At 43.8% G+C, this 144,179-nt stretch overlaps 1 protein-coding gene across 3 annotated transcripts; it reads left to right on the top strand.

The window, feature by feature from the left end:
* Positions 1-42,222: 42,222 nt before the first annotated feature.
* CD44 (CD44 molecule (IN blood group)) lies at positions 42,223-128,377 on the top strand. 3 transcript variants are annotated; one of them, XM_079930552.1, is made up of 18 exons: positions 42,223-42,505; positions 77,363-77,528; positions 81,177-81,310; positions 87,681-87,749; positions 90,213-90,446; positions 97,314-97,442; positions 98,690-98,815; positions 101,038-101,151; positions 101,846-101,962; positions 104,720-104,848; positions 106,326-106,457; positions 109,424-109,525; positions 111,290-111,379; positions 112,253-112,450; positions 115,459-115,524; positions 119,859-119,930; positions 122,022-122,100; positions 128,036-128,377. In XM_079930552.1, exons 1-18 carry the CDS (start codon positions 42,439-42,441, stop codon positions 128,238-128,240), a joined length of 2,229 nt encoding a protein of 742 aa, XP_079786678.1. In that variant the 5' UTR covers positions 42,223-42,438; the 3' UTR covers positions 128,241-128,377. The 3 variants fall into 3 exon arrangements, with proteins under 3 accessions (XP_079786678.1, XP_079786676.1, XP_079786677.1); XM_079930550.1 differs by lacking the exons at positions 97,314-97,442; positions 98,690-98,815; positions 101,038-101,151; ... (1 more) ...; positions 104,720-104,848; positions 106,326-106,457; XM_079930551.1 differs by lacking the exons at positions 97,314-97,442; positions 98,690-98,815; positions 101,038-101,151; ... (4 more) ...; positions 111,290-111,379; positions 112,253-112,450.
* Positions 128,378-144,179: the final 15,802 nt, after the last annotated feature.

Below are 144,179 nucleotides of genomic sequence, written 5' to 3'. Positions count from 1 at the left end.
CGAACCAAGCGGTGGCCAGGTGCTCTGTAAATAAGGGATTGCTAGTTTCTTTCCTCTCTCTGACAAGAACAGGTCTCTCTGCTTATCGCTCTGTTCAAAACCCTCCAGTGGCTTTCTGTCATAATTAGAAAAACTCCAGACCCAGTGGCATCCTATTTTGGTGACATCACCTCATACTCTTTCCACCCTTGTTTAACACACTCCCCTACCTCCGGCCAAGCTTGCCCTTTCCCAGGGCTTGGCAAATTCTGGTCCAAGGGTCAAATCTGTCCACACCTATCTATTCACATGTTGCCTATGACTGCCTTCGTGTTACACCAGCAGAGTTGAGGACTATGTCTGTGGAGCAGCAACAGAGACCATATGGTCCATAAGGCTGAAGCTATTTACCGTCTGCAGGAAGAGTTTGCCAAGCCCTGCTCTTCCCATAGCCTCTTTTATCCGCAGCACCTATCAGTATCTGAGTTGACGAATCAATCTGCTTCCTTGCTTTTTGTTTTTCTCCCCCCACTAGAATGTAAGTGGCATCCAAGTCCAAGGACTCATCTGTCTTGATATGAGTGGTTTCATTCTTTCTTAGCACAGTGCCTGACACAGAGGCAATAAATAACGGAAGCCCAGATGGAGTTGGCTCTATTTCCTCTTGCTGTATTGCAGCAACAATGCGCACGGAGGGTATTATGTTTTGAGATCAGTGGCTGTGCTTCTTAGTCACTCTGATGACAATGGTGATTATTCAGATTGTGGTGCTGGCTGGCTACCTCTGGAGACCCTAAAGGGTATTCACAGAGAAAAGAAGAAATTAAAAGTTTCGAATATCCAACTGAGAATGCAGATAGAAAATCAGCAAGCCTCTGTGGTCTGGAAGGCACAGTGCCTTGTCTAAGCAAGCGGCTCAGACCCCCATAGCACTTACACTTTCTCCTTACAGCCATACCTATGGCTCCCTGGAAGTTTCTCATGGCTAGTTGAAGAAGAAAAGACTAGACTAGGTGTATGGCTGGATCTACACAGTATCCTGGCACCAACAAGAAGTGGATGCCACTACTTACGGACCTACTCAGGGGTGGCCCTAAAAGATAGTGGTGATGGAAAATCCTCTGAGTGGGTAGAACTTTTGGCAGTGCAAGGACTTTGGCTCTTGCAGGATTAGAAGACTGGCGACAAGGAGGTCTGGGGAGATGGATGTAGATGGATCGCTAGGAGTGGGTACAAAGTGTAAAGACATCTATATGTCCTGTGAATATACTCACCAAGGGCATTAACTGCAGACGAGGTTCCAAACAATCAAATGGACAAGATGATCTGTCTGAGGGATGTCAGTCCTTTTTCCAGATGACCCTGTGCTCCCTCCATATGCAAAGTGGTCATGGCAGCAGGGGTGGGTACCATACGTGGGCCCAACAACACACAGGTCCCCTTACCAAGGCTGCTCAAGCTGTCACCACTGCCAAGTCCATTCTGTCGAAAGGAAGCCAATATAAGCCTCTAATGTGGCACCATTACCCAAGGAACCGACAGCCACCTAGTAGCAGAATAATTACATTGGACCCCGTTTATTATGGAGAAGGCAAGGTTTTGTCCTAGTGGGAAGAGATACCCATTTCATTTATAGAATTTGCTTTCCTTACCCACAATGCTTTTGCCAGCTCTATTGTTTAGGGATGTATAAAGAGCTTTATCTATTACCATGGTGTTCCACACAATATTGGCTCCAAACAGGGAACTCATTTTTTAAGAACAACAAAAGTATAGCATAGGGCTCGTGACTACAGGATTCATTGCTGTTTCCATATACTCTCTCATCCAGAAAGAGCTGACTGGATATATTAGCTATCTACTGCAAATTACCCCAAAACTTCACATTTTAAAACAACAAACTTTATCTCCCAGTTTCTTGATGGGTCACGAATATAGGCATGGTTTAGCTGGGTACCTCTGACTTAGGGTTGCTCACAAAGCTTCTAGCAAGATATGGGCCAGGGATGTGGTCTTCTCAAGCCTTGAGTAGGGGAGGAATCACTCACTCACACACACAGCTGTTGGCAGGCTTCAGGTCCTGGCTATCTATTGGCTGGAGATATCAGTTTCTTGCCATGTGGACGTCCTCAAAGAGCAGCTTACAGCTTAGCAGCTGGATTCCATCAGGGCAAACAAACAGAGAGCAAGAGAAAACCAGCAAGACAGAGGCCAGAGTCTTTGCAATCTAATCTTAGACGTGACATCCCATCACTTTTGCTATATTCTATTCATTGGAAACAAGTGACTAGGTGCAGCTCACGTTCAAGGGGAGGGGAATACACAAGGATATGAGTACCTAGAAGCAGTGATCTTTGGGAACCATTTTAGAGGCTTCCTATTACACTGCAAATAGCAGTAAGACAGCCTGCTGAAGCCTTGTTTATCGTCCTGTAGGCTAGGGTGCTGTCCTACAGTCTGTAAAAATGACTAACAGCTAACATGTGGTACCACCTCTCCCACCAGAGAATTCACAGGTCTGGAAAACCAGGGATGGAGGTAGAAGTATCCCCTCTCACTATTACAAGAAACAACCTACTTAGAAAATTTTTTCCTCCCTTCCCTGTGTCCTTGAGTTTAATGTGTTTGGAGGTCCTAGGGCCCAAATGTAGAATGCTTTCCCCAGAGACCACAGCCTTGGTTCTAATAAATTATAAGCAGAACCTCCTGCTGATCATTAGGGGTGCCTCGTATACATGAACCAACAGAGAAGATAGTCACTATTATTTCTAAGGGAAAAGTGGGGTGCTGATACAGAATGGGGGCAGGAAGGATGTTAATTGTTCCTTTGCCTCTGTTTTCCTCACTACCTTATCAGAATAGCTCTGGTGGTGACTAACGTTTTAGATTTCAGGCAACAGTGTGATGGAATTCTTCACCCTGAAATGATGCAATATTTGAAGGACTTGGAAACTGCTGAGAGACAGAAGGGGTGGGCTGAAGTGAATAGTTTCTATTTTCCTGTCCCAATCCACTCTGCCCTTCTTCATCTTTCCCTCTCTGTTCCCTGTGAGACTGACTTCTAGAGACCCTATCACTGGCTTTTCTTGCCTCTGGCTTCCGAGATGCCCTGGCAGGACATCACAGGGTTGAAGGAGATAGGTAGGGTTACTTATTCCTCCAGTTCCTGCCAGGTCAGTTCTCAGATTGGCAGTGACTCTGCTTCTCTGGCAAAGATTGGTTTTCTGTGTTTAATTTTGAGTGCCCTTGAAAGCAGCACCTGAGAAGAGAACTTGAGTGTTGGAACTTTACTTGGGAATTGATCTCAGGAGGCAGAAGGAACAATAGAGTGTTTATTAATAATCTGGTTACTGCCCTTGGCAACTGGGGCTCAGTCACTTTGGGGATTCCCTGAGGAACTGTTAGCCTGTGTCCCAGAAGGATTTCCATGGAGACTGAGAAGTTTGGCCATTTATCCATTGACTCCTAGTCACTATTGATTGAAATTGCTCCTGCAAATACCAACTCCATGACTGTCTGTGTTGTACCTATGTTGGCTAAGTGGCCTTCGGCAGCCTTGGAGAAAGCCCCAAGCAGCAAAGCAGAGACATTTCTTAAACAGTCTCTCTTTCTCTGTCTGACTTACTTCACTCTGTATGACAGTCTCTAGGTCCATCCACGTCTGGATGGATTCCATCAGGGCAAACAAATGACCCCAGTTCATTCCTTTTTATGGCTGAGTAATATTCCATTGTATATAGGTACCACATCTTCTTTATCCATTTGTCTGTCAATGGGCATTTAGGTTGCTTCCATGACCTGACTACTGTAAATAGTGCTGCAATAAACATTGGGGTGCATGTGTCTTTTTTAATTATAGTTTTCCCTGGGTATATGCCCAGTAGTGGGATTGCTGGGTCTATGGTAATTCTATTTTTAGTTTTTTGAGGAACCTCCATACTGTTCTCCATAGTGGCTGTATCAATTTACATTCCCACCAGCAGTGCAAGAGGGTTCCCTTTTCTCCACACCCTCTCCAGCATTTGTTGTTTGTAGATTTTCTGATGATGCCCATTCTAACCGGTGTGAGGTGATACCTCATTGTAGTTTTGATTTGCATTTCTCTAATAATTAGTGATGTTGAGCAGCTTTTCATGTGCTTCTTGGCCATTTGTATGTCTTCTTTGGAGAAATGTCTATTTAGGTCTTCTTCCCATTCTTGGATTGGGTTGTTTGTTTTTTTAATATTGAGCTTCATGAGCTGTTTTTGTATTTGGAGATTAATCCTTTGTCCATTGATTTTTTTGCAAGTATTTTCTCCCATTCTGAGGGTTGTCTTTTCATCTTCTTTATAGTTTCCTTTGCTGTGCAAAAGCTTTTAAGTTTCATTACGTCCCATTTGTTTATTTTTGTTTTTATTTCCATTACTCTAGGAGGTGGGTCAAAATGATCTTGCTGTGATTTACGTCAAAGAGTGTTCTTCCTATGTTTTCCTCTAAGAGTTTTATAGTGTCCAGTCTTACATTAGGTCTTTAATCCATTTTGAGTTTATTTTTGTGTATAGGGAGTATTCTAATTTCATTCTTTTACATGCAGCTGTCCAGTTTTCCCAGTACCACTTATTGAAGAGGCTGTCTTTTCTCCATTGTATATCCTTGCCTCCTTTGTCATAGATTAGTTGACCATAGGCGCATGGGTTTATCTCTGGGTTTTCTATACTGTTCCATTGATTTATATTTCTGTTTTTGTGCCAGTACCATATTGTCTTGATTACTATAGCTTTGTAGTATAGTCTGAAGTCAAGGAGTCTGATTCCTCCAGCTCCCTTTTTGCCCCTCAAGATTGCTTTGGCTGTTAGGGGTCTTTTGTGTTTCCATACAAATTTTAAGATTCTTTGTCCTACTTCTCTAAAAAAATGCCATTGGTAATTTGATAGGGATTGCATTGAATCTGTAGATTGCTTTGTGTAGTATAGTCATTTTCACAATATTCATTCTTCCAATCCAAGAACATGGTATATCTCTCCATCTGTTTGTGTCATCTTTGATTTCTTTCATCACCATCCTATAATTTTCTGAGTACAGGTCTTTTACCTCCTTAGGCAGTTTTATTCCTAGGTTTTTTGTTGCATTGGTGAATGGGTTTGTTTCCTTAATTTCGTTTTCTGATCTTTCGTTGTAAGTGTATAGGAATGCAAGAGATTTCTGTGCATTAATTTTGTATCATGCAACTTTACCAAATTCATTGATTAGCTCTAGTAGTTTCCTGGTGACATCTTGAGGATTGTCTATATATAGTATCATGTTATCTGCAAATAGTGACAGTTTTACTTCCTCTTTTCCAGTTTGTATTTGTTTTATTTCTTTTTCTTCTCTGATTGCTGTAGCTAGGACTTCCAAAACTATGTTGAATAATTGTGGCAAGAGTGGACATCCTTGTCTTGTTTCTGATCTTAGAGGAAATGCTTTCAGTTTCTCACCATTGAGAATGATGTTTGCTGTGGGTTTTTCATATATGGCCTTTATTATGTTGAGGTAGTTTTCCTCTATGTCCACTTTCTGGAGAGTTTTTTTTTTTATCATAAATGGGTGTTGAATTTTGTCAAAATGTTTTTCTGCATGTAAGGAGATGATCATATGGTTTTTATTCTTCAATTTATTAATATGGTTTATCACATTGATTGATTTGCATATATTGAAGAATGCTTGCATCCCTAAGATAAATCCCACTTGATCATGGTGTATGATCCTTTTAATGTGTTGTTGGAGTCTGTTTCCTAGTATTTTGTTGAGGATTTTTGCATCTATATTCATCAGTGATATTGATCTGTAATTTCCTTTTTTGTAGTATCTTTGTCTGGTTTGGTATCAGGGTGATGTTGGCATCGTAGAATGAGTTTGGGAGTGTTCCTTCCTCTGCAATTTTTTGGAAGAGTTTGAGAAGGATGGGTGTTAGCTCTTCTCTAAATGTTTGATAGAATTCATCTGTGAAGCCATCTGGTCCTGGACTTCTGTTTGTTGGAAGATTTTTAATCACAGTTTCAATTTCATTGCTTGTGATTGGTCTGTTCATATTTTCTATTTCTTCCCGGTTCAGTCTTTCTAAGAATTTGTCCATTTCTTCCACGTTGTCCATTTTATTGGCATAGAGTTGCTTGTAGTAGTCTCTTATGATGCTTTGTATTTCTGTGGTGCCCATTGTAACTTCTCCTTTTTCATTTCTGATTTTATTGATTTGAGTCTTCTCCCTCTTTTTCTTGATAAGTGTGGCTAAAGGTTTACCATTTTATTTATCTTCTCAAAGAACCAGCTTTTAGTTTTCTTGATCATTGTTATTGTTTTCTTTGTTGCTATTTCATTTATTTCTGCTCTGATCTTTATGATTTATTTCCTTCTAAAATTTCGGGTTTTGTTTGTTCTTCTTTCTCCAGTTCCTTTAGGTGTAAGTTTAGATTGTTTATTTGAGATTTTTCTTGTTTCTTGGGGTAGGATTGTATTGCTATAAAATTCCCTCTTAGAACTGCTTTTGCTGCATCCCATAGGTTTTGGATCGTTGTGTTTTCATTGTCATTTTTCTCTAGGTATTGTTTGATTTCCTCTTTGATTTCTTCAGTGATCTCTTGGTATTTAGTAACGTATTGTTTAGCCTCTATGTGTTTGTGTTTTTTCCCTATAATTTATTTCTAATCTCATAACGTTGTTGTCAGAAAAGATGCTTGATATGATTTCAAGTTTCTTAAATCTACCAAGGCTTGATTTGTGACCCAAGATGTGATCCACCCTGGAGAATGTTCAGTGTGCACTTGAGAAGAAAGTGTAATCTGTTTTCAGATGGAATGTCAATTAAATCTATCTGGTCTATTGTGTCATTTAAACCTTGTGTTTCCCTACTAATATTCTGTCTGGATGATCTATCCATTGGTGTAAGTGAGGTGTTAAAGTCCCCCACTATTATTGTGTTACTATCAATTTCCTCTTTTATAGCTGTTGGCATTTGCCTTATGTATTGAGGTGCTCCTGTATTGGGTGTATATATATTTATAATTGTTATATCTTCTGCTTGGATTGATCCCTTGATCATTATGTAGTGTCCTTCCTTGTCTCTTGTAACATTCTTTATTTTAAAGTCTATTTTATTTGATATGAGAATTGCTACTCCAGCTTTCCTTTGATTTACATTTTCATAGAATATCTTTTTTGCATTTTTCCATTGCATTTGCATGGAATATCTTTTTCTATCCCCTTACTTTCAGTGTGTATGTGTCCCTAGGTCTGAAGTGGGTCTCAGCATATATATATATATATATGACAGCATATATATAGGTCTTATTTTTGTATCCATTCAGTGAGCCTGTGTCTTTTTGTTGGAGCATTTAATCCATTCACATTTAAGATAATTATCGATATGTATGTTCCTATTACCATTTTCTTAATTGTTTTGGGTTTGTTTTTGTAGGTCCTTTTCTTCTGTTGTGTTTCCCACTTAGAGAAGTTCCTTTAGCATTTGTTGTAGAGCTGGTTTGATGGTGCTGAATTCTCTTAGCTTTTGTTTGTCTGTAAAGCTTTTGATTTCTCCATTGAATCTGAATGTGATCCTTGCTGGGTGAAGTAATCTTCATTGTACGTTCTTCCCTTTCATCACTTTAACTATATTGTGTCACTCCCTTCTGGCTTGTAGAGTTTCTGCTGAGAAATCAGCTGTTAACCTCATGGGAGTCCCCTTGTATGTTATTTGTCATTTTTCCCTTGTTGCTTTTAATAATTTTTCTTTGTCTTTGATTTTTGTCAATTTGATTACAATGTGTCTCAGTGTGTTTCTCCTTGGGTTTATCCTCCCTGGGACTCTCTGCATTTCCTGGACCTGGATGGATATTTCCTTTCCCATGTTAGGGAATTTTTCGACAATAATCTCTTCAAATATTTTTTTCGGGTCCTTCCTCTCTCTCTTCTTATTCTGAGACCCCTATAATGCAAATGTTGGTGTATTTAATGTTGTCTCAGAGGTCTCTCACACTGTCTTCAATTCTTTTCATTCTTTTTTCTTTATTCTGTTCCGTGGCAGTTAACTCCACCATTCTGTCTTCAAGGTCACTTCTCCGTTCTTCTGCCACAGTTATACTGCTATTGATTCCTTCTAGTGTATTTTTCATTTCAGGTATTTTATTGTTCATCTCTGTTTGTTCCTTAATTCTTCTATGTGTTTTTTCGTTAACTCTTCTAGGTCTTTGTTAAACATTTCTTGCATCTTCTTTTTTTTTTTTTTTTTTTTGTGGTACGCAGGCCTCTCACTGTTGTGGCCTCTCCTGTTGTGGAGCACAGGCTCCGGACACGCAGGCTCAGTGGTCATGGCTCACGGGCCCAGCCACTCCACTGCATGTGAGATCCTCCCAGACCGGGGCATGAACCTGTGTCCCCTGCATCAGCAGGCAGACTCTCAACCACTGCGCCCTCTTGCATCTTCTTGATCTTTGCCTCCATTCTTTTTCTGAGGTCCTGGATCATCTTTACTATCATTATTCTGAATTCTTTTTCTGAAAGCTTGCCTTTGTCCACTTCATTTAGTTGTTTTTCTGGGGTTTTATCTTGTTTCTTCATCTGGTACATAGTCCTCTGTCTTTTCATTTTGTTTGTCTTTCTGTGAATGTGAATTTTGCTCCACAGGCTGTAGGACTGTAGTTCTTATTACTTCTGCTGTCTGCCTTCTGGTGGATGAGGGTATCTCAGAGGCTTGTGCAAGCTTCCTGATGGGAGGGACTGGTGGTGTGTAGAGCTGGGTGTTGCTCTGGTGGGTAGAGCTCAGTAAAACTTTAATCCACTTGTCTGCTGATGGGTGGGGTTGAATTCCCTCCTTGTTGGTTTTTTGGCCTGAGGTGACCTAGCACTGGAGGCTACAGGCTCTTTGGTGGGGCTAATGTCAGACTCTGGGAGGGCTCATGCCAAGGAGTACTTCCCAGAACTTCTGCTGCCAGCATCCTTGTCCCCGTGGTGAAACAGAACCACCCCCTGCCTCTGCCAGATACCCACCAACACTACCAGGTAGGTCTGGTTCAGTCTCCTATCGGGTCACTGCTCCTTCCCCCTGGGTCCTTATGTGCACATTACTTTGTGTGTGACCTCCAAGAGTGGAGTCTCTGTTTCCCCCAGTCCTGTCAAAGTCCTGCAATCAAATCCAGCTAGTCTGATTGTCTGGGAATTCCTCCTCCCGTTGCCGGACCCCCAGGTTGGGAAGCCTGATGTGGGGCTCAGAACCTTCACTCCAGTGGGTGGACTTCTGTGGTATAATAGTTCTCTATTTTGTTAGTCACCCACCCAGTGGTTATGGGATTTGATTTTATTGTGATTGTGTCTCTCCTACCATCTCATTGCAGTTTCTCCTTTGTCTTTGGATGTGGGATATCTTTTTTGGTGAGTTCCAGTGTCTTCCTGTCAATGATTGTTCAGCAGTTAGTTGTGATTCCGGTGCTCTCACAAGAGGGAATGAGCACATGTCCTTCTACTCACCATCTTGAACCAATCTCTCTCTCTTTTTTTTTTATGACTAATAGTCCATTTGTATATATGTACCACATCTTCTTTATCCATTCCTCTGTTGATGGACATTTAAGGTGCTTCCATGTCCTGACTATTGTGAACAGTGTTACAGTGAACTTTGGGGTGCATGTATCTTTTCCAATTATGGTTTTCTCCAGATATATACACAGGAGTGTGATTGCTGTGTCATATGGTATCTCTATTTTCAGTTCTTTGCCCTTGATGTGGGACTTTGATGTGGGCAAAATACATGGAACTGTCCACCATGTTGTGCTAAAGTCAGGTGGACTGAGGGTCTATGATGGAATATGTCACAGTGTCTTCTCACTCTCTCATGGCTACAGGACCCTTTGCCCCTTCAGACCCATCATCACAACAGCTTCTGCCCTTACTAACCCTAGGGTCCTTCATCATCCCTTGTTTGTTTCTACTTATGAGCACTATGCTTTGGTAAATAACCCCTCCTTGAACCCTCTCCAATCATCCTTTGGAGTGGCCATCTGTTTTGTGCCAAAATTCTAACAGATAGAATGAGTGAGTCTCCAGAAGTGAACATAAAATGAGCTAAAATCCAGACAGCTAGACTAAACAAGGCCTAGTATTTCTACAGCCACCCACCATGCACATATCTGCTCCTTATTGAAATGTTCAGAGCCACAGAATCAACTTTCTGGCTCCTCAAGATCCAGAGACTTTGAGAAAGCACTTTTCATGCCAAGGAAACACATGATTTCTTTTATTTTCTTTAATTTTTATTGGAGTATAATTGCTTTACAATGGTATGTTAGTTTCTGCTTTATAACAAAGTGAATCAGCTATACATATACATATATCCCCATATCCCCTCCCTCTTGCGTCTCCCTCCCACCCTCCCTATCCCACCTTTCTAGGTGGTCACAAAGCACCGAGCTGATCTCCCTGTGTTATGTGGCTGCTTCCCACTAGCTCTCTATTTTACATTTGGTAGTGTATATATGTCCATGCCACTCTCTCACTTCGTCACATCTTACCCTTCACCCTCTCCATATCCTCAAGTCCATTCTCTACGTCTGTGTCTTTATTCCTGTCCTGCTCCCAGGTTTTTCAAAACAATTTTTTTTTAGATTCCATATTCATGTGTTAGCATGCAGTATTTGTTTTTCTCTTTCTGACTTACTTCACTTTGTATGACAGACTCTAGGTCCATCCACCTCACTACAAATAACTCAATTTCATTTCTTTTTATGGATGAGTAATATTCCACTGATATATGTGCCACATCTTCTTTATCTATTCATCTGTGGATGGATACTTAGGTTGCTTCCATGTCCTGGCTATTGTAAATAAAGCTGCAATGAACATTGTGGTACATGACTCTTTTTGAATTATGGTTTTCTCAGGGTATATGCCCAGTAGTGGGATTGCTGAGTCATATGGTAGTTCTATTTTTAGTTTTTTAAGGAAACTCCGTACTGTTCCCCATAGTGGCTGTATCAGTTTACATTCCCACCAACAGTGCAAGAGGGTTCCCTTTTCTCCACACCCTCTCCAACATTTATCGTTTGTAGATTTTTTGATGATGGCCATTCTGACTGGTGTGAGGTGATACCTCATTGTAGTTTTTATTTGCATTTCTCTAATGATTAGTGATGTTGAGCATCCTTCCATGTGTTTGTTGGCAATCTGTATATCTTTGGAGAAATGTCTATTTAGGTCTTCTGCTCATTTTTGGATTGGTTTGTTTGTTTTTTTGATATTGAGCTGCATGAGATGCTTGTACATTTTGGAGATTAATTCTTTGTCAGTTGCTTCATTTGCAAATATTTTCTCCCATTCTGAAGGTTGTCTTTTTGTCTTGTTTATGTTTTCCTTTGCTGTACAAAAGCTTTTAAATTTCATTAGATCCCATTTGTTTATTTTTATTTCCATTTCTCTAGGAGATGGGTCAAAAAGGATCTTGCTGTGATTTATGTCATAGAGTGTCTGCCTATGTTTTCCTCTAAGAGTTTTATAGTATCTGGCCTTATATTTAGGCCTTTAATCCATTTTGAGTTTATTTTTGTGTATGGTGTTAGGGAGTGTTCTAATTTCATTCTTTTACATGTAGCTGTCCAGTTTTCCCAACACCATGTATTGAAGAGGCTCTTTTCTCCATTGTATATTCTTGCCTCCTTTATCAAAAATAAGGTGACCATATGTGCGTGGGTTTATCTCTGGGCTTTCTATACTGTTCCATTGATCTATATTTCTGTTTTTGTGCCAGTACCATACTGTCTTGATTACTATAGCTTTGTAGTATAGTCTGAAGTCAGGGAGCCTGATTCCTCCAGCTCCGTTTTTCTTTCTCAAGATTGCTTTGGCTATTTGAGGTCTTTTGTATTTCCATACAAATCGTGAAATATTTTGTTCTAGTTCTGTGAAAAATGCCAGTGGTAGTTTGATAGGGATTGCACTGAATCTGCAGATTGCTTTGGATAGTATAGTCATTTTCACAATGTTGATTCTTCCAATCTGAGAACATGGTATATCTCTCCATGTTTGTATCGTCTTTAATTTCTCTCATCATTGTCTTCTAGTTTTCTGCATACAGGCTTTTTGTCTCCTTAGATAGGTTTATTCCTAGGTATTTTATTCTTTTTGTTGCAATGGTAAATGGGAGTCTTTCCTTAATTTCTCTTTCAGATTTTTCATCATTACTGTATAGGAATGCAAGAGATTTCTGTGCATTAATTTTGTATCCTGCTACTTTACCAAATTCATTGATTAGCTCTAGTAGTTTTCTGGTAGCATCTTTAGCATTCTCTATGTATAGTATCATGTCATCTGCAAACAGTGACAGGCTTTATTTCTTCTTTTCCAGTTTGGATTCCTCTTATTTCTTTTTCTTCTCTGATTGCTGTGGCTAAAACTTCCAAAACTATGTTGAATAATAGTGGTGAGAGTGGACGACCTTGTCTTGTTCCTGATCTTAGAGGAAATGGTTTCAGTTTTTTACCATTGGGAACAATGTTGGCTGTGGGTCTGTCATATATGGCCTTTATTATGTTGAGGAAAGTTTACTTTTTGCCACTTTCTAGAGGGTTTTTTATCATAAATGGGTGTTGAATTTTGTCAAAAGCTTTTTCTGCATCTATTGAGATGATCATATGGTTTTTATCCTTCAATTTGTTAATATGTTTTATTACATTGGTTGATTTGCATATATTGAAGAATCCTTGCATTCCTGGGATAAACCCCACTTGATCATGTTTTATGATCCTTTTCATGTGTTGTTGGATCTGTTTGCTAGTATTTACACATGCTTTCTTTTAGAGGTAGCATGCAAATTTATTATTAAAAATTTTTTTCTGTATGACTTTGAAATATCTCAGGAACAGAAGTTTTTTTTTAAGGAAATGAAAATCATATAATGTTTAATTCCCTGAAACTAGTGACATTGACATCTATCATTCTGTGTGACTGCCCAGGATATAAACCTCTTTGCTATGTATGGAGAATTTCCCACCTTATGACTCTTAGTAGAAAGGAGAGACTACTTCCCAGACTCCTCTGCAACAAGGAAATTTGCATGTGACTCAGGCTCCACCACTCAGACACTCCCATACGTGGCATCCACCAGAGAGAGAGCTAGTGAGGCAAAGAGGCAGGAATCCTTGTAGCAAAGATGGTGGCAGCAGGAGCAGCTTCATCTGTTTCCTCAAAGCAGCAGTGTTTCAATGAGAGCAGCAACGTTCCATGCTCAGAATTGGAGGTAGAAACAGCACAAGTGGTGCCGAGCATTGGCAGTAGAGGTGTCTGGTTGTGACCAGTCTGGGCATGATTTTGGATGTTGTCCAAAGCTGTGTAGATTCTAATCCTGGTTCATTGTCCCTTGCAGCTTTTTGATTTCAGATGTTGTCCATGGATGTGTTGGTTCTAACCTTGGTTCATTGCCCCTTGCAGTTTTTCGATTTGTGATGTTGTCCATGGATGTGTAGGTTCTAATCCTAGTTCATTGGCCCTTGCAGTTTTTTGAGCTAATCAATACCTTTTAATAAATTCTCCCTCTTCCCTCCCTTTTTTTGCTTTAATAGCCAGAATCCATTTCTGTATTTTGTAAATAAGTATCTTCAAATATGAAGGAGGGTTTCATTAATAGCCTTTTATAGATACATAGTATTTTATAAAAATAATTATTGGAATTTGTAGTAGAATTAATGAGTAAAATAAACAGTGTTAGAAATTCTAAGTGCAAAGTTGTCTGGTCCACTAAATTTAAACAGCTTTACTGCCTGCCGGGTGATCATTTATATCATATGTGTCTGTATGTATAATGTGTACATGTATATGTATGTGTGTGTATATATATCACAAGTACAAAATTATGCATTAGTGAGGTCCTCCTGTAGAAAGAAGACTGTAGGCTATGAACGGTGCTCTATTTAGAGCACACACTGATTGGGAGTGTGTCCTCCTTTTTGGGAGAATAAAGAACTTCAAGTGTTAAAGGACTCACAAAGATGATAATGGTTGGGTCCTCAGACTTCCTTACTTCATTCCATCATTTATTTTGTGCCTCTTTGAGATATCATATCCAATTCTCCCACTTTCCCTGTAAATCCAATGTGTGTGTGTATGTGTGTGTGTGTGTGTGTGTGTTTGTGTGTGTGTATTATTTTAGGTCATTCCTCCTACGGAGACCTTCCTGCCTCCATCTCATTGAGCTTTACTACTCAGTCACAGATGGCTGGAAGTCCCTCTCTCTTTTGGAAATCTCCCTTCACTAAAGGATAAAATAAGGAGAGGTCAACGTAGTGCCATGACCATACATGATACTAAATAAATATTTGCTTCCACATGCCAGCTCAAACCCAAGTATTAAATTCTTCCTCACCCAAACATTCTCCCCTCTTCCTGTTCCTACAGAGTGTCTTGGTTGGATTGCACAACTAAGCAAACTCAATCTGAATCTATTGAAAAACAAAGTAAGAGTCATCAAGTATAAAGGCCTATGTGCCTTCATTTCAACTCAGTTATATACTCAGTTGTTGAGTGGCTAGTGTTTTCTAGGGATGACACCAGTGATTGCTGTTGTTATTAAGGGGGGATTTAAAAGTCTGGACCAGTGGTTCTCAGAGTGTGGTCCCTGAACCAGCAGTATCAGCTTCATTTGGGAATGTATTACAAATGAAAATTCCCAGGCTGTACCCCAGACCCTACTGAATCAGAAATTCTGGCGGTGGGGCCCAGAAATATGTATTTGAACAAGTCTCTCACGTGTTCTGGTGCACACTCAATTTTGAGAACACTTGCTCTAGAACAATGGCTCTTAATTCTGTCTGCCCTTAGTATCACCTGGGATGCTCTTTCAAAATAGCAAAGGCCGGGTCCCACCACTGACCAATTGAATCACAACCTCTGGGGGTAAGGCCTAAGCACTGGGAGATTTCAGAAGCTCCTCAGTTACTTCTGTTGAGCTGCCAAGGTTGGGGACCAATGATCTAAAGACTCACATTCAGTATAGCCATGGAGCTCTAATACAAAGCAAAGTGGGACAGCATTTTAGAATAAAGATACTAAAACAGGCTATAGATAAGTAAGGAGTAATCTGAAATAATGCTAGTTGCTGTAACAGATACACTTCCAAAGCGTTGGTACCATAACATTTATTTCTTTTACTCCTGCAACAGCCTAGTGCGAGATCTGCAACTCTCTGCTTCATGCAGCTGCTCCAGAGACCCAGGCTCCTTCCATCTTGTGGCTCCATCCTCCTCTAAGTCCTTGGAGTCCTCCCCATTCAGCAGGTGGATAAGGAAGGAGAGTAAGGACCTCAGGATGTATGGCCCTCACCAAACTTCATGGGAGGGTGTGAACCCAGAAAGAAGAACCTGAGAGAGCTTTAGCAGGCAGCCCTGCTGCATCATCTGTGATTTTCCTCAAGGGACTGTCATCAAACATCTTGAACAAATGAACTTCAAGTTTGTAGGAAACACATGAACTCTGCATTCCCATCAGTTATATATGGACTTCCCATGCTTTTCCAAAAGAAGGCAAATAAAGAAGTTATATAGGGACTTCCCTGGTGGCACAGTGATTAAGACTCTACGCTCCCAATGCAAGGGGCCAGGGTTTGATCCCTGGTCACAGAACTAGATCCCACATGCATACCGCAACTAAGAGTTTTCATGCCACAACTAAGGAGCCTGAAAGTAAGGAGCTGACGAGCCACAACTAAGGAGCCCTGGAGCCGCAACTAAGGAGCCCACCTGCTGCAACTAAGACCTGGTGCAACCAAATAAATAAATAAATATTAAAAAACAAAAAAAGAAGAAGTTATATAGTTGGATCTCCAAGTTGGATAACTTGAATCCGGAAAAAGTGTGAATATTTTGAGGACACAGTGAAAACAGCAGGTTTTGAGGATAAAGTCACAATAAAGGAAAGAGGAGGAGGAGACTGTTAGAACCTTCCAGATGTCTTGAAGAAAGTAGTTTTACAAGTCTAAAAATAACTGAGATATTTGGATAGGACGACAATCTGACAACTATGTCTGTGAATGTTTCCCTATACACATTTATGTTTATTCAGTCAAGCTCTCCATGTATCGTGGGATGTGCCGTTTCTCAGCTATGATAATCACTTGGCATCAGAATCTGCCGGAGGGTTTGCGTGAGTTGCCTTCTGGGTCATGTAGTGGCAAGTTGAGGGCAGCCATGATGGGCTGTGGGTGGTTAGGAAAAGGCAGTGGTTCTATGGGAGGCTGGTAGAGTTATTTACAAAGCTTTAGGTATTTTAGGCAAACCATTCTAAAACTGACTTTTTCAAAGATGCGTCAACAGAGGTTTCAAAACTGGCCAGAAATGATGGTTCCTGGCTCTAATGCAAGTTAGCTACATCTCCTGGAATTACAATCTAAAGTGTTCCTTCATTCATTGATTCAAGAAAAGTACAGAGAGAAGCTAATGTTTGCCAGAAACTGTCATGCCCTGGGGATGCTCCAGTGATCAACACAGAATGTGCACCCTGCTTTCCCTGAGCTTGCGTCTGGTAGGGATGGTATATGAGCAATTGGCTCTTATAGTGCAGTATGATAAGACCTTTGTGGAGTCTTAGAGGATGTCCAAGGTGGCACTGACCTAGTCTTTGGAGGAAAGGGTGTATTGGTCTGCAAATAGCAGACTCCATCCCCTCACCTTGACCTCTCCCCAGGGAGGGGGAAAGAACAGTGGCTTTAACAACTAAGAAGTTTATATTTCCAGAAGCAGGCAGTCCAGGCTTATATGGCAGCTTAAAGATGCCATCAGAGCCTTTGCTCAGTCATTCTTGGCGTATGGATTGTGTCCTCGTGGCTGCAAAATGGCTTTTAGAGTTCTAGGCGCAATTCTGCATTCCAGGTAGTAAGAAGAGGAAGATCAGATGGCAAAATGCCAGATGAATCTGTTGGAGGTTTTCCAGAGTCTCAATCCAGCACCTTCTTATCTTTTTGGCCACAGCTGTGTCCCATGGCTACGCTAGATGCAAGGGTGGTGAGAAATGTAGCTTTTGCCTCAAAACTTCGCCAAGTCAGGCTGAAGTGGACTTGCGTTCATCAGGAAGAAGGCAAAGTGGCTACAGGGAAGGCGATTCCAACCACTTGTCCCAGGGGCCAGGTTACGTAGAGGAAGCAGGCGCTGTATTCCTGGCCACTGTGTTGTAGCCTCCATGGGTTTTGCTTTTGTTTTTCCAGCTCTCACTGCTCTAGCAGTTGCAGGTGATCACAAGGCAGGAGCAGGTACGGGGACCTGCTGAAGCCTGAAATCGCTTCCTCCGATTCCCCCCATTTCGGGCAGACCCACCTGCAAGCAGGCTGGGTGTGCTCCATGTTGGTTGCAACAGGGAACCAGACAGATTCCCCTTCCCCAAGGCTCCGCATTCAGTGAAGACGTCAAAAACACAACCATTCCCATTTTAAGCATTTCACTGTTTTTACACATTATATTAATTCCTCCCAGCAAACTTGAAGGGAAAGCAAGTATGTGGTCTCATTATAAGGATAAGGAAACAGAAGGCCAGAGAGGGTGGAGACTTGCCCAGGGCCACACTGCAGGTTAGGGGCAAACACTGGACCAAGATGCTGGGCTTGCGCTTCTCTCCTGTCCAGAGCCAGCTCCCGCCCTGGTGTGGATGCCTATGAGCTGCCCACGTTCAGCAGGGTTGAGCTGAAAGCCTGGCTCAGGTAAGCAGGAGGATTGGAGAAGGAGGACGGACGAGCTGGGGGCCGCAGGCATCGGAGCCGTCAGCCATGGTATCTGCCAGCTTTGCTGATCGGTCCCCACTGCGCTGGTCCCCTCCAGTTCCTGCAGGGGAGACGGTGGCGGCTTTCCTTGTGGTCATAAGCTTCGGGAAGGTGCTCCCATCCTTGGCCTTCTAGGATGGCACCTCCCTGGACAAGTTCCCCCTCTTTTCCCAGTCAAACGCCGCTGGTTCTTTTCCCTTCGCAGAAGACCTGGGAAAGTTGGTCTTATTCTCTTCAGTCCCTTCTTGCTCTCAGTTCCTGTGGAGTCTCCTTGGCTGTAAGCAGGCTTCAGGGCGGAGCCGCTCTGAGCCAGCCTTGGGATGGAACGGCCCTGGCCTTCCCCCAGCACTCTCACTTTCTCTCCGTTCCCTCCCAGCCGTGGCTCTGGCTGTCTCCCCAACCCTGTCCAGTCCTGGCAGCCACGATCTCGATGTTAGTTGCTAAGAGGAACTTTCACACTTTCCCCATGGACCATGCCTGGGCCCTAAGCTCAGGACCAAGCTGGGTCTCCACGGAGTCTCACGAAGACAGCTGTGTGGACGGGATGCGCGGAGCTGTCCCTCTCATCACCTTCCCACAGTCTGCAATGCTCTCCCAGCTCCTGCGAGGCCTATGCATGACTCAGGATTCAGTTCAAGTTTATCTCCTTTGGCAGGTCTTCCCTGCCCCCTGCCCCCTCCACCGTCACAGGCTCACCAGTGTTGGAGGATTCCCTCCCCAGGGCCCACGGGTCTCAAAGCATCGACCCCCGCTGCAGTGTACTATCTGTGTATATGTCTTCTTCCTCCCTCCCCCTGAGTGTTAGATCCTTGCATTCTCTAGATCTAACCAGTGCCTGGCACTTAGTAGGCCCTCAACACATACCGGATGAATCAAGGATGCATTATGGTGCAGGATATTATGAAAGCATGTGGGAAAAGCTTCTGTCACCTTCTTGAGGTACCTTAATCTGAAGTAGTTGCAGAGAGGGAAAGAAATAATCATAGTGCATGTTTGTTGAGCACTTAGTATATGCCAGGCATGATCACAGGCTCTTTGCAGGTCCCTGAATCTTTACAACAACCTCCATTTTGCTCATTAGAAAACAGGCACAGAGAGGTTAGGTAACTTACTCAAGGTTCCACAGCCAGGAAGTGATGGAGGAATTTCAACTGTGGAGCTCAGGCTGTTAACCCTTTACCACATGTGCTGCATCTTTAGTGCCAGCTCCCCACCCTCCCAGCCAAGCAAGAGCCCTCATGTGTATTAATTAGACTAAAAGACAAGACACAGACTTCCCAGCCCTTGCCACTCATCCCTGTGCCGATGTGGGAGTGAGAGGCAGAAGGGAGGGCTGAGGGCCGGCTGCGGGGGAAGCTGGGGAGACCTCTACAGCACAGGTGCGTCCTCGGCAGCCTGGGACACAGCACTCATGGCTGAGGAGCTGGGGCCCTTCCTCCACAAGATGGGGCAGGGAGAAGTGCCTGGGTGGAGACCCACATCAGGGCGGGAAAGGTGCCGGAGTGTCCCCATCACCCGAGGAGAAAGGTGACTCCTGTTTATCAGTCAAGGGTGAGCTGGGAACAGCTCTCAATAACACAGCACTCTGGCTTTGGGAGCAGAGCTGGTTGCTTTCTCCTGGCAGAGCTAGGAAATAGAACCACCCAGGCAGGGCTCGCTGTTACCCACGAATGTCTCCTTCCGTTCAGGTGTTGCCACAGTCTCTGAAATGCCACCACTGGCGAGAGATTTGGAAACATTATCCCTTTCTGTTCTTGCAAGATAAAAAGAGTTCATGTCATTTTAGAACTTGTCATGAAAAGCATTCAGATTCCCTATCTCAGTTGAATCTCCCAGGTTGGCTATAAAGCCTGAGGGCTCGCAGTAGCTATTGAGGCACTCAAGTGATGCGCCTGTTTGACTCTACACAGACTGCCTGAATCCCACTTCTGACCGGCTACAGAACCTGGGCAGCTCACCTGCCCTCCCACTGCCTCAGCTCTCTTTGCCCATAAATGGGGTGATGATAGTACCTACTCATAGAACTGTCAGGACTAAATAAGTGACCGATGTGACATGTGGCATCATGCAGTATCATCTGGCACGCAGCAAGGGGTAATGTAAGCATCAGCTGTTATCATTATTCTGTTTTATAGGTGAGGAAAAGTGAGGCTCAGAGAGGTGAAGTGACTTTCCCCAGGTCACACAGCCAGTTGGTGGCAGAATGAAGATCCAATCTCTGTAACTTGATCTTCCAACTTCTCCTGGGATGTTTGGTAACCAGCCCAGGAGATGGGCTAGAGGAGAGCAGAGCCATGGTGCTCTCAGACTTGATTGTTTGGGCTGCCTCTGCATTTGTCACTACCATGTGAAGATGTGTAAGACCCACCCTTTATGGGACAAGAGAAGCTGTCCTCATGGAGGTGCCCCTTCGATGTACGATGGCATTTCCTGTGGTATTTGGGCCCTTTGGGGAAGCATAAATTAGCTAATATCTAAGAAGCAGGGGGCCCCAGCCAGGGCACTGGGCAGGCACGGTAGTCCTGACGGTATGTGGCATAGGGGCAGTGTTCTGTCTAAACAAAACTGTCCCTGAGCTCCGTGGCCCTGGGGACAAGACCCACCATTCCCTGGGCTGTACTCCTCGAGAAGGAGGTTGGGAAGTCTAGCTGGCAGGCAGCTCTCACGGGCTAACCCAGAAAGGTGGCTTGGTCTCGAGGACATTGGCACCGTAGCAGGCAAGTGGCAAAAAAATGTCAGTGAGATATATGTGTTTGAAAGACAACACTAGGCCATGAGCTTTCCCGGAGGGCGTGGCTCAGACTTGGGAGCTCCCAGAGGGCCACCTACGTGTCTGAAAGACAGCACTAGGCCGTGAGCTTTCCCAGACGGCGTGGCTGAGACTGGAGACCTCCCAGAGGGCCACCTGGCCTTTTTCTGGCTCTTGCCCATTCTCCACACGTCGGGCCGTGGGCACGTGCTCTGCAGGGCCAGCTGTGAGGCTGGGGTCTGCTGTCTGGTCCTCCCTCCCTCGTGCGTACGGGGGACCTGGGGGGGCCCTAAGCCGGAGCTGCTGCCCCAGACCGCAGCAAAGCCGCGCCGTGACTACTGCCCTCAGGCCCGAGCTGGCTTAGGCTTCACCAGAAAGGAAAACGCCCCCTCCTTGTGCAATGGGTGCAGCCTCTTCTGGAATCTTCCACAAGCCAAGCCTGACTGAGCGTGGGTGACCGGGGACCCGGGCACTTGTCTATTCATTTTGTATCCTTTTAATATTGTTGTTACAGAAGTAAACACCCCCAAAGTAGAAAAGTTAGAAAATATGGATGACAAGAGACATGAAAACCATCCATAACGCTGTCTTCCGGAAGTAAGTCCGGTTTACTTTTCCTTCCAGTCTTTTTTCTGTGTCCACAAGCGTGTGCACGACGTGCTCCTTATTCAAATGAGAACATAGGATGAACTGCGCCTGGGGAATCCGATTCTTCTTCATTTCACACAGTAGGGGTGAGCACGTATCTCTGTCAGAGCACATTTTTCTTTGCCAACCTGTTTCCTCACTATTTGTTTTCCCTAAGCCCTCTTTCAAAGGTGTTCAGCACTTGGTTTGGGTCACAGGTCCCAACTGGATCCCAGGATCCGGCCCTTTTGAGCTAAGTGTGCCAGGGCAGGCCCTGTAGTTTTGAGTAATGGAAAAGCCCCAGGCTGGCTGTTTGCAGCAAGTGTTCGTGCCCAGCCCTGCCCTGACTCATGGGCCATCTTAGACGAGTCACTTCACCCCTCTGGGTCTCAGTTTCTTCGCCTATGAAACGGGATGGCTGGTTTAAGGGCTCTGCCCGCTCTGAAGTGCCATGACTAAGCATCTGGAGACTCACAGGATTCCAGAAGACTCTGGGAGCGATGCTGCTGAGCGGGAGTTGCTTCTTCCTGGTGAGTAAGCCAGAGTCTGGGTCTAGGCGAGCCGAGCTGGGGGTCTCCGTCTGGAAGATCTGAAAGCCCCTCTGGGGTAGTCAGTGCCCTGTGCTATAGTTCCCAGGGCTGGGTCCTCCCCATTGGCCCCACCCATGTGGACAGGGAGATGGCAGCTGCTCCGGTGCCAGCGCTGACCTCACAGCTCCACCACTTCTTGGTCATGGTATTAGTAGGCAGAACCAGCAGCCAGCAGCTGCTAGTTACATCTTGAAATACAAGCCACGTGACCCGGCAGGAAGCCAGTGCCAGCCAGTGCTGGGGCCACACTGCAGAGCTAGTGGGATCCGGGAAGGACCTAGGGAAGACACCTTGGGTGGGCAGGCCTTCTCCACCTCCCTTTTCCCACCACTGCCCTCCCCCCTTCCCTCCCTCCTTTGCTCCTGGAGCAGCAGCTGGCTTTTGTCATTTGGGTTTGAAGAGATCCTGCCGCGAAACTTTGGAGGCCAAGGCAACTGCTGTGTGGAGGCTTCAAAGGGGCAGGAACATTATAAAATATAAGCTGCAGAATCCTTCTCCCGGAGGCATGGACCGTTTCCCTGGCACATTCCCTTGTAGAAATAATAACAATGACAACAATCATAGCAACATTGCTACCATGTAATGAGCGTTTGCTAGGGCTAGGAGCCAAATGTTCACTTGCTTCCTCTTATAATGGGTAGTCGTCGTTAGATTGCTCCCCAGAGTGAGGTGCCGCTATTATTATCCCCATTTTACAGGTGATGACATGGAAGCTCAGAGGTTAAGCAATTTGCCCAAGCCTCTCCAGCAAATGCAGTTGGACTCAGGACTGTCTGACCCTGCTCTTCCGCCTCCTTGAATTTCATGCCTCCATTGGTCAGAATCCTTCCACCGTAGTTTCAGCTTTTTCTCTGTAGGCAGAGATTTCCAGAGACTTCACAGTTCTATTGGTTCTGGACATCTATGTGCCAGGTCCTGTACTCACCAAGGGTGTACCCCAGATATGTGAGGCTTGGTCCCCAACCTAGAAGTTTAAACCATCATTGATGAGACAAAGTGTATAGATCCTGCAGTCCTAGGATGCATTTGTCTTTTTCATCACATCGTGGAAAGAACATGTGTTTTAGGGCTATGCCTACTGCAGTTTGAATCCCACCTCTGCCACTTACTAGCTGGGTTGCTCTGGGCAAGTCTTTTACCCTTTCTGTACCTCAGCTTCCTCATCTATGAAACCGATTTTATAGGCTGACTCGTAAGCATTAAAGAGACTATATGTAGAGTACTGTCATATAGTATGTGCTTAATAAATATTAGCTATTGTTATAATGACTGAAAGAATAGGGTCCTGAGTCAGATAGCCTGGGCTGGATCCTACCTTCTCCACGTACCAGTTATATGACCTTGAATTGTGTACTTTTGCCACTATATTCCTCAGTTTCTTCCTCTACGAAATGGGGGTGATAATAGGATTGTTGTAAGGAGTACATGAAAGCATACGTATGTATCAGAGCAACAGGAGGCATCTTAGCAAATATTAAGTAAGTACCTTAGGAAATACTGACACATATCAACTGCTCAATATATGCTAATTTTTATTATTAATTATTTTTACTTTATTACTAGCATCATTTTATTTTTATCATTATTATTAGTCATCCATCTGATTTACAGATTCAAAATCCCCTCGCTGATTCTCCTAGATGACCGTATTTCTATCCATGGCACTACACATTAAAATCGTCCAAATTGACAACTTCAGAATCACTGAAAAGTTTTCTTTCCCCGTCTACTGTCATCTTGTCAATTCTTTCCGGATTGTTTCTTCCATCAAAGATCTCCTTTCCATTCCCACTGACTTCATACCTCGTCAGTCATGTCTACCTGATGTGAATGCAGCATTTCTTCTGGGAGCCATTATTGATGCGGGGAGAAGAAGACATGGTGGCAGCGGGCACGTGGCCCTTCCCCATCCACTCCCCTCTGCTTGATTATTTCCGATCTACACATGCAAATAATTATGCCCTGAACTTAGTTCTATCTGCTCCCCTGCTGGAAGAACAATCAATGGTTCCCCATGTCTTTTACTTTATATACAGATTCCTGAGGTTGAGATTCAATATTTTCCACAGGCTGGCCCAAACCTGCCAGGAGTCACTATTGTTGACTCTCTACCTGGCATGTAGATTATTTTATAATTACTTTATACCCTTCATAGTAGTTCACCTGTCATTGATTGGTTCAGGATTGGGCGGCCCTAAGCCACTTCACATCAGTGAGATGTGAGGAGAGATTTGCTCAGGGCTTCTGGGAGAGAGAAACTTCTTTTTCCTCTCTCCCTTTCAACGTGAACAACCTGTTCCCTGGATGCAGCTGGCAGCCATCTTGTAGCCATGAGAACGGCCATGAAGAGGGCAGTGTCAACACAGAGCAGAGGAGAACCAAGAGAAGAACAGAGAAACAGCATGGAGCCCTGGTCAAACTGCTTCTGGAGTTCCCCTGGCTCCGGACTGCCTGCCTCTTGGCAAGAGAATACGGGTGGCAATGATGTTTGCCACTTTCAAGCCTGGCCCCTAAAATGACCCCTGCAGCTTCTGCTGTCTGGCTGAATGCAGAGGCCCAAGTGGAAGACTCTGTGAGGGCTTTAAGGCATGGCCAAGCCACCAGAGGCAAGAAACCTGGATATCTGAGTCACTGTTTGAAGGAGAACTGCCCGGGAATGCTGCCCCACCAAGAACATCTGCATTGAACCTCGTATAAGAACACAATAAAGTCCTATTGTGTTAAGACACTAAAGTGTTGAGATTGTTTGTTGGTTAGTGAACTCTGCCTAATATGGGTTATAAAGACAGGGTTTAGCAAAATCTTGGGGCATAGGTAGCTGACAGTTCTATCCAGATGATCAGCAAAGGACAGGTTAAAAAAACCTTTACCTGATGACCAGGAGAAGGATAGCAAGTAGAGGCCTTTGCAGTGGAATGGGTCACCCAACTGAGAAGGGATGGTTAGCTCAGTTTCCTAATGTTGGCTGCGAATGGCATGTGCTGGGCAGAGGCTGGGCGGTCTCTGGACACTGACTCTACTCCTGTTCTTGGGGTCCCACTTGGGCCTATTATATAATGGCCCTTCTTTTAGGTCCCATAGACCTCCTCCCTCTTCTGCCTTTCATTTTGACAGATGTTACCAAACCATCATCCACAAAAACTAAGCCCATTTGAAGTCCCATCAACTCTTTATGGGTTGGGGGTGAGTGCCTATTTCATTCTGTACTATCCAGCACTGCATATTCTGAAACTTTAATTTTGAAAAACTTTTACTGTGGCAAAAAACGCATAACATGAATTTTATCATCTTAACCCTTTATAAATGGACAGCTCAATGGCATTAAGTGTCTTTGCATTGTTATATAGCCAATCTCCAGGACTTTTCCATCTTGCCAAACTTAAACTCTTTACCCACTAAACAACAAGTGCCCATTCCCCCCTCCCCTCTCCCCGCCGGCAACCGCCATTCTACTTTCTACCTCTATGGGTTTGACGACTCTAGGTGCCTCACGTAAGTGGAAGCATACAGTATTTGTCTTTCCATGATTGGTTTATTTCACTCAGCTTAATGGTTTCAGAGTTCATTCACGTCACAGCACGTGACAGCTTCCCTTCTTTTTAAGGTGGAAAAATGTTTCATTGTATGCATCTACCACATTTTGCTTATCCATTCATCCATTGGACACTTGCGTTGCTTCCACCTTTTAGCTATTGTGAATGGCGCTGCTATGAACATGGGTATGCAAATATTTCTTCAAGATCTTGCTTTCAAGTCTTTTACTTATACAACCAGGAGTGGAATGGCTAGGTCATATGGTAATTCTATTTTGAGTTTTTTGAGAAATCACCATACCGTTTTCCATCGTGGCTGCATCATTTTACCTTCCCACCAACAGTGTGTGAGGGTTGCAAAGTCCCCACACCCTTGCCAGCACTTGTTGTAGTAGCCATCCTAGTGGGTTTAAGGTGACGTCTCACTGTGATTTTGATTTGCATTTCCCTAGTGGTTAGTGACATGGAGCATCTTTTCATGTGTTTTCTGTTTAATCTGCTTTAGCTTTTTATTTCCATTTTTTCATTCTATTTGGAGGTCAAAGAGGAACTTTCTTCCCAACGGTGAGATGTCTCCACTTCTCAGTCTTATAAGGACTACCCCAACTTGGCAAACAACTGCTCAAGTCTGCGATGAGTTGCATCTCAGTGGTGGTGGAAAAGCTCACATTCACGATCACCACGCTCACCAGAAGCAAAGTTTACACAGCACTTTGTAGTTTACACGATATCTCACTTGATCATCACAGCAGCCTTGCAAGGTGCAGAGGACAGATGAGGAAATTGAGGTTCAGAGATGAGAACAGAGAAATAGAAGGAAACTAGTTCTTTAAAATCATAACCACTGAAACAAATGTCTAGTGATGCACAACACACATGTCTGGCCGCCTACCCAACATCCGTTCTCTCCTTTTCCTTTTGTCAGAGCCCGATTTTGTTGGGGTATCCACCTTATTGGGTCATAACTCTATGAGTAGGTCTAAAACAGTAATGGTGGTTCTAGCCTCTTGCTTAGAGATTGGTTTCACAGTGGCCAATACAGTGTGAGGGGGATTTTAGAAAAGATTTCTCATCTAAAATAGTAAAGCAGGGACAGCTTGGTCTCTTCTCTTTTTCTCGATGCGGTGGTTCCTGGACGGGATGCCTGGAATTTCAGCATCGATCTTAGGAACACAGGTGGGACCAATTTTAGGATGAAGCCTGAATTCTGGGATGACAGAGCAGAAGGAAACTTGTTTCTATATCACTGAGTCATTGTTAATACCACATTAGCATTTTCCTTTGTTGTAATGTGAAATAATAAGCTTCCCAAATGTAAATTGGGCCAGTTTCAACTGGGATTGTTTTGTTTTGCTTATTTGTTTCTTTTAGGTTTTCTGTTTTTTTGTTTTTGTTTGTTTGTTGTTTTTGCTTCTGACCTAATCTTATTCTATGGTGGACAGAATTACACATCGACAGGAAAGCAAAGTGAAACATGAATCAAGAGCCATGAATGTCAGAGCTGCATCTCCATGTCAGGGGCGCCCACACTAGGCCAGGGGCTAAGGGGAAGGTCAGGGGAGAAGGCAGGAGAGAGTGGGTCTAACCATGTGGTCATAACCACAGATTGTATGTGAGACATACAGCACAAGGTGCAAATGGTGAGATGGAACCTGTTCTCATTATGTCCAGCAGGTCAGCTGGACATGATGAGACACAAATATTGGGTCCAGAAAGAAACCTGTCATTCCCTGGCCCAATAGTTTCTTTCTTTTTTTTTTTAATTGAAGTGTAGTTGATTTACAATGTTTCAGGTGTACAACAAAGTGATTCATATATATATATATATACACACACATATATGTCCTTTTTCACATTCTTTTCCATTATAAGCTATTACAAAATATTGAAAATAGTTCCCTGTGCTATACAGTAGGTCCTTGTTGTTTATCTGTTTTATGTGTCATAGTTTGTATCTGTTAATCCCAAATTCCTAACTTATCCCTCCCCCTGCTTCCCCTTTGGTAACCATAAGTTTGTTTTCTATGTCTGTGAGTCTATTTCTGTTTTGTAAATAAGTTCCTTTGTATCGCTTTTTTGTAGATTCTACATATAAGTGATATCATATGATACTTGTCTTTCTCTGTCGGACTTACTTCACTTACTGTGATAATCTCTAGGTCCATCCATGTTGCTGCAAATGGCTCAATATTTTCATGTGGAGGAATTTCAGCTAAAAATACTCCTGGCCTCTCTGATCATCCTTTACCCCCTCTTTTCTGGCCAGTGAGTTTGGAGAAAAACCAAACATTCTCCACTCAGCCCCTCCCTCTTCCCCTCTTTCAGACCCTGCAGCGAGGGACCATTCTGGGCTTCCATCCACTCTGTGGCAAGTGGAGGAAGCCTGAAGGTTTTTGGAGGGTATGCTGCAAGTTCGCTTCAGAGGGCAGTGTTAGAAAGCTCTCTCTGACCACATATTTAAAACAGATTCTTTTCTTCAGCTTTTCCTAGTAATAAAGCTGCTATCTTGATCTCCATCTATCTGTCTCCTGAATATATTTCTTCTTTAGTTCTGAACTCAGGAAGGAATATGAAAGACATTATTCATTAGACCCCTAAATCTTAACCCAAACCACAAAATCAAAATTGTTAAGTATTTCATTTAATACAAAACCTCACATTACATCTACTAGTCTACTGCTCCTATGTTATATTTCCTGCAGGATATGGAGGGACAGGAATGTTTTAATATGCCTGTTGTGATCTGGAGTATGTTTTCCAAAGTTAAGAGGGCCAAGGTCTCACAAAGGTCTTTAAAGAGCCTACGAACAATAAAGGATGGAGAGGGTGTGGAGAAAAGGGAACCCTGTTGCACTGTTGGTGGGAATGTAAATTGATACAGCCACTATGGAGAACAGTATGGAGGGTCCTTAAAAGACTAAAAATAGAACTACCATACGACCCAGCAATCCCACTACCGGACATATACCCTGAGAAGACCGTAATTCAAAAAGAGTCATGTACCACGATGTTCATTGCAGCTCTATTTACAATAGCCAAGACTTGGAAGCAACCTAAGTGTCCATCGACAGATGAATGGTTAAAGAAGATGTGGCACATATATACTATGTGATATTACTTGGCCCTAAAAATAAACGAAACTGAGTTATTTGTAGTGAGGTGGATGGACCTAGAGACTGCCATACAGAGTGAAGTAAGTCAGAAAGAGAAAAACAAATACCATATGCTAACACATATATATGGAATCTAACAAAAAATAATGGTTATGAAGAACCTAGGGGCAGGACAGGAATAAAGACAGACATAGAGAATGGACTTGAGGACACAGGGAGGGGGAAGGGTAAGCTGGGACGAAGTGAGAGAGTGGCATGGACATATATACACTACCAAACGTAAGGTAGATAGCTAGTGGGAAGCAGCCGCATAGCACCGGGAGATCAGCTTGGTGCTTTGTGACCACCTAGAGGGGTGGGATAGGGAGGGTGGGAGGGAGACGCAAGAGGGAGGGGATATGGGGATATATGTATATGTATAGCTGATTCACTTTGTTATACAGCAGAAACTAACACACCATTGTAAAGCAATTATACTCCAATAAAGATGTTAAGAAAAAAATCAAGTAAGGACAGAGATTTGACTAAAGTCTCAGACTCAGGAGAGACAGGAGGTGTGTGTAAGGAACAGGTGGCAGGGCTGAGAGGTGTGTATGAAATAAGAAGTTCTAAAATAATTTGACCTGTTGGATGATTGCAAACCAGGCTGTGTTTGCCTCTAAGAAAATATTCTGGGTTTCAACCACATGATGTTGAGTCAGCTGAGTCTAAAGGTACAGAAAAAATAGTGTTAGTAGTAGCAGCAGTTACGGCAGCAGCAGTACTAGTACCAGCTAAGATATATGGAATGTATGTTATTTTATTTTATTCCATTATTTTATTCAGTCCTCACCACAGCCCTATGGATTAAGCATTATATTAGCTTTGTTTTACATTTGAGGAAATTGGGGCTTAGAGAGATGAAGTAGTTTGTCCAAGGTCACACAGCTAGCAAGTACCAATTCCCATTCCTGATAAATTTTCTGAGGAAAAATTTGATGGAAGCAAAAAGCAGCATGTATAAGAATTTCCATTAGAATGTTTGATATAATTGTGACCAGACAAAGCAACTTACATGGACATCAGCAAGGAAATAGTTTAATAAATTATGCTACATCCAATCAATGGAATGCTAGATATAATTTTAAAAGAGTAATTCTGGAACTCTCATTGAAAAATGAGCACTAGAGAATTCAGTGCTAAGGGAACAAAGAAGAAGAGAAAATGGTGTGTACACCGTGATGGCAAACAGTGTAGGAAAAAGAAAGTCTGAGCACGTGTGATCAAAAACTAAAAGGAGGCTTCCCTGGTGGCGCAGTGTTTGGGAGTCCGCCTGCTGATGCAGGGGACACGGGTTCGTGCCCCGGTCTGGGAAGATCCCACATGCCGCGGAGCGGCTGGGCCCGTGAGCCATGGCCGCTGAGCCTGCGCGTCAGGAGTCTGTGCTCTGCAACAGGAGAGGCCACAACAGTGAGAGGCCCGCGTACTGCAAAAACAAACAAACAAAAACTAAAAAGAAATATCAAAAATAACTTTTAATAACAAAAAGATTGGGATTTAGAATCTTTTTACCAAAATTATTTTCAGGGTTGCAGAGGCACTACCTTGTCAATAAAAGCAGAACAGATCTGAATGGAGCGCTGTAGGCAGAACTACATGCTTGTACCATCAGCTAGTTTGTTGGCGGGGGAAGCGTCCCTGGGAATGTTGGGGAGAGCTTGATACTTCTGAGCTCCATCCGACTTGCATGTATTAGCCTGATCCTAGGTGTCCTTTTAACTTGAGGCAGACGCTGAAATCCTGAGCACAGGTTTCTATAAGCATCCCACAGGGAAGGGAAACTTTGATTCTGACTCCAATCAGCTAGAATTCTGAAACTCCATGTAGCAGGGAGGTTTTGCAGACTGCCCAAAGTACTGGTGACATCACTGAGTCGTGGGTGGAGAAAGGCATGGGAGAGAAGGTGAAGACCATAAACTTTTCTAGAGGAAATGAGACGCAAATGAGTAAAGGGCAGGAAAGAGAGAAACAAATGCTGAGGTGTTGGGTGGTAAGTGACTTTCTCAAATGGTTAAGACAGGAAAAGGCAGGCCAGTAACCCAGTTTCCTCAGTCCACAGAGGCCCTCATTGCAGTAGAAAGAACAAGGGCTTTGGCATCAGACAAGGTTCCGTCAGTGGCTCCACTGCTGTGTGACTATGGGCAGGCCACACTTAACCTCCCTGATCCTCAGGTTCTCTATCACTAAGTGGCAGTAGCCATTCCTACAGCACGGAAGTCACTGAGACATCCTGAAATCACCCTTCTCCCAGTGACTGCTCTATACAAAACTGGGACTTTGTCTTCCATCTCTCTCCCCGTGGAGATGGGGACTGTATAGTATATTCTGTGCCCTCCGTGTTTATCCCATGAGCTAACTTCCGGTCATTCTGTCTTTCTCCCCAGCAAAGGACCAGAGAAGCCTGTCCTGGCTTCCCGAGGGAAGAGAGAAGCGTAAAACAGGCTGTGCCCTAGAGCCATCCTCTGCTCTGAAGGTTAGTTTCCAGATTGCGTGCGATGAGAACGGAAACACATGAAAGACCTAAACCAGGCCGCCAGGGGCCAACACTCTGTGGGTGGGGAAAGAGAAAGGGACAAAACCCGGCTGACAAGGTGGCAGATGGGCAGACCAAGGTGGTGGGAGCGAGACTGAAGTTTCAAGAAAAGGCATAAATGTGGTTGGTGGGAGGGGAAGCCAGCCGAGAGGTAGGAATGAAGGGAAACTGGGGAGATGATGAACAATGAGGATGTGAGGAGGAAAGGGGGAAAGTGAAAGGGAGACAAGTCAGGGGGAAAACAGAAGTTAAAAGAAGATAGAAAGAGGGGGGAGTGAGAAAGATGAGACGTATCTGAGAAATCGATAGAATGCCCATCATTCCCGTGCATCCCACAGACGTCACCCACCTCTGCCTAGCACAGGGGCACCATGAATACAACGTAGAGGGGAGCAAGCTCCGGTCATGGGACATGGGGCAATTTCTCCATGAGATGAGGCAATGCATATGCCACTGTTGGTTGATTTGTCGGTGGAGATACATGACCCCCTGTTCTGGGGGTTCCCCTCCTCCACAAGACTAGGCCGGAATAAAGAAAGTTTTCCACTCTTGAATAAGAGCAGGCCATGTCTTGCCAGTGCCAACTATCACTGGCATGGCCCCATCTGGCCTGGGAAAGGGGCAGTGGTTGCTACTGAGAAGCCAGATTTGGTACAATTGGAACAAAAGCCAACGAGGTCTTAGGTACAGCCTCTTTCTGGGTTTTCCCTCTGGTTTTTCCTGAGAATTTTCCTCGTCCACATCCACCTGAGCCAAACTTGCTGGGGAAGAATGATCTTCTCAATTCATTGACCCAGCAACAAGAGTGACTGATAAGGCTTTACAAGTTTAGATGACAGATGCTGGGGCATCAGCTGGCTGGCAGAAGAGAGGCTGACTGGACCTTCTCTCAGGATGTCACCTGGTGGTCCTGCCTCCTGCTTCTCAGGTTTGACAGTCTCCTGCGCATCCCTTTCCAGAGGCCGCCTGTCCGGACCACTTACAGCACTTGTAAGATCGGACCAGATCACCCTCAGCCCCATTTCTCACAGACTGGGATGAAGATGGGCAGGATTTCCCTTCCAGTTCTACTGCAGGCAGAACAGCTCCAACCAGCGTGTGGTAGAGACTGCCCTCGGGACCAGGGCGTTTCTCTAGAGATGAGGGGAAGCCACTCAGCACGTGTGTGTGCATCTTTTGTGCACACACCTGAAGACACCAGGTATGCTTACTGCATCTTAATATGTTTTTAAAATATGATCGTTTTATGATTCAAAAGTTATATATATATATTTATAATGTGCATACAAACGTCTAGTCGAGACAATTTTAAATCACCCATAATGTAATAATAATATTGTGGTTATGTTATTTTAAAGAGCTTTTATCTTTTAGAGACACATTCTGAAATATTTACATAAAAAGCCATGATGTCTGGGATTTGTTTCAAGATAATCCAGTGGTGAGGAAGGAAGTAGGAGGTGCAGACAGATAAAATAGACCATGACTTGATAATTGTTGACGCTGGGTGATGTGTACATGGGAATTCATTATACTTTTCTCACTATCTGTTTATTTATATTTATGATTGAAATTTTCTATAATTAAAAGTTTTTTTTAAAGATTTCCACCTTCCTTTTGTGCATAAAAATTCCATTAGATCTTCATTGCCTTGTTCGGAAAAAAATCACCAATAATCTCACCCCATATGCTTCCAGCCCTCTTTCAATACAAAGATATACAAAGAGAGAGACTGTACTCTATTGGGATTTGTAACAATGTGTTGAAAATAAGACCTTATTTATTTGGTCAATATTAACATTTGCACACTCTATTTCTTTTTTTATTGAAGTATAGTTGATTTACAATGTTATGTTAGTTTCTGGTGTACAGCAAAGTAATTCAGTTATACATATATAGATTCTTTTTCATATTCTTTTCCATTATGGTTTATTACAGGGTATTGAATATAGTTCCCTGTGCTATACAATAGGACCTAGTTGTTTACCTATTTTATATATAGTAGTTTGTATCTGCTAATCCCAAACTCTTAATTTACCCCTCCCTCACCCCCTTTCTCCTTTGGTAACCATAAATTTGTCTTCTATGTCTGTGAGTCTCTTTCTGTTTTGTAAACAAGTTCATTTGTGTAACATTTTAGATTCCACATATAAGTCATATCATATGGTGTTTGTGTTTCCCTTTCTAACTTACTTCACTTAGTATGATAATCACTAGGTCCATTCATGTTGCTGCAGATGGCATTATTTCATTCTTTCTTATGGCTAAGTAGTATTCCATTGTATATATGTGCCACATCTTCTTTATCCGTTCATCTGTTGATGGACATTTAGGATGCTTCCATATTTTGGCTATTGCAAATAGTACTGCTATGAACATTGGGGTGCATGTGCCTGTTTGAATTATGGTTTTCTCCGGATATACGCCCAGGATGGGATTGCTGGATCACACGGCACCTCTATTTTTACTTTTTAAGGAACCTCCATACTGTTCTCCATAGTGGCTGCACCAATTTACATTCTCACCAACAGTGTAGGAAGGTTCCCCTTTCTCCACACCCTCTCCAGAACTGGTCATTTGTAGACTTTTTAATGATGGCCAGTCTGACTGGCATGAGGTGATATTTCATTGTAGTTTTGATTTGCATTTCTCTAATAATTAGCCATGTCGAGCATCTTTCCATGTGCCTCTTGGCCATCTGTATGTCTTCTTTGGTGAAATATCTATTTAGGTCTTTTGCCCATTTTTGGATTAGGTTTTTTGTTTTGTTTTGTTTTGTTATTGAGTTGTATGAGCTGTTTGTGTATTTTGGAAATTAACCCTTTGTCAATCACATCATTTGCAAATATTTTCTCCCAGTCTGTAGGTTGTCTAGACAACCTTGCTTACTCTAGTTCAAGGATTTCAAAATTATGTTTTGTACTAACTTGGTGAGAAGTTTCTTAAAAATTTAAGCCATTGACATTTTGGTGATGCTGTTACTGCAGTGTAACCCAGACTGTCCTAATAAACGTAATATTCCATCCTCATGAGAGATGGCAAATATTGATCATTAGCATAGCCATTGCCCCATCCTGGAGATGTGATAAATACTACCAACCCATCACTGAACCCTTACCCATTGATCGGTAAGACCTCAGGATCTTTCTCATCACAGTGACCTAAGCCATCACTACTGGTTAATTAAAGCTGGAAAATGAAGGAAAACGTACCAAAATCATCCTACTGCAATCAGCATAAAATCCAAATTTCCTACCATAGCCTGCCAGGTCACACAAGAGCTAGACCTTACCCTCCTTTACAATCTCATTTCCTCACCACTTATTTCTCACTCACTCCACTCCAGCCACATTGGCCTTTCTGTTCCTCAAACACACCGAGAATATTCTCATCTCAAACCTCTACACGTGCTGTGCCCACTTTTTTCTGAAAGATTTTCTCTCATATTTTTGCAAGTTTGGCTCAGATGTCATCTCTTCAGGCAGACCTTCCTGTTCACCTCATTGAACTCACCCTGCATCCTCGACTCACCTCCTCAATGATAAGAAAACACTAGTCTGTCTTTTTTCGCTGTTGCATTCCCATTACTGAGTGGTTCCTGGTCCATGGAGGTGCTTACTAAATATTTCTGGAAATAATAAAGGCAACTAACCTGCCAACCCCAATATAGGGCATAATCTTTTTGAGGAGAGAGAGCAGGTCCGGCTCATTTGGGGCTTTTCCTCTGTGCTGAGTCCATGTAATGTCTCCAGTACGGTACCCTTAAATTTCTGATTGATTGGTGTTAGAAGGCTTTTATTTCCCTTTGTATCATAGTAGATTCATATCTGTGCCTTTTTTCCTTCCACCTCACATACACTCACTCAAGATGTCTCCTCTTTTCTCTCTTCTCCCCCCCCCCCTCACCACATCCTCTCCCAGTGAAGTTCAGTTCAAGTATCTTTCTCACACACACACAAGGCCTTCCAAAACAGCAGTCTACTGTGGTGGAGAAGCAGCATCCAGCCCTAAAATGGGTTTGGGCCTGGCCTCACATCCATGCACAGTACCTGTTCCCTTTTCTGTAGGAACTGACGCTAAGCCCCATCCAGACTGGGCTGGAGCCTCGAGCCTGTGTATTGGAGCTCAGAAGTTTTACCCTTTGGGTGTTTTGAAGAGAGGCAGCTGTTACCATTTGCCAGCTGAAAGGTTTGCCTTTGAAATAGACTGTGAGGCATGTTCAGGCAGAAAGGGGCTTTTTGGAGAAGGCCTGGGAAGACAGGACTCAGAAGACCTGCCACTCAGTTGGATTGCCATGCAACTGTAGGCAAATCATCAGAGATGTCTAGTGTCTATAACAGTGAGAAGAAATAATTGTTTTCTCTCGGGACAGTTGGATGATGAGCGGAGGGGTTGTAGGTGAGGCCAGGTAGTGAAAAGAGCATGGAACTTAGAATCAGAAACCCTGAGATTTAGAGTCATAAGTCCTGAATTGAAGACCCAGTAGGAGGCACATCCCAGCCATTTAAGCCCCTGTTTACTCTTTTGTAAAACAGACACATGCCCTCCCATATTCAAGTTTTTTGGTTGCAACAGAAACCAGCTAAAGCCAACACAAGCAGAAGAAAGGGGGTTTATGAAAGGACATCAGGGTGCATCACACAAATCATGCACAAGAACACAGTCAGGCGTCAAGAATGAACTAGAACGAGGAACCGAAAGTGTCAGAACTGAAGTTTTTCTGCCTTTCTCTCAGCTTTTGCCTTATTCTTCTTTCTTTTGTTTCTTCATCCACATGGAGGTACATGGCTACCCCACAGCTTCCAACTATGTGTTTTACAGGTTCAGCCATACTCCAATCCCAAGTTTCTAGAAGAAAGACACTGATTGGCCCAACTTGCATCAGGTGTCTGGCACCTGGTCCAGTCAGTCATGGGCATGGGAGGTAGGGATCACATAGTAAAATTATGGCTGCCATGGGAACCTGTGAGGATCTAGATGCAATATTGACAGAAAGAATTATAACTTGTGAGTTGGGCCAGCAAACCAAAAAGTGGCTTGTGTGGACTATGGTCACTGAATAAACCTTCAGGTGCTATAAATAGAGAATGGTGTTTATTTCTAGGAAGGACATACAGCTATCTCACAATGATATTCTAAGGAATGAAGGCATAGTCCTATGCAAATCTAGAATTTTCTAGTAAGTAATCAAGACCTGAGTTTTAAAGTTGACTCATTCTTAAGCAATGAGGTCCTACTGTATAGCTCAGGGAGCTATATGCAATATCCTGGGATAAACCATAATGGAAAGAATATGAAAAAGAATATATGTATATGAATAACCGAGTCACTTTGCTGTACAGGAGTAATTAACACAACATTGTAAATCAACTGTACTTCAATATAATTAAAAACAAAAAAGTTGCCTCATTCTAAGAGACTAATTTTTCAGTGAGCTATGAGAATCAACACTCTCCACCTTTTACCTTAGGTACCTCTTCTCTACCTCCACAGGTCTAACAAAAGCTTCTGAAGGAGATCTTCCTTCTCAAAAGAAACTGACTGAGATAAAATCGAGTGAAAACTAATTAATTAAGACTCAAATGACTTAGTATTTTTGTTAGATCAAGATCAGAACGGGATCAAAATTTTCTATCTCTATATCTCTTAATGGCAAGAAAGATTTCCTTTAAGTAAAATGAAGATGCGACCTTGGACGAGTCATCTGACATTCCTGAGCCTCGGTTTCCTTATCTGTAAAATAGGAATGAACTTTTCATAAGGTTGTGGTGACAATTAAATGGCATTAGGTTTGGCGTGTACTAAGCACTGGTGGTTAGCTGCGGTGTCTATGATAATGGGGTTGGGGGGGTGGTGGTGGTGGTGGTGGTGGTGGTGGTGGTGATGGTAGTAATAATGATGGTGGTGGTGGTGGTGAAGTGATGCTGGTGATGGTAGTAATAATGGTGGTGGTGGTGGTGGTGATGGTGATGGTGATGGTAGTAATAATGATGGTGGTGGTGGTGGTGAAGTGATGGTGTGATGGTAGTAATAATGGTGGTGGTGGTGGTGGTGAAGTGATGGTGGTGATGGTAGTAATAATGGTGGTGGTGGTGGTGGTGGTGATGGTGATGATAGTAATAATGATGGTGGTGGTGGTGGTGGTGGTGATGGTGGTGATGGTAGTAATAATGGTGGTGGTGGTGGTGAAGTGATGGTGGTGATTGTAGTGATAATGGTGGTGGTGGTGGTGGTGGTGACAATGGTGGTGGTGGTGGTGAAGTGACGGTGGTGGGGTTGGTAGTGACAATGGTGGTGATGGTGGTGATGATTACTTATGATAGAATCAAGAATATTTAAATTTTGCTCAGCATCTAATAGTCACATAGTGAATTGATGAAGAGGCAAACAATTTTCAGACAACCCCAAGGATATCAGCCACCATTATATATTGATCATGGATATGACCAACACAAATCATGCTTCAGTGTTCATTAACGCAGATCCCTTAAAGACTTCCAAGAGGTGCTTAACCAACAATTTGTATGACGTGGAGAGAAGATGAATAAATAAGAATTTTAGTTACTACATGTGCTTAAAAGAAATACAATTAAATTTCTTTTAAATAATTGTGCAAATGATACACTCTCACTTGTCTTCCTCCTAATTAGGTTACTACATACGGTCACACACCATTAATTCAAATCTCAACTTCAAAAATTCACATTTTTAAATTAGTTACTCTCCAGTTGTGGGATTTGGTCCTAAAGGCACACCATTTTAACTTCCAAAGGTCTGTGTAAAGCCCCTTTGGCAACTGACATGGACATACCTAGACTCCAGAGGTACCCTGTCCCTTTGGCATTTCCAGAATGCACCAACTACTTCAGTTGCCTTACTTTGAAAGCCTTAGTAATCCTAAAGGCTCAGCTTGGTAGTCACACTTGGTTAACTCGGGACCAATTAGTCATGCAACGTCATTTATTTATCGTGAAGATTGCTTCCCAAATGACCCGTTTACTTGGACTTCACTAATAATTATTTCACGAGAGCTTTTTCAGCACTGCTCACGTGCATGTGTGGAATCCACACTGTGAGGGTGACCTAAGAATGGACTTATTTTTGGGAGAAACATGAACGGAATGGCACTTTTTCTTTACTTTGCCAGCTTGCTCCTTCTCTGGGAGAGAAGAATTGGATGTTATCCCTTTAAAAGAGCCCGGTGAGCTGCTGTGTTTATAATCCTCAGATCCCATGATTTGGTCTCCCATCTCCCAGCTTTGCTCCACACACGCCTGCTGACATTGATTTAGATCTGACTTTTCTTTGCTCAAGAAGAACAAGACTTATTACTAGTCAGAAGACAGCAGATCCCAATATTTTAGGAGGAAAAATAAACAAAGTCTAGTCTGCCAGCAGGAACCATGCTCCGGCTCCCCTGGATCTTCTGAAAGTGGTCCCCCAGTTATGACACTGCTGCTTGCGTTTGTCTCGAAGGTGTTAAGATGTCTAAATGCTTCTACCTATTCGCTCCTGTGATTCCCAAAGTCACCCTATAAAGTGTGTTGGGAGGAAAAAGAATAACAGTCATTCATGCACTTATGTCGTGTTTATTTACTGAGAGCAGTGCAAACACTAGAGACGGGGCATTGCCAGGCACCCAGAACTGAGGATATACTAGGGCCCAAGGCAGACATGGCCCTGTCCTTAGGTAGCTTAGAGGCTGGTGGGTCATGGTCTCCCACCATGAGTCAGAGACCCCCGTAGAGAGTCTCGATGCCTGCTTTCACTTACTACTCATAACAGACTGTGAGAACGTTCTTATTAATCTCATTCTGTGGATGGGATAACCCAAACTCCCAGAGGTTAAGTGACCTGAGTAAAGTCACGGGCTGCTAAGTGGGAGAGTCAAGGTTCAGACTGGGGCTTCCTCATCCAAGGCTGCTGATTGAGTCCTGGATTCTTCCCAAACAGTGTAATCTCATGTCAACCCAGATCAATTCAAGCTCTCTTTTTCACTTTCCCACATCTCATAGTTAGGCTTAAAAAAGTGTCTGTTGCAATAGATATTGAGCATCTAAAATTAGTGATTTTGAGGATCTAACCTTTATAGAGGCTCAGAGAAGAGCACGGGAAAGTCTTTTTTTTTGGATTGGTCATTGCGACATTGTTTGTAATTGCATTCTAAATGTCCAAACGGAAGTAACTGAAGGATGGTATTATCCGTACAGTGGAATACTATGAAACTATAAAATAACAATAATAAGGATGATCCTGAGACCAGTGGTGTGGGCAGAGTGGGAGAGGGGCGTCTGGAGTGGAAAGGAGACGGGGGTTAGCTCTGAGAGGTGATCCAGGAATTCCCAAAGGCTGACACTGACTCAGTAAGTCACCAGGTCAGTTTGAAATGAGTCATTTGTGGCATGGGGGCAAACAACCTCTGTCCCTCACTAAACTATCGGGAAGAAGGCAGGCAAAAGATTTCCCCTGGAAGAAGAATCCTAATTACAATACTGAGAATTTGCATGCCCCTCTACAGTTTGCAAAACACTTTCACACCCGTCTCTTCGTTTGCTGAATGTTTACTGCACAAGTGCAGAAAGGACCAGGGTTCAAGATGACCCAGTCTAGTGGTTTTTATACACAACTTTTGATTGAAGTAAAATCCTTCGTCAAAATGAAATCTCACACAGTAGCCTAGTGTATAACATTGATGCGAGTGGGACTTCTGTGGCTGGGATGGGGGAGGAACAACCCATGCCTAAGCCTTTGCTTTGACCTCTGTGTTTCTGAAGGGTCTCCAGAGAACTGCCTAGTTCCATGAAACAGAAAGACAAACATTGTTTCTAGTATTTCTAGTGAATATAAATACCCATCCCACATTTTCCCCCCTCCTCCAAAAAAAGAAAGCTGAAAGCCCTGGAAGTGACATGAGATGGCCAAGGCCATTCCTTGTCCAGTGTTCTTTCCATGGAACCCACTAGGGCTTGTTTCTTGGTGGTTAGAGCCTGAGGATCTGCTTGGAAGCCAGTGTGCCCCCAGTTGCTGCAGGAAAGCGTCCTCTTCATCACAGAGAGCAGCAGGGTCAACTCTGCTGCTACTGGTATCATTATCAACGTGCCTGGTCGTCAGCTGGGGCTCAGAGCATTGTCTTTGTTTCACACAGGCCACCCCACGAGAGAGTCGTGGGATGCCAGCCACTGAGCATGTGGGGAGTAGTGGGTCCAGTGATGTTTTAGCCTCCAACACTGTCCCTGAAAATGCAAGAAGAGTAGCCTATAGTCAAGCAGCCTCTCCCCAACTCAAAAACTTACACTGAACTAGATAGTGTTTGTTATTGGCTAAATGTTTGTCTCCCCTGCAAGTTCCTATGTTGAAATCTTAACCCCCAGTGTGAGGGTATTAGGAGGTGGGGCCTTTGAGAGGTAATTAGGTCATGTGAATGGAGCTCTCATGAATGGGATTAGTGCCTTTATAAGAAGAGACACACAAGAGAGCTTGTCCTTCTCTCTCTCTCTCTCTCCCTCCATCCCCCTCTCTCCCTCTTGTGAGGAGAGGAGAAGACAGAGAAGATGACTATCTGCAAACCAGAAGAGTGTTCTCACCAGAACCAGACCATATTGTCACCCTGATCTTGGACTTCTCAGCCTCCAGAACTGTGAGAAATAAATTCCTGTGGTGTGAGCCACCCCGTATGTAGTATTTTGCTACAGCAGCTCGAACTAAAACAATGGCGACGGCTGCACAACTTTGTGACTGTATGAAATGCTACCTAATGGCTAAAATGTTAAATTTTGTGTTCGGTGTGTTTGAGCACAACAACGACAACAATAAACTTACATTGGCTCCCTATTTCTTAAGGATCAGACGTCCTAGTGTAATTTACAAACTGGGCCCTGCTTCCCGCCCCCCCCCCAGCCTCATGCCTTGCTGTCCCCCTTCAACCTTTTCAGCTGATCAAATGTTCCAACTGCTCTCCAAAGTCAAAAGGGGATTACTTTCCCTTGGAAACTCTGGCAAGGCTCCTTCAGGGTCTTGTCACAGTTACTGGTAACCATTATCATCTTCTGTGTGTCTCACCAGGCAAGAATTCCATTCAGATTTAGTTTCAGCCGTCCACATTAACAATAAATACCGTTTTTGCTTTTCAAATATTAAACCGCAATGTTATAGAGAGATATGAAATTATGATGCAAAGTATTGTTTTTCAAACTCAAAATGCCTCTGCTGAAGAATATGACAATCTCCTCCCTTTTTTGAGATTTGCCAAGTAGGATAGATGGGGGGGAAAAGTGGGTTAACGTTTGCATAGATAGGAGTATACATGGAAGCAAGAAAGAAGGGACAGATAAAAGGATATGTGGATGATAGACGGTTGAATGATGGATGAATACATGTATGAACAGATATGTAGGTGGATGGATGGAGAAGAGAATAGTGTATAGATGGATGTGGATTTACAAAGAGATGTGAAAAGCTTAAGAAAGATGGATGAGAAGTTGTATGGGAGGGGCGTTGGAAGAATATGTGGTTGGATGGATGGACAGATGAAAGGATGTGCGGTTGGATAAATGGATGGACAAGAGGCTGGATGGATGTGAGTGCATACTGGATGGACAGGAGGATGGATGGATGTGTGAGCCCTGGAGGGATGTAAGGTAAGATGGGCAGACAGACGAATGCGTGGATGTAAGGATGTCTGGGAGGATGAATGAGGGTGTGCGTGTGAAGGTGGAAAAATGGGTGGATGGATCCAGATGCCAGCCTGGGACTGGAAGATGACACATAGGTCAGTGGAGCCAAATATCAGCCCCATGGCTGGCTATCATTAGCTTTCTCCAAGCAGTCCTGATAAGAATCAAAAATTCGCCTGAGGTATGTGGACTTCCTTCTCTTTCAAGGGAAGAAGAATGAGCTCTTCCTCTCTCCCCCGGGAAGAATCGCAAGCGCCCCACCAAGGGCGGGGAAAAACCACTCTCCCACTGTCCCAGCTCCTCTCCCAGAATATCCAGCTGCCTGTGAAACCCAGAAAGAAGAGTTCCCCAGCCAGAGTCAAAGAGAAACCTAGCGGCGAGGAGAGGCCAGAGGCTGAACCCAACGGCGCGAGGTTTTAGGACTCAGTCATTCCCTCCTGCGTCCAGAGGCTGCGCTCCCAGACGCCGGGAGAGGAAAGCCGGTGCGCCCCGGGTGCACGGGGACCCCGCGGCCCTCCGGGCGCCCGCCCAGGCACCCCCCCGCTTTACCGGCTCCGAGGAGAACGGGGCGGGGGCGGAGGGAGCAGCGCCAAGGAGAGCTGGTATGTCTTTAAACTTCTGCCGGCTGCTTAGTCACAGCCCCCTCGCTTGGGTGTGTCCTTCCTCGCTCCCTCCCTCTTAGGTCACTCTCTCAGCCCTCGAATAAAAACTGCACCCAACTTCCGAGGCGCCCTCATTGCCAGCCGGACCCCAGCCTCCGACAGGTTCGGGCGCCCTGCTCGCCCCGTGCTCCGCTGCCCCTCGCCCAGCGCCCGGCCCCTCCGGCCCCACTCGCTTGCTTTCTCGGCCGTTCCGACGCCATGGACACGTTCTGGTGGCGCGCAGCTTGGGGACTCTGCCTCGTGCAGCTGAGTTTGGCGCAGATCGGTGAGTGCCCGCGGGGGCGGCGGGAGGGAGTGGCCCGAGTGGCCGGGACCCAGCCGGCAGCGGCGCGGGCTGAGTTGGCCCTGGGGGGCCGGAGTCAAATGGGCGGCGAGCGGCTGGGATTTGGTGGAGAGCGGGGCGAGGATTTGCGCTAAGCTCTTGGAGAGCCTGTCGGTGGGAAGCACCGTTTTGTTGAAAGGAAAAGAGAAAGAGCGAAGAAAAGTTTGCTGGGCAGGCTGCCGGCGCGCAGTCGTGGGTGAGGTCTTTGCAGCCGGAGGAGCACAGGGCAGAAAGTAACTGTATTCCTGGGTGCGCGCAGCCCGTGTGTGGACTAACAGGCTCCTGTGTCCAAGGGCGCCTGAAGCCTGGCTGGGCAGTGGCCGGGCAGCCAAGAACTGGGCAGGGCAGGGACAGGGACTGGGGCAGAGGAGGGGCTGGGGCAGGGACAGGGCTGTTAGCGAGGTGACCGTAGAGGTGGGCACAGTTGCCATGCGTGAGAGCTGGTGGCAGTGAGCTTTCCAGAAAGGGGTCCTGACTTCCTGCGGCTCCCCCACTGCGCCTGGGTTCCAAAGCTCTTACAGTTGGCTCCGGTCACTAACGATCTTAATGCTTGTGGGAACTTGAACTAGCTCTGTGGTGAGGTTCTGGGTCACCACGAGGTGCCAGCCTGGGGCAAGGAGTGTGAGTAGGAGAGGCAATGACTGGGCCAGCTGCTCCATCCTTGCAGCCTCCTGCTTCTGCCAGTGAGTTAGGGGAAATCCAGACAGTAATGTGACTCCTATATTCCGCCTGTCAGCCTCAGAGCAGGAGGGGCCACCTGGGCTCCAGGGGGGGCATCAGGGATCCTGGAGCCGGGCTGCCAATATCCCATCCCAGCAGGGTCTGTGCCTTTCGGTGGCTGTGGATGGAGTGGCTGTGTGTGAGAGGTTCTGGTGAGGCTGAACTCCAAGCATTCCTTTGTCTATATATCTACAGATAATCACATGGCTGATTTGCTTATCACCGGCAAAATTAACTTTTCTTTTAAGAAGTACCAGCTGGGTCATTAAGACAGCTCAACCTATGGGTAATTCCATTCAACAAGTATTTATTAAACCCGGCTCTGGGGGTACCAAGAAAGTAAAAGACACAGTCCTACCTGGGTGCTTTAGACTGAGGATAAGTGGGGATCTAGGATTTAGATTCCTGAAACAGAAGAAGTAATAATTAATAATAATAATTAGTAGTAAGAGGAATGGCAGCAGTAGCCACCGTTTATTGTACAGTTAGGCTGTGCCAGGCACTGTGCGAAATTCTCTACATGCGTTCTCTCATTTTACCCTCACAAGGGCCCAGTGAGACGTGTTGTGTTGTTAGTCCTGTTTTATAGGACTCAGAGAGGTTAAGCGACTTGCTGGTGTTCACACAGCCAAGAGGACTGGTGCTCGTGTGAACCAGGCCCCTTAGCCTGTTGCTTAGTCAGAATCCAGCAGGCTGTATGTATGGCATGGACAAACTCGGAAAGGATTTTTTGGAAGGAAGGGTCGGGTCGTGGTGGACCAGAGGCCTTAGAGGAGGCTTCCAAAGGGAACTGGAGCTCCGAGGAGTCCTTTAAAGGCAGAGAAGCGGGAAAGATTTCAGGGAGAGCCGTGAGCTTGGCCTCAGGGAAGACAGACCATGCTGGCGTCTCCATGGCCTCTAGGGAAGTTTATTTGTATGTTACTTCCCGTGACATCTTCTGCTTTGATTCTGAGGATTCTGACTCCCCACTCCTTCCATCCTTAGCCCTGATTCTTCTAAAGGGCCCCATCCCCCAATATTTGACACTGTCCTGACCCTTGAAGTTCTCCCCGAGACCAGTGGGCTCATTCCCGCCCTGCGTTTCCGTGGTCCCTTTGGGCAGCGTCACTTGGAGGAAGCACAGAAAAGTGCCAGTAGCCGTAACTGCCTGGACCCGGGCTTTCATGTGCTTGTAAAGCTGTTTGGAAGGAACTGAGACTTGGAAAGGTGATGTGACCTAACAGCGGGCTCGGGCTGGGCAGGAAGAGAGAGGAAGGACTGGGTAGAGGGCAGTGCGATGAGCCCTCCATACCTCTCCGCCTCCTTTTCTCTGTGGGTGAGAGGTCGCTGCTAGGGAATTGTGCCCCTGGTGTTTAGAAAGAGGGGTGCATCTGAGACTTCTGGGGCTTGTGGGTGGCCGGCACCCTTCTGATCCCTCTGAGCATTAAAGACCCCTCTTCCTGGGAGTTAGAGCTTTGGCTGTGTTTTCCCAGGTGAAGAAGAAAGGAAGCAAACCTCCAGCGCTGCTGAGGTCAGTTAGCATCAATGAATTCAGTTGTGCCCCCAAAACACAATGGACATCTTACTTCCTGCAAAGGCACAGTGCTAAGTAGGTGTGTCTGAGGCTAGCAGCCAGTAGGCAAAGTTTCCATTCTTTTTCCAAATTGCCCCACGCAGGAAAGGATGCTTGGCAGCGTGAAATTCTTAGTTCATGACAGATCTCCTTCCATTCATTCAAGAAATATTTTCTGACTCACTGTCATAGACCCAGAGATGGTGACTCCAAAGATCATTTAGAAAAACCCTTTCTTTTTCCCAAGGAGAAAACAGATCCCAAAAGGGCGAGAAAGGTGACTTCCCCTCTCTCAGACCAAGTGTTAGTGCAGGATGCTTTCCAAACCTCAGGTCTCTGAAACACCTTGATCCTCAAGGACTGTAACAGCTCCACCTCTATCCCTGCAGGGGGTGGGGAGCCTGTGGTCTACTGACGTAGCAACATTTGTTTCATGCCTGAAATACTGTCTTAAATACTCATTACAATTTTGCATTTTCCTCTACAATATACCCAGTTTAATATAAGAATAATGATATGTTTCTTATAATCAAGCAAAGTTGCTGCTTGGGGAAGAGTCTCTATACTGTCTGGGGTCTCCTGGAGTGTTGCTGGATCCCTCCCAGTTAGGAGCACCCCAGCTTTAAAAGCCTGACGCTCTGCTCCTCTGTGAAGTAGGGCCCTAAGTCCCCAGGAAATGCCGTTTACTGAGCACTGACTCTGGGCTAGGCATTCAGCCAGGGGCTTTGAATCCTGTATAAGCCTCATGACAGCTCCATGTACATTTAGCGCTCTCTTCATTCCATTTTCTAAAGAAACTGAGGCTCAGGGAGTGGACGTGACTTCCTCAAGGACACACAGCTAGTGAGGGGTGGAGTTTTCTAACATCCCCCATGGTAGGCTCCCATGCCTGTGTTCCTTTGACATTACCTTGCCTCTGGAGGACTTTGGAAATTGTGTGAGGCCAGTGAACACCTGGTGTGAAGCCTGGTATGAGTGGCTTTCCTCTCCCGCTGGCAGGCCGAGGACTCTTAGCTGCCCTGCTCTGCCCTGTCTCTCCCCAGCCCTGGCCACAGCTGTCAAGAGATGCCAACCTAGTTATTTGTTTCTAGAATAATTCAATTCCCTTATCAGAGTCCAGCTGCCCTTCTAGACATGCTCTCACTTGCAGGCTTGGAAAAAAGGGAGAGGCTGTTCCTTGTCTAAAAGACAAGTCAGGGCAAGGCCTTTTGCCTGGAAATTAAGAAAGGGGCCCTGCAGAGGCCCTGACCCCGCAAGCATTCTGGGTACAATGACCCAGGAAGCCCCCTCATCCCATGCTCAATGGAAACCCTCAGCATTTAGCAGGTCATACGTGCCCAGTGAGGGAGAGTCTTGAGGACCCCGGTCATGGGCTGACACGGTTCTCTAGAAAACTCAGGGGTCTTGAATGGAAAGTCATTGTGGGGCTCTAGGTGAAACGTGGTCACTCAAGTGAGAGTTCAGTTTGGCCTTGGGTGTCAGACGGTTCCAGGCGTGGGTTCCCTGATGGAGAGGAGGTGGTGGGAGCAAAGCCAGCCTCCCCAGCCATCCATCCTGGCTGGGCTGGGGGCTGAGGTACCGGCTGCCGTTGTGTTTCCCTGCACCTCCTTTTTAGCTGACTCTACCCAGAGCCTGAAAGGGAAGTGGGTCTTGTGAAAGAATGAACTGAAGCAGGTGGCACACGCCACCACACAAAGTGCAGTTCTCAAAGGGGATCTTTTCTGCCTCAGAGAGAAATTCTGGGGGTTTGCACAGCCAGCAGCTGACTCAAGTTCCTTTGTGTCCCCTCTTGCATGGGAAGCAAACAAGTGTTCTTTAGAATCACCAGGGGAGGCTGGTGCCTCCAACCTTAAATTGGAACCCCACTCTTCACTCCCTTAGCAAGCTGATATTTTTCTTCAAAAGGGCCCTCCTCCAAAGCTGGCCAGCAAGGGTTTGGGAAGTTTGTGGCTGCGGAGTCTGGCTTGGCATGGACGCAGTTGTTGGGCACTCCAGATTTTCCAGGAGTGTCAGGATTTCAAATATGCAAATACTCTACCAATTGAAACCTAGTGTACATTTTGACTGAATAGTTATATATTTTTCTACAAATAAGTACATGGCTTTGTGTGATTAGAAGTCAGAAACTTGCATGGATTTTTGCATAAATGAAAATCACATTTATACAACTCGTGAATCAGTCTAGTGTCCGATTAAATTGATATTTGGTTCAGAAAATGTGTACTTTTGGAGAGGAACATCTGTATTCCTCTGCTCTCCATTTTTTGATCACCCCAATATGTGAAGTACCGAGAAAAGCTACATATAGGGTTTTTGCTTGCTAGGTGTGGACACACACAAGGTGTGGGTGTGCCCTTAGGTATATATGCATCTGAACACATGTGTCTACACATGATGTGGGTATTGCTGGCCAATCCTTAAGCATTTATAATGTGTCCTCTGTGGGTCCCATGCTGTGTGGGGTACTACAGGGGCATTAAGTGTGTGAGATGTGGGGCTTCTATGGTTCTTCTTGTGAACCATATGGTTCACAAGAACCTTATGGTTCTACACACGTAAGACAGCGCCATCAAGTGACAGCCTGGCCATTTTAGGTGGTAAAGCCAACAGCCTTGCCAAGTTGAAGCACAGCTGGGAGGGCTGGGGAATCAGTGATGGGTGGGGGCAGTGTGGACAAGAGAGGATTTGAATATCTGAAGAAGAGGGAGTGAGATAGGGGTGTGTATATTTCTGTTACCCTGCTATTAATTTACCTCCTCTCAAGTAAGTTCATTAACTGGACAATATATCCAACGCACGTTCACGCACTCACTGCCTATTTGGTGCACCCAGCGGATAGGTCCTGAGAGCTCATGGTCAGAAGGACACACTCCTCACTCCTGAGTAGTTCATGGTCTAGTGTAGGGTTACCTGGGTAACGGCTGACTGTGCATCTCTGTGCTTCCACACACTAGATTCTGGTAGTGCAAACGTCCCCCTCGCCAACCCCGTGTGACAACCAATATTGCCTCCAGACATGGCCAAATGGGGGGGGGTTGGTTAAAGTCGCCCCCCGGTTGAGAATTCCTGGTGTCACTGGATGGTGGCCAACTTCACCTCTGACAAGGAGGTATCTGGTTCCCATAGGTCCCCAGTTAATTAGCCTAAAAGCTGCACAGGCAAATCGAGATAAATAAGCGTATTTGGGGCCAACGGGCACTAATGACTTTCATGCTTCTCATTGGACGAAAACCCCAAACCAGACAGATCTTCTCTTATATCTCTTCTGCAGTGCTGTGCGGACCGCCTGACATCAGGGATCCAACCACATTCATTTCTGTGGTCCCGGATCCCAGTCCTGGCCCGTAATTGTTACCAGTAACTGTTGAACTGAAATGAATGTCTAGAATATAGAAATTACTACATCCATGCTATCTATGAAAGCATGCCTGACGGTCTACCTAAGATACAGATGCATCTGTCTGTATATGACAGCAGTGGTGATGGCCGCCTTCTCCAGGACAGGGCTGAGACGGGCGTTTGGCCGGCCAGCTGCCCACCGCAGGGCTCATGTTTGGTCTGCCCAAGGAGGGAGATCGCCCATCTGTTTGTGGCTTTGGTGGCTGCTTGCTGTGTCTGGGGACGTCCGTCTAAGGACTGGATGACTGGTGAGAGCCAGGCAGGATGATGACACCAATCCCCAAATTGAAGCCTCGAAATAAAACACTCCCGTGTAGTGGCCCGCTTGGAGCTCTAATTATTTTGGAGATGCTGCTCTGAGGTTGGACTCTTTGCGTGAGAGGCCCACGCCCTCCCGTCCAACGCCACACCTGCTTCTGGAAGGTGGTGGCAGCTGGGAGAGCAGCAGAAGTACTTCCCAGAGGTCCTTGCCTTCTGTGTGGGTCTCCTGCAGCAGCTACAGGTCTGCCGGGAAGCCTGACGTCTGCTGCGGAGGCAAACCGTGCCTCCTTTCCACGGAGCTTGCCACGTGGGAAGTCGCCCACAACCAGGGCAGGTCCTGCCTTCCCATGGGTCATCCACCCTGTGAAACGTAGGGGCAGGGAGTCAAAGACAGGACGAGGGGCTGGGTGTCATGGGGGCACAGAACCTGACGAAGCCAGATCTCCCTGAGTTTGGGGTGCACCACCTGCCTGGGTGTGTCCTGAGGCCAGTGTCCCTCCTAAGAACAAGTGTACACAGACAGGCCCCAGGTGGGTGGGGAAGGGCTGAGTCACCAAGGAGGTGATTTGCAAAACTCAGGCCCGAAAAATCTTTCTCGAGTCTTCAGCTTTTGAGAGTAAACATTAATTGCAAAACTCCAGGGAAAGAGAGAATTCGCGTAGACCAGTCATTTTGAGCCTTTGCTCTGGTGTCATGGCGAGTCTCCTTGAGCTGTGCCTGGAAGTTCATCTTCCTAACCCTCGACCTTTCTGGAGAGTTAGAGCTCTTGTGCCTTTTGTGGTTGTTTCTTTGCAGCTAGTTGTATGTATTTGAGATACCGTCACCGCTACTACTAATAATAGCAAACACAGAGTACTGACCACATGCCGACACCATCCTAAATTTTCCTCTATACTAACTTGTTTAATCCATGCACTAACCTTAGGAAGAAGTGTTATTATTATCCCTCTTGTACCAATGAGAAAAGTGAGGCATAGAGAATTTAAGTAACTTGCTCAAGGCCACAGAGCTGGTAAGCGATGGAGCTATGATTCAAACCCAGGTTGTCTAGCTGGGGTTCATGTTCTTGGTCACTGCATTGCTGTGCCTCCCTTCGTATATCAAGATGTCAGGGTGCCCCAGAAACCCGAACGATGATACCTGCTAGTACGCTGGTTGTCTTCATAAATCCCGTTTAGGAATCCGAGGTGGGCAGGATCTTAATGTCCACAGAGCTGGTTTTGCTCTCCCTTTATACACGTGATGTCAGAGGAGGGGGCTGGAATTGCAAACATGAAGGAGAAAGAAGTAATGGAAATGTCTTCTCATTCATGCTCTGAGCAGCTCATTCATTCCAATTCCTGGATACAAGTTCTGTTTTCTTCTATATGGGGTGGAGGCGGGGGGAGTTGGGGAGAGGCTCGGATTCAAAGGGATGGTGAATTGAGTTGTTTGTTCATGATCACTTCGGTACTTGTCACCTGATGGACGATGAGGTTGCTGATGTGTTGCTCCATCATCTAGGACTTTGGCTCATGACAGGATAAAGTTGGGAAAGGAGCCAATCAAACAGCAGCAAAAATGTTTGCCCTCAGCTCACGGGTCCGTGATGCCAGGACCTTCTCTCTACCAGCTAGAACTGGTGACAGAAAGGGGTCCTCTGAGAGCGAAGGCTGTCAGGAATCAGTCTATGCTCACCGTGGACACCAGGAATCGAGCAAAAGCTAGAAGTGTGCTGCCACCCTTCTTCCCAGCTCCAGTGCAAACCAGCGGTCTGGCTTCTGTTTGGCCCAGCAGGTGACCTTTGCGGGGGGGGGGGGGCACGGTGGGGGGGTAGCGTTGCCTCTGGGTGCCCTGTCTGAGAAACAATCCATCTCGGAAGGAAGGAGGCAAAGCCCCCTGGAAATGTCTGACTCAGTCTGCAGGAAGGGACCTGCGCCTTTGGCCTGGGGGCAGAAACTCATCACAGATCCCCATCTGTTCCAAGTTCAGTACATCTTTTTGCACTTGAGCGGGTCTGTAGTGCCTTCCAGAAGAAACCACATACCAGTAGTGGATCTAGGCAGCATCTTTTTCTACATCCTCTTTCAAAGAGAACCCACCAAGATATTAGAGTGAGGATGGTAAGACCTCTTCACAAGTGTCCACCATTATGGAAATTGAGATGCTAGGGAGAAATTAACAATTCCATGCAGCTCGGACCTGGTCTCCTGCCTCTGACCTAGAAGGTCATTTCTGCCCAGGCCCCCGGCTCCAGAAGTATTAAATGGCGTAAATACTATACACCAGTCACAAATATTGCCATTGTTGAATGTGTCCAGTCCACGAAGCAGATTCCAGCAGAGCCGAGTACCATCTTACAGTCTGCAGGAGACCAGTTGACGTCACTGAGTCAGCCCCGCAGCCACCAGTGAGTTTCAGGGCCACACTTCCCTGCAAGGGGTGGACAGGGGTTCAGGTACCCACCAGCGTGTTGGTCACATAGACGCAAATCAGAGTTTGGAGAGAGAAGTAATACTGCTGTAGAAATCTCCTGCCCAGAAGTTCGTCTTTGCAGTGGATCCTCTGTGATGGCACTAGTTATCTTCCCAAGGTCAACCTTAGAGGTCAGGTACATCCCTCTAGACTTCCCAAAGTGACTTGTACCTTCTCCTGTTGTCTACTAACTGTTTCTCCCTGATAATTCATAAAAACCCCGCAAGCATATTTCCATCTAAAAAGAAGTTCAAGGGATGCCTCTGAGCTGTATTATGATGCTCTGTTCTCTTTCACAGGTGATCCTAGAAGCTTCTTAGGGGAAAGCTTATGCATTATGTGCATTTATGTACATTTTGTACAATTTTGTATTGATGTGGTCCCCAGCTGTCAGTTCCTCAATTACAGTAGACGTTCAATAAATATTGGATGGCTGACTGAATGAGTGAAGTTTCTAGATTTGGCTAGCAAAGCCATCTTTACCATTTCCCTTCTGTGATTTTTTATAGGTTCCGGCTAATTTTTTTTCATCCTTTTTTATCTTTCTGATCTATAGAAATCTTTTTATTATTTTTTTCCTAGTGGCTCATGTACTCACATCTTGAAATCACTTTTCTCCGCATGCTCTCTAATTTGAGTGTATCCTTCTTCGAGTTTGACATGTCAGGCAAGGCAGAGGAAGTTTAGAGCTCACTGGGTTTTGTCCAGTAAACCAGGGATCTTGATTTTTTTTTTTTTTTTTTTGCGGTACACGGGCCTCTCACTGTTGTGGCCTCTCCCGTTGCGGAGCACAGGCTCCGGACGCACAGGCTCAGTGGCCATGGCTCACGGGCCCAGCTGCTCTGCGGCATGTGGGATCTTCCTGGACCGGGGCACGAACCCATGTCCCCTGCATCAGCAGGCGGACTCTCAACCACTGCGCCACCAGGGAAGCCCGAGGGATCTTGATTTCTTAGAAGTCTGTCTGCCTCTCAGCCCCAGCACTGCCCTCCAAATCCGGCCTCATGTAGAAAGAACCCCAAGCTTCAAAATCATGTTCTCAAGAACACTCAGAGAAAAGCATTTGGCTTTTCCGTCACTAAGTTAAAAGGGAAAAATGGGAGGAGTTCTTTCTTTCAATGGTTTAAAGACCTTCCATACCAAACCAGCTATTTCGTATGGTGGTATGGGAGTTAGGAGGTTGGCTTTGGAGGAGGGCCATGTGGAAGGAAGAAGGGCTGTAAAACAGGTTGATTCTCCTCCCCGCCCCTGAAGAGCAGCGTGAGCTCCAGCACTGCACACATTAAGTATCTATAACAATGTTTAGCTCGTAGTGTTTAGAGCTAAGTGTCTAGTACACCGAAGGTGCCTCAAGAATAGAAATGACTATGATATTTTAGTTCCTCTCTGTTACTGATTCACTGTGTGATGCCAAACCAATCATTTTGCTTCCTATTTGCCTCCAGTTTTCCATGTGTGAGATGAGACAGCAGGATTCTAGTTGATCTGTGCAGTCCTTTCCAGGCCTTGTGTTCTATAAACCCACCGTTCTGTGGGCCCACAAACACTTAAGCCTCATAAGACTTAATGGAAAGAATAACACAACTATAATGCAGTCCCCCGCAGTGCCCCCAGCACACAAAAGCGATGCCTGGTTTGTATTAAATGTCAGAAGTGAATTATTAATCCACACCAGAAACAACAAGCATACGGACCCAGTTACACTCTAAACTCCAATGGGCAAGAAGGACTCCTAGGCCAAGGTGCTTTGCTCAGAGGACCTCCCCGAATCCTCCCGACCACCTGCGGGTGAGCAGATGAAGTTTAAGCCAGAGAAGTTAGCAACAGGCGTCAGTCACACAGCTAAAACTGCAGGAAGTTAGCCCTGGGATTAGCCACAGGATCTGGATGCAATATTCTTTGAAAAAACATTGCTTCAAGAGGTCAGAGCAGTAAACCCCTGAAGAAGAGAAAAGACTGTGTCCCTCACTCTCAAAGCTCCATGAACACATTGGATTTCTCAGCTTCCCTCAAGGGAACCCTGAAACATGTTGGTGCAAAATGAACCCTAATATTCAGCCAAAGCAGTGCTTAGAGGGCAAGCTCTAGTATCCTAGGGAAAGTAAGTAGGACAGCCATGGGAATCTGAAAAAAAAAAAAAGGCAAACAAAAGCAAACAAACATCTAGATACCAAGGCACAGGGCAAGGCAGACCTTTGAGGTGGTGAGTTGCTTCTTCTACAGAGAAACTTCCAGACTCCTACTAAGATATTTCTTTCTTTTTCATGAGACCAGAGAAACTCTTCCTGCTCAGTGGGGAAAAAAAAAGAAAAGAAAGAAAAGAAAAAGGAAGTTATGAAGACTGTGTTACTTAGGAGTTTGTCAGAGTGGTGGGTCTGAGACTAAATGCCCTCTTGGGGTCTGACCTTCTATCAGTCACTGAAAATCCTTGTGAGATCACGGTCCATCCTGGGTATGCCCATATCCATCTGGAATCCACTAACCAGAAGTTGAAATACAACACCAGGCTGGGTTTAGTTCTCCTGTAGTAGGCAGTGCCCTCGGTGATTACTGGGTACCATTCAGTCATCTGTATCTCCAGCCAGTCCCCCAGACACTGCATTCTAGGAGAAGTGAGAACCACATGTGGCCAGCAGAGGCTCAACATTTCTCTGTCTTAGTCACAGGATGACTGTGGGCAAGGTTCTTCCTTTATTGGTTGCCTCTGTTTCCCCAGTTGTAAAATGGGGATACACTCACCCATCATTGCACTAAAAACTATCATGTGATTGGAAAGAATCCTTTGTGGAAAGAAGTGAGGGATGTAGAAGATCTAGTTTCTGTCCTCAGAGAGTTTATCGTTTGGTGAAAGAAAAAGTAAACAAGTGAAGTAATTAATTATACAAGAAAGCAGACCTCTCTGAGCGGCAGTTGTATAGGATGGCTTCATGGAAGGAGTAAAGTTTGAGGATGAACTGAGCGTGGGAAAGAAGATGGACAGAGAGAAGAGAGCAACCCAGAGAAGGGTAAAGGATCAGCTGAAAGTTTAAAGTCAGAGAAATAAGTACGGCTTGATCGGGGTCAGGAGGGGGCTCCGTCTACCTAAATAAGAGATGCCATGTTGAAGAGCAGTGAGGGGTGAGGTTGGACAGATTCCAGGTGATCATGTAACAGTGGCAACATCTATGAGATCCAGTTATGCTGCCCCAGAGACTTAGAAGTTCTCATGATACCCTCTTTAGACTGTGCTAGACAGAGTTCAGAAGAAAGGCCAGCTCCAACACTGGTTGAGATAAAACTTTGGCAACTTTTGGCAATTTAAGAGAATCCCAAACACACTGTATGGCAGGGCAGCAATAACAAACAGATTTCAGCTCCTGTACCATTTCCCATTGATTGCTAGAAGCTGCCTGCGGGGCTGTGCTAAGAAGCCAAACCTTGGCTCAGCCACAGAGAGTGCTGTGATCCATTAGTGATGTCTGCCATGGGCACAATATGGAGGATTTGACCCCCTTGTATCACATGGACATCCCCACAGTAGAGCAGTAGGCTTTTCTAGTCTACATTTATGATAGTTGTGTGTAACTCTGGGAGTTGAATCTAGTCAGCTAGCCATACCATAAACTCCACCTCCTTCCAGAACAGTATAAATGCAGTCTCTCACCCAGAGGAGTTTGGTCCCTTGAGCCTTCTCTTATGATTAATTCACACTCTGTTTTACCATTACCCCAAGATGCTGGGAGCAAGGAATTTCCTGTCTTTGAATCAGGGCCAGACTTCCTGGCAAAGAGCTCCTTCACGCATCAGCTTCTCCATCTGCAAACTGAGACGACAAAAATGATTCCTCAGCCATGGGGGTGATAGGTGGCATAACTAGCTCATATGAGTTAAAGCCTTTGAAGATGAAAAGATCGTATATGCACGTTAATTACAACTTTTATCAGCCCTGGAGCCTCTGCATTCTCAGCTGCCACTGGGGCTCTTCTGTGCTTCCCAAATGCAAACAGTAGCAGCATTCCACAGGCTGGCCTTCCTGGGTCCTGCTGGTAGAATCCAAGTCAAGAAGGCTGGATTCTAAACTCAGGCTGGTCAACCCACTCTGGGCTTCTCGAGTTTCCCACTGTTCATCCCCAAGGGAAAAAGCAAGCTCACTACCTGGGCAGGTAAGATAAGGTAGAACCAAGGTATAAACAAAAGGCTCCATCAGGAGTCTACTAGAAAGAGCCCCTGGGTGAGATTAGGACACTCTGCTCTAATTCCCACTGTGTCAAAGCCTAATTGTGTGACCTTGGGCTACTGGCTTTATCTGTCTAATGCTTCAATACAGTGTGCGACCCACCCAGGGATAATCATCTGTCTGCTTCCCCTAGACCTCTCCACCTTTGCCTGCTGGTGTGAAAGTGTTTTGTACTGGTAGGCAGAAGCACGTGATGTAGAACTACAAGGTTCTATTATTACCTGAAGTCACTTTCACCTTTATCTCTGTCTCCTGTTGCTAGTTGACCCCAGTCATTGAAACTGTATTCTTCAGAATGCACACCCATCTCCTGCGAGCTGCCATCCCCTCCTGGGCAGTGCTTATCTAGGGGGCCCTGCGATGTGCTCAGGTTCTTGGTCCTGCCGTTTCCAGAGACAGGCGGAGGCAGCCAGCCTGCAGGGGACTGGGGTACCCTGCCAAGTTGAGTCACAGTCCCCTTACTGGGGTAACTCAATAAGAGTGCTGGAGGCAGGGGCAGGAGGGCTTTCAGATGCTTTGCTAGGGCTTAGGTGCAAGACTGAGCTGGGTCGAGGTATGCATCCAAAGAGGGAAAAAAGGAGAAAGGGAGAAAGGGCCCTAAGTGAGAAGTTTTCATGAGCTGGTGACACAAAGCCCATGATGATGGCATGTCAGGATGGGAGAAAGTCCTAGAAATTGTATAGCCCGCTAGTTTTATTGGACAAACAAGGGAAGGATGTCTCAAAGACTGCATGTGACTTGCCCAAGGTCATACAACCAGTTCGAGTCAAAACTCTGGTTTCTGAACCTCAATCCAGTACTCTTTCCATTTCATACTTTCAGATGATAGAGGAAAGGGCACTAAACAGGAGGACAGTGGCTGACCAGGGCAAGAAGACTTGGAGTGACAGAGAGGAAGATACAATGGTCCTGGGTTTTGGGGACCCAATGGGAAACAGTGTAGGTGTTTACACTCTGCTGGGGTCTTCATTGTACCTGGGTCCGGTTTCCTGTGTAGTATCTTGTACAGCCATATTTGGTGTTCGTTTTGATCCTTTTTGACTCAATGAGCCTTTGGAAACCAGAAGGCCCTGCATAACCTGGCATTGCTCTTGCCCAGCCTCTCTGATCAATCATTGGTTCCCAAATGATCCATGTGTTCACTTAACACATATTTATGGAATACCAGTATGTGCCAGGCACTCTGCCAGGGGCTGGGGATACAACTTTAAATGAGAGGCACAGCTTCTGCTCTGATGGAACTTACCAGCTATCTGGGAAGACACAGTAAACAACTAATTATGCCCTTATTTAATTATACTTGTGATCAGAGCTAGGAAGGAGAAGCCGGAGCTCGTGAGAGCTGGTAACAGGGAGTCCTCAGCTGATCTAGAGCATCAGGGAAGACTTCTCAAGACTTCTCAGTGGATAGCAGTGACTATGTTTCCAGAATCCCCACGGTTCCTTGGGAGGCCTACCTGTTGGACTTCTCAACCCCACCAGCTCTCAGAACCGGGGGACAGTTTGGTGGGTGGGGTCAAAGCTCCTCATAGCAGCTCTAGCCAAGGCAGCTCCTAGTCTAGCTGCCTCTCACGTGGGTCATCTGAGTAAGAGAGCCAGAAAAGCCAGTTTTATTCCTCAAGATTCTGAAAGCAGCCAGTTTATCCTACCTGCCCTGCAAAGGACGGTGGTGGGAAGAGAACCATGGGAAGCTCCAAGCGGACTCAAGCCTTTAGAAGCACATGTTGGGGGAGAAAAGGAACCCAACTCTGGGAAACCAAAAGTGTCATTTTTCCATGGGAGAAAGATTCATAATTTACTTAGGAATCTTGAGCGTTAAGCCTCGGTTTAGGGTCAAATTTATTGGCCCATTTTATTGGAAGTTTCTTGGTCTTGTTTTAAGCACTTTGGTGGCTAGAGCTCGGGCTCAGGGTCTATTGAGGTGTAGGAAGTGGGGGGTTTATAGGATGACTTCCAGCAGCCATACAGGTGCATCTCCTGGGTCCAGGCAGGAGGATCAGGCAAGAGCCCTGGGATTCAGATGTCCAACCATCTGACTACAGGGGCCTCACTCTTTTATTTCCTTTGTTGGTGGCTAACTACTTGGAGGTGACCAGAGTGGACTCTATCAGGAGAGTGAGATAGATGTGGTGAGAAAAAAACAAAAACAAAAACACAAAACATCACTTATTTATCAATTGGTAGAATATAGGCACCGGCAATCCAAGTGGTCAGTTATAAACAACTGTGTCTTATAAACAAGAACAGGTTCAAGTTTATCCCCCCCACCCCAACCAGTGATGATGATAACGTCCTTTCCCTTTTATTCAGATGTGCTTTCTTGGGTTGGAGAGATAAGGGTGGAGTTAGAGCTATCGTGATTGAACATAAGCCACACCCCATCTATGCATCAAACCATGATGTGTAGCCCCCCATGTAATTGTTATCTGTCACATATTTCTTGGTATACCCACATCAGTTCATGTCAGCTGGGTATCTCTGTAAGTAGAGAATAATCAACCCTCAAAAACATTATCTCCCATAACAAGAAGTATGGAAGTAGGATGATTCCAGAAGCTCAATGTTGTTATCAAAGACCCGGTTTTCTTCCAGCTTCCCACTCTGCCCCTCACAGTGTCTTTCTTTAGTTTAGCCTCCTTCATGGTCCCAAATTGACTCCTACAGTTCCAGGCATCCAATGGAAAAACAAAATCATTATCCAGCACCAGAAGGATGCTTATTCATAAACATCTCTTCTAGAGAAATGGAGGAATGGCTTTTCTAGAAGTTCTTAATTGACTTCTCTTTGGAAGAATGGGGTCCCATTGCCTGGAATGCCCACACTGAACCAATCGCTGGCAAGGAGAACTCTGACCGCAGTGCTTGGACTTAGACCAGTCATGATCTACCCAATTGAGCTAGGAGTTGGGGCCTCGCCTCCCCTGAAGCACAAGTTTGAGATTTGGAACAAAATCGGGTTGCAATTAGAAGAATTTTATTGCATTGGTAACGATGTCTGTTATAACGAGTAAGGCCCTAAAGGGAGTCTATGCAACTGGTAGAGTTGTGGTTTGAGATTCTATGTAGGCAAAAGAAAAAAGGCAAAGCTAAGTTCTTGTGTTTCTAAGCCACACCCTCAACCTTATCCTAAGAAGACATGCCTCACAGACGAAGTTCACATGGGGGACACACTACAGTTTGAGACTTAGATGATCTGGGTTTATACTCAGTCACAATAGCTATAACTTTATCCTTTTCTCTCTCCAAAAAAAGAGTATCAGGGAATAACCTTAAATCTGTTATAATTTATAAGAAACAGTCCATCTTTGCACACTTGAGCACTTTATTATTAGGAACTCATTATTGCAACCCATCTCAGCACTGCTGGAGCTCCATTATGCCTGAGGACCACTAGTCTGTAGTGATCCATTTAAAAAGAATTACTGTGACCTTGGAAGAGCATCTCTTCCTGTAAATTATGAGTTGATGACCCCCAAAGGAGAGAGCCTGCTTCCCTTTTCAAAAACTACACTCCTGGAGTGTTTTAATGTGTGTGAAGTGTTTTCAGCTCCATTATCTAATCCAGCCCTCATATTAACCTCGTGGCTAGCATTATTACACTCCTGTAGAGGAGGGAAGTTTAATGACTTTCCCAGGGTCATAGAGCTAATTAGTACAGATTCAGGATTTGAACCCTAGCTGTCCACCCACAGAGTTGATGTCCACGTCACCACACTATGTTGGCTCCCAATGGATCTGACTTGCTTTCAGGGAGTCTAGAATTGACTATTGAATTTTATATTAATAATTGCTCTTTCATAAGCAGGAAAACTCTTTCCTAATAGTTTCTTTGAATCCAGAGTTCAAGGGCCCAACATCTCAACATTTAATAAGCCCAAAGGTGGACAGGTGGGTTTTCTGGGCCAGTGCCCTGCGTCCATATGCAGTTAGCTCATGAATCTAACAGCACCGAGGGAAACTCAGGATTTAAATTTTTTTTTCCATTCCTTTTTATCACTTAAATATCATTAAAGGATTTATAATGACTGAATCCAGGGAAGAGAAAGCCACGGGATGTTTAATGTGGACCTCAAGAATGTGATTTTTTCTTACATGGGAAGGGGGCCTCTCCTTCTCAAAATCTAATGATGAAAGAGCTTGAGGAAATGGATTCTATCAAACTGAAATGATTTATGCTTTATTTTGAGGGTGAATTTCCTGACTGTGAGGCCCGCTGAGCCTGGTCTGCTAGTTCCCAGTCCATCCTTCAGTTCTCAGTTCTCTGAGGCATCTCTTGGGTACAGCAAAGGCCTTGGGGAGGAAAAGCTTCCCTTTAGACCAAGTGCTCAGCACCTTGCACTTCTGTTACAACGTTTACTGTGCTGTGTTGTTGACTTGTTGAGTGTCTGTCTTCTCCTCTGGACCATAATCTCCTTTGGCACAGTGACCTTGCCGACCTTTTTCAATGCCCTGGTCCCAGTGCCTAGCACAGTGCCCATGGGGGCACTGAATGAAACCTTGTTGAATGAATAAACTTGGGATTGGTCTTTTCTTTTCTGAAGGCCGGTGTCCACTTGAATGTTTGGTTGGATTTGTGGGATTGTGGCTTACCATGGTGGATTCAGGCCGTGATGTCCAAATTCAATTAAAAAAAACAACTTTATGTGTGTATGTATCCATGTATCTTTCATCTATCTATCTATCTATCTATCTATCTATCTATCTATATCTGTCTATTGGAAAAAGAGGCAGGTGCTTAAAAAGCAAATGAGGGTCAGCAAGCAGACCACATCTTTTCTCCTCCCTTTATGGCCATGCACCACCCCAATTTCCATTCCTCTTCCTTGGTTGGCGTCACCTAAGAGTCTCTTCCATGGTTTCCTGCAAAGGTACCACACAGAGGCTGAATATGTGCAATATTTCATGGATGTGAAAGACAAGGAGGAAACATGTTCTGCTGAGGGCTAGAAGAGATGGGGCAAGGTTTGGGAAGGCAAGACTTGGATATTCTAGACTCTTCTTCCTGGGGGCAGAGGGAGGGGCTCCCTGTGGCTCGCTTCTGGAACATGTTTGGGGCAGCTCTCTTTCCTTTCAAATAAGTATCATCAGGTAATCTCCAGCCTTCCTTAAGGACTGTTTCTCAGGGTAGAGGAAAGGTACCCTATTATCCCTTTGAGCTTCCTGTTCTTTGTATTGTTTGGAAGGCTAGAGTCAGCAGCTACTTCTGTATTCTGCATTGTTTGCATTGTTAAAACCTTTGGAAGACGCATTCAAGTTTCTTCTCCAAATGAGCTCCCCAGACCCCCTGGAAGACATTTAGAAATAGCCCACCAGGGAATAGTGTCTGTCAAAGTCAGGTTTTCTACCTTCCTCTAAAGGCTGGATTAGAGAGTGTTTACTCATCATCCTACATAGTTTAGCCTCTGGGCTAAGTACAGGGGTCAGGGATGCATGAGGGGGATCGAAGTCTGGTATCTCCGGCTCTCAGCAAGCAGTCTGGGTCCTGGAGTTAAACCTGGGTTCGAGTCCTGTCCCTCATCAGTTCTGTGTCCTTAAGCAATTGACTTAACACCCTGAGCCTCAATTTCCTCATCTTTAAAATGGAGTAATAATACCTACGTGCAGGGTTGTGTCAGGACCAACTGTGATCGTGTGCGGAATGACTGACAGGTAGCAAAAAGCATCCTCGGTAATCATTGAGATCACTGTAAGTATCAGACCTGGGACCTCTCCCTTCCCCATTCAGCCCAAACTCTGTTCCTGCTGCACTTGAGACATGCTTCCATCTGCCTTTGGAAGATTTTCATTCCATTTCTGGGCAAAACATTAGCCAACAAGATCTCATTTAATTTGGGGGGAGGGCACACCGAAGCGCTGGCACCCCCGTGCTTACTGGCACAACTGTTGCCAGGCAGATAAGGCGGCATAGGATGTTCCGGGAAGCTTGGCTATTGCAGAAGCTGGTGGAAGCGAGTGGGGAAACACGCTCCGGGTCCTGTCTTTACTTGCACGATGACAGGCAGTCTCCTGGGCTGCTTGTCTCAGCAGGATCTGCCTCTTCCTGCCCTCGGTGCTGGCAGTCAGCAGTGAGGCTGGAGGAGGAAATGGTATTTTCCTCCCTCTTGGGTAGAAGTATTTCTTTACAGTACAGTTCCCTGGTCTCAGAGTATAGAAAGACCCTTAGGGGCAAGTTAACGCAGTAGCTTTCTTCTCATTCTGGAAATTTTGAAGTTTCCCAAAGCCCACTTCCTCCCCAGAAGCCCGGGCTTAGAATTTCCTGGTTGTGGAGGTGTGGAGGGGACTAGCTTTTGAGTACATGAAGTGCCCACCCATCAATCATTGGGGTGTTCAATCCTCTTATCTCCCAAAATACCTTGAATTGTCTCTAACTGCTCAGTTCTTTTCACCTCTAAAGAAAGGAACATCTGGCCTCTCCCAGCCACACCTCAGAAGTGGCTAAAACTTTTGCACCTTTTAATAGGAGTGTTTGCCTTCGTGTCAGGTTCTCATTTTGCTTTTAATTTCATAGGAGTGTGGTTGCAGACTGTTGTTTGGGCTGAAACAGAAGATGATCGAAACACAGATGATTGTTCGTGGTGTAAATACATTATAAATTAGAACCGAGGGGTCCCCCTGGTATCTGGGAGAGCTGTGACTCGTCGTCCAGGGTTTTATCTTCCTGTGGGAGAAGGAAAGTTAAGCACCTGTTATGAACCAAATGCAACGCTGGTGTTTCCCTTGAGTTTATTATCTAACTCCCATAAACCTCTCTTGGCGGTACGCAGCAAATATCAAATATCCACTGAATAAATAAATGACTGAATTGCCTTAGAGTCATTTTACAGGCTGAGAAACTGAGGCGCGTAAAGATGAAGTAACTTGTCCAAGAAGCTCCGCTCTCACGTGGTGGGGCTGGAATTCAATCCTCTCCCTCTCGCATCACACCAGCGTTCCATTCAGCTTTATGGGACCCATCCTGTCCTTCCATCTCCAGAACTGGAGGCCTTGAAAATTCCAGGCATCTCCTTTTCCTGAGAATCTGGATTCTTCTGGCTCCTTGACAATGAAGGACCTTGAAACAATTCAGTACAACCGAGAGTTATCTGCGGGAAAACAGGTGAAGGGAACTTCCCTCTTGGCTCTTCCCGTTGGCAGTGGGACCTCCGAGACCACCAACGATCAGGGAGCCAGTTGGGGGTGGGCGTCTCCACTTCCAGTTGTGCAGGGGGGAGCTGCCGAGAAGCACCTCACTTGAGGATTGTCTCACAACTAAAGAATGGTTTGCATTGGCCCGCGCTGCTGAAACTCACTGCAGGGAGCGCTGGGGCTGTTGGTGGTAATTTAGGAGTAGTCTGTCTAAGGAGATCAGCCATCCTGCTATGCTTCCCTTAATTGAAACCATTCTCTCCCTCCAGCTTGGATGGGGCAGGTTGTAGTCTCTGTGTGCTGGAAGGCATTTAGCTGTTGTAATTGGAGAGAGGGATGCTGGTAACACTCTTGTCTATTGTTTCTTTTTGCTGGCCACTCCAGCCTGCTTGACGCACCCATCACACCACCACTGCCTTGATTCCAGAGGGATGTGCCACAACCCGGCAGGCAGGAGGGAGCCACTCGGGTTCCTGGAGTGTTTAGAGAACACGTTTAAGAGAAACATAGACTTCCAGAGGCAGAGCGTTAGGTTGGCCAGGGACCTAGACACCACCAAAGCCAACTTCTTCCTGCTCTGATAAAGAAACTGAAGCCGTACTGATAAGTACTGACAGCTTCTCAGTAAGAAGTCCAACTCTAGATCCCAGGTCACTGGACTCTAATGCATTTCCCACAAAACTAAAGAGACATCTATTGGGCACCATACTGTGTATCAGACATCGTGGATATAAGGATGAACAAGGCATAATCCCAGTGGAACCCATTTTGATTATGTGGGTTAGTATCACTTGAGGCATACTTCTTCCTAGAATAATGTTTTATAGATAGTGTCTGTCTGTCTATCCATCTGTCTATCCATCCACCCATTCATCTATCTCTTTCCTTCTTCCTTCCTCCCTTTCTTTTTTTCTTTCTTCCTTCCTTCCTTCCTATCTACCTACCTATCTATCATCTATCTACCTATCTATCTATCTATCTAGCATATGTATTATATAGAGTAGGAGCTCATGTATCGTGTAATTAGGCTTCTGGCTGCTAACTGGAGATCTTGAGTGGCTACTACCAGTGATACAGTGAATGGCTGACCAGTTAATCAAGAATTGTCAGAGTGGGAGGCCCTTTATGATTAAGTAGCCTTACATCCACTTAATCTTTGAGATGATTGCCTACTATCGATCAAGTCCCAGCCACTTTGCTAAGCGTCAGGTACTTTGCTACGTGTTTCAGGTGCATTTCCCCACTGACACCTTAAAAGCACCCCATGACGCAGGTATTGCCTTCACTTTACTAATGAGGCTGAAAGGTTAAGAAAACATGGTGTGCCCAACATTCCACAGGAGCCCAAGCTGGGGCTTGGACCCAAGTCTTTCTGATACGAAAGACTATGACCTTGGCCGCTGTGTCATCTTACAGTAGCGTAGGGGTAATTGCTCTGTCACCTTAGTAACTATAAACTGAGGGAGGCTGAAGATGCCAGGAGATCCTTGTAAGCCTTCAGAGGGCTGGTGAGTGGACACATCACAGTTGCACCCTGACGGGCTGCTCTGTCACGCTGTTGGATTTGCCTCCTGGAAGTTCAGGCCAAGACCCAGAAGGGGCAGACGGAGCCATCTTCCATCAACTCTGTACCCAGCTTATGACTCAAATGGAACTCTTATCCACAAAGCCGGGTCGTTCGGTTGCCATACCTTTGCCTTCCAAGTCTGCCTTGTTTACCCTACTAAGTCCACATGCTCAGGACATCTCGTTATGGACCCTGGAAGGCAATGAATTCCAAATCTGATTTAATCTCTGTGTGTGTGTGTGGGGGGGGGGGGTATTTCCTTTCGCCATGTATCTGATCTCACCAAGAGCTCCATAATAAGTAGGGAAAATATGCCCATAAGTTCATAGAAGAGTGTGCCTCAGACCACACAGACTGCCCGAAAAGGCAGCCTGTTCCCCTTTTATTTTTGTGTAGCGCTATCGCTCCCGAAATTGCCTTATTTATATGCTAATCGTTTCCCTGTATATCGTCTGTTTCCGCACACTAGAGCATAAGCTCTTTCAGGGCAGGGACCTCGTATGTCCCCTCAGCACCCAGGTTCATATCTGGTACGTAACACTCACATCTTCTAGAGGGTGCTTTGAACGGATGCCTTGCGCCACGCCCTAAGAAGACCAATTTGGGAGGCACGGATTTCATAGGAGGAGGCCCTGCCCTGTTGTGCCTATCCTGCTGCTTCCAGGATGCCTCTCGAGTGTCCGGGCTGAAAGCAGCTTAGGTCTTCACCCAGGCGTGGTCTCTTGCCATGTTCGATGGCTCTTTAGTTGAAGGAAAATCAAGATCTTATTTTCTTTGACAACTTCACAGAAGGATCATTTGTAGCTTCCTCCATTCCAAGCCTCCTGGCTTTTTGCGTGAGCCGTGTTCTTAAAAGCAGGAAGTTATGCTTGGCCCGCTCCGGCTACACATGAAATGGTAAAGGTTTTGGTCCAAACCCTGTGGCTTGAGTCAGATTTAAAAAAGCTTGTCAGAAACGTGTTCTCTGGAGCCTGGCGTTTGCAACTGGCATCTGTGGTTACAGATGAGATTTCAGAGATTGAAAGCTCAGGAAGAGGTGTGAATTACAAGCTCTTAGCTCACAGGGCAATTGGAACGGTACTGATCCTGGAAATCTTTTGGCCCAGATTTTTAAATACTATCCCCTCAATCCAGCGTCTCCCTCGATAGGGTTTCTGCTTTGAAACATTTGTATTACTCTTAAAAGCATCTGGAGAATAAATAAGGGACTGGGAAGGGGCCTGTTACTCACATGAGCACTCACACCCCTCTTCACTTTAGCACCTGATGGGGAGAGAGAGAGAGAGAGAGAGAGAGAGAGAGAGAGAGAGAGAGAGAGAGAGTCTATGAGAAAAGAGAGCGATTGAGTCATTAAAATACGACCTGATGATTTCTGAGCCCTCCTAATTCGGAATCAGTGAAAATCTAGAACTCTCCTTGGTCACTTATGATACTTGTTGTTGTAAACAAATGCTTTTGCAGCTACATCACTTCACTGCTGATGCATTTGAAGAGGAAAGGGGTGACCTAAAGGCATGGTTCTTGTTCTATCTCAATCCACGTGAAGGTCAGGATTGGTAGTAGGTAAATTGTAAGTACAGGGCTACTGACAACCAGGTGCCAAGGCTTATGAATGACTTTCTTCCCTTATAAACTGCAGCAAACTCATGGCTATTCCTAGAAGACTTTGCATGCTCACTCATTTGCATTTGGGTAAGATTTTTTGAGTGACAGGGAAAGAGGCCACTAGGGATGGCAAGGTACCTGGTGCCCATCGGAGTGTGACTGACATGGTCCCTCCTGTGAATTTGAAGTGGTACCATGGGGGAAAGAGGATAAAACCCATCAATCTAAGGGGTGTCTGAACTAGGTACCATCTGTCATGGAAAGAGAAGAGGTAGCGAGTTACTATCGAAGCCAGGCGGAAATCCAAGCCATTCCTCAACCTTTTCCTCTCACTGTGATCCTGAGACGGTCACCCCTGCCTAGGGCACAGGGCTGTTAAGTCCCAGTGCAGGACTCATTTCTCTATGAAAATGTCCCCATCTCCTTGGGTCTGTTAGTTACCCCATTGGAGGAGACAGCAAGTCACCGTCCACCAACTCTATTGGCATGACACTAGCAAATACAAAGCCGGTAGATGCTCAAACTATCTGGCAAGAGGCATTATCCTGCAATTCACCTGGGATCTCCTGAAATTAAGTGCTGAGAGAGGCATTCGTGTGGCATTTAAGAGAGAGGGGCCAGGCTGCCTGACCCCCTAACGGTGCAAACTTGGACAAGTTCCTTTCTTTTTTTTTGACATTATAATAAGAGTCTTTATTCCAAGTACTAAAATTCAGAAATAAGGAAAACAAGTAAAATGCCAACAATTACATATTTATGACATAGTTAAAATAACTTATAAAGGCAACTTACATTTAATTATATAAATAAATGAATAGGAAAAGACCAAGTTTCTTAACCTCTCTAAACTGTAGTTTTCTTATCTGTAATAAGGTCTGATGTCAATAATAGTCCTTATCTCATACATTTATTGTGGGGATTAAATGAGATAATCAGTGTGGAGTAGGTGCTCCGTCCATGGTAATATCTCTGGGGAGCCCAGCCACAGGCTCAGCAGTAGGACCTGTCCCAACCACACCCCACAGGGTCCTTTCATTTCTAGCCTCCAGTGTGAGAATCTGTGTGCCCCAAGCAGAGGGGGGTGGCTTTGGTAAACATCTGGGCTAACTCACGTCAGACGCCAGATATCATCCCAGCGTTTGACTCATGGCCCTGCCACTTTCACAGCAAATGTTGAGTCAGTTGTGCTCTGGACCTCACTTGTTTCATCTGCAAAATGGGATTGATGACTTGACCTCTCAAAGCTGCTCTGGAGATCGCGCGGTACGACACCTGTTACCACACCTAGACTAATGTCTGACACGATAGCAGCTCCATAAATTCCAGAATCTTGTCTTCATCACTTGAAAGGGTGCTAAAAGAGGTAGGGAAGAGAAAATCAAATCCGAGCTGGAGATACCCTGGACTGTGTGGTGATGCTGGACTCTGTGGGAGTTGGTGGTGGCCTTTTGTTCCCCTCCATCTGGATGGCTCTACCTTGAAGGACAACAGCCTCACCTCAGTTTCTGGATCTATAAATCCTCTCGAGTCCACTGCTCTCCAGCCCCCATCCCTGTAGGTTAGGATTGGAAAAGCAGACTTCGCTATCTCCTCTCCACAGGGTGAGCCAGGGACAACCTTTAAGGGGAACTTTACATTGCAAGGTATTTTTATTCTTGAGACTGACAGGAAAAAAAAAAAAAAACATGCTAAGCCTGTATCACTTGTGAAGCATTTTTATACAATGCATTTCATTTGGGCTGCAGCCTTTGAGCTGCTAAGTACTTAGCGCTCTGACCCTCTGCTTCCACAGCTGTCACATGGGGCAACTAAACGTCTTAGGATGCTTTGAAGCCCCTGGCACATCGCAAGCCTTGCCAAGGGGTGGTTATCATTGTTATGATTGGCCCCTACTGCGGTGGTTTCCAGAGTGTTCCACGCAGCCTCCTAAAGCATGGTGGAGGGTGTCAGGACCATTGGTGGGTAGGGTGGAGGCTGGGCAAGAATGAGCAGCTGGAGGATCGAGGCTCTGGGGTCTCCACCCTCACTCCTGCTCCCACGGGAGCAGCTCTGCTTTCCCCTACCCTAAATATTGTGGTTCTGCCTAAGACGTCATTGGGAGGGGGAGGGGAAGAAAAGTATGAAAACCACCGCTCTTCTGTCTGAGTGCTGTCACTTTTCCCCTTTGCTTGCTGACACCCAAGATGGAAAGGGCAGCACCACGGGTAATGGGGAAACTCAGAAGACCTTGAAAATCTGAGTTGAGGTCTGGGTTTTATTCAAACTCTGTAAGACTTTGGAGTCTCTGAATCTCTTGCTCCTTTGTTTCTTCATCTGTAAAATGGGGCCATAGTACCTACCTGATGGGCCTCATGGGGCTGCTTTTGGATGTGGAAATGCTTCATAATTGGAGATGGAAAGTTCCCCCATGGCACTATTACTGACGCTTGTACTTTGATCCACCTGTTCTGCTGGGGTTGGAGAATACTAGATTTTTGGGAAGCTTTCTGAGATGTTCATACTGTCCCAGGTGAGCATATAACCCCTCCCCGCTTTATCCCACTAGCTTCAAGCATTTCCTAACTTCCTGCTTCATCCTGGGAGTTAGGAAGGCTAGGTGTGAACCAGAGATCTGGAGTGACTTATTCAACGTCACACAGCATATAATGAACAGGAGTCAGGCTAGAACTGTTTGTCCTTCTCCCAGATGGGGGCCCATGGCTCATCAGCGTGTCAGTGGCTCACTAACCACCGCAAGATGCAGCTATTACTTGTGAATGACAGTCTCAGCCCACCTCAGCTCACATGACATCCTTCCCTCAGATTAAAATCAGCCAGTTCCTCAAAGATCCGGCCACAGACCTGAGCCAAAGCTGTACCTGAACTAGGTGTTATAACTGTAATTAGCTCCCCCCCCAGAAAATCTAACTATGAAACAAAAAGTAAGACCTCTTTTTTTTCTACTTGCAACAGGAAAAACCCCATGTGGGCCCCTGAGATGCTTTTTCATTTCATTTACCACATCCTGGGTTTGTGCTAGCCAGTCTGCTAAACAGATATGGTCCAAAAAAGAAGAAAACAAGGTCTCAGGCCCAAAGCCAAACATTTCCCGGTCGCCATGGCAACACGCAGGGGCACACACTGTGGTTTCTCTCCCTCAGCTGTCTTCCCGGAGACTCGCTCACCAAAGACCAATGGCCTCACAGAGTTGGGTACTGAGGTAACAGTTCTGGGACACACTTTCCTTTGCCAGAAAGACTGTTGGATCCAGGATCGGGAATGGGGGCCTAACCAGACCTTCCCACCCTCTCCCCTCCCCCAGTTCCCATTACTCCACCAGGAGGCAGGGGTGGGGGTCTTTCTTCAGACTCTGTACAAACAATCCAAGAGCTTCACTGGATTGGTTCTTTGGAGGCCTAGACTGAAGGGCCAGTGTAGTGGCTGAAAGAACCCTTGGACTCTTCTCTGACAGAGTGGATGTGATGGGCCCTTGTTGGCTGCCATGACAGGCTCCTTGGACACAAAGGCTGAGAGGTCAGGGGATATAGCCAGCACCAAGAAGTTGGGGTGCATTTCCCTTCTAAGTGCCAAGGGATGAATCGCTCAGTTGAAAACAACCCAGGACACATTCTGGAGGAAATTCTCTCGGTATGATGGTGTATGACTATTTTCTCTGCTCATTAAACCCTCACCCGCCTCCAGGGCAATTCGGGGAGAGACTGAGTCCTTCAAGATTTATGGCCCGAGGCAGCCAAAGGCGATTCGGCCACTGAGTGTGATTTTGGCCTCGTTCAGAATGGGATGCTGAACAATAGACCCTTTCACCAGGCGCTCATCACATGGGCATCAGGGGATGGGGGCGAGAGATGTGGGGCGGCAGGAAGGCTGCCAGCCTTCTGAACTGGCAGGCCTGGGTGGCAGCAGGGGCTATAATAGCTAGGAAGACTCCCAGATGGAAACTTCTGGGCTTTGAAGACATCAATCAATCACAATGAAGAAGAGAATGGCTTCTTCATGTCCCATTAAGACAGTGGACTGTGGCTTTGTTGGAACGGCTTGCTCAGGCCTCTTATAAAAGCAGTTCAGTAGGCAGGAATCTAGCAGTTATGGACCCCGGAGGTCCTGCTTTTCTCACAGCTGGCTGGGGGACCACGCTCAGTCATTGTGGCTTTTTGTTTTCTCTTGCATCTCAAGAGAATTTTTGATGCTGGCTGGCCATTGTTCCTCCTCGCTTTAAACGCAGATGATCCAATTAGCAATAATGCTTTAAAGAACAATTGGCCTTATCTGTCTCTCCCTAGTTCTGATGAAGATCATTTCGGTTAGTTTTGTGATGTGGCATAATCTTTTTCAGACATGAGCTCAGCAAATCAGAGGACAGAAAGTGAATCCCGGCTGCTTCATGATAAACACTAGAAAGATGAAAAATGTGGAGAGCTCGCTGGTGCTTTTGGCCACCTCCGCCCAGGAGGCTTGCATGTGACTGACTCCGGGGGCTCGACGGAGTCGGATGCAGTGAGCCTAGAGTGCCATGCTCCAGCTAGAAGGGCCTGGTCTGTTGAGGTTTGGGGGCTGGGCAACAGACATCTCAAAATGTCACAAGGACAGCCTGTGGTCTGGCATCCCAGCCCTGGGCCAACCTGTCTTCATTCTGTTCTGCCTGGCCTTGGCCAGAGCCCTCAGGCTGTAAAGGACAGAAGAGGCCTGAGGCTGAAGCTGGGGTTGAGGAGTCTCTGATCCCCAGGGGGATCTCGGGAAGAGCACAGGTAGAATGAGAGAGAGGAAGCCAGACCTCTGTTGGGGGAAAGCCAGCGAACACAGAGACCTCGGAATCTTTGCCTTGGGGAGAGGGTGGCAGTTCCACTAGGGCAGGTTTTCCCATCTAAGTTTTCCCAAGCTCTTGAGCAAAGGGCCCTGCCCTGTTAAGCCTTTGGTCCAGAATCAAGAGACCTGTGATCTTAAAATAATATTTGAGCTTATTAATATTTAATAATATTGAACAAGCTCAAGTTCCTCTCTGCAGAGTTCTCTTTTAATGCTCACCTCTCTGCACTTTAGAAACCACATGGAGAAGAGGGTTTCCTGTAGTTTAGCGTCTGTCCCACCCACGGGGTGCCACTTAACACTGCAGTACGACCAGCTGGACTGCCCAGCCTGCAGCCAGGTCCGCTAGCCCCTAGCTCAGGTCATTCATGTCTTCTCAAAGAATCAGTTACCTCCTGCATCAGATGGGGATAACGAAAGTGCCTACCACATACCACTGTGTGAGAATTAAATGAATTTTTAGGTGTAAAATGTTGGAAACCTCATATGGGCCTGATTAGGCGCAAGGTGAATGTTTGCAGTTGTTCTCATGGCCGTGGGAGTTTCACAAGTCCTTGGGTCTCAGGAACTGGCCTTATTCCCATCTTCAAGAAAACCAACTTTCCCAGACACATAGCTACTCTGGGACCAAATCAGAAAAAAATCTAATTCTGCCTCATCCTTCCTGAGGAGATGACAAAAGGAGCCAGGCACATCTAGGCAGTGCCTGTTGGAAAATACAGTAATTCATTTTGGACCGTCTGGAGAAGTCTGGTTCAGAGAATTGAGAGTCTCTGGGCACAGCGTCATGGTAGATCATCTCCTGTGGTCTTCACATGGGACGCACTGTGTCTGTCATTCCTGTCTCAGGAGATCCGGCCTCAGAAGGGGCCCTACGACACGATGTGAAAAGGCTGTGCTCGTCTCTGAGATGACAGCGCAAAGTCCAGGCAGACAACGCCAGTTGCCAAGCTGAAAGTTGGTCTCTGAAACATTTGCTTACAGGGAAAACAGCAGAGGTTCTCAGAAGCAAATGCTTCGGATTAAAAACATTTAAACATTTGAAGTGTCTGCTGGGGAATTCTCAACCAGGCCCAGCTGGTGATTCTTTTAGACGTGACGTGGGGAGTGGACCCGAGGCATGTTCTGTTTGCATCCTACACGTCTGCTTGTCCTGTGTGTGGGGGAGAATATTCATTCATTCATTCATTCATTTGTCCCACATGTGCCTACTCTGTGTGGTGCTGCACAGGGTCCTGGGGACACATGCTGAAGGAGAGATGCAGTCCCTGCTGTCACGAAGCCCACAAGGAAGTTCCAAAATTCCAGAATCCTGGAATTTCTAATTACTGAAGAGACCTTAAAGATAATAATTTCTTGTAATTCTTTACCTGTTTCTGTCACAGACATCTTTGAGGAGCTAATGGAAACTGAGGGATGCTGTCTCTAGCCAAACACCGACACACACACACGTGCACACAAGCATGTGGACACGTATATACGTACACACACAGTCTTGAGTATAATTTCCCAGGTTTATAGACCCTTGAAGACCAACTTGTGGATTCCGGGTTGAACACGTCTTGTCACTCAGCTCCATGGCTAGTCGGCTGTGTAATATCCCCACCCTCACTCACCTCTTAGGAAAATTTGGACACGTGCACATAATGGTGCGTTGGGTAAAGATTACACAGTGCTGTACTCTCAGCAGATGCCGTGCTTTTCTCTCACTCTCGAAGTGACTGGAGCAAACCAAGAAGCTATGTGTCTCAGGCCCAGGGCGATTTTACTAGAAAGCTCTGTTTTCCTTGACGTGAGGCTTAGTGAAAAATACAGGTAAAATTAATGGTGTTATGGGTCAGTTTGGTTTATCCAAATAAGAATGAATTTACCTGGAACCCCACATAATTGGCAGCATAGCACAGATGTTAGAACCCTGACTCTCCCACTTGGGTGACTTTAGATACACTGTTTAACCTCTTTGTGCCTCAGTTTCCTTGTCTCTAAAGTGGGTTTGGCAATAGTGCCCACTCCATAGCACCTTTGTGAGAATTAATTTAGCTGAAGTAGATCGGCCACCTAATAAGTATGCAATACTCATTGGCTCTGATTAAATGCCAGACACTGTATCAAGTGTTTGACATATCTTGTCTCATTTCACAGCCCCACAAACCCTGATGTTACTGTCATCCCATCAAGGAGAAGGCTGAGTGTCAGAGAGGGTAAGAAACTAACTAGCTGTGTAACCTGGAGTGAGTGGCAGTGTCAGGATTTGAACCCAGTTTGGGGTGGATCTCTTCCAAGTTGAACTACCAGCCTTCATGTGAGTCGGTGCCAGAGAGCTGGTTAAACAGTTCTCTTGCAGAGCTCCTTTTTTGTGGTCTTCCTGACGGGTTATTGATCGATCTCTTCCCACGTGGGCAATGAGATCCTTGGGTGCCGGGCCGATGACCCCTCTGTCCTCCTGGCAACCCCATCATAACGAACACCCTCCAGAAAGGCTCCACCCTGAATCTGAAAGTGGCCTCCAAACGTTAATGTTGCCCATTGGGTCTCTTGGAGGGGGGAACTTGGAATCTTTCCTGTATTACATGATACAGGAGATTTACTGGAGACCAGAGGGCTTAACGGAAAACATTCTTGATTCACGTCCAGTTGGACGGGCTTGTTTGAGAGATGCAATCGGCCATTTAATATTAGGCCCTTGAGTCACGGCAGCTCCCGCATCACAGGGATCTCCATTTCTCACGAGAGATGCACAGATATCTCCGGAGTCCAGCCTCTCTACAGGGATTTGCAGTGTGGCCAGTGCCATTGCCATGGACACGCATGCCTGTCCAGTGGTCTGTGGTCCGTGGCTACTCACGCCTCGGCCTTACCTTAACCTTACTTGAACCTTGGGGATATTCTCAGCTATACACGGGGGAGGTTGAGAGAGCAAAACAAGTTATGTAAATCGGGGTGAGGAGTATAGTGTGCCCTGGTGGTTAAGCCTGTGGACTCTCGGTGCCCAGACTGGCTGGGTTTGAATCCTGGCTCCATCATTACGAGCTCTGTGAACCTGGGCATGTTTCTTCCCCTCTCTGCGCCTCAGTTTCTGTATTGGGAAAAGTGGGGATAATAATATTACCTACTTCATAGGGTTGTTTTACGGATAAAATGAGTTAATACTTGTCAAATGCTTAGAAGAGTGCCTGGCATATACATAAGTGCACAATATGTGATTGCTGTTAGTATCATCAATACCCTTTGGGGTAATAATTTCTGTTTGCATAAGTGTTAAGAAAGCCTGTTGGAAAGTCTTCATTAATTATCAGGGCTTAACGGATACACAGCCCTGAAGGCTTGGTCCTTTTTAAGACACGAGGGACCCAGAGGGGAGGACCTGTGAATACTGTTGACCTGAAGTGACGGTTTTGGCACCGTCTTTGGAATTCCCAGATGGCTGAATGCCATCAAGATTAGGAGTTGGACCTTTTCTATGTGTGAGATTAAGATAAATGTAAGCGTGGCATTCTCACATTGCATAGAATTTCCTCATTCATTCAGCAGCCCTTTTCTGACACCTACTACACACGCTGGGTAAGCCTCGCATTTCTAGGAAGGCTGAAGCTTGATTTTATCTGGCCCTTCCTGTCTTGGCTGACCTCAAGCACACACATCACACATTCACTACTCACATGCACACCTAGAAACACACTTACACACTCCTGTGTGTATCATCTATCAAGTGATGTTGGCTGCCGCCCGTGGAACTCAAGGGATTTTATTCAAACGTCTCAGTGTGAATCGGTTCCTTTCGCATTTGCATATTCTGTGTGCCAGGTGGCAAACTCTGATTTATTTTAATAAGACAGAAACTGTCATTCAGCTCCAAACCACCATCCATGCCTCAGACTTTATTTTTAACCTAGAAGTGACAGCAGCCACCTGGCCACACGCTGATGGGCGGTCTGCCTCTCCTGGCATCTGCTGAAGTGTCCTCTGTCTCCCTCACCTCCGAGAAACTGATTGGGAGGCTTTGCTGCTCTTTTGTAAGCTACACACGGAGGACCCCCGGAAGGATGGTCACCCAGCGTGACAGTCTCCTTTGGCAAAGATTGGCCGACCGAGGCCAAAGCTGAAAATGTCAGTAAAAACAAACAGCGTTTCAAAAGGGCCCTGTACATTCCCCCCTCTGTGCTCCCCTGGCCTCACCAGCCAAGTATTGTGTGAGTGGCTTCCAAAGGACACCACTCCAAAAAGGAATTAGTCTCCCCAAAACACGTGTTCTCCATTTCACCTAGTTCTAATGTTTTTTAAAAGCACCTCCATGCTAATGATACAAAGAAAAGAGAATCACTTGATATTGGCTTATGTCTTTGCAAAAGCTCTATTTTTTATGTCTTCTTTTACTATTTTCAGAGTTGAGAAAGGTTGTAGAGAAGTTTAACAGTTTTCTTATCATCTCGATCTGCATTCATCAGACTCTGTTTTCTAGTGATTGGAAGCTGCTTCCTGCTCAGAGAGGAGAAAGCACTTGTTGGCTGTACAATCCCATTAACACTGACCCTATCTTTCTCATTATGTAGCAGTTGTTTAGGTGTATCTCTTCCCTCCAGAGTGAAAACTTGCTCTAATGATATGAAAGGATTCTTGGGCACATAGCAAAGTGGATTGGAGCGTGGGTTTTGGCGTTAACAGACCTGAGATGGAATTCCAGCTCTGCCGCTTAATGGCTGGGTGACTTTGCAAAGTCATTTCATTTTTCTGAGCTTCAGTTTCTTCACCTATAAATAATACATACATACATACAAGTCACCTCTCAGGGTCTTTGAAAGGTGATGCCACACGGAACCCCAAAGTTGCTGGGTAACCAGGGACGTTGCAGTTGCAGGCTTCTCCGCCCTGGCTATCAGCTCAGAAATGTAAAACAAAGCAACTGGGGTTCAGGAAGGCAACTACAGGCTCTGGACGGCAATTCTCACTTCCTTGTGCAGCTCACTTTTCTGAGCCCCAGTTTTCTCATTGATAAGTAAGCAGAATCTTCCTGATGACCTGTGGACCCACCCACGTGAGAGAGAGATTCTGAGTTAAAGCCAATTCTGTCTGAATTGGGACTGACAGAGTGGTGTCTGGCATTGGCAGAGTCAATGTCTGACTGTCTTTGAGGCTCAAGGAAGTGCTCTGCTTCAGCAGGACAGCTTCAAGGACAGAACATTTCTGTGTTGGCGTTTACTCAGGTGCAAACTGGGCATCATGCAGAAGAATACTGAGTTTTCAGTTAAGGGCTTTGAAGTCTTTTGAGATTGTTACAGAGGATCAGGGAACACCAGGTGATTTTTTTTTTTCAGCTCCTTATTGAGATTTCAGATTCATGTCTGCAAACTCACGGAAGTCCTAGGACTAAATCATTTTTAAACTGGTTGGTAGCAGTTAGGTTTCATTTTGGACGCATTAACTCTTGCAAGTAAAGAACAGGTCTTGGATCTATCTGGCAATATGTTCAAAGTGTGTTTTTGAAGAAATTCCAAGGAGTTGTTCATTTATTCAACAAATATTTATGGGGCATCTGCTCTCTGTCAGCCACTGATGTGAGTGTTAGAGAAACAGCTGTAAACAGGCAAAAGGCCTTTGCTTTCTTGGAGTTTCCATCAAAAGAAAGGGCAGACAGAAAAAACCAAATGCACAAATAAATAGACAAGTTGCTGTGAAGACACAAAAGCATCGTAAGTTGAGGGAGACGCTGAGGGTTGGATAAGAATGTTCAGGGAAGGACCCTAAGTTGAGGTGATTTCAAGTTGAAAAACAAAATGGGATGATCAGGGGACAGTACATTCTAGACAGAAATGGCCATCAACAGAGGAATGGATAAAAAGGTGTGGTCTATATATACCATGGAATACTACTCAGCCATAAAAAAGGACTACATTTTGCCATTTGCAGCAACATGGATGGACATAGAGGACATTATGCTAAGTGAAATAAGTCAGAGAAAGACAAATACTGTATGCTATCACTTATATGTGGAAGCTAAAAGATAAAACAAACTAGTGAATATAACAGAAAAGCAGACTCACGGATGTAGAGAACAAACTAGTGGTTAACAGTTGGGAGGGGCTGGGGGACAATATAGAGGTAGGGGAGTAAGAGGTACAAACCACTTGGTGTAAGATAAGCTACAGGGATGTATTGTGCAACACAGAGAATGTAGCCAATATTTTGTAATAACTGAATGGAGTGTAACCTTTAAAAATTGTATAAAAAATTAAAAAAAAACTTAAACATGTAAAATGCACTCATGTCAGTAAGTTAGGTCCAGTATTGTTTTGTATCCCATCTATCCCATCTTGTTCTAACTCCCCCTTAGAACTGACTTCCACACATATACCCTATCAATATAGTTTTTGCAAAATCTTAAAAAAAAAAAGAAATGGTAAAGTCAGACCTAAATGTTTAAGGTGGGAAAGGGCTCAGAATGTCCAAAGGAACTGAAGGAAAGCTTTGTGCCTGGAACAGAGTGAGCTACTTAAAGGTTAGGAGCCAGGTCATGTGGGTCTTATCAGCCATGATAAGGAAATTTATTCTGGGTGTGACTAGAAGTCACTGGAGGTTATCAGCTGGGGAGCCGTACCACGTGATTGTGGGAAAATACTCATTAAGTGGAAAAAAAAGATTCCTACACCTCAAATTGTATATTTAGTACCATTTAAACTACGCAAGTATATACATAACACACACATTCAGAAAACAAACTGAGACAAGATATAGCAAAATGTTTAAAATGTTTGCAGTAGTTTTCTTAGAGGTGGACTTGCTTTTCCTTCATTACTTCCCTGAATTTTGTAAGTTTTCCCCAAGTTTGTGCTACTTTCCTAATCAGAAATAAGTCACATGCTTTGTAAAAACTTTGTTGTAGAGCAGTCGGCGGAGAGAATGTAAAAGTGATGCTACTCTCTGCCTCTTATCTCAGATTTGAGAGTGAAATAGTGATGCTCTGAAACGCTACAGTGAATGTTGAAGGCTCTGGCCAGTAGGGAAGATTATTCGTCTTTTTAATGAGGGTGCTCTAAAACAGACTTCTTATCCTTTCCAAATTATTGATGCAGAAGAATCTAACCTTTTCTTTTCATCCCATAGATCTAAATATAACCTGCCGATACAAAGGTGTATTCCACGTGGAGAAGAATGGTCGCTACAGCATCTCGAAGACTGAGGCTGCTGACCTCTGCAAGGCCTTCAATTGTACGCTGCCCACCATGGCCCAGATGGAGGCAGCCCTGCTCGCAGGGTTTGAGACCTGCAGGTAAGGGACCAGCCCCCACCTGCCGCGGGAAAGTAGGCTGCCTGGGTCCAGGGGGTGGGGCTTAGGCCCAGGAAGGCTCCTCCGTGACAGCTGAATGGCTGCTTGCCTGAAGAGTTGGCACCACCCCTTAATCCGGCCAAGTCCATCTGGAACCAGTATGACCAGCTGAAATTGAGGGCCGGCTGAAGACACGTTTGTGAATCACAGAGGGAGGGGTTGCCTAGAGGAGGCCCTTAAGGGTCATGTGTTGGAAGCCACTTGCCTGAGGTGCTTCCACAACATGCTCTCCAGGCTTTGAAGAAGCTGCAATGTCCTTGTCAGAACCACAATAGAAAGGGAACCAAATAACAGTGCTTGAAATAAATTTGTGCCTGGTGGAGTCTTCACCCTGCAGACTTGCCTAAAGCAGGTTTTTCAAACAACTCTCTCTCTTTTGATTTTGTTTCTCTTCTCTGTTGCTCTGATTTGAGAGAAAAGGGCATGAAAATTATTGAGATGTATTATTACAAGTGATGGGAAAGTGATGAGAGGGACCAAGAGAGGCCTCCTACCAGACATCACAGTGCTCAGGGAGCTGTCCTCAGGCCCAGGATATCTGCTCCAGGATATTCACAGCAAGCATGGCCCTTATTTTTCTGAATTTCTCATGTGCTTGTGGAAAGTGGTGCACATTTAAGAGCAAGCAGTGGTGACCACCGTGGTGAAGTGTTTCGGTTTGGTTTGTTTTCTTTAGAAGAGCTCTGGGGAATCTGGACAACTGCTCTCTGAAGTTTCCACCCCAGCCTGCAGCTACCCCTCTGCACTTTTGCAATGTGATAGCGTTAGGTAACGTGGTTCCCTTTTCTCTTCAACACGCAAACATAGGCTGCTTTTTAAAAAGTCAAGCTGCAGAACTCTTTATGGAAACCATTAAATGTAAGTTAAATACATCTATCCCCTGTCCTTGGTTACAGAGTAAGGCACCCATAGTATGGGTGGGAACTGAGATACTTCTGCTGTTGAGGAAAAAGCGCATCTTCATAAGTGCACTAATATGGTAGCCACCAGCCACAGATGGCTATTTACACTTAATTAAAATTAAATAAAATCAAAACTTTAGCTCTTCATTGGCACTAGCTACGTTTCAAGTGCTCGATTAGCCACAAATGACTAGTGGCTACTTTATCGGGCAACGTAGATTATAGAACATTTCTGTTTTGCAGAAAGTTCTAATGAGCAGCACTGCTCTAAAACAAAGAGCAGATGTGTGCAGGCATCTGTGTGTGTTCAGAGCAGGGTCTTGGGAGAATATAAAAGGAGCAGATAGCTCTGGTAACTTCTGAACCTGAGCTGTAGGCTGCAATGAAGGAAAGCTAATTAGCAGGTCCACTTATTCTATTCCTAAGACTAATTGTTTAAATATGGCCCTGACTAGGTCAGTGGCCTAAGAAAGTGGATTTAGTAAGCTGAATTTTGATTGTGAAATGCAGACAAGGCCAACTTGCTAAATACAGAAAAGTTCTCATATGTTGAAAACAGGGGAAGTTCTTACTGTACCCACTGGCCAATCATCCAGCCCTTAGCTGCTGGGTGACCCCAGCCCACCTGCCCAGCCCTTAGATGCCGGGTGACCCCAGCCCACCTGCCCAGCCCTTAGATGCCGGGTGACCCCAGCCCACCTGCCCAGCCCTTAGATGCCGGGTGACCCCAGCCCACCTGCCCAGCCCTTAGATGCCGGGTGACCCCAGCCTACCTGCCCATATCACTCCCTTAATCCTCAGACTGCACCAGGGGTCGGTTATATGACCCCACTTTGCAGAGGAAGCAACTGAGGCTTAGTTGCAGCCCACCCTGGGCCACATCACTTTCATGGGGAGGAGTTCGGATACCAGACCAGCTTCCGAGGCCAGGGCAAGATTTAATGACCCCGCCCTCCCTAAGGACTGAGAGCAAAAGGGAGATGAAAGTCTGGTGCATGGATGGAGTTGCTGAGTATTTCTTTCCTCCCTGGGAACACCAACCTACTCATGAAGTATACACATATATAAATTTTAATATCTCCAACTTATAGACAGGATGACACATAAAACCAGCGGTCGACACGATGTGATAAAAACTCAGGAATAAGTTAAATTCTAGAATGTCGGTGTGATACAGGCTAGCAGAATGTGATGGGAATGGGGTGGGCAGGAGGCTCACCAAGGAGTGTTATTATTTTAAAAAAACGAAGAAAAACTGTGCCAAAGACAGCTATCATTCTACCCATGGCTGGTTTTAGGTGTTGCAAAACTTATTTCCATAATTTCACTCAGGTAGCTATGAATCAGATACCTGCCACAGGACAGATGCGAGAGTCTCACGGGGGATGGAAGAACCTTAGCATCTCCTCTCTTCTGTCTGCCCCACCCTGATTAGTAGCAATTCTCAGATACATGGAAACTTACTAACATTTAATTGCGGCCGCTCCCCGCACCAAGCTCAGGAGTCTTTGGAGAAACCAGTCTGGCCATTCAGATGAGGAATTAGTCATGTCAGCTTTTGCAACTTAGACATAATGAGTTCGATGTGCTTAGAAATTTCAGACTCACCACCATTCCCATAGGTCTTGCAGGGTGATGCAGTACGTACTGTCACCCCTGGCAGGAAAGATTAAAAGGATTTGGGCTGTGCCTTTTAGCCAGCACTGCATTTTCAAAAACCTGTTGGCTTTAGCTTCTCCCTCTCTGCTCTTCCCTTGCCTCTGCCTCTTCCCTTGTAAATGGTATTTTCTCAGCCCACATCTCATTTTCGGAGGCATTTTATATTGGAGAGAGATCGTGCGGTAAGTATTCAGCCACCACGATGCTGATCGAAGAGGCTGGGTGCTGTATGTTGTATCTGAAAGAGCCTCCGGCTCCAAACCGCTCCCAGAAACACCATGGTGGGGCAAAGGGGCTTAAGCACTTCTCTGCTGCTTCTGGAAAATTCCTGAGCTAATGAGGCGTTGCTATCTACTTAATTACTCTGACTCCCATTTTAATGACGGTCGATTTACTTCCACTGGCAATGGAATTATGCCTGAGATGCTCATGGGACAAGATGCATTGTATATGGCATATAAACAAGGCTTTGTGTTTAGAACTATGAGGTCTGGCGTGAGGGAATCACAGGAAAAGGTGAGGCCAGGAAAGAAGAGGAGGGGTTGGGAAATAAGGCAGGTTTGCCATTCGTGGACTGAAACGAAGAGCCACCTAGTTCTGTCTGATGCGAGGCAGTCATTTTCTGTATTTTCTGGCAAATAGGAAGGTAATGGCGGGCCAGAGTGGGTCTCACATCGTCAAGGGGTCATTCTGTGACTTGGGTGTCCCTCTGCTTGTTCAAACTGGCCTGACTGCTGACCATAGATTTTATTTGAAACTAATTTTTTTTTTCTTTCATGAATCGATTTTTTCAAACACTTTTTATAGAGCTCCAAAAAAATCACTTTGTCTTCATCAGCCTTGCTGGTCCCTTTCACTGTCCCTCTGCTGTTATTTTTGGCTTTCCCATAACTCAGTTGTCGAAAGCTTGTAGCATCCCTGGGGTGAACTGAAGGAAGTATTGCACTGCATGAAATGTCCTTCGATGGGATATTATGAAATCCCCGCTTATAGCCTTGCGGGTGGATGACCTCTGGTTTTTCTTTTGCAGGTACGGGTTCATAGATGGGCACGTGGTGATCCCACGGATCCACCCCAATTCCATCTGTGCTGCAAACAACACGGGAGTGTACATCCTCACATCCAATACCTCCCAGTATGACACATATTGCTTCAATGCTTCAGGTTGGTTCCAAGTGGATTGGCTTTGTGTTCTGGGTTGCTTCTGGCCTGCCAGCCTTCAGCAACATGGCTGACAATCTTGGTTTAAGTGGGGATTCGTGTAGCCTCCATTCACATAACAGATGTTCACTGAGTATCTCTCCAGGAGAAGAAGGATTCCTGTTTCCAGGGTGCTTACCTACTAAGTTGGAAAGGCCAACAGTGAACAAATACATATTAAATAACTTACATAAAGTCAGAGCGTAACAAGCGTTACAAAAAAGAAAGCAGAGCAACGGGCTACAGAGTGCTGGGGATGCTTTGTTTTCCTGAGAAGATAGTCAGGGAAAGTGCCTCTGAGGAGCTGGGGATAGGGAGAGCCCTGAGCGAAGCGAGGGAGGGAAGCCATGGCACCGTGGATAGCAGTGCAAAGCCAGGCCTGTGGGAGCATCATGGCCTGTGCTGAGAGTAGCAGGGAGGCCATGGTGGATAAAACCCGGTGATCAGAGGGGAGAAAGCCAGGGAATGAAGTCAGAGAGGTAGGCAGGTGCCAGGTCGCATAGGGCTTTGTAAGCTATGGTAGAGAGTTTGGACTTTATTCTCAGCGTGATGGGAAGTTATGGCAGGGTTTTGAATAAGGGAGTGACATGAATCGAATCTAATGGTAGCATTGGGGCATAAGCCAAATGGCTTCGCTTGGAGGTGTTTGTTACATGTTGGGGCTGGAGAGAAGGCTGGGAGGATATATGGTAGGGCTTTGACCTTCTTGAGTCCTTACCCAACAACTGAAAACCCAACAGCTAGAGAATAAGAAAGCCAAGTTAGGATATGCGTGCTGGGCTGCTGGCCAGGCCCCCCTCCCTGTGTGAGGGACTTGCTTCCAACCACCAGCCTGGATACTCGTGCTTACAAGTCTAATTCAGGCCCTAGCAACATCTTGAAATTCTGTGCACCATGGGTCTTCAGGGTCTTTTGAAGAGAGTCAAACCCAGCAATGTCAAATTTTTGAATGCCAACCATCAAATGTCTTACTTCTCAAACGGGGCCTTCTGTTCCCCCCTGAAGGTTTAAGAGTGTGTGAAGGGGAAGACGGAGTCACAAGGCAAATGTGGTATATCTTGTTGACATGTCAGTTTCCTTAAAGGTAGGAAGAGGATGTTAAATTAGCTGGAAGATGACTTAAGATATTCCCTATATGAGACAGATATTATTACATGATGACTTAAGACATTGTTTTTATAAATCAAACACAGATATTACATATGTGTAATATGTAGTAGAATATAAAGTCTACATGGATTTTTAAGCTTAAATAGGGCATCAAAGAAACTGTGAGGTTACATCAGTAGCTTTTGGCTTCCCCACCCATCCACTGTTGTGTGAGCAGCAGGGATGAGAGTGGGAATTCAGAAGGGAATTCTAGCGCTTAGGAGAAAGAGAAAATATCAGGGCTGGTTAGTTGAAATGGAGTGCATGAGGCCAGTAAATTATGTCAAATTTATACAGGTCACTGAACCGATGGAGGGGCACTTAAAAGGAGGAAAACTACAGAGTGTTTACTCTTCCCTGTTATATAAGCAAAGAACACAAATGGAGTTTGACCCAAGGAGGAGAGTCCAACTGAGGCTAAACAATACGTGGTCGCTATCCAGTCCCCACACCTATACCAGAAAGTCTATTCTAATAACATGATGAGAAAAACCACATGCAATTCAGTAGGAAAGAACCACATGCACTTCAGTAGGAAAGAGACACAGAGCCACACGTGTTCTAACTAGGTTAGCTTAATGTCAGAGGTCGGAGGAAGGCTTTGGGAAGGCTTCGTGCTTTAGGTGAAGGGGTTGGTCACGTGGGAAGGGCAAATTCAAGGCTGCATACTCTCCAGCCTCTGGAGAGAGGCACTGCCTGTTGCTTCTCCCACTGAATCTTTTCGGGTGAATGTATGCAATAAATTATGTTGTAGTATATGCACATTGTCTCGCCTGGTTTACAAGTTGGTATCCCTTGCTGGAAAGAACCTTCATTCAAAAAGGTAGACGCTCCCACTGTTTTATCACCTGGAGTTGAAGCTGTCTAGGCCAGTTACTACTGAGACTTTTCTCCCTGTCCTTTTTGCCCATAGGGTTGGGCCCATCTTCAAAGAAGGGAGTGAACGGTACTGATGAACTTTCCTCTTCTTTGGGGAGGTTAGTTCTGTTAAAAAGCTTGAGATGTCCTGGGGGGTAGTGCGTGGCAAAGCAGCTGTAGCAAAGTAATAAAGTTCAAAGCGATGGTTTTCCTTTTCTCATATCTAAATTTACTCAATATGGTTAGAGCACTTTTATCAATTTTCTATATGTTTTTAAAAAGTATTTATTGATCAACGACATGCATTCAGTAGTGTGTTGGGCAGAGTGGAGTTAGAAGGAACCAGAGGGCATATTTCTTGTCTTGGGATTTAATCTTGTTGAATTCATGAGATGAAAAATAAAGGAGCTGGGGAAGAATGTTTATATAAGGATAAATACATTCTAAATGTCTTGGTTTAGAGTTGAGTGATGGGAGTGTTGAGTGAGAGACAGATCTTGATAACCTTGTGCTCTATGCCAAGGATCCCATTGGAAAGATCTTTGAATCCATCTTAGCTTGAGACCTACAAGCAAGTGGTCAGGACCTGGTGATGTGATCCCGACACAAATTGGCTACAGGGACCAAAGCCAGCTCCATCTTAGCAGATACTTTCTATAAGCTTACAATTTCAGCAGTGTTTTTGTAAAACACGGCCTATGGTTTACAAATGAAAATAAGGCTTCCTGCTTTTTATTGCCTCTTTTCTCAGGGGTCAGGCCCAGCACAAGTTGATGACTTCTGTGTTAACACAGAGAACTGACCTGAATTAGTTCATTTTTGAAGTTTTGCATTAAGTAAAATACCTCGTTCTCTTTTGAAGGAGGAATTTAGGGGAAGATTCTGCATTCATCTGTTTATTCATTCACTCATTTATTCAACAAGTATGTATTGGGCATTGAGGAAGCTGTCTTTCTATGTCACTGAGTGATTGGCTAGACTGAATAATTAACATTTCTCTTGGCCATTTTGGTGTGGTGGGCGCAAGGTTTCTGAGATGCAGCCTATCAGGAAGCTCATCTCAGAGCCTTTCTAACAAATCCTTTGGTTCAGGGAAACCTCACCAGGCTTGATTCTCCCAGCAGTGCGATGCTCATTAAACACAGTGAAAGGCTGTCCAGTGACGCCCTGTATCTGACATGGGAGCGTGAATGTATTAACTGCACATTTGGGTCAGCATCCATCTTAGTATGTTTGCCAGACTTGATGTTCTTTATAAAAGTTAGGGTGAATTGGAGCATGAAGGGACTCCATTCGAACCAATGCTCTCACCATTTGCAAAACTGTCTTAGTGTTTTTGACATCATGCTTCATTCTGTTACAACTTTACTCCTGGAAATCCCCAGTGTACTACTGTTACCTGCAATTGTGTTTGAAATTGGGGGAGGTTATTCCATCCCTGCCACTAAGAAGCCATAATCCAAGGCCTGTTTCTGGGTTTGAGCAATATAATAATATCAGAAACATCTCATAGGTCAGGACAGTTTCTGGTGGTGTCCCCAGAACAGATTGTGTAGATACCCTGCAAGATCTCCCAGGTTGGCTATTTGCCCTGAATTTCAAGTGAGGGAATCATTGGGAAAATTTTTTGAAAACTGTAAAAATCTAAAGAAGTATTATTATTGTCTCCCATGACCTGTGAATTCCTCAAAAGCAGACACAGAAATGTTTATCTTTTTTCTCCTCGTTTATAATGGGATCTGTCATATGTGTTGAGTAAATGCTTAAAATGAGTAAAAGAACTGATAGATCTGAAACTTCCTTTAATCATTTCTTATGGCATTGTCATTCAGGGTTCATCTGGATGTTTCTTGACCTGTTTGTATTTGCAGACCATTTTGGGGATTAATGTCTTAGGTATGTTTACTGGAAGAATGGACTGTTGGGAAATTGTATTGGTGTTTCTTTCTTTCATTCATTCAACAAATATTTGAGTGCTTCTCTGTCCCCATCACAAATAAATTGTTCTAGCCAAGAAAGATGAAGTTACTACTCATCTTGTGGAGTTTCCGTATTTCTGTGGAGGTGGGTGGGTGGCAGAGGGTAGGGGATGTGAGATGTGACATGAACAGCCATCAAGTAAAGTGAATAAGATAATTTTAGCTAGCAGTAAACCTGAAGAAGAAATGAGAACAAATATGCAATGGTGATGGATGTGGGAGAGTGGTGAGAGGCTGGTTTAGATTGGATGGTGAGGAATGGCCTTACCAAGGAGGTGACTTTCTCTTTGAAGAGTCTGTCTTCAGAGAAATCTTTTGATCAATGCTTGCAAGAACAGCTATTTCTAAGACCTGCTCTTCTGCAGTTGAATATATAAAGCTGCCAGTTAGTTTCACTATGAGGCCAAAGAATAGGCAGGTAAAGGGCATCCCCTTTATCTGTGGGAAAAGATGCTTCTAGAAACTGGGAAGCAATCAAACCCTGTTTCATTTGACTTGTGTTTTTGTCCAGTGTCATGGGTACCCAGCAATTTATGGCAGGACACTTAAAATACTTGTGATAACAGACTTCCTTGTGATAGCAGTCTGCCTCCCTCTATCCATCCATCCATTTATCCATCCATCCACCTACCCATCCATCCATCCATCCACTCATCCATCCATCCATCCATCCATCCATCCAACCATTTGTCCATCCATCCATCTATGCATGCATGCATCCATCCATCCACCCACCTATCCATCCATCCATCCATCCACCCATCCATCCATCCATCCATCCATCTATCCATCCACCCACCCATCCATCCATCCATCCACTCATCCATCCATCCATCCATCCATCCATCCATCCATCCATCCATCCACTCATCCATCCATCCATCCATCCATCCATCCATCCATCTATCCATCCACCCACCCATCCATCCATCCATCCACTCATCCATCCATCCATCCATCCATCCATCCATCCATCCATCCATCTACCCATCCAACCATCCATCCATCTACCCATTTATCCATCCATCCACCCACCCATCCATCCATCCATCCACCCATTTATCCACCCATCCATCCATGCATCCATCCATCCACCCATCCATCCATCCATCTCTTTGTTCTTTCCTCTTTGCCAAGAAGCAACTCTGGAAAAAACCAACCTAACAAATAAGTTTCCATTTTACATTAAAGCACGCACACACACATACATATACACAAACACATACACACACACACACAGAGTATAAAAGCTGTAATACACAAATGACAGCAAAGCCAGTTTAAAACTCTCTGAGTTTTTAGAGCTCAACACAAGGTCCAGTTATGGAATAGAGCATTTGGGCAGGAATGGAACCACTGGTTAAAGCATTCTACAGGCTTCCTTTAGGACTCATGGGATGGCAGGCAGGGTGGAACTTTCAGGGTCTGCTTTCAGAGAGCTTTAGACGTGCTTCTCAAAGGGCTGCTCTTGTAACATTTGTGGGTGATCAGGCAGGCCCAACGTACAGTCAGAAATTTTATCCCTGAAGAAGGGGGGGGGGGAAGTAGAAGATAAAGGACAGTAAAGATAGAGGACAAAAGAAAAAGAAGTCAGAGGCGCCTGTAATGAGATAAGCCAAAACAGAAGCCTCAGGAAATACTCTGGGCACCCGGACCAAAGGCGGACAACCTCAGAAACTATATGGGGAGAAGCAGTCTGTATACGGTAGGCACTTAGGAGATTTGTTAAATAAATTAATTTATACATTAATTAAAAGATGAAAGATTAGTTTTTTAAAAAAATATTTCTACTAAGTAAGTTCTTTGTTGATTATTTTAATCTTCAGATTCTCATGCTGTTCATGTTGACAGGCATTTGATTGCATTTGTCGGCTGTGTTTTTCCATCATTTCTGTAAATTATTGGGATTACACGTGATTTCCTCATTATAGTTCATACATTTCTTTATTTTAACAGTTTTACAGTTATTCCCATATTAATTTTATAATAATAAATTAAAAATAACTTCTAATGTATACCTCATTAGAGAAGGACCATGTCTGTCGTATTACCGTTGTATCCCCAGCTTTCCACAGTGCTTGATATAGAACATATACATTTGTTAATGAATGAATTTGTTGGCATGGGGAGGGGAACAAGTAAACTTCCAAAAATGTGTGCAGCAAAATAAAAGTGGGAAATTCGTCACCAAGGTCAGAGAAGTTCCTAGGAAACTTAAGTTTCAGAAGAAGAGAATGATTTGGGATAAGTTATAATAAAATACCATCCTAACTAGTAGAAATGGACATCAGTTAGGCTCCTATTTTTTTCAAGTTCTTATGCCTTTTTTTTTCTTTTCTACTTCATAGCTCCACCTGAAGAAGACTGCACATCAGTCACAGACCTGCCCAATACCTTTGAAGGACCAATTACCATAAGTACGTATCTCTTTTAACCTTGATTGAGTTTTCCTATTCTTGGAGAAAGGATGAGGTCCATTTTCTATGTTTTATAAAATAGCACTTATTTCCCTAAGGTTAGGCACAGTGGCTATGATTTACCATCCCTTCCCCTTTTCCTTCGATGACTTAAAACTGCTCTCTGGTTTACCCCAATACATTGTTCCTCAAACATCAGTCATCTGAAAACTACTTTCACATTTTTTTGGCATCTCTGTGGACACAGAACTATCTTTTACTTGATATTTTTCATTTAATTGACCCATTCTTTTCTACTTAAAATACATTAAAAAAAAAACTGCAAATGGAAAGCCAACATCTCTGATTATAAATAAAACGTAACCTTAAAAATAAATGTAAGAAAAATTAAATGATGTTCTTAAATTCCAGCTGCTGAAGGCTCTGAGTCTGAGCTATGTTCTCTTTCTCAGAGACAGGGATTGATAAGGGTCAGGGGTAGGGACATTCTGGCCCCCCAAATTTTCTGTTTGATTTAACTGGAGTATTGAAAAATGATAATAAAGGATACAAACTTCCTGATAAGCGTTTCAGCATGATTTACAACATGTCGACCTAAAACCATCTTGATTATCCTCAGAAGTAGGCAGCTGGCACTGTGGAAAACAGAATATTTCAGCCAGAACTTTCAAATAGGTCAACCTGTTAACCTTGACCTGATCGACTCTGAGCCTCATTTTCTGAGAAGTATCACAGTGACGAGGAGGCTGGATTTCTGCCTCCTAAGAGCCAGACCCCTCCGTGTGCATGGGGACAGTGATGATGGTGGCAGAGGGACCAGAATCGTCCTGGACCAGACGGTTCCAGCCCCCCACAGTTAGGAAAGAGATTGCCCCTGGCCTATACCTTGGAAAAGGAAGGGGAGGCCTGCACTGTGAGGTGTGCTGTCTACATCAGGCCTGGTTTGAAATCCTAGTTCTTTACCACCCGGGTGAGCTGAGCCTCAGTTTTCTCATCCGAGTAATGAAACAACATATGAAATTTGTCATGAAAATTAAGAAAGATAATGTGTCTGATGCACGCCTGGCCCATAGTAGATGCTCAATAAATGCCCCATTTCCTTGGTCCCCACAGATCTCTCTCAAAGTCTAGACCTGTTCAAGTTTAGTCATATTTTCTCGTCAGAGCTTTATCTGCAGAGATAATTAGGGTGATTGAGACTTTGGAATGTTTTCAAATTTAGGTTTTATTAATAGTTCTACTTGGGCAATCTAGATAGGCAGACAGACAGACTCATTAGTCCTACCAATGCCATACAGCAGAAAATCATTTCCGCTAAATGCACACTTGTGAAGTGAGTGACCCATGCTTGAAGGCAACAAACACATTTAGAGGAGAACGATGAAAGAAGTCCTCCTTGCTCTTTCTCCTCCTGTCATTCTAGTCATCTGCTTGTTTAAACCAAAGACTTTGACCTTTGTACACATCTGTGCTTCTTCATTTTAGGTTGAATTTCACAGAAGATGGCAGAGGCTCTGTCGATATTTAAGCATGCTGATTTCTTAGCCAGGACTGGAAGTTCATTTAAACTGACCACATTTGCCGCTTAGAAAGAAAATTTAATTCTTTGTGGATTTTTAAATTTATAGGCATACCTCAGAGGTATTGCGGGTTAGGTTTCAGACCACCGCAATAAAGTGAATATTGCAATAAATTGTTTTGGTTTCCCAGCACATAGAGAAATTACATTTATACTATACTGTAGTCCAAGTGTGTAATAGCATTATGTTTTAAAAAAACGTGCCTTAATTAAAAATATTTTATTGCTAAAAAATGCTAACCATTATCTAACAACGCAGAGTTTCCACAAGCCTTCAAGGTGTAAAACACAGTATCTGTGAAGCTATAAAGTGAAGCACAAATAAATGAGTTATGCTTGTATATTCCCTGCTGAGACCGATCACTTCTTTGTCTCCTATTTCAAATCCTTTCTCGAAATTGGTGGAGTTAATAGCAACAAATATCACATGCACTTGAGAAGGGAGGGTAGGGACCAGGCAGGAGAATTATCACTTATTGAGCACCAACTCTGTCTTGAATACTACGCTAAGCACTTTCCATACAACATATCATATAGTGCTCATAGCAGAAGGTAGTATCATCCCTATTTTACAAATGATGAAACTGAAGCTCAGAGGGTTACCTACCTTGTCTAAAGCCACACGAAGCTGGGATTCAAACCTGGGGACTCCCAAACACACCCTTTTTCCCCCACCGCATTTCCAGGGTGTGTGGGTGGGCAGGGAGAGTTCACTTTCTTAGTGCATCGGTCACTCTATCCCCCCAACTAGAGAGGTAGTTAGGTGTTGGTTTGCTTCATAAAAAAGAAAAATAGCTTTGAAGTCTTCTAAGATAAGCCACAGTTTTCCTGCAGTCGGAAAACGTCAGCTGTCCAGCTCTGAAAGTGCCTTCTCTGTCTCCCAGCTATTGTTAACCGTGACGGCACCCGGTACACCAAGAAAGGGGAATACAGAACTAACCCCGATGACATCAACCCCAGCACCACTCCCGAGGAGGACATGAGCAGTGGATCCTCCAGTGAGAGAAGCACTTCAGGGGGCTACAACATCTTCCACACCCATCTTCCAACCGTGTACCCGACCTCGGACCAAGATAGTCCCTGGGTCCCCAGCAACCCAGAGACTACCCCAGCTACCAGTAAGGAGAATGAATCACTGTGCTTTCCAATAGCAATTCGTTTGCAAAAAAACGTCTCTGCTCTTCCTGAGCGATCCCCGCTCACCTGTTGATTGCCTCCGTCTCTAGAAGGTGGTGACATCACCTGGGGAGGCGGGCTGCTGTGGTCGTCAGTGCACCGTATGCATTGACTGCTACTGCCTACCTTTTTTTTTTTCATCTACAAGAAGTACCATATTGGAGGTTTTTCAGAAGAACTTCCCTTGTTCTCTTGTCCCAGAGATATGGTGACAGTTCAAGCCTGATGCAGAAGCTATTTTCATTTTTGCATGTTTCCTTCTTGTTCTTATCCATCTGTGGATAAGGTTGTTTTCATAAAGTTGTGATCATAGTATATGCATGCCATTTCATCTGCTACTTTTCTCAGTTTAATTTTATATTTTTAGGTTTTAACTTGATTTATATTCATATTATTAATTGAGTAATAATTAGTCATATTCACCACCCATGATTTGCTAAGCAATTCCTTTGTGTTTGGTCTAAGGAAGCATACCTGATCAAAGTAATCTGCTTAAAAGTTTGCTATCCCAGCTGGTAGGGGAAGGTTCTTAATTCTTGCTTGGTTATGTGCGTGTCATTACTTTGGGACAGCTGGAGTGCAAATATGTAAACACTGCCTCAGATTTCTTTGGGTGTTTGGTCCCGGGGCTTCACTTTCATTGGAAGGTGTTTACATGTTCCCCTTGTCTCCTTCTCTGCTTCCTTCTTTGCTTTTCCCCTATGGTTTGTTTTACAACAGGTTTCCAGATGGGCTGCGTTCCTCCCGTGGAGGATTATTCACGCTCAAATAGGGCATCTGCTTCTGCAGCAGCTTTCCTACTATGGTGTGGATTTTCTCTTTTCCTGGCTATGGCTCTTGAGGGGTGGAACTCGGGTCTTCAAAGAGCGTGGCAGAAATTTACTGGTTTGCAAATGCTCCAGACAGGGCCCTTTTCTATTCCTCATCACCCAGAAGCCAGGGAAATCACCAGAGCACTAGGATTTTTTTTTTTTTTAACATCTTTATTGGAGTATAATTGCTTCACAATGATGTGTTAGTTTCTGCTTTATAACAAAGTGAATCAGCTATACATATACATATATCCCCATATCCCCTCCCTCTTGCGTCTCCCTCCCACCCTCCCTATCCCACCCCTCTAAGTGGTCACAAAGCACCGAGCCGATCTCCCTGTGCTATGCGGCTGCTTCCCACTAGCTATCTATTTTACGTTTGGTAGTGTATATATGTCCATGCCACTCTCTCACTTCGTCTCAGCTTACCCTTCCCCCTCCCCGTGTCCTCAAGTCCATTCTCTACCTCTGCGTCTTTATTCCTGTCCTGCCCCTAGGTTCTTCAGAACCATTTTTTTTTTTTAGATTCCATATATATGTGTTAGCATACAGTATTTGTTTTTCTCTTTCTGACTTACTTCACTCTGTATGACAGTCTCTAGGTCCATCCACCTCTCTACAACTAACTCAATTTCGTTTCTTTTTATGGTGGCTAATATTCCATTGTATATAGGTGCCACATCTTCTTTATCCATTCATCTGTCGATGGACACTTAGGTTTTAATGTAAGGTTACTTTCTCAACAGTGTCTTAAATTTCTGTTAGCATCTGGCTGAGAAGGGTGATACAAATAGGGTTGGGTTGTGATCATTCTCCTCAGATTCTCTGAAACATTTCGAAAAGCACATATTTTCAAACTTCCCATGATTTCCCAGATTATTAGCTCTCCAAAGGTTGTGTCACTGTATTGTCTGTAATTCCATGGACAACCCTTCTTGAGAGAAGTTTCTGCAAACCAGGCAGGTGGGCTGCTAGTTACTTGCTGCGTCTTGAGTTCCCTGCCTTCATAAAGTAGCCACATTGAAGGGGTTTATCATCAGGACATGCAATTTTGTCAGATGTTGGCAAACGCAACAACTAGTGGTCTCAGCAGGAAGCAGATCAGGTCTATCCTAAAGTACCATTTCCCACCAAAGAAGAAAATAGTGACAAAAGATATCTTGTGGGAACCAGATGAAATTAACAAGCTGCTGACAGCCTATAGAGAAATAGTATTTCACATGTCCTTTAAAAAATGCAATGAGGACATTTTATAAACATTCATAGCACATCTTTTAAAGGACCGCGCCTCTCCTGCCTTAGTCAGCAAACATATTTTGAAGACCTACTACGTACCAAGCTATTCTAATGCCTGGGACCTATTGGTAAACACCATTAGAAAGTAATATTGAGGAGAAGTAAGGATTAGTAACCTAGTCATTCATTCAACTGGTATTTGAGGTCTTCTCTGTGCAAGACATTGTTCTAGTTACTAGGGACTCAGAGTTGGACCTACCTTCATGGAGCCTATATACTGTTCAGAAATCAAGGAAATGATTTAGTTAAAAGTATGTTTACTTAAATACAAATAGTTCAGGATTTGGGTTGAGAAAAGAATTGTGTTTTCCTCTTTCCAGAGCACTTAGTTAAGTTTCAGTAGTTTAGGAAGAGAGAGACTTGTATGCCCAGCAGAGTGAGTCCAGAGCCAACCTGAGAGTCATGGAAGTGCTATAGAACCCATTACGGCAGCGCCAAATAAATCAGCTCATGGGAAGAAAGGTGTCAAAGAAAAGAATCAGGTAGAAACTTGAACATAGCGTATGGTGTACTCAAACAAGTTAGCGCTGGTTCATGAATAGACCATAGTTTCTAAGCCCAGTGAGGAGAATCCCAAAACCTCATGAGTGTTGGACTCAGAGTTGGGACTTACCAGGAGGGAGTGATTGCAAATCCCCTCTAATGTGTACAGGAGGGCAGAAGTCAAGAGGAGGGCTGGCTGAGCACAGAGAAGAGTATCTTTGGCTTGTGTGGCTGATTCCATCCTTGAGGGTCCTTAGTGGGTGGCAATAGGGAGAGCCAGTGAGAACGACCATCTGGGTAGGTTTTGACTTCCAGCAGGCTTTCTATTATAAATGTTGTTTTTGGAAGTGCTTTCCTGGAGGCATGTCATAAGCCTTTTTTCTATTGGTGATCAGGAATTCTTTGGAATCCAAAAACTTAAACTGATTCAGGAAGCAGACTCCTGCCTTGGAACTCTCTAGTTCCTTGTCTTCTGGGTGTAAAAGAAAAATATATATGTGTGTGTGTATATATATATAAATATATATATTTAAAATTTTTATCATTATTATTATTTTTTGGTCTGGCATGATCTACCTGGGTGGGGAAAATTGAAAACTCTGCTGTCTTGGCAGTAGCTTTTTTCATTTTCCCCAAATCGCATACACCTCTTTTTAGGAAGACAGAAATAATGCCTATTTCTGTCTTGCTTTTGTATGTTTGCTTCCTGTTGGTCTCTATCTGATGTACTGTAGGGTGAGGGTGTCCAGAGTTCTGCATCTTTAATAAAGTTACTGAGGTAAGAAAGTGGTGGAAAGTGGAAAATTTGCAGATTTTCCAAGGGGATGCCCAGGTTTATCTGGGGGCATCAGTGGTGAAATTGGTTCCAATCTCTCTAGTCTATTCTGTGCAAATGTGTCCTTTGTAGCATAGAGCATGTTGTGTAGGTAGTTGACATTGGGTGTGTATAGAGTCAAAGCTTTTAACCTGGAGTTCATGGACATCCAGTAGGTTCAATGATAGGCCATAAGCTATTTAAGAGCCACCAAAAATATGCAAAACTTTGAGAATACGTATGTGTAGGATCTGTTTTTCGAGGAGAGAAGCAATAACTTATATCAGATTTTCAAGGGCGCATATGACTCAAAATGGTTTTTAAAAATCTCACCTGGTTTAGATGTTTATCCTGATGATCTTTGCCATTCTTCGTCTACAGGGAAACATTCTCGACTCAAGTCTAGCTTGAGAGTCAAGTGGGAGATTTCAAATTGCAAAATAGCACCGATTATCCTTTCTCTAATTTGCATAGAGTCCAGAATTTCTCTAACTTGGGCAGTTGTGTTTCTTTTCTGGAAACACATTCTGAATTAGAATTAAAAGTGACAGAAAGTGTTAGATGGATACTTGACAAAGCTTTATCTGATTTCAACACTTTGAATACACACCCTTTGCAAAGTTCCTGCTCAAGTATAAAGCTTGACTTGAGATTAATGAGTGTGGGTGGAACTTTGAAATGCCAGTTGTCATCACAAGCTTCCTGGGTAAAATGATAGACAGATCCAAAAGATACAAGCAAGCACCTCTAAAGATATTCCGAAAATAAATGAATGATCCAGTTCATGGCTGGGTCACCCAATCAGGTAGCTATAAAATCTCTTTTCCATCACGGGTTATTCAGTTGCTACTTGGGTTTGTTCTGAGCCTGTATTCAGGGGTCTCCGTTTGAAGAATGGGTAGCACTCTGTGGTTATCCATACAGAATTTGCATTTCTGATGTTGTCCTAAGATTCTAAGAGACTTTAGGAGACTGGAAAGATAAAATCAGGCCTCACTCTTCTCTAATCTTCACTCTGTAGTATATGCATACATTTTATATAGACAGGACTGAGAGTAAAGGTTTTCTAGAAAGACCTCACAACATTATATTTTCATAATCGATCCAGTTACTTCAACGGTGCCCTCAAACAGCCTTCTTCCACGTATCAGGGGTTGCTGGGGCTATGTGTGTGGGAATGCAGCAGCTCAGGAGCAAAATAATTGGATATGGCCCCCATTTGGTAATTCACAGCCTAAGACTCAGGATCGGACAACAACAGCAATGACAGGTAAACTGTTACGTCTTTTGCTTATCTGTTGTCCTAAATGCCAAGCCTTTCAATGTTAACGGAAGGGACACCATTATCATGCTGAAGTTTCCTACTGATGTTCTGTCACCATCCTTAGAACAGGATCTTGGTACCATTTCATTTAACAGAGAGGCCCACAGATCTGGAGACATGACTGGATTCTGCCCAATGTCCTACTTGTTTTCCTTTGGCAACATGCACGTAGAATCAGAATTATTTTTCCTTCAGAGCTTCAATTAAGAGATTAATTCAGAACATGTCCTCTTGAAAGAAGTCTATTAGAAAATGCATACTCCTACTTTCCACTGATCTAATTATCACAGCCAGTAATAATAATAGAGGAAAATACTGATTTACAGATGGAAAGTATAGGCCCTGAGCAATTGTTTGGACATCTGATACCTCAACTATAAAGTGTGGGAAGTGACCTGTTGCTTTATATCAAAATCTAGGCCTCTAAAAAGCTCCCTGGATGTATGACTGTTAATTCTAAATCACTATAAAATGTTTCTGAGAGTTTGAGAGCTTTTGCGGAAAAAAGACTCAAAGTCTATAACAATGGGATATTATAAGCATACCTTCACTTACTCACTTTCGTTGATGGAGGATATGGCCATATTTCAAAATAATTAAGCATTTTTTATGCAGGAAAAGAGTTATAAAAATGGTCCTTTACATTTGCTTAGCTTATAATACATTGAATAAACTGTATTTTTTATTTTCACAAATACTCCTGTGAGGAAAATAGTACTGATGTTATGTTATAATTGCATATCATACTGATTAAGATAATGCTGGAGAGAGAGAGAGAGAGAGAGAGACTGACTGCAGAATTTAAACAATGGTATTTTTAAAATGTTGACAATGTTCATCTTCATAGTACAAACACTGTGAAGGAAAAGGTCTTGTCAGTACTTCATCTTGGGACACTTCTGGGCTTTCTTGATAACTGGAAAAAAGAAATCTAATTCACTTTACTTTTGTACTTGGCGATTTAATGATGGTTTCAGCCTCTCTGCTTGAACTTTCTTCAGTTTTTTGTCTACTGTTCTCTACTGTTCTTCTGATGCACATCATGGTTGCAGAAATGGCAGTCTCTGGAAGTTTTCAAGTCAAGACTCTTGCTTCTGGTCTTGTTAGTGAGATCATTGGGTCACTTCATCTTCGTTTGTCTTTCCCGATTGATTATCCTATTTTCAAAAACTGGGTCTCAAAATGTTCTGTTCTGCTTTGCAAAATCTAGTGTTGATATAAAAGCGACCATGGGCAAGGCTGCTAGGGAATTTGGATGCCAACTAAAGTGGAATGGCATCTCTTTCAGGCTTCCACCACCTCATGTGTCCTTCTTGCACGTATCAGGGGTTGCTGGGGCTATGTGTGTGGGACTGCTGGCAGAAGTGTCATACCCTAAATTCTTGGAGGATGATATTGGTTGACCAAGATAGAATGTGTAGAAGATGATGCGCGAGGACTCATCATCCTTTAGCATCAAAGACTCTCAGATGTGGAGAGGATCTTAAACAGTCTCATTCCATCAACATTTCCAATCGTTTAATCTTCGACACAATTTTCCTGCTAAGTGCTCTTTCTGATGGTGGGGGTTATAATACTTTCTGTATAATACTGTCATTGTTGGAGAGTTCAGATTATTACCTTTTTAAATCTAACATCTGGAAGAATATTGATCTCCCTGAAATTCTCACCACATGTCCTAGTTTGACCTTTTAGGAACACAAACAAAACTTTAATCCCTTGTTTATGTTATCGCCTTTCAAAATTCAAAGACAGCTCTCATGCTCTCCTCAAGACTTCTCTCTTGTTTAATCATCCCAACTTCAGACAAGTCAAGGTCTGTCCAGCACAGCTTTTTCATCTTCAAGTTGAGGAGCATGAACCAGATGCTGTTTAAGATCCTTCCATCTCTGACATTCTTTGAACCCTGGTTTGGGCCTTGGAAAGAAATGGAACTTCTGTGCTTTTTCCCTTTCTTTCCGCCATCTGTATCATGTATAGATGACTCTTGAGTGGTAAAAGAATGAAAGCACATACAATGCTATTTCTTAGGCACTGATAATTAACCTTTCAACAATCAATTCAATTATGGTTACAACAGCTGTGATGAGCACTAGTGGTACAACTTCCAAAACAGCAACCAAGAGGCAAGGAGCCCAGGATTGGTTTTCTTGGTGGTTTCAGCCATCAGCATCCAAGATTCATCTTCACACCACAACAGTAATGGCTGGTAACGAGTTATTATTATCTCATTTCTTATGTTTTCTTGGCAGTCTTCAGTAATTTTCATTAACCTCGGGGATACTGTCAAAGTCTAAAGTTCATGCTCGTTTCACAAATGTTTTTCATGACCCTGAGATCTATATGTTTGACTTCTTAGTACTAATAAGCAGATTTCTTCTTTCTATTCTATAGAATTAATGTAGCCAAGGAGGAGGCTAATATGGGAGCTGGAGAAGGGGGCTAGGTCTTTCTCGATGACAGAACAGAACTTTGACTCTGAAAGATGTTCTAAAATGACTGAAGTGATAAAAAAGTTCTTGACTTTTCATGAGAAAATAAAATAGCATAGGGAGAGCTCACAAAAATCTCCATCAGTGGAACTGTTTTTGGGATAGATACTCGTAGGATGCAAAGATCAATGGTCATTCTGAAAGATAGCATGAGTCTCATTCAAAATATAGGAAACCCCTTTCTAGTAAAGAAACATCTACAGTAACCACTGCGAAGAGGTGGAAGCTTTCCATCTCCTTTCCTAGGATTGCATCCAAAAGGGAAAAAGTGAGAATTTTCCCAAATATTGGCTACAGTCCATTCTAGTCAACCCTTTTGGTTGACTAATAAATGCCCCGCAAAATTTCTCTGTTAATTGACTAATTTTGTTTTTTTGGCTACATGCTAAAGTATTGATGGGAACTGCAGTACAGCTTTCATTTGCGTTCAGAGCTACAGTAATCGAATGCTAGAGAAGATCAAACCTCATAGCTGGGTGAATAGCAAATAGTGAATACAACTAAGGGATTTTTAGAGATGACTGACGTGTTTAGATTCCAAGGTTTTACTGAAGGTGGCTTGATAAAACAAATAGGCACGTGTGAAACCTTTTCGTTCTATTCTTGACACCCTAGCTTTCATGGCATATGGTTAATAAGTTAATAATAAATGCATCTGAAAGCATGGGGCTGTGTTTATTGGCCTGTTTTTTCTTTTACTTGTTTGGTAGGGTTATGTCCATATTTATTCTTTTAACTTCCTTAAAAAGAGTGTTCAGTTGTGAAGATCATAGCCAGCTGTTTTTAGATCTATACATTAGCTTCAGAGACCAGAATATAAGAATTTGGGGTATAGAAGTCCAATCTCTCACTTTCTTCTTATGATCTTGGGAATCCTTTTATACATTCTGTGCCTGATTTTCTTCCTTTGTCAAATGGGTTGCTTGGCATCCAGCTCAGCCACTAATGCAAGTCACCACAACAGGTACGGATTCAAATATCATCTCAGCAGGCTGGGAGGCAACTGAAGAAAATGAAGATGAAAGTGACAGACACCCCAGTTATTCTGGATCAGACATTGATGATGATGAAGATTTTATCTCCAGCACCAGTAAGAATAATCAATTCCTGTAGAACCATCTATGCCAGGCTTATCGATTAATCTGAGTGATGCCCAAGAGTATCGATCTTAGGAAATAGTTAATATGAAAATTGAGCATAAGCCTATGATCACAGGTTAATTATACCTTGATGAGATTATGAAGGAAAAAACTGATTTTTTTTAATGGAAGGCAAAATATATTTGGAGGAGAAATGGAAAAAATATCTTTTATAAAATTTCTAATGCCTCAGGTACTTCCTGTTTTGTTTATTTATGTGTTAAAGCTGAGCTATGTAACAAAACAGTGCCAATTATTAAAAACAAATAGTGAAACCATTGCAGGATAGTATCCAAATTCGTGACAATTATAGAACTTTTTGAGAACAGAGATGGAAATTGAGCTGAAAGGTCCTTTAAAAAAATTCAAAGGTTGGTCTAATATTCTGCCAAATGACTGAGTTTCCTATACATACCTGTCATGATCTGAGATATTGCTGAACTGAGATGAGATCCTGAACCTGACTCTTATCACAGCTCTGCCTTTTTTTTTAGAGAAGATGTGCCTTTGAGGTGCTACATGAGCTCTCTCAGGTCACAGAAGTCCTGTCCATCCAATTGGAACCTGAGGGTTTCATCCCCAAAAGGACAGCACCCCAGGAGGGAGGGGGTCCAAAAGCATAGCTTAGGCCTGAGGCGTCTGAGTATATGACATCGATACAACAAATACTTAGATATAGATGAACTATATGCTTTACATCTAAGCTTTCAAGTAGTTCATATAGATGAACTATATGCTTTACATCTAAGCTTTCAAGTAGTGTATTCCTTAGTTGGACACCCCTGCAGAGCTCAGAGACCTAACAAAGAAACTCTCTTTAGTTACTTCAAAAAGAAAACCAAATACCCCAAGACACTGGAGCTTTACTATTATACTGTCTGCTGGGTTCAGGATGTGACCACATCTTCTAAGTCGGGCATCAGGAAAGATGTGGTCTTGACACTTGAGAAACTAAACCCTCTTGAGTGGCAAGCCAAACAGATCAACCTGAAAATAAATCGTATCATCAAGCTCCAGGGGAAAACTTCCCTTGATATTATTTCATCTCTGTGGCATATTTTCCAATTTCAGCTCACTTTTCTTCTTGGCACCTGTGCACGTAATTCAGCATGATGCCCTCTCTCTTCTATAGGGGTATGATAACTGCCAGTTTTTCATGCTTACTGAGAATGTAGTTAATGATTCTAAACCTGATTTTATTAACTTGTGAAATAGAGCTGATAGTATTATAGTTCTGAAAAGAGTTTTGTATTATTTGGGTATCAAAATAAAGTTTGAAAGAATTAGGATGTATTTGCAAATAACCTTTCAGAAAAGACATTGATTCTGATTTTGTCCTGGTTCTTCTGTCAGGTGCATCTCCTCTTCCAGCCCTATCATTCTGGGTGACAGTATCAGGGCACTGGTGGATGTATGCCCCTTTTTATTTTCGGGGAGCTGCTGTGATGGTGGTTGGTTACCTATGGTGTTTTCTACTGAATGTGTGCGTCTTGGTTTTCTTTCATTGGCTATGAATGGCTTGCTCATGAAATGCTTTGTGTTTGATGAGAATACCATAGGAGTTTGATAAATATAAATATTCAGAAATGTACAGCTAAATCACATGGCTGTTCCAGGTAGATATTCTTTGTTAGAATCAACTATAGGAAAGCTCTGGCTGCGCAGGGTGTTTCTTTCCCCACCAAAACTACTCATGATGTAAAGTGGTCATCATGGTATAACTTTTCAGGTATCTACTCTTCAGCCTGAGGCTCTACATGTAGCACACCTTGGCAGTGTTACAGATTCCTTGGGCTTTCCATTGCAGAGGGTCCTTATAGACCGCATGGACAGGCAAAGCGCTGACGTCTTTGGTTCTCCTTGGTGTAGGGCTGGTGTTTTCAAAGCTGTTCTTCCTGCTGCTGCAGCTTCTTTGGCTGCTTTCTCCAGAAGATCTCATGTTCTGACCCCTACGTGTTCTCTGACAGAATGCAAAGGACACTGAGATGCTTAACAGTATGGCTGAAGCAAGCTGAAGGCACTCTCTGCTTTCCCTTCATTTCCACTCAACCATCTATACAGCCTGGTATAGATGACTTACTCTGTAGACTAAAGAAGGGAGACATATGCAGAACAAGTGGTGAAGGCTCAAGAAATAACATTCTCCTAATTACTTCAATCATCATTATCACAGTTTCAACCACACCACGGGTTTTTAACCACCCACAACAGAACCAGGATTGGACGCAACCGAGCCCAGGCCATTCGAATCCAGAAGTATCACTTCAGACAACCACAAGGATGACTGGTAATGGGTTACACGTTCTTAATTAAAGACTTTTTTTCCCTCAAAGTCTTTGATGCTGCAGAGGTCAATCATCGGGACACAGTGGGAAATCCAGTTAATATCTCATCACAGATTCTTAGTGAACTTTCATGAGGATACTCAGTTCAGCTTAGGAGTCATTTGTCAATTATATCATCTGGGCACAAGACATTGTATGTTGCTTCATTATAAAAATGAATACGGGGCTTCCCCGGTGGCGCAGTGGTTGAGAGTCCGCCTGCCGATGCAGGGGACACGGGTTCGTGCCCCGGTCTGGGAAGATCCCACATGCCGCGGAGCAGCTGGGCCCGTGAGCCATGGCCGCTGAGCCTGCGCGTCCGGAGCCTGTGCTCCGCAACGGGAGAGGCCGCAACAGTGAGAGGCCCGCGTACCGCAAAAAAATAAATAAATAAAAATGAATACATTAAAATGGTTTGTGGTGCTGCTCTTGATAAAGTGGTTGTAGTACAATAACAGGTAGTCATTAAGAAATTTCCACGCCCGTTGGTTTTCTCTTGGGAGATATTAGTGAATTCACTCAAAAGTATTAAGAGGAGATACTCAGAGGTACTATTTAGGCATCGACCATTAGATGGCATGTACTTTAATGAAAAAACAGAACAATCAAAAGTTGGTTGATAAAAAGTCACAGTGTATATAACCATCATCACGACAGATGTGGACAGAAGTAGCACCAGTGCTTATGGAGAAAAATGGACCCAGGAAACACACTCTTCTCTCAGTCACCATGGATATCATGATGAAGAGGAGACCCAGCATCCTACAAGCACAAGTAAGAAGGATGGCAGTCATCAGTTCTGGTTTAGTTGAGTTAGTGAAGTCACTCCAGAGAATGGGGAGGACTTTTTTGCAGACATTGGCTACATCTTGTATTTCCACACAGTAATTTCTTTTATCCCCAGAGCATGAAAAGCTGCCAGAGCTGCACACAGTTTCTTAGAAATTGGAATAAAATACTAACTTGTCAGGTGGCCCAAAAGGCCAAAATGTTTAAAAAGTTAAAATGTTAAAAAATATCTGACATACAGTTTTTGTGTTAAAGTTTCCCAGAGGTTCCATTTGGGTAATTTGTGTGTTTTTATGGAAATGTATGAAGAAGAGTGTGTTCTTTTGATGCTTAGTAGTGGGATCTGGAAAGAAAGCATGACAAGTGCAAGGAGCTTTGGAATTCTTGTTTTCTATAAAGATCTTTGATGAATCCAGTTTCTTTTTCACATTCTGTTCCTTGCTGCATTGTAGAAAGGCATCCTTTGTACTCTTTGGAAGGAAGTCAATCGCTCAGATGGTCTATATATGAATTCCTTGACTGTTCTTTTTTTGTTTTTAAGCCCAGGGTAACTTGGGGAAGGCTTTGACGCTGTTATTTTTACTTATGTGCAAACATCTCAGGTTTCCTAAAACAATTTCAGGTCTCACTACTGGCCTATGAGGATAGGACAAAAAAGGAAGTAAGAAGCGTATACTCTTCTTTTTTTATTTATCTCTCAGAGAGATGCCTATGATGTTTGGAATAAAAGAAGCTTTAATTTAGGATAACAGCTTGTAGCATTTTAGAAATTATGGTTCAACCATGATTCTCATAGCCTTGAATACTCCTAAAGCAAAAACGTAAGAAACAATCACTTAGAAGCCAAAGAAGTTTGGGAATCCATGGTTTGAGGAGGTCTTCAGACAACAGAAGAAAAGTTTCAGACATCAGCTAGGACTGAATAGGTTACTACCTCCTCGGTATTGTACTGACTACACCCATCAGGCCTATATCTCATTATTGACCCCAGATTCGATATACACATGTGGATTATAGGCTGAGTTAACAGAAGAGTCTTCTGATAGAGGAAGGACATAAGAAACAGAAGTCTCTTCAGAATGGGATTCTGTACCAGTCCCTTTGGGTCCTAGCAGTGTATTTTAGAAATTATTTAAGACGGTTAGTACTTAAAAAGTGGAAAACTAAGAGGCTTGGAATTAATGATCCTATTGTCAAAAGGTGGGGGGGAGGGCCATGATTACTGGAGAGTAGTTGCAAAACAGGACATAACAGAACCTAACAGAGGGAAAGCAGCACTGCTGCAGCAATTCTTTTATCAGGACTTGCAAAACATAAGTGATTCTGGGCATTATCAAAAGAACATTTACAACTTCCAGAAGAGAGTCATTTGCAATGGAAATCCATTACTCCGCTAACCCATATATTGAAGACAACAAGGGGTTACTGGATATTTAAAGGATCATTGTGTTTTATAAAGAGAGAGGTAGAAGTAGTATAGAATAGTGTGTGTGTGTGTGTGCACATTTTTTTTCCTTTTTTTTAAACTTTAAGTATGCAGTCTATGTTTTGGGTTAATTTTTCTTTTTTTGTAATTACACCCAGTGTTTTCTCTAACTTTATTATTTGTCAGGAGGTAGTGATTTAGTCAGGGGGAGGTAAAACTTAAGATTTGGGGTTTTTTTCCCCTCCCTCTGGATAACCAGTTAACCCCAGGGATGTTTTGGCCAATGCAAGGGTGAAACAAGGACAGTAAGTTTTATTTTTTAAATGTCTTCGCAGTTATCAAATCATGCATATTAATTTCTAAAATAATGAAATAAACCAGTTTTACGAGTTGCAAAATATACTTCAGCTTAGCCAGTTTATACACTCTCATTTTTTTTCTTTTTTTAATTGAGGTATAGTTGATATACAGTGTTATAACACCCTCATTTACTTGATGAACTAAAACTTTAGTATTAGTCGCTACAGATGAAAATGTCAGTGGCTTTCTGATTTTTACCAAAGGCACCCCATTACAATTTCATTTCATTCATTATGCCCTTTTTAAAACTGGACAATTACAACACTGAACGTTTGAAATTTTAAGCCTGTCACACACTCCTACTATTTATATAATGCCAAACACTGGCTAGAAAAGTTTTTCTCCACTGAATTAATTTTCTTAAAAAGTCATTTTGGCAATTTTAGATGCTCCATAGACATAACTTTGTAACATGTCAGTGGGGTAGCATCTCACTCATTCCCAGCATCTTTCATGCTGGGCACATGCACTTCTGGTGTATTTCCAGTGTGTGCAATTATGAGTCATGTGACCACCTTTTGAGAAGGCTTCCTACTAGGCTGGTCTTGTCATGGACTGTTATAATATACTCCTCCCTCCAAAATCACTGAAGACAGGTTAAGTTTTTTCAACGAACATTTCTCTCAGACAAGACGTATGAGGCCATAGACTCTAGTAAAATAAGAATAATACTGGAATTCATAGACCGTGGTCTGGTCCTAACTTTGTACCAACCTGGCTATATGATTTTGAGCAAATCAAAGCTTCTTTGAGCCCCAGTTTTCCCATCTGAAAAGCTAAAGTATCGGGCCATTTGATTTCTAATATCCCTTTCAAGAGTATCAGTGGTGTCTCTCCTTCCTGCTTTCCTTTTCTACCTTCTCTCCCACATGTATATGCTCTTAAGGTAGAAAGATATGTGTTGGTAAGGAAATTAATTGAACAATAACAGCTCACAATTGACATTCTTCTCACAGCCCGGGCACCCCCTACTAGTACAACGGAAGAAACAGCTACCCAGAAAGAGCAGTGGTTTGAGAATGGATGGCCTGGGGAATATCCCCAAATGCCAAAAGAAGACTCTCATTCAACAGCAGGGACAACTGGTAATGGACGGTTTCACAGGCAGACTTGGGTGAAAACTTCCTCTGGGGTTAAGTACTGGGCATTGAAGACAGTGAACAAGAAGAGTTTGAAGGAAATGTCACAAGGTGTTACAGTTCCTTAATCACTTACCATTCAGTCAACACAGAGCCAACCCTTAAGTGCATGCAACAAATCACCAGAACAGAAATGGATACAGGCACATAAGGAGACACAGAGAATATGCCCTTACGTACGTCACTTTCAGATCTAATTTTGGGCATCCCCTAGTAAGAGGATGCAGGGACTCCGATCTTATAAAATACTCCCTTTGCTTTTGTAAAGGAATCTGCTCTATGATATGGGTCCAGGCTTTACAATACAGTTCTGTGAAATCCTGGGCTTGTTAGAAAGCTTTTGGTCAGAACCTCAGTAGTCAAAGAAATGGAGCCAGACATTTTGAGAAAAACACCTGTCTGGTGTCATTTGGCCCTTTGTCATGTTTGTTTGGAGATTTCTCCTTGAATGTACAATGTTTTCTTCTTAGATTTATAAAAAACACCTCTTCTCTATATTTGAATTGTGGGACTGGGGAGATTAGACCCAATCTTGTCAACATTTCTAAGTGATGCCAGATAACTTGGCTCTACCAGCTCCTGTGCATGATTCTTTTGTCTGTGTGACAGAAATATTGAAATGCATGCAAGATGCATTCTTGCAAAACAATGTGAATTCCATATCGTTACTTAATATCAGTGAGAAGTATCCCTGTGTTTTTATTTGCAATATAGAATGTAATGCATGATGTTCTTCTGGTGTGTGGCAGCTTCTGAATGCATAGCTGGCAGAGCAGTGGATTCAGTGACTGGATATGTGGTGTAGTTTGTTGCTAAGGGTCTACTATTGTCATCTTTTCTACCTATACGTCTTCAGTGGCTCAGAGTGAAGCCAAAGCACATGCTGCATTCTTATATGCCACTGTGCCATAAATCTCATTGTTAGAAGGTGATGCTTCTAATAGATTCCACTCATGCTTTTGAGATGAATGGCATTTACTTTCATGTTTATCTCAAGGGAAGCTGTTACCTGATTCCTTCTCTAAATCACTACTGGCCTGATGTGCATTTCACTGGGACGTGGTTGTCTAGGAATGACATCATGTGTTTGGACTTCTACACTTCCTCCCTTAGGGGATGGTGGCAACATGGTGTGGGTAAAGAACTATTTCTCCTCCATCTTCACTCGATGTCTATAACTTCTCATCTACCCACTGGAGAAGTCGTTAATGCTTTTGTGACCTCTAGTTCACATGCTGATTGCTAGGAAAAATGAGCATGAATGAACCTATACCTGCTGAAACATTCTGCAACTTCCTGGCCCTCTATATCCGGAAGACGGTTTCATTGTCTTGTATAGAAAATAAAGTCTTTAAAAAATCAGTGTATCCCTGGCCAAATGTCAACTAACACTTTGACAATTGCTTGAACTGCATTGTCACAGCAGCCTCAGCCCGTGACAGCCATCAAAATCAAAGAGTGACAGTGCAGAGCCAAGAGGACCGTTCCTGGACTTATTTCTTCGACCCAGTCTCACATCCAATGGGACGAGGTCATCAAACAGAAAGAAGGATGGGTAATAATCTCTGAGCTTTTTTATATGTTATGTTTTTGAAAGCCCTCAAATGGCTCTTTTCCTAGAAATATGCCCTTGGCTTTAGACCATTCTGCTTTCCTAAGGAACTTTAAGTTTCTTCAAAAATTAGTTTTCTTGGTAAGAGTGATATGCACATGCATCTGAATCTGAAGTCCTAGGTGAGAGTGGAGAAACTTGGCGGGAAGGTTAAAGAAGGATTAGTCCTAAGATGATGGGAGTGAAAGTCATTTCCTCTGAAGAGGAGTAGTTTCAAGATTTCTCTTCCATTTACTTCTAAGTGCAGGGTTTTAAAAAGAGTGAAGTGATGGATTCAGTGACTGTCTCCATTATAGACCCAAAGATAAAACTTGTCTTTGGTAGAGAAATCTTAGAGATCAAAAACTGATGAGTACTCATTCCAAACAAGTAACTAAAAGGCTCAGAAAATGGTATTAATTACTCTTGCACACTTAGAAATAAATACTATACCCAGTGACTTAGGATTTAGACCACTCTTGTCCATCAATAAATGTTCATGAATTTAATGAATGGACAACTTTTACACAAGATGGAATCCTTGTTTTCTTAATTAGCATTCTTATTTACCTATAAGCAATTCAAAAACAGAATTAAACAAGAGAGAGTAAGAAAATACTAGCTGGAGTTACGCAAGAATGGAAGATTGTTATTTTATTTAACAAATTTTTATATTTAAAAGGGATTTTTCCTTTATCAGAACCAGATGACAACGTTCCTGAGAGAATCTGAAAGAATTGGTAGCAGGTGGTGCCCCACTTTTCTCAGTGTTTATGCAGAATCCATGTTTTATCTTTGGGAAGAATCCTTACTATATCCATGAATAGAATTATGCAAGTTTTATTTATTTATTTTTAATTTAACAAGATGTCTTGATCACAGAAATGTAACATTCCAAAAAGGGAGATCAACCAAAAGAACCAATATGGGGATATGAATTTTCAGTCATAGCATTAAATAGATTATTTGGGTCCAAACTCCCAAGGGTATACGTGACACAAAACTACTGAAATGAGTTCTCAGAATGCAATGATAATGTCTCTTGGTATTGAGTTAAACAAAGTTATCTCCAAAATCAATCCAACAGTTTCTTTGGTTTCATTTCTCCAGAACACCCTAACTGTGTTGTACCCAAATATTAGTGATCATATATCCCTTAAAGTACAATCGTCTTAAATATCTGCTAATAGAATTGTATTAATACTTTATGTGCAATGCTTTATGGAGACAAACAATGTAGACTTAATTCATGGTCCATGCTCTTAAGGAACTTAAAAGTTAGCCAGGAAAAGAAAACAGTTAGCTTCAAAATAGATCTAACAGTACGATACAATAAGTAATGATGTCGAATGAATATTGCTAGCAATAAACACAAAGTAAATTCAGAGGACCCCTTGGAGAACATCAGAGAAATGTAGATTGGATCTGGTTTTTGCAAAATGGAAAAAACCCTGGTTAGTCAGAGAAAGGGAGGTGGAGAAAGTTTTTCTAGGAAGGAAACACATGTAAGGACAGGCTTAAAGGAAGGAAAGCCAAGGAATGAATTTGGCAGAGTGAAAGGATCCGTATGTCACGAAGGAAGATGAGTGAGAATGGTGAGGTTGGGGCCATTATGTTGTGTGGCTGAAGTACCACTTGCAGGCCCGTTACACATTTTATGCACATGGTGGCTAGAGGCTCTGATGATAACCATTGTGGAAAACCAAGCCAGTAACAGAGCTTCAGAATCAATATTAAGTCTCCATACTGATGAGTTTGGAGAATGAGTTTCCGTCAAACTGATGATGTTAAGAATGTTACAATTGGCTTCAACCATGGAATGGTGTGATACCTCTTAAAGGAAAGATGAACAAGAGTGTCTAGAGACCATCAACAGGCGGGACTTCTTCTGGGAGAATATCCATTTGGGGTTTTGATTTGGATTAGTTAGCCTTTCCTCTTTTTTGAATAATTACTATTACTATTACTACTACTACTACTATTATTATATTAAATAATAGATTCAGCCACGTTTTGTCCTACAAAGAGCTTGATACTCTTTTCTTTTTATGTGTAAAGGCTGCAATGTAGACGTGGGTGCCTAATATTGCACTGTTTCCCTCCGGAGTCATCTGGAGCACATTAAATCTCCCCAGAGGCAGCAGTGTGGGTGGTCTTTGAATCCAAGAGCCAGCAATAGTGATGGTGTTTATGGTTTGTGTGACCTCTATTTCGCTCAGGACTTATTTCAGCAAAATCGATTTGTGATAGTTATTAGAAACAGCTTCTATAAATATTTCAGTGAAATTTCTGTACCACTCAACATTGTACATGTTACATTCCCAAGACATTTCCTACTTGCGTTTATAGGAAGACTGATTCACTGACATCCATTGCTTCTTATTCCTTGCCCTAAAATGTTCCTGTAGCCGCCAACTAGATAGTATGGGATGATGACTTTATGTTTTAGATGTACGTTCACTTTGTGAAGCGAAAGAGGAGCAAATGAGGGAAAGGGCTGTAACTAAAGCTTTTGTGCCACGTCAAGGGGATATGACAAAATGGTGCCTGAACCAGTGCACTTTGTCTTTTCTCCATGTGTCAGATCACTTGTGTAGAATGGGACAAGTCACACGTGGGTTATATTTCCATCTGTCTGCAAGGCTTGGGAGACCCATCATGTGCTCACTTAGCATTCTTCCAGATTCAGCAAAAAAAAGAACAAAAGTTGTAGCTTTCATACAACTCAGCCTTTAAATGAAAACCAGTTACTTCTTGGGATGCTCTTTTGGAGAGATGATGATCCATTTCAATTCTGGAGACATGAACCAGTATGTGCTTTCTTTCCTCTTATACAGGTTTGAATATAAGAATAATTTGTCTCTAGACCATAAACAACCCTCAGATAGTAGTTAGGAAATCAAGCAATAACGCTGATTTAATTCCTTCAGATGTGGACACCAGCCATAGTACGACGCTTCAGCCTTCTGCAGATCCAAACACAGGTTTGGTGGAAGACTTGGACAGGACAGGACCTCTTTCAGTGACAACTCGTAAGGATAATGACACTCGGTCTCTATTGATCTGTATTCCTGCTTCAGCTCTTGCTCTCCTCGGCCCCGACGCAGGGCTTGGGCTTGGTGACGGGACAGCACATTCAGTGCTGCGTGGCTCAGCTCAGCTCGGAACATAAAAGCTGTCTTCATTTTCTATATTTTCTTGGTGGTTCTTTAAATCTGATTATACCTTCATCTGTGGTGCTTTCCAGATTCAATGACTTTATGTTGAAACATAAGGAAAAGGAGGTGAGACTCCATTCCGCTTGATTTTCCTTTTCTGAGTAGTTACGTCAGTGAAATTTAAGACCACAGCTAGGACAGTGGTGTCTCTATGCTTTAACTGACCAGCTCCTTTAGATTCCCATCTTTCAATCAAGGCAGAAGAGGGGTAGCCTTTTTTCAATGGTTGTAAAAACATGTTTGGGGGCCAGATAATCACAGAGAGTAGGGAAATCACATCAGCCCACAGAGGAGGAGCAAATACGTTGTTGACAATTGACATGGGTTGCAGGGCCCGGGAACAAAAGAGGAACAGTTGCTATATCTCTTCCTATCGCTAAATATCTGGTAGAAACAATGCTAAACTTCTAGTAGCCTTAATGTCCACCACAGATACCATAAAGTCATTCATAATTTCATGACTGAATAGGAAAGAAATCTAGAATTAAGAGGGCCTCATTTCACTGTTTGCTACACATAATGGGCAGAGTCTTTTCGTGTGAGCCCTTTTAGGCAAAGGGAAAAATCAGCAAGGACGTGTTAATTGTCAAGAATGTAAATAACCCAGTGTTAAGTGTCAGAGGAGATGCAGATAAGCCTTAAGATGCTCCTTGACAATGGAGGGTCTCATATTCCTACTTTATGTCCCTGTTGACTTTTGTTCTGATGTTGGGTTTGCGATTTGGTGACTGTCTCTCTCCTGGTGGTAATATTTACTTGGTGGTGGACATGGCTTAGTGGTGTGCTTTATGGAGTGCTTGCACCTGTAACTCAGAGGTCAGTCCCTGTCTTAGAAGAACACAAAAGAAATTAACTCAAAACAATGAAAGCCATTTCAGATATGGGCAATGGTTCAACCTGAAATGGATATATATCAGTGAGGACCCTGTGTTTGCCCAGACAAGCGTTTCCTGGCATTTCAGTGCAGTGATGAGAATTCTCACCCACAGATGAGATCAAAAACCTAATAAGTGAGTACAATGGTAACTTCATTTAATGTTCTTTAGAAGAGACTTAAGTGTTTCCTTGTATAAATTTGATCTGAGTTACCTGAGCAAGTTATTCTAGATGAACTTCTTCCTCTTTTGTGGTTACACATAGACTGCCTGTTATGATCGTGTTTATTTTCCCTATAGTCACACTTCTTGACACACAGCTAAGGTGCTCTTGGTGGTTGATAGGAACACCGGGATTCAAACATTCCTTTTTCTTTGTCTCTGTGTTCTCTGATTTTCCTGAGCGACAGGAAGCAATGCCATAATTGGGCCAGGATGATCCAGGGTGGGCACAGTTTTAGCCCAGATTTCACCTTGGCATTTTACCTTGTTTATTGTACTGAAAAACAAAGCCAGCTAGGGGCAAAGCAGAATTCTGTTGCGCGTTTCTATCAATCACAGGAGAATGGTGTGCACAGACCTTGGTATCCCTATGCATCTATCCATCTGACTCCACTGTTATTAGATCCTCCCTGTCAGCAGATAACAGAGGGTTTGTTTCATGACTACAAATTAATACTGGATTCATCCCTCATTGAAACAGAGCAGAGTGCTACTCAGAGCTTCTCTACATCGCGTGGAGGCTTGGAAGAAGACAAAGACCATCCCGTGACTGCTACTCCAACATCTAGCAGTAAGGACTGTAAAGCCCAGGTGGCTTCGGCTATTGACAAACAAGTCAATGCACTGTGGGTGCTTTTGCAGTGGCTTTGGTGGAGGTGCCTCAGTTGGCTGTTGTGCTCTTGCCCCTGGTCAGAAGCTGTGGCTGGCGATGGTTCTCGGAGTTTTCTGCTCTGTAGATCTCTTAGAAGCCATTGTATGTTAAATGCAAACTATATGTTTTTAATCTTAAAGTTTGGGTTTCTTAAACTCCAGAGTTAGTGGCTTTGTTTAAAAATAACAGATCACTTATGTATGATTTGGTGGAAAGATCTGAATTATGTCACTCTCTATTTTCCTTGCATTAATAATATTATTTTGCCATTTATCCTCTGGACCATAAATTCATGGCGCTGGTGACCAAGAAGCAGTGCCCTCTGGCAAAGGAAAGAATAATCAAAGCCTCAACGTCTTTGAAACTTTGCATTTGCTCTTCCAATCGCAGGGAGCATAATTTTACCTGTCAGCTCACTAGCTTATTTCTTCCACTTCATCAAAGGTGGGTCCAATTGAGTAAGAGCTCAAGATTATCTAGTACCTGAGTTGACTTCAAGGTAACAGTTCTAGCGGCATAAACCTTATTTTAATAAGCCAGGTAGATGATGTAACAAATGTCTCTTCTAGATATTAGGATCACCAAAATCTCTTCCGTTGAATGATGTCCAGGCGGTACTGATTGCAAAATATTGATCCTGTTCAATAGTGTAACAAACCACACTGTCTTTTGCTCCATGTTCACAAATAACAAGTGGGAAACTTTTGCAGCAATCTCACATTCAGAAGACAAGCACACAATTGGTGGTGGTCTTACAAATGTGGGTTTACCATTGATTCCACCTCCACACAGATAGGAATGATGGCACAGGTGGCAGAAGAGGTGAAAATCTTCCTGAAGACTCAACTACTTCAGTGGAAGGTTATACTACTTATTCTCCAGACACAAATGAATACAGAACCCTCATCCCAGTGACCCCTGCTAAGACTGGGTCCCCTGAAGTTACTATTGTTGGAGATTCTACTTCTAATGTTGATCTTTCTTTATCAGGTAATCGGGCCATTTGTTATCTGGTTTGCTTTCTCTACAGGGAGAAACAACACATCCTTTCATATTATAGGGAATGTCTTCTGTGTAGGCTGTGATTAGACTGATTTGTAACATGGGAATGGCTTTCACACAGATCATCATTCTAGTGCAATAGATTTATTTTAGGTCATGTTTTCATTTGCCTGCGAAATTTCCATCTATTTTTTGTGACTTGGTTGTTATGGCAGAATTTCTTTCTTTGTCTTCTTCCTGATCTTGGGATATATTTGGTTGAACCATATGAAGTGGATATTTTTGTAAGTAAAAGTAGTCAAGTATCAATTTCATTTGATTCAACTAATATATGCTGCCTATGTAGTAAGGTTTTACCCAACTTGTGAATAATTTCCATATACTAATATCTTTGCTCTGAAATTCTCTTTTATTGGTGATGGATTGGTGAATTTTACTTTTGGTGAAGGGCTTATGGATAACCTCTTCTAACTATGTTGTACACTTAAAACTATATGATTCAATCTACTATTAGTGACTAGGCACCCTTTCTCTTGTTGTGATGGCAAAGAGATGACTGAAGATGACTTATTCAGTTAAGTTACACATGGAATGGAACTAGCAATCCTCCCTGCTTCCACTTTTGTTTCTCTGTTTGCATTAAGAAACTAACACTGAAGAAAAGGAAACTGCAAAATACCCTGGCTAAGAAACTAAAATTGAACTCTCTCTTCCTGGTGCCAACTGTTCAAATGTTCTTACCGTTCAACCATTAAGGGATATTAGATATTCATGATTTTAAACATATATATATATATATATATATATATATATATATATGGTAGCATATGTGTGTGTATATATATATAGTAGCCTATGTCTTTTCCCATCCACCTCCCTCTCAAAAGAAGAATAAATCTTATGAGAACCCAACACGTAAAACAGATAAGAGCTGTGATACTGTTACTTGATATGGGACAGAAAACCCAGAATGAGAATGCCACGTACTTGGCCTCTATCCTAGAGCCCACATGCTTGGGCTGCCCATCCCAGGGCTTCAAGGAAAACAGTTTTAAAAAATACTAACCTCAGGCTTCCCTGGTGGCGCAGTGGTTGAGAATCTGCCTGCCAATGCAGGGGACACGGGTTTGAGCCCTGGTCCGGGAAGATCCCACATGCCACAGAGCAACTAAGCCCGTGCGCCACAACTACTGAGCCTGCACTCTAGAGCTGGTGAGCCACAACTACTGAAGTCTGCATGCGTAGAGCCTGTGCTCCGTAGCAAGAAAAGCCACAACAATGAGAAGCCCACGTACCTCAATGAAGAGTAGCCCCCACTTGCAGCAACTAGAGAAAGCCCAAGCACAGCAATGAAGACCCAATGCAGCCAAAACAATAAATTAAAAAAACATACTAACCTCGACAGTATTGGCAAGACAAAAGCCCTTGCATCCATTGGTTCTTCATTCAGCATAGGTCTGCCCTCACTTATTAAAAATTCCTAGCAGCAGTGTCAGTATTCTTCTGGAGAAATGAATCTTAGAGCACTGCCTGGTTTCTTTTGGCAAAACAGAGCCCTTTATGCACCCAAATGAATTTAAATTTTAAATGGCAATTTTAATAGTTACAGTAGCCTTGAAGGATTACATAGTCTATTTGTTAGTAAATAAAATACTTTCTACAAAATTGATATTTACATACCCTGATTCCTTCTACATTCTGTGGTGGTATAGACAGATTTTCCACGGTTCTCCGTGGATTAAATGATCTATCACCCTTTGTTTTCTTCCAGAGCACTCAGATAAGGCTCATTTCCTCCCATACATTTTTTTCTCCATCTTTTTGCTTGATGTTAAAAATGAAAACATCTGGAATTGTGGTGGTGGTGATGGCGGTGGTGATAATGGTGATGGTGGTGGTGGTATTGGCGGTATTGGTGTTCAGCATTTCAGCAAATGCTGTTTTCAGTTTTTCTAACCGTCAGCCGAGGAACAAAGCAGTCCATCTCCCCCGTACAATTACATAATCGATTACAGGTCACCTGTGTCTGCCTTGTCTAAACAAGGACATGGTGAAGATCAGATTACTGTGTATTCCTTATAAGAACCTTTCATAATGGGTGACCATAGCCATTTTATGAACTATTGTCCTGTGTTGTGTTGCTTTAAGATTCCATTAGAGTTTTGGGAAATGTGTGGGGAGGAGGGAGAAGATCGAGAGTTGCCATACGCTGAACCCAAGATTTGACCTGTGGGTCCAGATTTTAGCAGTTCATAAACTCGCCTCATCTAAAGCCTTTGGGTGATGGATGTTTGAGAAGATGGGATTATAGTAACTCTTGGTGTTAAAAATACAGGTTTAATTTTTGGGAAATATTATTTGGAACATAGTCTAATAACCAGGCGCACCTTAGCCACGTGCCAGTTATCATCTGCCCATTTCTTTTTCACTTATTTTCAGACTTTTTCTCTAAATAAACAGTTAACTTTTCTCTTTGAATCCTTACATGATTCAACCCCAAGATCCTTTATTGCACAGCAAAACCTTTTTCTATGTCCTGCCTCAGCGAAATCTCTTTAAATGTCTCACGCCCTAAGCCACAGAGTACACGCCTTCCCAGCGATCCCATCTGTCATGATCCAAAGCACATAGTCCTTATTTCAAAGACACAGTATCAGATCCGCACCTCACACTTGCCAAGAACTCATGATATTTTTGGTAGATGTTACAGTTTGGGGATTTTTACTAAAGCCACGCTTCCTATGGTCATCCTTGCAGGTCTGTGCTGTCCCCGTTTTTACAATTTTGATTAAAGCTCTAGGCCACTCATCAGTAGATGAAGCAATGAACAATATTTCGTATCGTGGACCCATTCAAAGCTGCTGTGTCATTGTTTTTGGCTACCTTTAAAAGGCTAAACTTTGGGATGGGCTGTGTGAAAATGCACACGTGAGGAAAAGCAGACGGCAGTGTAACTGAGCACACAGTACTCAACCTCCCTTTATTGCTCCTTACAGGAGACCGAGACTCATCCCATGACCCCAGCGGGACGTCCTATACGACTCATGGATCCGAATCAGCTGGTGAGTTTGAGCTGCTTTAGTCATTTATTGTTATTGTCATTGAACCTGCTGATTAGTAATGAAGTATGAGTCAGTGTCTCCTGCAGAGCGGTTCTCATACGTTCCCTGCATGCATCACAGTCACGGGAAGGGCTTATGAAACTACATTGCTGGGCCTTATCCTTAAAGTTTCTGATTCGGTAGGTCTGGGGTGGAGCCCAAGCATTTGTATTTCTAATAAGTTCTCTGGTGATGCTGATTCTGCTGGGACAGGGACTCCACTTTGAGAACTACTGCTTTCAAGAAAACTCTTCCATCTGAAAGGATCAGGAAGAATTCAGGCAGGCGCTCAGTTTAACATTGCATTACACCAGAGCGATTAAGAACATGGGTTTTGGAGAAAGAACGGCCTGGGTTTGATTCCAGCTCCTCCACATGCTAACGAGAGACCTTGTTTAAAGGATCTGAGACTCGATTTCCTAACCAATAAAATTGGGATAATAATAATTGTTACAGGGCGTTCTTTTAAAGACTAAATGATGTATCCTTGTAAAACATTTAGCATAACCTCCTCTCCCCGAACATGGCATAATAGCTAGCCTTTATTGAGGATTTACTGTGTGCTGGTGGCGTTGTTCTAAACACTTTACGTGTATTAGGTTGGACCCTATGAAACTGCCATTTCTGTAGGTCAACAGTCAAATATCAGTGATTTCATGTTTCATCTATTATTAACTCATTTAATTATGTCAGTACTATTATTATCCCAATATTACAGATGAGGAAACTAAGGCTCAGAGAGGCTAAGCAACCTGGCTGAGTTAACATGACTAGTGAGCTGAGTGGTGGAGCCAGGTTTCAAGCCCAGAGGTCTCATATTGCCTCTAGAAGCCGGATCTGGAGAGAGTACCCTGTAATGACCATCATTACTGCCGTAATTACTGTAATGATCACATCCCTAGAAACATTACTCCAGGCAGCAAAAGTAGGCCATAAGGCAGGCTGACTTGTGACCACTGATGCTGGGGCTACTGAAAGGTTCTGCCAGTGCGGTCTCACTGTGGTCTCCCTGACAGTCACCAGTCCAGGTGAGCCCATGCAAACCAGGTAAGCCATATGAACTATCATCCTCCCCTTCACACCCAAGTGGGAGTAGGGTTACTTCCAGGCTTGAAGATTCACACACTTACAGCAAATATGAAGATGGAGATTTACATGGTGGCTTCAGTAATAACCTATACTGTAAGAGCACAGGGATGTAAGGGCCTAGTAGAAGTGCTCCTAAATTAAAGACAGAAGTCCCAAGCTCTCTGGGGGCCTTGGGTGGGGCAGTTAGCCTTTCCTAGCTTCAATTTATTGGTAAAAAGGAGATCAGAACACTGGCCTCCGTTACCTCCTAGAGTTCTTGTGAAGAGCGTGTGGTATCAGGAATTTGAAAGTGTTTTGGAAATGATATATGGATCTCTGACTAAAAGGAAGTGCTCTTTAAAATCAAGAGACCCCAGCCGCTCCAAGTGTGGTCCCTGGACCGGCAGCAGGGACATCACCTAAGAGCTGGCAGGAGATGCGGACTCCCCAGTCATCCCAGACCAACTGAATCAAGAGCTGCATTTTAACTAGGCCTCCCCCCCCCCCCAGGTGGTTTGTATGTATATTGAAGTTTGATTAGCACTGTCTTAGACTTTTTCCTCACAGTCAGAGCCAGTTGAATGATCTCTGTGCATATGTCTTAGATTGGATCTCATCTCCCAACTGCATTGTCAAGCATCCCTCTTTGCAGAACTTCCCCAGCCAGCCCTACCCGGGCTAGATTTGCGGGCCTCTAGGGCGCAAGGCGAGGCGGCCTGCTGTGTCTTGTCCATCTTCCTCCAGCTTCTTCAGCTCTTGCTTGAAGTGAGAATCAGGTGGGCAGGAGCAGTCTCTTTTGTTTGCCTCCTGTGCAGCTGTGTATTGTTCAAACGGGAGGTTTCATCTGGTTGTACACACACCCAGATCTTTCCTTGCTGGGAGCACTTTTTTGAAAATCAAAATAGGGATTGTGATCCACTAGTGGCGTCCCATTCAAATACCAAAGGCCGCTATGAGTCAGAGAAAGACCAGTGAGAGTGGGTGTACCTCCTAGGTGGTTTTCAAGGCAAGGACCTCTAGTTTAGATGGCCAGTATCCCATGACCTGTACAGGCAAACACCTGCCAATAATGACCAAGGCCTCTGGGAGGCAGCTAGAGGAAGCCCCTTGGACTCCTTCCGAGGTTTGTAAAGTAAAAGGCCACTGTCAAAATGGCCTGCTGAGACAGCTAGATGTCTGGTAGACTTTGTTTTGCTCCATTTTGAGTTTAACAAGAACATCACATTGCATAAACAGGAGCCATTCTACCCAACATAACCACAGCCATCAAAAGTGCAGAGTCCCCTCTGCACGGCCTGCAGTTTGACCCTCTGAGGAAAGACCATTAAGGCCTGGCTATCTTCATTCATTGATTAGCCCAACAGACTTCCTTGGTTTTTTTCTTGGAAGCCTTTAGGATTCTGCAGTGGGGTCCTATTGGGTAGGGAAAAAGAGTTGATTTTAGTGGAAGTTTTTCACATTTCACTTTGAAGCAGTGGAGGAAGCACAACACACACACACGCACACATACACACACACACACACACACAAACCAAAACTTTCATTTGGGTGAGTGTCCTTCACAAGATGTCTTAGAAGTTTCTTTTAAAACGTAATTCCTCCGTCATTTTGTTTATTTACTTATTTTTGGCTCTGTTGGGTCTTCGTTTCTGTGCGAGGGCTTTCTCTAGTTGCGGCAAGTGGGGGCCGCTCTTCATCGCGGTGCACAGGCCTCTCACTATCGCGGCCTCTCTTGCTGTGGAGCACAGGCTCCAGACGCGCAGGCTCAGTAGTTGTAGCTGACAGGCCCAGTTGCTCCGCGGCATGTGGGATCTTCCCAGACCAGGGCTCGAACCCGTGTCCCCTGCATCGGCAGGCGGACTCTCAACCACTGCGCCACCAGGGAAGCCCCTCCTCCATCATTTTGATGAACCTCCCGTTCTGACTTTTGGATTCTTTATCTTGTGATACTTCCTGTTCCTTCCAGTTTGAGATCCTTTATTTGTCTCCTTATTTGGTTTTGTAGCAGTAGAAAATGTTGTCTTCTAAGCAATGCATGCTTCAGGAATACATGAACAGGCACACTCCTTCGGGTGATTTTTCACAGACAGAAGGGGCCATTGCCCCTCCCACCCCAAATCCTTATTTTTTAATACCTATATTTATATCTATTGAAGATATTGGACGTGGTTTCTAGATATGTTTTCAACTACCTGGAGCATTTGAATCCCCTAGGGATCTTGTTAAAATGAAGATTCTGAGGTTAGGGATGAGGCCTAAGACTCTGTATTCCCAGCAAGCTCCCACGTGAGGTTGCTGGTCCAGGGTAGCAAGGTCCTAAGTTAAAAACAGAAAATTGTAATGTGACTGTGTGCAAGCTCGTACTGCTCGCTGCATGACAGGCCAGTAAATCAAGAGATGAGGTGTTGGGGCGAGGAATACTGACTTTATTCAGAAAGCCAGCAGACCGAGAAGATGGACTGGTATCGCAGAGAACGACCTTGCCTGCGTTAGAATTCAGGCTTCTTTTATCCTAAAAGAGGAGGGAATAAAGTCAAACTTTTCCTGGTTTCCGGTCAGCCTCCGGAGGGGATGTGTTCATTTCTTCCTTCCTGCAGTCATTCACAGGCTGATCAGAATGTTTCCTATGAGTGAAACAAAGATATTTTACCATAATGCTCATTCCCTGGGAGGCAGGGTTCCCAAAGATGGGCCATTATGTATAATTTAAGCTTATAGGTAGCATCCCTTTAGTGATTGACTTGTAATAGAAACAGAGGTTCTTCCTTATTACAGTAACTGCACACAATTACCATTCTTGTGCACTTCTTTAAACCTCTGTAAAATGATGATGAAGTGGATTCTATTATTACCCCATTTTATGAGTGAGAAAACTGAGACCTAGAGAGGGATGACTTGACCCAGCAGATGCTGCTGGCAAGAGACAGAAGTAGGGCTTGAATCCAGGGCTGTCCTGCTTACAGCCTCTTAAACACTGCATAGTCCTGTTGCTGAGAATTCTCATGCTCTTGCAGAAAACTACCATTTCCAAACCTTAGCCTTAATCAAACCGAGTTTTTCTGGGGAGGTGTTTTTTCATGCAACACATTATAAATGTCTGCGGCTGGAATCTATAAATAGCTTTACAGTGATGCAGCACATAGAGCTTGGCCCTGTGTGCTACTCTGTAAGGAACTCGTGGTTATGCGTGCCAAACTTTGGTTGAGAGATGTTGTTTTTCTCTTTAGGGCACTCAAGTGGGAGTCAGGACCGTGGGGCAAACACAACCTCAGGTCCTATGCGGAAACCTCAAATTCCAGGTGAGTTTTGAGCTGTGAAGGAAAAATAATGCTAAAAGTGGGTCTCTCTGAATGTCCCAGAAAGGAAGCAGAGACCAGCTAGAAAGCGTATTCTCCTGCATGTCTAACCTCGAAGCTGATTTCAAGCTAAAGGGTGAATGAGAGCACCACAGCCTCTCGGCGGGAAAGGATGGAACATTCCTTTTTATCTCGGTCCCATAGCTTGATTGAGCTCATATTTAGACCTGTCCCTGATCTGTCCCATAGAAGAGCCATGTTAGTTACTACAGCTTCCTTCCCAAATGAGTGATCACCCCAGGGGCTCCTTGTCATCCCCTGATCCTTTTCCTATCCCAGTCCAGTTATCGCTTTACTTCCAGGTTTTGGGTGAAGCGTGTAAATTTCCCCTTGCATTGCAGACAATGGGGAGATACAAGGGTCATGTTAGGAGGAGTGAGAATATTCTTCTGGCATAAAAACTAAAAGAAAAACTACTTTTTCTCGAGGGACGGTCTTTACTGATCCAGAAGAAAGTTTCAGAATGTGTGATGTGCAGTGAGAAGGCTGGGCCACTTGGCTCCCTTGAGCATCAGGATTTAAGGCATTTGAGGCAAATTCTTTATTCCACTTGGGCTCAGAACTGGGCATTTGTAAAGGGGGATTACAATAAAGGAAGGCTTTTCCTAGGGTTGTAAATGACTCTTTTAACTCTGCCCTTCAGAGGTCTCCAGACTGAGCCTCCCTTGGGGAGAGGGAAGAACGTGGTGTGGGCCACGTCCCCTTACCTCGGCTTATCTGAGCAGAGCACGTGGAGAGGGGGAGTGGGCTGGGGGGGGGGGATGCAGTTTGCTATAATCAGGCAGCAAGATTTTTCCCAGCTCTCGTGAGAGTGAATATGGAGCATCTCAGGGCTAGAACCCTGGGAAAAGAACAGAAATGGTAACTGCCTGTCAGCCTCCCCACCTCCTAACTCTACCTCCCTCCCCAAACTCACCTAACCAGGGAGAGGTCAGACAGAGGCAGTACTGAGCAGGAAATCAGAGGAGAATCAAGCTTCCCAAAGAAGAATGGCCAGTGAATGGCTTCCCATTTTTCTTGTTCCTTAAGCTTTAGTTCATTGCGTGGATATACGGCCCACTTTGCAATTGACTTGCAAATTGTCAAGTCATATTTTAATCCTACTAAAGCTTGGTTTTAAAACATATGAATAACATTTTATTGGTTTACAAGTGATACATTACTTTTTGGAGACATTTTTGAAAATACAGCTAAACAAAAGGGTAAAAATATAAATCCCTTATTATCTACCTCACCATCCAGAAATACTGTGGTTACCATTTTCATGTATGTCCTTTCTGTTATTTTTCAATCTAATTTCTATACAAACATGTAATTATACACACTGTTTAGTAAACTACATTCCCAACTGGTTGGCTACAGCTTTCCAATGTCATTAAATACTCTTCCCCTGTATCTTAGTACACAATACAATGGATGTACCCTAATGCGTTTAACCAGTCCCTAATTGTTGGATAGTAGGTTGTTTCCAACTTTACTATCACAAATAGCACAGTAATAAAAATCTTTATAGCTAAGTCTGAGGTCCTATATATTCCTAGAAGTGTTAATGATGGATCAAAGGCTGTATATCTTGAAGGATTTTGACACGTTTTGCCAAATGACCCCACCCTATACACACAAGAATGTCCTTTTTCCCACCCTCTAGTGGCCTCCATTTTTGTTCCTTAATAAAATGTAAGGTGATTGCTCTCATATAGGAAAGGAATGTTCCTTTAATTTATTTAATAACATTGCATCAAAGGCATCTACAGGTTTCCACAGGTCATTCTACACATTTTTGGAAACGTGTTTTTCTTGGGGGGACTTGGAAATCTTGACTGATGATAAGGGATGAAAACAAGAGTCCTGTTGGGCAAAGACCTACAGCAAAATAATTCTTCCAGTACTGTCTGGCTGTTGACTGGACCTTTGCTTGGACCCATGTATAGAGCTGACTGTAATTCTTTTTTGGACCAGGTCAATTTGTAAAGTGCATTTCTGTTTTCACAAGCTTATTTTCCAAGTTCATGGATATCTTTTGCCTCCCACCAGAATGGCTGATCATCTTGGCATCTCTCCTGGCCCTGGCTTTGATTCTTGCAGTTTGCATCGCTGTCAACAGTAGGAGAAGGTAAGGGGATGCTCTTCAGGGCCTTCAACTTTGAAAGGGGCATCATTTAAACTTGGGCTGTATAACTACTAAGTATAAAACAGATAAGCTACAAGGATATATTGTACAACACTTGGAATATAGCCAATATTTTATAACTTATATGGAGTACAATCTATAAAAATATCGAATTAGTAGGTTGTATACCTGGGACTAATAGAATATTGTAAGTCAACCATACTTTAATCTAAAACTGAAAAGCCTTAGGTGATATGTCCTTGCTACTCAGAGTGTAGCCCCTGGAACCAGCAGCCTCCGTGCCCTGGAAGCTTGTTAGAAAGGCAGCATGAGATGCCCTACCCCAGACCTCCCGTATCAGAGTCTGTGTTTTGATAAGACCTGAGGGATTCATGTGGACAGTACAGTTTAAGAAGCTCTGCTCTGGCATACTCCTTAGAGAAAGGAGACTGGGATTATGTGGACATCTGCTTTTCAATAGTGGTTGACTTCTTTGTGGTTCTTAATTTTGGGGGGGTTAAGCCCATGGAGACTCGATGTGCTGAAAGTTGTGCAGTATCTCACCAGGAAGACATAAAAGATATACTCATTCATTGATTCATTAAACACATATTTATTGTGAATGCATAGTGCACAAAAACACTATATAGAGTTTCAGGGGTTGGCCCTTTAGCCTGTCTGAGGCCCCTAGAAAGTTCTAGAACCCTTACCTAAAGCAGGTATCAGGTTTGTGTTTTCATTTGCTGGGTTTTTTTTTTTGGAATGACAGTATTTTCTGCTTTCTGGAAGCTGTCATTGAAAGGATTCAGGTTACGGCCTAGGTAGAGTTCCCTGAGACTGAGGTGTATGAGACAATAAAAAACTTTCCTTAGGGAAGTGTGAAAAACGACAGCTCCCTAGAACTGGCATGTGGGCTATTTTCATACCGTCAAACGTCCCCTCTCTCCTACCTCAACCAAGGCCTGTCCTTTTGGAACGTCCACAATGCATATACCTGATGGAGCTGTGACCAGGCTCTAGAAATAATGCTACCTAAAATGAAGCGAAGGAGAACAGTAATCTAGCATCAGAGGAAATGAGCTTTCACAGGGGTATTCCGGGAGTGTAATTCTAAATTTCCTGTTCAACATGTTCTGAAGAGCCACGATTTTTCTCCAAGCAAATGCAGGGGAACATTTAACCTTTGCTAAACATGCCTTGAGGTTCCTTCTTAGAAGGCAAAAGAATCTTACATCCAAGTGGGACCACATTGATTGTATCACTAGGTCGTCTAACAGGCCAGAAAATGCCCCTCCATTGGGGGAAAGACCTGGAGAAAATTCTAGAACCTTTCTTGTTGGCTTTTGGAAAGCAAGAAACAGCTCATTTCATTGCCGTGTTACAGCCCATACTCATCGGAGGAAATCAAATAATGTCGTTTTACACTGGTACAAGTTAAAGAAAGTGCTTTTAAAGTCGAATAGCTGTGTTGCTATCTGTACCTTTGAGGGCATAATAAAAAAAAATTAGTCATGATAGCCAATTGTATAAGGAACAAAAACTAGGAAAATAAATCTGAAAGACCTCCTAGAAGTCTCGCATGACTAAATGGAAAGAGATTTTTTTTTTTAGTTGAATTTAAATAATGTGATTTGAGGGAACCCTTACAAAGAGTCTTTATACTTTCCCTCGGCCTCTGTGTTTTCTCCTAGATGACTTTTGCTCAATTAAATATGAATTTCCTATTGTCAGAAATCAGTCCTTTTGTTCCAGGCCCTAGAAGGCACCACTTCTGCTCACATATACAGTCCATAAGCTTTGTGCACGTCACCATAGAAACGCTGGCCTCAGATGCTCGCAGCGTGGGGGAGAACTTGGAGAAGCAGCTCAGTTGTCCCCAGAGCAGCTGGAGTCCCTGCAGTGTAGCTGGTTAGCTCCTGTGTCGCTTCTCATCATGTCTGCAGCAAAAACGGGCCCCCTTGCTTTCCTCCCCCTCCTGCCAAGACCAGTGGTCACCCTGGCAACAGGCAAACAGGGACACACAGGAGCTGGCACAGCAAGTGTCTCACAGGGAAAGTAGCTGCTTGGATGCTGTAAATTACTATGTCCTGATTTGATAATCAAAAACAGATTTGCCACGTAGCTAAAGGGTGGTTAACAGCTGCACGGGCCCCTGAGTGTGCAGTGTGTTTCTAAAGCCGCCGGCCCATTTCTAATCCTCTTAAAAGGCGGAGGCCTTTCTGCTTTGCGCGTTGCATTATAGAGGGATACAGAATCCTATTTTCATCAAAGAAAGTTTGGTTGAAGATAAGAAGCCTACAGCAGCCATTCATGTATTCAGCAAACCTCTTTTGAGGGGTGGCTACGACAGTCAACACTGCAGATAAGAGGAAGACATGACAACGAAAAGGGTACCATCCCTTCTCTGCAAGAATCTTGAGCTTTCGTGACACTATTGGCCTGCTGAATTTGAGTCAGCTAATGTTTATTGAGAACATTCTCTGGGCCAGGCCCTGTTATGTTAATTACAGTTAAAAGATAAAAGTGGAAAAGCATTAATTGCCGAAGTGGAGGTGGGAGAGTTAAACAAGAGCTTCCACGAGGAAGTGATCCGTGAGTTCCATCATAAAGCTGTGGCCGTGTAGCCCGCTGTAATCTCTGCTCACCCAGGCTCCTGCCCTCTACAGCAGAGCTGTCCAGTGTAACTTTCTGTGATGACGGAAGTGTTCCACATTGGTGCTAATACACAACCGCTAATCACTTGTGGCTACTGAGCCCTCATAATGTGGCTAGTTCGACTTAAGAAGTGAATTTTCAATTTTATTTCATTTGAATTAGCTTACATTTAAATAGACACATCTGGCTGGTGGCTACTGATGGAATGGCAAAGCTCCAACACAATGCAAAATAAATCTCTAAATATCTTTAAGGACTGTCAGGTAGAAGAGACAGAAGGTCAGTTGTTAAGTTACTCCTCACCCACCCAAGTCTTTCAGGATAAACTCCCCCATGCCCTAAATATATGTTACCCGGGTTCTAAACCCCACCCGCTCCTGGCCAGGCATCGGTCTGGCATCTTCTACATCGTGTCGTCAGTGCATCCTCAGCTAATGCCTGAGATTGAAGGGGAAAGGAGATACAGGCCAGAGGCAGTTCAGTAAAAATCTCTGACCTTTAGAGTCATAACGTCATAACGTTGCAGATCCGGTGTAGTTCCTGGCCATACCTAGCGGGGTAGCTTCGCGTGATATGCTCGACTTCTTGGACTCAGAAAAGAGGTTAGCTGGATCACCTCTGAAGTACCCTCAGCTCTAATGTTTCTTTTAACATTCCTATAACTAATAGGAATGAAAGAATTAGAACTTGCTGTTTAAAAGTGCTTATGAAATGCCCGGAGCACCAGATATTGGGCTGAGTTATTTATGAGCATCACCCTGCCCTCCTGAAAGAACTCAGACAAAAAAACAGAGACCATGAATCCAAAGGGAAATGGGGTCAGGACCACACCCAAGCCCGATATTCCTAAGCCCTGCACGTTGAATGTTACCCACTTTCAAAATCAGCTTCGTTTAGGGTAATAACATTACTCCCCACTTCAGCCCCTTGCACAAACATTTTTTATGAGTATAAATCACTTCCCCACAATATTTCATCCAACTTCTCAAGTACACATTAGGTAGGTGAACGGGATTTACTTTAATAAGACACCTTTTCTCCAAAAAACATCTGATGCAAACTATTATATATGGAATGGATAAACAACAAGGTCCTACTCCATAGCACAGGAAATTGTATTTAATATCCTGTGATAAACCACAATGGACAAGAACATGAAAAAGAATGTATATGTATATATGTATGTATAACTGAATCACTTTGCTGTACAGCAGAAATTAACACAACATTGTATAAATCAACTACACTCAATAAAATTGAATTTAAACAAAAAACTATCAAAAACAAAGAACATATGAGATACCCCCTGGCAATCTGAAAAGACATCAGCAGCGTCCACCTTTGGCCTTTTCCATCATCTTCAGAGTAAATATAACAAGGTGGGTGGAGGTAGCCAGAAGAAACAAACCAAACACATTTCATATGGCTCTGGTTACATTAACAATTACAACAAGTGCTTCTTGAACATTTACTGTGTTCCAGATACTGTTCTAAGTGCTTATCCAAGGCCTCAGTTTCCTCACCCCACGTTGTTCAGAAGAGCAACAAATAAAACAGTGGTAGACTTATGTATCCAGTGCCAGCCTCTGTTTCAAGGGATTTTCACAATCCTTTGACACTGGTACTCTTAATAGCCTGGTGTTACAGATAAGAAAGCTGAGGTTCAGAGAAGTGAAGTGAGTTGCCCCAGGTCACACAGCGTTAAGGTCCCCAAACCAGGCCTTCCAAGCCCCTGCTCTTGTCTATATGGACTGCATCCATATGCCCAGCCCCACAGACCATCTCAAGTCAAGCATCCTTCTTCCCCCGAGCCCTCATCAAGCGTCATGCCAGAGGAGACAGGATCAACCTCCTATTCAGGATGTGTAATGTCTAACTTCCCCAAACAAGGGATTAAAGTTTATGGCCTTGGCAGTCCCAGAGGGAATGCCCCGTGATCATGAATAATAGAAGCTTTGTCTGTACAACTGCGCATATCCAGTGGCAAAGTGAACAATTCCGACTTCATACTGTTGCCAAATCTCCAGATGGTTCGTAGCCTGAATGGAGTGCGGCAGAGCCCAGGCTTTCGCTCATAAAAGCCTAGATTTGAATATTGACTCGATCCCTCAAGCTAGTTTCTAAACCTTCCTGAACCTCAGTTTCCACTGCTGTATGACGGGAATAACAGCTGCTTTGTGAGATTATTGTAAGGATTACATGGAGTTACATGCAAAGTGCCTGGCATTCAGGAGGTGTCCAATAAATGCTAGCCCATTTCCCCCCATCCCCGCTCCATGTGCAGTTGTGAGGGTCTGCACCTTCGCTTTTGTTTAAGCAGCATCTGACTTCTAGATGTGTGACATTGATTATGTTACAGGAAAGAGGAAGCATTGCGTCAGGCTGGGTATATGATAAGGCAATGCTCTGACCCAGCAACAAGGCCAAGGTCATGCCCTTCCATAGAAGACCTTCTGCATTTGAATCTTAAGTAATGTTACTGAGAAATCTTAAAGTAATAGTGAACAACTTGCCTCGGAGGTAGTTAAACCTCCTAGATCCAGGGTTATGTGGCAGTTAACCAATGTTAAGAGAAAAATCAATATGGCCTTATACTTCTAGAAAAGAGTTGTCTCATTCTTCTCGGTACTTGCAGTAATAACCCTGACAAGGCCCACAACGTGCGGACCGGGAGAGGAAGTAATGGGACTTCCTTGAATACGCAAATCAGAATGACTTACAGTCGTTCCGTTGATGGTTTATATGAGCCTGCAGAAACGGCTGGAGTTTAAAAGAGGCAAACATTTCCCTTCTTTAGTATGGTGGAAGGAGAGTTAGAACTCGGGAGTCAGACACACCGGCGTTTGAATCCCAATTCTTTTAGTATTTGTTGAATAACCTGGGGCAAGTTATGGAATTTTCTGAGCCCCAAGATTTCTTTGGCTGTGATAACGGGATAATAATAGCACTGGCTTCCCAGAGCTGTGACCACTGATCGTCGAACTCGAGCGCACATCAGAAAGCCCTTGAGGGTTTGCTAAACCACAGACCCTGGGCCCCTCTCCTCGAGTTTTCTGATTCAGTATGTCTGGGGTGGGGCTGAGAATTTGCATTTTTAACAAACTTACATTTGTTAAATTTTGCTGCTGGTTCAAGGACCTCACTTTGAGAAGTGTCACTTGTTAAGAGTCAGTAGGATGAAACATACTCAGATTGTCATCAACTGTAGTGATGGTGGCAGTGACAGTGACGATGATAACTGGGTCATTGCACCCATTTCTCACGTGATTTTGTAAATTATTAGGTGTGGGCAGAAGAAAAAGCTGGTGATCAACAATGGCAATGGCACTATGGAGGACAGAAAGCCCAGCGGACTCAACGGAGAAGCTAGCAAGTCTCAGGAGATGGTGCATTTGGTGAACAAGGAGTCGACAGAGACCCCAGACCAGTTTATGACCGCAGATGAGAGGCGGAACCTGCAGAATGTGGACATGAAGATTGGGGTGTAACACCTACTCCATGACCTTGGAAAGAAACCATTGTCAGAGACATAATCTTTACAGGGAGCTGGGACACTTCACAGATGTGATGTGCTACTGATTGTTTCATTGGGGATCTTTTTTCAGCATAAAATTTTCTATTCCTTTTTGGGGTTTTTTTTGTGTGTGTTTTGTTTCTTAAAGTCAGTTCCAATTTATAAAAACAGCATTGCTTTCTGAAATGAGGGTCCAGTTAATAATCGGCAAGAATTTGACTGTCCCAGTTCCCACCTAGAAGCCTTTCACCACCCCCCCCTGGGGTGTGCTATGGACGGCTTCTAGCAAAAGCCACACATCCATCTTCCTGGTCTTCAGCCTTCCCTCCACCCCACTGACCAGGGAACAGCCACCTGCTAAGGACATCCCCCAGGGCTAAGAGGGATTGGTCCCTGGGAGGAAATTTGAATGGGTCCATATTGCCCTTCCAGCAGCCCAATCCCTGGACATTTCTTTCCAGTGGGGTAGGGGAGGGGGATGCACTAGTCACACATCCCCTTCTACAGACCCCCCGGAAAATTTTCAGATGCTTCTGGAAAATACCCATACAGTGAAGCTATTTATGATAAACTATTTATCTGTGTTTTTGAAATATGAAACCCTGGAGCTCCTTTGATCAGAATGATTATTTTGTTGTTGTTACTTTGTCAAAGGCATAAAAGGGTTTACGCTAATTCATAATAAACATCTATACTTCTTCCACTTTAACCCTTTGTGCTGTGATCCTTCAGTTTCTTAACCAGCAAAGTCTGGGTCCCGACAGCTCATCAGGGAGACATGAGAAGGTCCTCCTTGCAGCTCTTCATCTCAGAGCTAAGCCCCCAGTCAGGCTCACTCACCCAAATCTCACAGAGGATCAAGGGAGGTAGCATTGTTTTACTTCTGAGGCTCTGAAGGAATTCTGTCCTGCCTTAGAACCAGAATTGTGAGAGGAGGAGCTTCAGCTGCTCTTACGTATTAATGGTTCCCTAGTCTCTCCCCTGAAAGGCTGTAAAAAGTCACATCAAATTTGCATGACCGACCATTTGTGATGTCCCATGTCCTAGATGCTGACCCTGTTCGTGATGTCCAAAAACAATATGGAAGTGCCTTCTGACCTTTTGCAATAAAAGGAGAAACCAGTGGAAATCAACAAGCCTAGACGGTACCCAACTGATCGACGCAGGTTGGGAAAGTGGGGTAGGGAACAGTGCAGATCCTGTTGGAGGATTTTTATGGCTCTATTTGCTTATATTTTCCCAAGCCAAGTCTGTCGCCAATGCAGTTGCTACTCAGGGTTAAGTTAAGTGCCTGGAGAATCCCTCAAAAGGTTACAGGGCTTCCCACCATTGGAATCTTATCACCAGATGGGCAGCTTTATGGCCAAGTAAGAGAATAACGGCTTTATCCCTTGCTTGGCAAGTCCTCTGTGGTCTTTATTTATAAATTGAGGAAGTTCCGTTGGTCCTGGAACTTCCAAAGGCTACTTGTAATAGAAGAAATTGAATCTGTAAAGTAAGCGTTCCTATAAAATGGGACCCATAAAAAGTAATCTGTTTCCTAAATTGATATGCTTAACTGGCAGTGTTTCTCCGCCCAAATATGAAAAAGAAGGAAGAGAAGTAAAAGGTCCCACGTAGATCAGGGCTGGGCTTACACCAAGAATTGATTCTGAAGGATACACTTAAAGGAGAGATGCCGGCCTTCTGCTCATTCTCAACCTCTGCTCTCCCCTCCCCACCATCATACCCGCCCTCACCCCGCTCATAACACCCTCCGCATCATGGTCTTTGAAAATTTCCTTTCTCTTTTGTGGACGTCCTCGATCAGCCTCCATATTCAGCTGTCCGGTGTTCTTTTTATTTTCAAGTTGAATGAAAAGAAAATGGACCTCAAGCCATGCTGTTGTTACTGCCACTAGTGTCCAAGTACCCCCGCTTTCCAAGAGCTGTCCTGGGTCTGATGCAGACCCGAACAGGCTCATGCAGGCTCTTTAACCTAAATGCAACAAATCACAACAGGGTCAGGTTCAGGCAGGCCATACCAGGCTCTACCTGTCCCCCAGATTCTCTCTGGGGTCCTGGATAGTCATAGAAGTCTCACAGCTAGGGATGGTTTTCCACCCTTTCTTGACATTCCCATCAAATAGGCTGAAATAGGAGATTGTTTTCTACTTAATTTTGGAATTAAATATGATCTTTCCTTTTATTATTGTTGTCATCTCTCACATGGATGTACCCCTGTGTTCTTAAGATAGGAAAAGGGGAGGTCTAAAGCATTCATCCTTGGATGCAATACCCCTGCAATATTGCCTGTGCTCATGGAATAGGATATATTCTATGCCACTTGAAATAAGGGCGTAACTCCAGAAGCACAAGTTCACTACACGTCATTCCTACCAGTGACTTGCCAGGTGGCCTGGGCTAGGTCATTAAACTGAGCCTTGTTTGTAAAAGAAAAGGGCCAGCATTCCATTATTTTGCAAAGCTTAAGAGAGCGAAGCTGAGAGCTCTGCAAACCTGAGGGCTTAAGGTGTAATTTTTCCTAGAACTGTAAATCTTTTGTGTCTCCTGAAGGCTTCCTTTAAATTAGCACCGGGTGAAAAATAAGATGAGGCAAAAGAAAACTTCATATCCATATTTTGCAGATTCTAGCCTGACAGAGTAGATTTCTCTAGCAGAACCTCCCCAAAAGTTTTACATTGAGACCATGACACCTAGAATAAATTTCATAGCCTACATTCATTCAATGCTGGTACTGCAGAGGAATAGGAGAAAGGAATCTCTGACTTCTCCAGAAGAGGAAAATGTACTTAAGAATAATGTTCACCTTTGTGTCATAGGTATGCCTTTTGTAAATCACTTGTATTGAATTTCCCAAGAATAACCCATTGTTCATGCATGTACAATGACCATTGTTTGATTTTTCACAGCACACCCTTCCTCTGATTTTTATATATATTTTTAATGGACCAGTAATGATGAGGAAAGCATGATATGTATATTGCCCAGTTGAAAGCACTTATTGGAACATACTAAAAGGCTACTATTAAAAGGGTAAAGGAAATGGACTCAGGAGTCTCTGATTTAAAGGGGTGGGAGGTCAGGGGTGGATTTGCAGAGCTGTGATTATCTGGTTGTCTGGGTAATTTAGACACGAAAGGCTTAAAGGTTTATGAGGTGGCTGAAGCTTCATACTCATTTTATTTTTTTCTAAGAAGAAAAATTACATGAATTTCTATCACTTGAGACTCTTCTTTTGGAGAAAGTGTATGGCCTACACGTTTCAAATTAAAAGAGACACTGTGAAGTGTTAGTTCTTCAAAAGCCAAGAACTACCCCTGGCCTTCTAGTTAAAGAAAGGAGAGAGAATATACTTGCCTTCATTCCCTCATGCAAGCCTCTAAAAAGACAATAAAGCAATATTGCAAAAAGGCATAAACCAATGGGATGAAAGAGGGTGGAGGAAGAGACAATATCAACAAAAATATGAAGCTGGAAAGTGACGGTTCATTGATAACTGAGCAAATTTGGAAAAGCTGAACCCTAAGCCAGCAGTGGGGAAAGTTGAGAAGCAACCAGGTTTGTGTAGCAGAACCCCCAAAGTCTTCTGTGCTGGAGAAGGCAGGGTTCAAATTAGGGGAATGGGTTTAAATGCATCTATTTAAGATGCAGTCAGAACCCCAGATCTTCTTTCCCACTCTAAGTAGCCAAATGACGGTTCTTTCCTAATCCCAGAAAAAGACTGGAAGATGATTCTCTAACGAGGACAAATGAGAGAGTCTCTGACTGAGGGGCAACAAAGCATACACATTTGACGTTAAAAGTATCATACTAAAAAGAGAAACCATACGTAAGGAATGTTGAGTCTCCCTAGACATTTTTTCCCCAACTTGGCTCCCAGAATGCTGGCAGCCAAGCATATATGCTCCAAGCAAAAGCTCAGTCTTTCTGGGGAATCTGATAAACTTCAGAGCAAACCTGAAAGATACTAACAAGATAGTTTCCCAAGGAAATAGCCCAGCAAAGCAATCTACAGTGAAGATCTCAAACCCTACCAGGTACATGGGGTTCTTAGCTTTCTGTGACTCCCTCTTACACATGATGAGCAGAGACAATTCATGGAGAAGAAAACTTAAAAATATATCATTAATAATCTCAATAAGAGAAGAGGCGATAATATCTATCTATGAAAGAAGAACACAATGCTAGTGTAAAAAGGAACGTTCAGTGAACACCCAAAAAAAGAAGCTCTTTAAAATTTAAGCATGAAAGCACAAACTAAAAAAATAAACGTAGCAGAAACTTTGCAAAATAAAGTTGAAGAAAAATCCCAGAAAACAGAGCAAAGACAAAGCAATGGAAACAGAGGAGAAAAGATAAAAGTAGAGAAAATTCTAGGAAATCTAACATACAAATAATAGCAATTACAAAAAGAGAAAACAGAGAACATGAAGAAGAAGAAATCATCCAAGAAATGCATCAAGAAAATTCCCCAGAATTGAAAAACATGAATATTTAGACTAAAAAGACTGAATGCTTAGCACAATGGACAAAAAAGACCCACACAGTGACAAAAGTGCCTTCAAAATTCTGAGAGAAAGATTTCCAAGCTAGAATTCTAATGTAGCTAAACCACAAATTAACTGTAAAGGTAGAGTGAAGACATTTCAGATATGCATTGTCTCCAATCCTATTCACCCATTCCCAGGCAACTCCTGAAGGACGTACTCCAGCAAAACAAGGGAGTTACCAAGAAAGGGGAAAACATGAAATTCTGAAAGCAAAGTACAAGGAATTCCTAAAGTGATAATAAAGGGAGACCCTGAGATGACAGCTGTACAGCATATCTAGGGAACAATTAGTCCAAACTGGAGTACTGATTAATAAAGGAAACAATAAATGTCTCGGGTTCATTGACCTCTAGTTAAAAAGAAAATTACTTTTTGGTTATATCAGTTAACTACTGATGTATTTAAAACCACTCCAAAACATAATAGCTTAAAATAACAAACATTGGTTATTTCTCACCAGTCCACCCATTGACAGGGTGCTTCTGGGATCTGACCGGGGCTCAGTTCATCACTGGGCTGCGCGTGGCTGTGGTTGATGAACGGGTCAACTAGAAACTGGCTGGTCTACCATGGCTTCGTCGGGGATGGCTGGGACCACTGGAGTCTCTTTCTATGTGTCCCTCACATGCCCCCAACCACCTAGTATAAGCCTGGCAGGGTTCCAGGTGAGAGCAAATGCCCATAACACTTCTTGAGGTCCAGAACTGGCACTCTATCCTAACACCATTTACTATTGGCCAAAGCAAGGCACAAGAGCAGCCCAGATTTAAAGGCTGAGAAATAGCTTCTACCTCTTCATGGGAGTTGCTGCAAAGTCCTATTGCAAAAATTGTAGCTACAAGAAGGCCAATGACCAGGGCCATTAGTACAATCAACCTAGGACAGATGTGTTGAAAGATTCTTGCTTTCAAGGGCACCTCTCATGTTTGTGCTTAAGATACACACACCATTTTGGCTGTGTTGGCAACAGCATTCATTTAGAAAGACATAAACAACTTCATAAATGCCATTTATTGGAAAAGGAAGCAGGATGCTGTGTAAATATAGTTTGGGAGATCGCCTGGGACAGTAGAGAGAGCTCTGGAATCAGACAGATTTGAGTTTTAATACTGACTCTACCACTTAACTGTGCAGCCCTGCTCACACGGCTTAAATACCTTGAGTCTTAGCTTTCTCGTCTGTAAATAAGGGACAATAAAACCTTCACAGGATTGCTATGAGGATTACAGCAGGTAATAATTATTGATACATGGCAATGCATGGCATATATCAGGCCCTCAAAAATCTTAGTTCCTATCTGAATGTTAATTCATCTCCCACATACACACTCTAGGTACTTGATTTCTCTTTTCATCACCCTCTCCAGTTTTCCGAAACCTAACCAGCTTTTAAATGTGTGTGGCTATTAACTTAGGGTACCTGGAGCCAGACTATTTCAGGATCCAAGGCTCTCAAGAGGGATAAGGTTAAATGAAATCTCCCAAGAGATTTTAACAGAGATGCCCTTTGCTTTTAAAGCAAGGCTGAAGAGCAAGCAGTCCAGGAAGCAGGTTAGCTGGTGTCCCTTGATGAAATCTTGGCTATTCAAGCTGTGGCCGCAGATTAAACAGAGTTGGAGCCCCACCCACGGCTTTGATCATGACCTCCAGGAGGTAGTCTCACCCCACCCCGACCCAGGTAGAGCTCTTTCTTCCCCTTAGTACACCTCTTCACCTTGTCCAGGTGTCACTGAAGCAGGCCTTACTCTGCCATTTCATTAATTTGCCTGTGGGCCTGTCTCTTTCATGAGACAGTGAGTCTCTTGAGGGCAGGGTTTGGCTTTGTATCTCCAACACACAACAGAGGGCCCAGCTTTGTAACAGCCTCAAAAGCTACCATCTGCTGAGCATTTATGGATACCTGGGTTTACACACCTGTGAGTCTTCCCTACAACCAGTGAAGCGGAATTCTTATCCCATTTGAACAGGTGAGGCACTGGTGGGTACCAAGAAGTTCATTATGGTCCCCAGCTACACAAGGAGAAGGTGGTGGGACCTGAAATGGAGCTCAGCTCCATCCAAAGTCTCGACTTAACGTGCTTTATTGACTATTGGCAGAAGTTTGGTAAACTGAATTTGTCAAAGTTAAGAGATGGTCTCCAAATGACGCAAACCAGGTCAGCACGCTCTCACTCTCTGTGCCTGGTGGGGCAAAAGGAGGTATTCAGAAACCACAGGAAGGGTTTGGAGATGAGTGAGTGAAGATACACTCACCATTTAGGCCATAGTGGTGATTAATTAATTTAGGAAATCGTAAACGACCTCATGGATCGCTGTCTATTGGAAAGGGAAGGAGCAAGTCATGTGTGAATGTGAGTTTTGCTGTCTTGCCCGGGAGAAAGGGTCAGGGGAGCAGCCAGTCTGGCTGAGCCATCCTTCTTTCCCAATAACTAGCACCCCAGCCTCCAGCCCCCTCCCTTGACTGTGTTGACATCTGGTCCTCATCACCAGTGGTTTGCCCATCACGACTCCCCATCACCCGCCTCTTCAATCCCACCCCCTCAGGTTTCCAGACTGCTTGCTTCATCATATGATGACTACTGTTTTCCAGGAATCTAGTCCAAACCACTTCCTCCTTCCTAGCTCCTTAGAGAGGAACGGCAAAAACCTCAAGAAAGGAAGCTAAAGTTTGGTGAGAAAATGGTGGTCTTTAAAATGAGACTGGGAATTCCCTGATGATCCAGTGGTTAGGACTCTGGGCTTTCACTACGGAGGATGCGGGTTCGATCCCTGGTCAGGGAACTAAGATCCCGCAAAACACGTGGCACAGCCAAAAATAAATTAAATAAAATAAAATGAGACTCCGAGTTCAAATCCAACCCCTGCCACTTACTCCCTTTATGACCTTCACAAGTTATTGAATGGCTCTGTGCCTCAGTTTCCTCATCTGTAAAATGGGAATAGTAATTACTACCAGAAAGACTGCTGGTGGATTAAATAAGGTAATGTGTATAAAATGCATGGAATATTGTAGATGTGCACTGGTTTCCTCCCTCCTTCCTGACATCTTCAATGTTTTTCTTGTGTGAATCTATAGTAGGGACCTAGATAGAACATGAACTATGAGGCAGGGGAAGTCAGAGGTATTCCAAGAATTTGTGAGCCCCTCCCAAACCCGTCTGAGAATTGGGGTCCTAAGAACCTCCCACCCTGAGATGCCCAAATAGCCATCAGAAAGGAAAAGAGGTTCCCCTTCTGCCTTCTAGGGAAGGGTGGAATTATCTAGGCTTATTATTAACAAAATCTTATTACACAGAGGCCCTGCTACAGCCAAGCTTCAGGCTGGCTCCTACCTAGATGGGGAGAGAGAGGAGACAGGTTGAAATTCCAAGGACCGAGCACCAGAGATCCCAGGCTCACACCTTGGGAACTCTTCCATGCAAAAGTGGAGAGACAGGTTTTTAGCACTAAAGGCTTAAGGGCAATTCAAACTTCAGGCAAGGTTACTGGAGTTCAGGAAGAGCTGTGCTTTTCACTTTCTACTCCTCCCAAGATTCTTTAAATCTCATTAAGAAATGAAGAAAGAAATGCTGGGAAAAGCTGTCTGAAGGATAAAAATAGAGCTAGAAGAAGGCAAAGAAGAGCAAGACTTGAACAGTTGTTGTGAAAGGAAAAAGTTAGTACTTATTTATTAAGGGCCTTCGACATATAGCAGATATAGAAATCAGAATAGGTGTAAGTGATCCCAAAAAAATCTCAAGAAGGACAGCATCTCTCCTCTCATTCTCAGTGAGGTTTGCTGGCTTCACTCCCAGAGCAGGTTGGACTGGCCACACTTGGCCTCTCTTCTCTTCCACCCTCTGAAGCCACTTTCTCTGGGATCTGGAGCCCGGCACCTTTGGAAGCACAAGGTCTGGATGGGCCTACAGAGTCATTGGCAACCCGGTGCTCTGTGTCAGGGCAGCACAAGGCTGGGACCTCTCTCAGCAAGCCAACTTCCTGACCCCTGTTTTAAATCCCTCTCCCCTTTGGCAAAATTTAGAGATTTGTGTAAAAGCGAAATAAGAAAAGTCTTGTGTTCATCTGGCAAAAAAAAAAGTTGAGACCAATGGAATTCTCCCATCTAGTTTCAGTCCTTTCAGATACATTGTTTTCCTTGTTAGTCCAACCATCTTGTTGGCCTTTTCTGGCCTGTTGATAACGCGCCCCCTAGTGGACGCTTCAGAACATCCCTCTGGTCCACGTGGAAATTGAATCCTGCCACCTGACTTCAGTCCTTGAAAGGAGTAGGAATGGAACTGGGTTGCCTGGATGATGGGACCAAGGGTCAGGGTACAACTGATTGTCCACATTTTCTTTTAAATCACTATCTTGTGTTTTGAAAAGGATTCAGTGATCATTAAAGGAGAAGGAAATAATTAGTTACCATTTAATCATAATACTGAATACCTCCTCTGTGCTGTGCACTGTGCTGTGTGCTGGGCTACACGTCCTAGTCTGTGGGATACAGACAATCTCAGCAGAGGACCTTCCATGACAGAGGGATATATAGGAGGGAACCTATCTATGATGGCTGGCATTGACTGGGTGTTTACTATCCACCAGACACTGTTTAAAGCATGTGGTATGATGGAAGCAACCTAAGTATCCATCAACAGATGAATGGATAAAGAAGATGATGGGGGTGTGTGTGCGTGTGCGTGCGTGTGTGTGTGTGTGTGTGTGTGTGAATATTACTCAGCCATAAAAAAGAATGAAATTTTGCCATTAGCAACAACATGGAGGGTATGCTTGGTGAAGTAAGTCAGACAGAGGGAAATACTGTATACTTTCATTTATACGTGGACTCTAAAAAAACAAAATAAATGCATGAATATAACAAAACAGAAACAGACTCACAGATACAGAGAACAAGCTAATGGTTACCAGTGGGAGGACAGGTTGGAGGAGGGGCAAGACAGGGGAAGGGGATTAAGAAGTGCAAACTACTAAGTATAAAACAGATAAGATACAAGGATATAATGTACAGCACAAGGAACATAGCCAATATTTTATAATAACTTTAAATGGAGTATAACCTATAAAAATATCAAATCTCTGTGTTGTACACCTGAAACTAATATAACACTGTAAATCAACTATATTTCAATTTAAAATTTTGATTTAATTTAAAAAATTTAAATGTGGTTATGTATTAACTCAATTAAGTTATTCAACCTCTCCGTGGTTAAGCAGGTGATAGAACATAGCTTATAGAGTTACCAGAACTAAACAAATTAACATCTTGAAGGTCTTGGAACAGTATTTGGCACAGTGCATCACATGAATGTGTGCTGAAATAAGAAAACTGAAACAAAACTCAGAACACCCATGTGAGATCAAGTACTTTATTATCCTCATTTTACAGATGGGGAGACTAAGCCACGGGGAGCGTAGTCATTCGGCTAGTAAGTGGCAGAAACAGGATGTCAACGTGAGCAGCCTGGAGCCAGAGCCTGTTCTCCTAACGCCTGCATACACTGCTTCTGCCCTCACCTACCCATCTTTTTAACAGGAATGATTTTCATTACAGCTCCTAAGGATGCTGGCATCAGCACTGACCAGCTAGTAAATGAGTTTCGACATCATCTGGGATTCAAACAGTTTATGCCTACTAGTCAGCTCTAAATGTAGCACGTATGACTTGTCTGTTTGGTGTTTGGGGAAAAGTTCAATTCCATACCAAATCGTGGCTCTTAACTTTGGTTTGGAATTATTCTTTTGGCTATATGAATTTGCTAAAAGCATCTAGGCTTCTCAAAGAAACGATTGGCTTATTTGATGGCTTGTCTCCTTCCTTAAAAAGAATTTAACATCAAAAATACAAAATTAATGGTCTACTCCATTACTATAGAAAGGTAAATAGACAACCAAACATCTTTTCTGGAAAATTCTTTATTCCCAGAAGTTTTTTTTTTTTGCTGGAAATGTTCTCTGTTCCCAAAAGTATCCTCTAAGTTTAACAACTTACACAAATGAGTTAAATTTCAAATAATATCACTGGGACTGTTTGAACTGAGAGTGCTTCCTGCCTTCAGAGTTTAGGGAAACATGATTTGGATAAGACATTCTTTACTGTCCAATTTATCTTATTGTCCAATAAGATAAATTACCTCAGAGGCCAGGTGGGTGTGAATTGCTCTAGTAGCGTATTTAGTCCAGGTGCTAACTCTGCTAAGAGGAGTGTCAAGAAGAGTGGAAGAAAATGGTATTTGTTATTTAGGTCAGGACAGGGGGCTTCTGAAAGAGATTAATCCTGGAGGTGATGAGATATGTTTAATTTTAGGTAATCCAGGGGAAGCCCAGCCACCACCCAGGGTGGCAATCTCTCACCAAGTTTTTCTTCCAATCTCTCCAGTTCCCAGAGACCAGGGCTCACCCCTGGGGAATCCAGAGGACACAGAGACAGAGCCCATCATTCTCTGTGGAACAGCTGTAACTTGGAGGAAGAGAAAAATAATTGACATCCAACACGGAAGGCTGGGAAAGTGAGGGAAGCAGAGAGAGCTGAAAAGGGAAGAGACGTCATGATTTCTGTGGGAAGGGGTAGTGGGTACTAGGAGAAAGGGAGGGGACACCAGAGATAGATGGGGTTAATGGAGGAGAGATGATGAAGGACAGGAATTAAAAGCAGACAAAGAGCAAGCCTTGGAAAGGCATATCTCAAATTGCCCACTCCAGGAAGAAACATCACACACACACAGATACACACACATCACACTCACACACACCAGCTTGCATAGCCTGGGGATCAGGAAGTTGAATCAGGTCCACAGTGCCTGGATGTCCTCTCCCCATTGCATTCTCACAATTGAGGAAGGATTTCAAATCGCCAGTAGCTGGAGTGGCGTAGCCTTCACAATAAGCCTCACGTTCCCTGCAGTGTCCTCTACACCCAGAGAAATGCCTGGCACATAGCAGGTGCTCAATGATAAGTGCTGAACAAATGCACAGGTGAAGCATAGCAAGAGACACATCTTATGTGGCAGAAAAGGAGGAACCTCATTCACTGGTTGCATTTTGGAGATTATTTTTCCCAGGGTATTTGAATGGGGATATGGTGTCTGGTTATTTTCAATCAGGTCATAAGAGAATTAAGCTGTGAATATATTCCCCAGGACAGCTGCTTAAGAGTTAGCAGAATGTCACCAAGATGTCAGAGTGGACCTAGCTAGCTATAGGAGTGATGGTGTACAGTTCATCTCCTACATACGAACGGGTTCTGTTCCAAGAGCACGTTTGTAAGTCCAATTTGTTCGTAAGTCCAACAAAGTTAGCCTAGGTACCCAACTAACACAATCGGCTATATAGTACTGTACTGTAATAGCTTTATAATAATTTTCTCACAAATAATACATAAAAAGTAAACCAACAAAAAATAAAACATTTTTAATCTTGCAGTATAGTACCTTGAAAAGTATAGTACAGTACAACAGCTGGCATACGGGGCATGTTTGCATCTTTGAAAGTTCGCAACTTGAAGGTTCATATGTAGGGGACTTACTGTATAGAAGAGCTTCTTATACAATGGTGTGTATAAACGAGGGACATATGGGCCTGGCACTGCTGGTTGGGAAAGGATGCAACATGCACTATTGCTCACATTTGAGAATGGATATTCCTCCTCTGACTGTCAGTTAAAGTCAACAGCTTGAATATAATCATTTATGTATTTTTCTTCTTAAGAATTACTCAAATTATAACAAATGTATCGAAAGTATAGACCAACCTGTACACAAAAGAATGGAAGAAGTCACTTCAGAAAAAGAGATTTCAACAGACTCTAGAAGACAGAAAGCAAATGGTAGAGGGGTTCCTGGTTCAGCTGGTGTAGGAGGCTCTAACCCAAAGTGTGTGCAGAGAAAGTACCTCTGAGAAGAGATCCAGCAGAGCCCAGGAGATGTCTACGTCTTGAGGTACCTTGTGGACAGAGAGTGGGTGAGAAACAGAAAAGCATGACTTAAGCTTGAGCTAGACAAGCTTGGCCAAAAGGACCCTCCTGCCCAGGACTTTGAATCTTGAGCAAATGACACACAGACAAGCGAGAAGTAAAGAGAGATTCACAGCTGTAGGAATGCGGTAGACATGTCCAGTGGCAGAGCTGGTGATGGAAGTCACGGTGGCAGCACCCTTGCAAAATTAATCTGCCTTCCAGTCTCCAACTATCCAAGAGAAGAATAGAAAAGGGGTATCTTTTCCTCCCCCCTGATTATTACTTACTGAGTGAACAGTATGCCTGAGGGCATCTTACTTAACATTTTTGGGCCTCAGTTTGTTCATCTGTTAAATGGGGTTAACGAAGGCACATATGTCATAGAGTTGTTGTGAGGATATAAATAAAGATATCCATAGACCAGTGTCTGGCACTTAATACAGATTTGATACATGTTAAACAAGAAACTGCCTGTGTGCTCCACTAAGCAACATGAGCATTCCCCGCAGCAAGAATCCAGCTGGAGAAAGAGGAAAGACTTTCCTCCTGACTTCCATCAATTCAGAGGATATCTAGACACCCATTCCATTGGGGCAGAAATAAAGGTATAACATTGGTGTGGGGTCATTTTTAATCACCCAATTCATTATTTTATTTTCCAATAACATAGCTGTTTCTAATATATATATATATTTCTAACTTGAAATTGGTGCAGAAAAATTTTTTTGTGATTCTGAGACTCTCTAGCCTCAATCTTAGAAAAACAACTTTTACATTATAGCAGCCGAGACTGCCTTTCCTTCACCTTGCCTTTGGAAACCTCTGACAATTGAGTTCCCTTCTCTTCAGACCAGTTAAACGTGTATCATCCTCAGATAGTTACTGAAACTTAAGTGTTTGATTTTGTTTCCAAATGAGGCTGCAACAGAAAGGAAACACCTAAGCTGAAACCCAGAGTGGGAGATAAATTTGCCTGATATATCAAGCAGCCATTTGCAGTACAAACAAATACAAATTCTCCATGGCCCCTAATAACAAAGTTTATTGCCCACTCATGCCATACATTCATCACAGGCCTCAGGCTCTGCCATCAGAGACACTTGGAGACCCTGACGGATGGCACAGTCACTAACTCAAATACTTACGTTACCTGCCAGAGGGAAGGAGAGATTCTAGAAATGTGAACACCTGTACAGCTGGAAGAAATCACTGCTTCTCAACCCCAGATAATTGAAGATAAAATAGAGAGATGTTTTATGCCCTAAAAGCCAGCTCAGCCTCAAAAGCAAAATCAATTCAAGTACATGGTTATCATGTCTATTGTTAAAACCTCTGCAGGACCTAAGGCAGCATTCAGCATAGTCTTTCATTAAAAAAAAAAGAAAAAAGCCTCTGGGAAAAATAAATCTAAGGACATGGCTTTCTGCCTTAAGACTGATTGACTCAAGGTACCCACAATTAAGAGAAAGGGATGTGTTTCTAGAAGGACTGTAGGTGTGGCTATTGGTATATGAGGCTGGTTAGAGTCAAACAGACGAAAGCCAGCAAAAATTATAAGAGTCGTGATGCCACAGAGACCATAGGCCTCAACTAGAAAACTCTGTAATTGATCAAGACTTAAAAGGAGCCCTGGACCCTAACTTTCTATTAACAGAAAGCAGAAGATGTTGCTACAGGAGAGATTATTCCTGAATGTTCTCTTCATGTGCATCAATGAAGTATAATGGAAAAAGAAGGGCTTACTAGGAGGTGGGATTCAGGGTCATTGGAGGGGGGGAGGAATGGACTGGCTCCCAGGGAGCCAGATCAAGACCTAATCAAGAAACTTCCCTTATCCGTCGTTGAGGGGGTCTCTAAAGTCTGCCCACCGGGGTTTCTGAAATGCTATGGCTCAGTCACTTGTAATTCTTCCATTTGTCCCCTTTCCAGATGGGAGTATTTAAGGTGACTAAACTGTCCCTATTTCACTATGGGACTACATTGACATATAGTCCCATATGGAGGAGAGATTAGAAGCTGCGGAAAACTTGGGTTTTTTTGTTTATTGATTCCTAGGCCAATAGGAGCCACGTCCGAACCATATGTAGGAATTTCCATGCATCACCCCAAGATCCTGGGTTTTGAGCTTGATGCCGTAATTGGATGAGACTTCGACGTGGTCTCCCTTGGTGAAGTGGTGAGCACGTTTTGCGTTTGGAAAACAGAGTGCACCAAATATTAGGTGACGAGAGAAGTGGACCATAATAATTTGTTAGTGCTGTTCAACAAATGTTTCTGGATCATCTCCATTCTGAGAATGTGGGGGGACTGCATTGCAGTCTCCCTTGGAGCTGGGTGGGGCTGTGTGTTAGTTCTGGCCAATGAGTTGGGAGCTGAGGTGACATTTAACTGTTCACGTGAGGACCTTCCTAGAGCTCTTTTCTCCCGTCGTGTCAACACAGCTGTTCAAGATAGTAGCTGGTTTATCATCGAGGGATCCTGAGCAGGGTGCAATGAGCGGGGTGACCTATGCAGACTTGTGGGAGACCTACGTTTGAGCTCGTGATAAACTCATCTTGCTGAGGCCACCGAGACTTGGGTGTTGTTTGTCATTGCAGTGCAACTCATCCTGGCTGCTACAATTAAGGATGGCAGATGTAAGACAAACATAAATCACAGCCTCTTCTCTCTTCTTTTGCAGTCATTGAAAATCAAGTGGGATTCTTTCCTAGCGAGCACAGATAGCACCTGGGAATCCCTGTCACTCTCAGAGTTGATCAGAGTTGATCAGAGTTGACACTCAAGATGACACTCATTGGCCTGTTGACTTAGCAAATGCTTTAGGGAAGAGAATATGTTCTGATGAGCTGGGCCAGCTATTACAGGTGTACCTTAGGGCTCCAGGTATCCTTTGAGATCTTCTCTTTACCAAACATGTGTTTCATGACTCCAGGGAACAGTTAAGTGGGTGATGCAGGACCTCATGGTGTGACAAGCATGACCAATCCTCTCTGAATGGCCGAAAGTCTTATGCATAATTAGGCTTCCAGATTAGACATTGAGGAGTATTGTACAGAGGTTCAAATGCCATTTAAAAATGGGCGCTGTGGCAATATACTCTGCTGGGTTATTTGGGGAAATGGAGCCAGTATAGTGGGAGGCATTGAAACTGGAAAGACCTCCAGGCCAAATTCTTCTGAGGTCTTTCTGAATCTCAGTACCTGTAAAATAGGGAGGGTGATAGCACCTGCCTCACAGAATTTTTGTGAGAACTAAAAGACCTAAGGTATACAAGAGCCTGCCACGTGGTAGGTACGTGTGGGCGGAAAGCTGTAGTAGATGCCATTGGTACACTGCCCAGCTCTCCTTCTGAGGTTGGTGCACCCACTCCGTAACTGCTGTGTCAAAGCTAACAGCTCACAGCTGCCCCC

The sequence above is a fragment of the Stenella coeruleoalba genome, assembly GCF_951394435.1.
Source record: "Stenella coeruleoalba genome assembly, chromosome: 8".
Lineage (NCBI taxonomy): Eukaryota > Metazoa > Chordata > Mammalia > Artiodactyla > Delphinidae > Stenella > Stenella coeruleoalba.
The sequence above is the reverse complement of the archived record's forward strand: the minus strand, read 5'-3'. Positions and strand labels throughout refer to the sequence as shown.

What these genes read in the sequence shown, in the direction of transcription:
- CD44 (XM_079930552.1), top strand. Translation starts at nt 42,439, where the DNA reads ATGGACACGTTCTGGTGGCGCGCAGCTTGGGGACTCTGCCTCGTGCAG. An exon ending in AGATTTTATCTCCAGCACCA is followed by an intron (nt 98,816 to 101,037) that starts GTAAGAATAATC and finishes TCATTATCACAG; the next exon opens with TTTCAACCACACCACGGGTT. An exon ending in CCAGCATCCTACAAGCACAA is followed by an intron (nt 101,963 to 104,719) that starts GTAAGAAGGATG and finishes TTCTTCTCACAG; the next exon opens with CCCGGGCACCCCCTACTAGT.